The sequence below is a fragment of the Diadema antillarum genome, unplaced genomic scaffold, assembly GCF_040938485.1.
Source record: "Diadema antillarum isolate AM-2024a unplaced genomic scaffold, OU_Dant_1.0 scf00000128, whole genome shotgun sequence".
NCBI lineage: Eukaryota > Metazoa > Echinodermata > Echinoidea > Diadematoida > Diadematidae > Diadema > Diadema antillarum.
The window spans coordinates 1937289-2081467 of record NW_027271017.1 but is presented as its reverse complement, the minus strand read 5'-3'; the positions used below and the strand labels follow the sequence as shown (position 1 = coordinate 2081467).

General features: G+C 38.8%; 5 protein-coding genes across 5 annotated transcripts in view; 1 reads left to right on the top strand and 4 right to left on the bottom strand.

The window, feature by feature from the left end:
* LOC139720471 (axotactin-like) overlaps positions 1-4178 on the bottom strand; it is a 5650-nt gene extending 1472 nt beyond the window's left edge. Inside the window, exon 1 of the mRNA XM_071631827.1 lies at positions 3841-4178. Within this exon, the coding sequence (XP_071487928.1) occupies positions 3841-4178 (338 nt within the window). The remainder of the gene's footprint in view (positions 1-3840) is intronic.
* A 10084-nt stretch (positions 4179-14262) lies between these two features.
* LOC139720404 (regulator of chromosome condensation-like) lies at positions 14263-28128 on the bottom strand. The gene is made up of 9 exons (XM_071631765.1): positions 27997-28128; positions 25784-25928; positions 24753-24946; positions 22536-22715; positions 21364-21580; positions 19125-19280; positions 18227-18340; positions 17038-17196; positions 14263-14432 (listed from the first exon to the last, which is right to left on the bottom strand). The coding sequence occupies exons 2-9, from the start codon at positions 25866-25868 to the stop codon at positions 14263-14265; spliced, it is 1275 nt and encodes a 424-aa protein (XP_071487866.1). The 5' UTR covers positions 25869-25928; positions 27997-28128.
* A 7102-nt stretch (positions 28129-35230) lies between these two features.
* Positions 35231-40939, bottom strand: LOC139720470 (uncharacterized). The gene has a single exon (XM_071631826.1). The coding sequence runs from the start codon at positions 40937-40939 to the stop codon at positions 35231-35233; it is 5709 nt and encodes a 1902-aa protein (XP_071487927.1).
* Positions 40940-44056: 3117 nt separating this feature from the next.
* LOC139720403 (tyrosine-protein kinase STK-like) lies at positions 44057-105317 on the top strand. The gene is made up of 12 exons (XM_071631763.1): positions 44057-44219; positions 56570-57137; positions 63913-64030; positions 84001-84096; positions 86560-86663; positions 91854-92009; positions 92891-93046; positions 95229-95374; positions 98461-98574; positions 100438-100591; positions 101376-101507; positions 104303-105317. Exons 2-12 carry the CDS (start codon positions 56972-56974, stop codon positions 104509-104511), a joined length of 1551 nt encoding a protein of 516 aa, XP_071487864.1. The 5' UTR covers positions 44057-44219; positions 56570-56971; the 3' UTR covers positions 104512-105317.
* Positions 105318-115996: 10679 nt separating this feature from the next.
* Positions 115997-142927, bottom strand: LOC139720469 (transcription initiation factor TFIID subunit 2-like). Its single transcript, XM_071631825.1, is given in 29 exon segments — positions 115997-116265; positions 118189-118318; positions 119388-119552; positions 121213-121308; positions 121830-121888; positions 121891-121928; positions 122639-122743; positions 123577-123646; positions 124206-124422; positions 125132-125242; positions 126217-126327; positions 127275-127415; positions 128945-129064; positions 130037-130169; positions 130861-130926; positions 131637-131746; positions 132244-132420; positions 132846-132938; positions 133440-133766; positions 134139-134352; positions 135212-135330; positions 135779-135881; positions 136743-136981; positions 137493-137596; positions 138988-139106; positions 139540-139630; positions 140606-140678; positions 142021-142075; positions 142809-142927. Coding segments are annotated over 29 exon segments (3714 nt in total). The 5' UTR covers positions 142868-142927.
* Positions 142928-144179: the final 1252 nt, after the last annotated feature.

Genomic DNA, 144179 nt, shown 5'->3' with positions numbered 1-144179 from the left:
TTTGACAGCACAAAACCTGCTGAAGTTCATACTTGCTATCAGGTTCTTTGTTTTCACCCTGCATCGAGAATATTATACTAGCTGAACTGCCTTTCACTCATTCTATTCCAGCCTAGCCAACATGTCTTGTGGCTCATCTCAAACATAATGATGCAAGGTCAATGGTTTTGGGATGAGGATTTCATTGTAGGGAGAAGAACTGCACATATATAGTGTATTGCACTTTAAACAGATCAGACAATTATTAACACTTAAATGCCTACAGATGTTTGTGTGTGTGAGGGTGTGTGTATGTGTGCGTGTATTTATTTGTGTTTCTGTAAGCAAGCATGTTAATGCCTATACATCTATGGGTAGGTGACTGCAGCTTGTGCAGAGTATGAATATGAGAAAATTGTTTGAATTACTTGTCCTTGGTTCATATCAGACACACACACAAACACACACACACACACAAACACACACATATCATTATAATCTGCATGATGTAAGAGGTGTCTGTCTGTTTTTGCATATGCTACAGTGTGTGTGTATGCATGATATGAAACTTACATGATGAGAAAAAAAATAATATTGAATTGCAACATGCATTTATGAGACAAATTGCAAATGTTAGTCAAAACAACCATTCTTTTACATGATTCAATTCAAAGGGATGGTACACATTTGGGGATTCAGGTTTTAACTTTTTGCAAGATAATTACATATCACTTATATGAAATATCAAAGAGCATACAATTCTAAGAGGAATTAAAGTTTATTTGATGAAAATTGGTTTTGAAATGGCTGAGATATCCCAAATCAAAATGGTCCTCATAAAAGGTGGAACCCACCTTTTTTAGGGAACACTATAATGTTTTACTTTGGTTTGGGGATATCACAGGCATTTCAAAAGCAATTTTCATCAAATAAACTTTGATTCCTCTTGGAATTGTATGTTCTTTGATATTTCATGTAAGTGGTCTCAAATTATCTCGCAAAAAGTTAAAACTTGAATCCCCATCTCAACCGAAACTGTACCATCCCTATGCCTTCTATTGATGTAGTTTCATGAAGCTGCCTCCTTTCACATAGACCTAAGTCTCCATTTTGGAAAGTTTACATGTTGGTTGTTAAAGACATATCAAACATTTAAATTTATTGTCATCCCCAGCCGATGAAAGTTTTTAGTATAAAGACATCTCCTTTGAAGGAGGTGGTTGCAAGAACTTCTTATATATGTAAGGACGAGAAATTTTATCATTATACACACAAACTCATGTGCACATACACACAGAGAACAGAACAGAGATAGAGAAATAGAAAAAGAGATTGAAATTCCAAGATAATTATATTCTCCATCCCCCATCATAGATTCTGAGGTCTCAGAGTAGGGAGAGACAGCAGCACAATCTCTTTCCCTCTCCTCCCGACGACGACGACGAGCCGAGCTCTGGCTTTCACGCCGGGCTGAGTGACACGTCCTGTGACAGAGCCAGGTCCAGGGCTTGGATCTCGACTGACAGGATGTGGTCTCTTTTCATCTGGTCCTGACTCAGACCCTGACTCATAGCCCTCTTGGCTCTAACCCCCAACCGGTCCAACCTTCACCGGGAGGGCAAAGGTACTCATGGGTGCTTGCTGTCCGCACCATGTGCTCAACTCCTTAATTGGATGTACCTCTTGTTACACAGAGGGCTTGTGATATACTATCTTTCAACATGCATGAAGGACTTATGTCCCTTGTTACAACGCATATTTCATAACCCCGATAAAACTTCAGCTAAAATTCAGTATTAAAACAGATAAATAGTAATCAACTTAATTTACAACTCACATATCTTTCAACACCACAGTGCTCAAACTCAGAAATGAAATGCACTAAAGTTTGGCTTTATAATACAATACCTTTTTCTTCTATTTTAAATACTATGAACATTTAGCTATCAGACTGAAACCTTAGAAATTTTGCTGGCAAAGAGTGGATATTGATGACAAATGACTATGCTTTTGGTAACTAGTACTTTATGTAGTTGAATTGTTACAGGATAGGCTATAATACACAAGCAGAAACAAAAGCTCATAAAAAAACACATTTTTAGAGCTTGGGTAGGATAGACTTTCTAATCTGGAACATTTTTTTTTGTGGTTGTTCTCACATTATTACAATGCAGCATCATTCTTTTGAAAAGCATTATGAGGTGAAAAGTAGAATGTGTAATGTACATGTACATTGTAGCTTAACAATCATTTATACAATGATGAAGGGAGTATTTCTTACTTCACAAAAGTGTAATTTCAAAAGTAAAGTAAGGTCACTTTGTCTTATTGCAAGCAATTTAGGAAACTATATGTTACAGCATTTGAAGAATTAAGAGGAAAATTTGAAAGAACTTTTGTATTCTTTCTTATAATTCACATTCAAAAAATTGTAAATGTTTTCAGTCATTTTGTACCGAGTTCAAATATCATTTTCAGATGATATATATCTAGAGTGGGGTTCAAAGGAGAAGTTCTGCTTTTCTTTCTCTGCTTCTTGGCATTTTGTTCCAAAACTTTTAATCACATATCAAACATTTTGATGCCATTTGACACAAAAACATTTTACTCACATATTCTTTATAATGTGTCTGCATGGGGGGGGGGGGGGGGGGGGAGGAATTCCCAACCATGTTAACCAAACCTCCCCATCATTACAGCAGAGAATAGCAGGGAAGGTGCTGCCTCCTTACGCTGAGTCAGGATGCACAAGATTGTTCTACTTAGGAATTTTCCACAGTAGAGGAAATTGGAGCATAGCTGCAATTAATTTCCATGTGCGCTGGATTTTACTACTCTTCTGAAAGTTCTTCTGCAAATTGCAAAATCACCATCTGATGTTTTTTGTTGCTGAATCATGGGCTGAATTTAATTCACCCAACAAAGTTGCAGTAATAGCCCATGAGTACATAAGATTCATGTTTAGGGCAGATAGTTTGTCTGCTATAAGACTTGAATAGAATGCAAACTGCAAGTAATGACAAATGTCAGCCATAACCCAAAACTATAATGTCTGGGTTAACATCATCGATTCTTTGCTGTAAGAATCACATATTGTTGCTGTGCTTGTTGTCATTTCTTTTTTCTTAAGAATTTGAAGCTAAAGCAAAGCTGCCACCTTTTTATTGCTTCTGGGTAACAACTTTTTTGACAAGAATTTCTGCCAATTGAGGAGCCCAACAAAAATTGCTGCATGAAATATCTTTTTTTTTTAAAGATAACAGTTAGTCATATACATGTTAGTGTTCAAAATCAGGGGGAATTAGAATTGATCAGTAAAGTAATATTCGAATGGCATAATCAACCACCTGCACTGCTATCTGTCTTACTGATTGGCCTACTGTCTACAAATCCAGCAAGATATGGTCTTGGAGACTGAATACCTCACAAATGAACCATTGTTGAAAGAGCTATACTGTCCATATGTGTAATTATTAATTACATTGAGGTGTTTTTAATGAATTATGATAATTTCACAGTGGTATGACTTTATTCTGATTTCACTGGTCTCACCCTATAGTCACATTTGCCTCTCAGTCTCAGTTTAGATATTATTGCATGGTGTAGATAATTGATTTCATCCCTTAAATCACCTATGCATGCCATGCACAGTGATAGCACACCCAAACAATCCTCTCTTTAGCTTTTTCTCCTCTCTTTTCATTTGCTCTCATTTAGATCTGTGTTTGGTTAGTCACGGTTATTGGATTTATTCGATAAGGTTAGGTAGGTAAATAGAGACCCCTGTGTTAATGGTGTGAATCAGATAAAATGAATGTGCAGCCAAAAATCATCACATCACAATGGATAAAATGACATTACCTTTCGACTACCGTTTCGTAGTAGTGGGTAGCCCTGATCCTTCCCGATATAACTTGCAATATGACGGCATACTTATCCACTTCGAAATTATACTTGGTTTCATTGTCGCGCATGTAATGGTGGGCGAAAAGAAGCGCGTTGCTCGTCACCGTACGAAACTGGAGCGATATTGCCTGGATCTCGCCGGAGGGCATCCAGGGAGGGTTGTAGAGCACGTACGACCGCTCGGGATCGTTGAAAGTTAGTCCGCACACCGAGTTTGCGAGGAAGAATACGACGCCGAGAACGGTCATCGACAATCGAACTCCGAGATTTCCGTGGAGCGATATCCGATCCATGGTTGGGGAATAAGTGCTCCGAGTGGCAGCCAAAATGAGAATGAGAGGAGGAGGGGAGAGACACACTCCACAGGCTAAGTTCGTCCCGCGTTTCACTAGCTGGCAAGCGATAGTGAGGAAGCGCTCATTACGGACTGAACTCACTCAGGCAGTCAGAGTGAACTTCAACTGACGAGAAACTGCACGCCTACATTGTAGAGGACATTATAAGGCCATCATATTGGTATAGGCCTATAACGCACGAGTGCTCCTTACTGGCGTTGTGACTGTGTGATTGGTTTAAACAATAAAAAGCGCTCATAAGAGATATTACCGTCTTCCGCTAAGGGAGAAGTTACGGAAAAGCGCATCATGATCGCTGTGTATAGTATAATCAAACCATTCTGATTGGAATTTCGTAGTATACACCATCCTCCTTGCCACCATGAACATAAGTGGGATACTTTCTTTCGGTTTCTTTTTCCTTCAACAGGTGGCAATATTTCGCCTTAATATTTACATCTCCTTTCTCTTTTTTTCTTTCTTTCTATATCTCCACCATACACTGCTATACACACAACATTACACGTATGGTATGATCTCTCTCTTTCTCCTAGTATCGTGCCTCGTGCGTAGGCATGTTATATCTTACTATCTGCTTTTATATCTATGTAATAAGTCAGAAGGTGAAATAGGGAGCCAGCCAGTTATAATTGCCATGATATCATGCCGTATATTGATCCCTTTCAAGCTTTCCCTTTTCCCTCTTGGTCGTGGAAGATATCACGATGTTATGCAGTTGTAGTGTGTCGTGTATTTAACATCTTGTGCAACACGTTCAATTAACATCATGTAGAAGTTGCTTACTTATCTTTTCTTCTTCGTCGACGTCGTCTTCTTTCTTTCCCTTTTCTTCTTCTTCTTCTTCTTCTTCTTCTTCTTCGTCGTCGTCGTCGTTTTCTTCTTCTCTTCCTCTTCCTCCTCCTTCTCCTTCTCCTTCTCCTCCTCCTCCTCTTCTTCCACTTCTTCTCTTTCCTCATCCTCCCTACAAACTTCACCAGTGGTGATATTATAAATACGAGGAAATTGGTTGAACCTATAGACAGAGAATAATTAGGCCTATACGAAAAAGGACTTGTCTAATTGACCAGATTTTGATGCTCAGAGTGCTACATTGTGATAGATAGATAGATAGATAGATAGATAGATAGATAGATAGATAGATAGATAGATGTAGATAGATAGATAGATAGATAGATAGATAGATAGATAGATAGATAGATGATTAGATATATTTCTAGTCCGAGTTCACCTTTCTCTTGAAAGTGTAATCCAACACTGACCACATGATGGAGTCATTGTCTTTTTAAGAAAAGATATTTAGAACCATTAATGTGCAATGTGCACAAGTTACGACTTCCCGTAACTTACCCTATATATGAATACAGAATTACATTGATTACAATAATTACGATTAAAAAGCGATATGTTATGATGACGACTATTCATGTATAGGACCTACGTTCTCGAATTGAAATCCCAGGACTCATATTTATAGATAACACATTTCAAAAGCAACCACTATAGAAATAATAGATAACGTCGATAACGACATCAGCAAATAAAATGTCTTTTTTCATTGTGTCAATAAATTAATCGTGTCATAAACTCGTGAAAGTGATATGCTAACATCAGCTTTTAATAATGATGGCAATATCATCAGGACACCAGACTGCTCGATCCATTTCTGTAGGATATTATACGCTGTTGACATTGCAATGACTTACTTCAGGTTACCTGTGAATTCAAATTACATATTTTAAATTCAATGCAACATCACCGACAATAATGTATGGTAAAAAGTATTCATTTTTGAAGGCGTGCTTTAGGAGATAAAGCAAATTCTTTGACCACGTCGAGCTTTTCAGAGTTCTTTTTTTTTTTTGGCAGCTGAACGCAAATCGAAAGTGATTGTAGACGATGCATTTACGAATGGAACATATCAGGGTTTTTTTTTTTTTCTTTCTTTCTTGGTAGCCTATAGTCACAAATCGCGTAAAACTATGCACTCATCCCAATTCTTAGGCGCGAATATCACGTTAACATAAAAAGCACGTTAGAAAATCATTACGAAGCAGTAGACCCCTATCAGGGACTACGGCTGCAGCCCCTCACAACCACCACCCCACCCCTTATATTGGCACTTCAAGAAAAGATACAGCTTTTTTTTTAAAAATCTGAAAAACAATGAAAAAAAAATCACAAAACCAATGACTCTGCGTGAGGGTTCAGTCCGGAGATTCTTCCCATCAAAAAAGTCACAGTTTTCAAGTTACCTTCTATCGATGGACTCGACATGAGATTTGCTAAAGGGCGTGGTATAGGAACACTCGTATAAATTGTGTTATTCAGAGTTCCGAAGCTCTAGAGCAGCGTCGGTAGGGTTGAACCAATTTTCTTTTCCTCTGTTTAGGAGGTTAATTCCTAGTTCCGTTTTATTCAAGGCACGCACGCAGCGGCAAAGCGCATCTGAATTACACTATACGATGTACTTTATTCAGCAATGTATACACATTAATTTTATTGACTTAAGTTAGAGGTTTACTTTGTGAAACCGAGAAATCACAAATCGACATCTATGCTAATAACACAAACATGCACACATTATTATGTTCGTATTATACGCAGCTGATTTCGTTGGTTGCCTATAATGAGAGCGAGTTCTTCTTCTTCTTCTCCCTATACTATGCAGAACCTCCTAAGAGTATACTCGCACACCATCGTTGTTGTGAGGGGGAAAAGTTTAGTTTTGCCACGCTAAACCAGTCAACAATGCGGAGGGCGCGCTAGAGGAAACTCAAGTCTGGTGTTCATAGTTGTATTAACTTCGACAACCTGTCGTCAATACGTTTTATTGTATGATAGAAATTATACTAGTAATCATGACATGATAATAATAATGACAATATTAATGAAAATGACAATAACAACAATGAGAATATGCACCGCAGTCATAAAGTTTGATACATTATGAAAGTAGCCCTAGCATTCAATAAACTGAATTTATATGAATATGAAACAATAGGCAAATTATATTTTAACAAAGAACAATGACAGAGACTGAGTCGAATTCAATTTGGGGAGCCAACAACAAAATACATAGATTATGATTGCAATAGACCTTTCGAGTGATACCAGGTGGCGATCTATTATCATAAGTTTAGGTTTATTCAATTTTCAGTTACGCAGCCATATTTTTGTGACAATTTGTGAAACATGACGTTTGTTATAGCTGGTGATGTCCCATGTGCGGTATGGAACAGATAGAGCTAACCTCCAGTTTAATCAACTCGGAAGTGTTTTCACATGGTCTTTTCCTTAAGATCTACCGTGGTCGCATGGTATAGTAGAGATTAAGTTTTGCTTTTTACCATTAAATTACCCTCTTTAATCTAACAGAAACAAATAAAATACGTAGTTTCCACGTATTGACTATTGATTCAGTCCTTCTCCAATCTGTTCACAAGTTATGAAATGAATTTTTAAAAGCCGATATTTCATTTGAATGCGCATTGCCCCCCCCCCCCACTCTATCAAAGATAATAATGTGTAATATGAATAGCAACGCTCTCATTAATTTAATCCCTGCTGAAAGGGCAGGCCATGCTTCGAAAATTCGGATAAGAATAAAACCTTGGCTTTCAAATGCATGCCAACCTGTGAACGATAATTAAAATAAGGTATGAAGTTGAACAAATAAAATCAATGCTCTCCTTGGATACCAAAAGTCAAAACACAGTAAGACACTCGCATAAAATTACAGTCCCCTAGGCCACCCCATTCATTTTATCACATTTACACCAACCGTGTTTTTTGTTGTTTTTTTTTAATGGAAGAATGACATCAAAACAGATCGTGCAACGTGTTTACACTTCAATGTGCATTGCATACATTCAGATGAACGACACATTCGAGACAACTTTACACAGCACGACTGTCAGAGTCTGTGCCGTAACTGCCGCGCACGCCGCCGCCATCTACGATGAATATAAGCACAGTCAGCATAGACCGATTAGCTTTTATGCGGAGGCGGGACTTTGAAGCTTGGTAGGCCTATATTCGTGGTTTCCGGTGTGAGGAAACTTGCATTTGCAGACAGGGAATGCCGCTCTTTATTCTCAATTAGACTTCCGCAAAAGAGAGATGAATGCATTGTTCATTCCTAACACTAAATTTGTACTCGAGTATTATTTTGAGCTCCACCAGCCACGTCTTATTCTTTGCTCATACGTTATGAAAAATATTGTAAAGAGCATGGAGACATCTATTTTACAGCGTTGCTCGTGACAATGGTTCTGTCCCCCGAGTCTGCCCCTTCTTCTTTCTCTTTGACCTTTGGTGTGTAGTAATGTTGTTTTGTTCTTTCTTTCCGCATGAATATTGCATCTTTTGCTCATAAGTGAACAATTAATATTGCTTTCTTTATTTTTCCTTTCTTTTTGCCTGATCAACTGTGTTTGTATGTATTGCATTTTCACCATATCACATTATCCTACATGTTGTACACACGGCTCAACAAATTGTGTCCGTGCCCTATAATTTAACTTATTTCAAGTTTATATGTCCTCTATACTTCAAAACAAGTATGTTGTACTATTTATAATGTATTTTGATATAACCTGCAACAAAATTACCGAAATATGTTACAAAAACCTTCCATTGTGAATAAACAAATTTGGATTATTATTTATTGGTTGTTTTTCGAATAATATGTTCTCTTTTTGTTGGTATTATTTACTTTTAGTCACCATTGCAAATATGCATTGCTATTATTCATACCCCAGTCACTGAAGTATATTCATTCACACACTCACTTACACTGCTTTTCATGTATGTTATACCTTCATTTTGTTTTTGTTTTTTAAACACACACAATAGAAAACACACTATGGTAAGATCAGTTCATACAAAATATTCACATTTAATCAAATGAACAAGGTGTCTATCAAACAAATTATTTTTATAGTCTGAAAGGGGGTAAGCTTGGGTCGTATTTAAAGGCACAGTGCAGGATACACAATTCACATGATTAAAACAAATATACAAAGAAACGGATGTCATCTCTAAAACGGCAAGGGGATCAATGACTGTGGGAATCCATTCCATTTGCACACGGGCCAGCCTTCACCCACAAGATTCCCAGAGTTGAGCACGCCATATTTTGCACCAGGAGTACACACTACATCGTAACATTCTGATTCTCTCTGCTCGGTTCAGGTGAGCAGGATTTACAATTGTATAGCCTTCTGGTGGGTAGGTAGTCTCCCCATAAATGTTGAACTTAAAGGTCAGGTTCACCTTCATAAACATAAGGATTGAGAAAATGCAGCAATATAAGTAGAACACATCAGTGAAAGTTTGAGGAAAATTGGACAATCGATGCAAAAGTTATGAATTTTTAAATTTTTTGTGTTGGAACCGCTGGATGAGGAGACTACTAAAGCTTGTGAGTCATATGCGTACAACAGTATAAAGAAAATGTAAAGAAAATTCAACATATTTTCACTTTTTTTCGCATAATAAAAGACCACTTGACTTGCCTCTTTCTAAAGGCAGGGGGAATAATATTACCCATTACATATGTCGGTAACAAGTCAAGGGAATGTGTACTTTTTTTCAAAAGATGAAATTTTGTGAAATTCTCTTTATATTTTCCTTATATTGTTGTACGCATGTGACATCTAAGTCATTCATACACTGCAGTAGTCTTCTCATCCAGCGGTAACTGCACAAAAACTTCAAAAATTCATAACTTTTGAACGGATTGTCCGATTTTCCTCGAACTTTCAATGATGTGTTCTACTAATATTGCCACATTCAGTCAATCCTTATGTTTATGAAGGTAAACTTGTCCTTTAAATTTGTTCTCAAAATTGTGACATTACTTAGCTTCATTTTGAAGAGTTGAATTAGGTAAGGTGAAAAAGAAAATGATAAATAGTTTGAAATTGGACTTAGAAGCTCTGTGTTCAAATAGGGGAAAATCTAGTGCACTATATTTTTCATTCACATGTTTTAGTTACATGAATGACTGTGATGAAAGCATGCTGAACCCGGCAGCTAATGTGCAATGTGAGGTAAGGTGGCTGTATGCATCAAATAGCGATCGAATACTCACACAGTCATTATGCAGTACAATATACACAGCCCTGCAGATCTTTGCTTGATAGGACTGCCCAAGGCAGCTTAGTCCTAAGTTGTTTTCTACATAACCTGCCCAATAATGCTGCAGCATATCATGAAAAGAGGTAAAAAAAAAATCACAAAACTTCTGGATGCTAAATTCCTTGGAGCTATTAACCCACTTAGGACGAGTCCCGAGCACACTCGGGCAGGTGTCTATGGGAAATGCGTATTGTAGCAAAATCAGTTCGTCCTCAATGGGTTAAGAGAGAGCCTCCCAATAAATACGGCAGGTGCTCAACTGACTTCGTTTTCTTTTTGTTTGTATGTTTATTTCTAGGAATACCCAGACTGATGAATGAGATCACAACACTTTCGAGTTTATCAGCCACTCTCTAGAATAAGTCTCTGGTAACCATGGAGATAGAAATACATGTACATCACAGAGAATACATAGAGCATCATGGGAAATTTGATTGACAACATCAGCAGTATCAAAGCCCTGTCATCTGTTGAAGAACACAGTATTCTAATCTGAACAAATTTTAACACAGAGAAGTTTCATAAACCAACATCATGTGAGATGAACCCTGTGGATTAAAGAGAAGATTTGGACTCTTGTTCAGACTGGTAGAAGCAGGTGTTTCAATGGGAACTGCCGAATCAGGTGCTGTTAACTTACACTATTCTGGACTTTCTGGTATGTATGTGTGAGAGGTTGGTAACGGTGGATTGATGGTGAATTTTACTGTTAATTAAATTGATTTCAGGGAGGGATCACATTCAGTGGCTAGTTTCTAGTCTAGGTTTAAGATCCTCCCTAGACTGAATCGTAACCTGTTGAGGACAAGTCTTGAGTATACTCGGGCAAGAGTCTATGGTAAACGCATGTTGTAACAAAATCGGCCCGTCCTGAATGGGTCAAATGTGAAAGGCAGGCTAACCTCTTGCCAAAAAGGGAAAAAAAAAGAGAAAAAAACTTATAAAGGTGAGATCAACATATGAAATATACAGGTATGAAGATTTTCCCAGTATCATTTAATACTCAACTTTCTCTCATGCCAAAGCACAGACAGTGGATTCCCGTTATAACAAAGTCCTCGGGAGTTATATCGAAATTTCGTCATAATCGAACAAATAAACAAGAAAAAAACATAGAACGGATAATTTTGCGCCCTGAATTTCTACTCCGTTGTAACCGGAATTTCATTATAACTGTGTTCATTATAACGGGAGTGCACCGTATGATTACATTTTGGACAGGTGTGAACCTTTTTCGTCATGAGATTATTTCATTAACGCACGACAAAATATATGACCCAGCAGTATTTTCTAAACATATTCATAATAAAGGCAACACAAGATGCAAATACTGCAAGTAATGTTAGTATGGTTCTCATGTATGCATGTACAATTGTAAATGATAGAGAAATCCTTATCAAACTCACCCAGTCCCATGTATGCTATTTCATGTATGTAGAATCTCCCCTCTCCCCCCCCCCCCAACACCAATGTATCAAACAAATGAAAAAGCATGCATGCATACATTGTATAATGCTACTTTGAGCACATCCATGGTTGCGCCAGGTATGGCTAATATCATTCTTCCTTGGACACATCTCCATACTGTTTAACCATAAAATGACAATAAAAAAGAAAGAGAGAGATGTACAACAGAATTACGATCATACCACTCATATATTACAATTGCAGTTTTGTATGCCCACTTCTCTAGTGCACAGCACTATATCAACTGCTTACCATCCTACACGTACAGCATGAAGGGACAGCGGTGTTAAAACAATTATGTCTTTGCCAGTGGTTCGAATGAACTGCAGATTAAGGTACATGAAAAAGTTTATTCTCTTGTTGACGTAGCCAACAAGACAATCCCTGAAACACATACTTAATGATTGCACTAGAGCAGTGGCACTGTACAATACCCTCTTTAAGACTACATTGCATGCACTTTTATGTAGGATACACCTTTTTTCTTTCTTTCTTTCTTTCATTCTTTCTTCGAATCCTTTATCTACAATATAATTTCCGTTCACATATGGTATCACAAAGGGATTTCAATGTGACTGGTGTTTTCCGGGTCATGCTTTGCATTATGCTGAATTGTGTGTTTGGTCTTTGAACAAGTATTTTTGCAAGGATAGTTTTTTACCAAGTCTTAAGTTGCATTTCCTTCCCGGTTTCAGTTTAGCAAAAATAAAAATAAAAATAGTGGAAAAATACTATGAAAACTTGATGAACAGAGGACTATGAGGCACAATCTGTTATTGAAACTATTTTGCTACCTCAGTATTTCACCAAAAACAAATAAATGACCAAGGAACTGATGTCAATGCAACCAAGGAAGACAGTTTGCTTTATCAGGTATTTTGTTATATCAGATCTTTTCATAACAGTTTTCCAATAAATCATGAAAGTTACCACTGCCTGTAAAATATGAAATGAACTCGCACCCTATCATCCTTTGTTCTATCCCTCTACCTCAGAATTGGAGCACAAAGCGCATACAGAGATCCTATGGGAGGACCCCAAAGTTATATCGTACCTGAAGAAGTTTGTGCCCACAGTAACATTTGGGCTACATCATGAGACCAATAGATTAATAGAGACACTGCCACGAGTTAATACATAAAGACACCAATTACGCTTAAAATCTGACAAAACACAACATGAAGCCCACATACAAAGAATGCAGAGTGTACGAAAAGCCGGCACACGTCCACGCATTTCCACCAAACAGCTGCATGTTCATCTCTTAATTTTTTGCCAGTGGTGTTTTAACCATTCCTGTTTATGGCCCCCAGAACTGGTACATACCTCTCTTTTTTTCCATTATGGAAGAATCAAAACACAGAGATATCAATATACTGTACACTTCTTTAAAAACTGACAATTATATCTAGAAATGGTAGCCCTCATTTGCACACACACAAAAAAAACAAACGGTGTACAAAAACAAATAAGTGGACGGCTTCTTAGTCTTCAACAGAAACATACCATATTTGGGGGACTCTCCGATGTACACACACTGCAATATTTGGGCTCATACTTACTACCACTGTATTGCAAAAAATTCTACAACACACTTCCATGCAGGTGGATACCACTGTTAGCTCTGAAATACAATGAGAGCAAAAAGGCATCAAGTACAACTTTATTTGTTGCTGCTTCGTCACAATGTACTGTAAAAGCTGCTATTTTCGCGTCCAGATATTTTTTTTTTTGCGAATGAGTTCACAGACATTTTCGAAAGATGTTGTTTTCCCCGAGTTTGACACCGAGAATCTCATAAGTGCACCAATGCCTGTCTGTTTGCAACATTTTCGCATTTTTTTTTAAATTCGTGGCCAAACAGTGATTCGTGAATTTCGCTAAAATCACTCCCTCGCAAAAAATGATAGCTTTTTAGGACAGTATTCAGAGCACTTGGGATTATCATCAGCTAAGAATCATAAGGGCGTTATCACAATTTTGGCGAGTATTGAGTTATTGGTACATGCATCACGTAGTAGAGTCTCAACTACAGTATAGTGTTAATTCATTTTCAGTAAGTTGTTTCAAGTTGAAACCACAAGAGCACTATTCTATCCTATATTTGAAATGATGCTTATTAATTCACTCACTTTTGATTACATAGACTTTGTATTTTCTGAATATTGACAGTTTTCTTAAATTATTCATGCTCAAATCTTAAAACACAATAGCGCCCTTCTGGTTCTCATCTGATGATGTGCAAAAGTGTATTTTCCAGTGCAGAAATCCTCCTTCAGATAAGACCATTGAGATATCATAAATGATGTTGATGATGATGATGACGTTGGGGAGTTGGCAAACGAGGGCTACCACAATCAAACTTCCTCCTATCAATACTAAAGAAAAAATAATAATTAGGGTGTGGCCGGTCTCATTTCTCCACCGCTAGGAGCACGGTGTGCTGCCCCCCGGCGTCCACTTTGATGGCTTTCCTCGTCTCCAGCTGTTTGCTGGCGATCTTCGTTGGCACGTGAAGGTCCTCGTCTTCGTCGCCGTTGCCTAGCTGCAGGTTGCTGCCCATACCGCAGGCGTACACATCACCTGAAAAAGGGGATTTGGGTATGGATGATGTTAGGTGATGATGTCTCTGTCTCTATATGTGACCCTGCACCTCAAAACAAACAAAAAGTCGCCAGACATGAATTTTTAGTTAAGACCATATTCTGAAAGAGCAGACTTTAAGCTTTAAAATGATGTATAACTCAAATCAAATGGACTCTCCTAACCTATCTAAATATTGGAAAGAAAGCACAAACTCAGGAAAAGTGTGAACTGAGAAAAGAGGCTCTGAAGTACAGTGTCTATTCAAGCGCTTAATCTTTACCAAACCGTGCTGGCTGTGCGATGAATGGGACAAAAAACAGGAAGCAAACCACCAGAGTAACAACAATGAAGGGATTATCAGATTAAACTGAAATTAAGCATGCCTCAGTAACACATTCTGTCCATAATTAATGCCAACTTTCAAAGCAGTAGCACTATCCTTTCAAAAGTTATTAGAGTTGAAAGTGAAGAGTGTGGACAAGGTTTTTCAGAAATGAAAAAGGGATTCTAAAGACACACATAATCACACTATTCTACCAAAAATGTTCGAGATAAACTGCTACAAAAACACACTTTCCTGCCTGTTTTATGATACCAAATTGCAGCATAATGTAAAAGAAGACCCGATCTTTCAGAAAATATGAAAAAGTCAAGTTCGGCTAGGTTGACCCATTTCACTTATTTTCAGTCCTCACGCAAAATCAGTGTCTGCGACTTCATGTTCGTTTTGAGGTGCACGGTCACATATTGCTGCACCGACGTGCTCTCTGATGGTATGACGACAAAGTTGTGGTGCAGATGGAAACCAAGAATCACATCACGTTTCAAACTGTGATTCACTGATCTGCCATACAGCATTCATAACCAGACCTCGAACTAATCAATGTGTGATGAATTCAAAGTTTGCAAGGTTCATGATGTGCTAAGGTTCTATCTCTTTGTTCTATTTTGCTTGATTGCTTCTGTTTTTATCCCCACAGCGCATCGAAATAAGCCATCAATAACAGTATCTTCACTTAAAGCACACTGGGACTGATGTAATCATCATTCACATCAGGGATAATTTGCATCAACAAATTAAAAATATAAACAAATTAAAACAAAAACTAGAAATGTCGCTAGGGCGACTGGTATGCCTCCGCCATAATGCATGATTCTCCTAATAGGTCTATAGTACATGTGGACAATGTGTGATTACATTTTCACAAAATCGGCAAAATATTAAAATGACAAGTTTGTCACAAATGTGTTGAATGTTCACCTTCCTTGACCTAGGTTTAACTGGATGAATAGGAGAGCATGTATTTGGGATTTAAGGACTTTACCTTGACTTTGACCCATTCATAAGTTTATGCATTGAGTAATTTTCAAGGTATGTAGAAAAAGTGCAATTTCTGTTTTGAAAAATACATTGTTACCATTTTCATCTGGCCTTTGACCCTAAACTTTGTAGGATAATCACTGTCAGGCAGAATATGCATAAATATGTAGTCAGTTTCAAAATAACTTGAGCCACTTCCGAGATACGGAGGAAAGAGTTAGTTCAGCACTTTCCCTCGATCTTTGACCTTTTGACCTTTGAGGCAAAAAAAAAAAGAGAAAAAATAAAAGTTTCCAGAGAATCTCTATTAGCTTTAATATACATGCATACACCAAGTGTAAAAAAAAAAAATCCCGCTGGCATTGCATAAATATGAGGGAAATAGAAAAATTTTGAAGTGTTGCCCTTGACCTTTGACCTCTCACCCTTGACCCCATGAACTCTAAATTCTCTAGATAATCACTGCCAGTCAGTACATGTATATACACCATGTTCCATGAAGATACCTTGAACAATTTCCAAGATACAGAGAAAAAAGTGAAGTTTTAATATTTTTTACTTGACCTTTGACCTTTGACCTCATGACCCCAAACTTTCACCAGAGAACCTTCATTGGGTAATACATGTATACACTAAGTTTCAAGAAAATATCTTCAGGCATTGCGTAGATATGGTGGAAATAGTGAAATTTTATGTATTTGACCTTGACCTTTTGACCTTTGACCTTGAGCATGTGCACCCAAAAGTTGATAGGCACAACTTCACCCCCTAATACACATACATGGCAAGATTCATTAGGATACCTCAAAAAGTTTTTTGGTTATGCTGTCCACAAAATTCATTACGGACGGACAGAAGGACGGACGGAAGGACGGATGGACAAGCCAAAAACATAATGCCTCCGGCACCACTTTGTGGCGGAGGCATAAAAAAACAATTCTTTCTGAGTAGCAGTTGGGCGTAGCAATCCCTCAACACCCTCGCCCCATTAAAAAAAAAAACAAAAAAAAAAAACACACAACAAAATGGGAAGAGCAGGGATGTAAAAAAAATCTGAGGAAGGTCTGTTTTTTTACACCCTGACTTCGATCAATTCATCTGACATAGATTAAAGATGAAGTTCCACATTTCCATGAAATATAAGGCAACTGTAGTTGGTATGTATGAAAAGACAGTCATCAAGACCATATATGGTCCTCACACTTTCATCATGGCCAGCCCCCTCTCCCCTCCTCCCCCCCCCCCCCAAAAAAAAAAAATAGAATTAAAAGTCCCACATACCCGTATCTGTGCAGGCTAAGGTGACACTTGCTCCACAACCAATATCGACAAACTTCTCCAGCTTTACTGCAGACATGAGTGCTGGTTTATGTGACTCTTCGCACTCCTTCCCCAGACCAAGGCGCCCATAGTTGGTGTTTCCTAGGGCATGCATGTGACCTGTCATGTGATTAAACAGAGGACAAGCAAAATGTGGATGAAATCAAAATACTATCAGGAGACCAAAAGATGTGTTAGAAACTGCAAGTATTAAACACTTCAAACTTTTTTTGTCCTGAAAGATATTAAACTTTTGTGAGCAATGTGTTGCTGAATATAAAAGGAGTAGTTTACTTTTCATGAAGTGTTTGACAAAAATGCACATAACTTTAATAAGTTAAAGGTATCGTATAGTTTTGGTAGAGACCAAACTTCGGTTTGCTAGCATTTCTTGGTGAGACGATGAGAAACCTCTTATGAAATATGAAAGAGCATTTAATTCCAAGAGGGATTCAACATTTATTTGATGAAATTGAAAATTGGTTTTGAAATGGCTGAGATATCCAAAACAGAGCAATCCTAATAAAAGGTGGGACTCACCTTTTAGTAGGATTGCCTTGATTTACTTTGTTTTTGGACATGTCAGCAATTCCAAAACCGATTTTCATCTAACAAACTTTCCATGTCTCTTATAATGATATGCTCAGTATCATTTCATTTTTATAAGTGATTTCTTGGTATCTCGCAAAAAGTTAAAGCCAAATGCTCATCTCCACCAATACTGTACCATCCCTTTGAATTATGAAATTTGTTTTCTGTTGAAGCTACGCAAGTAAGAAGTGCTCATGAGTGAGTCCCCTCCAAAAGATCAAGTAGTAAGATTGATAGTCTGTAAAAAAAAAAAACACAAACAAACAAAGAGCAGGTAACAGAGGACAATACTAATATCTTCCCTGCTGTCATCCATTCTATACCATCAGCCAGAAGTTTTGCTAAGTTTTGCCATTTTGGCCAGAAATGCAATTCACAGTACAGAGGAAAACATCAATGCCATTTTCATGGGTTGTCTTCGGTCGTAAAGTCATGTCAGTGTATTTAAAACTTATCGTCAACCTTGGATGTAAGGAAGAACATACTGATAAATATGGAAAAGAATGAAAAAAAAAAATTGTCTGCAGTATTTTCATATCACCTGTCCCTTCATACTGACCTTCCTTGTCCAAAAGAACCGTGTGATGTTGTCCTCCCGCAACGGACTCGACTTGGACGTCGCTGAAAGACAGGATGGGCTGAGGGGTGAACCAGGACTTGACATCATCCAAACCTGCAGACAAAACGTTTCAATATTGAGCAAATGTTATCATGCTGTCCCTTTTAGTAGAGGCAGGGCGTAGAATGTACATCAATAAAACCTGTGATTTTAAAAGATTTGCGGAATTTCGAAACAAGAAAATTATCAAGTAATAAAATTTGAAGTGTGAAGAACATTCTAAAAGAGAACTGACTGCCATCCTAAGTTTAGTTACTTCTACAGTCATGGAAAATCACACAACTTAAAGGCAAACTTTCTCTGCTTTTTTGTTGTCTGAGTAAGATACACATAGGCCCTTTACCGGAATCACGACCATGTTCGGTATGTTATACACATATGAAATGCATGCCACATAAAAAGTGATGCCCTCTCCTGTTCAATATCAGTGATGTCATAGTGTGTTTTTCTGAGTAAATAACTCAAACTGGGCGTCCACGATGTGGTCAAAGTTGGTCAACAAAAGATTGAACCCTTCCACAACCACTAACTCAATACCCAACAGAGATAATGATACCATAGCAGTCAGTGGTAATAATTTCTTTAAAGGGGAAGTTTCCCCAAATATACATGTGCATAAATAAAGTAAATGTAGCCATATTAGTAACACAACAACACTGTTGTTTAGTCTCAACCAGTGATGGCGACACCAAACTTTAAAAAAAAAAATCTTAACTTTTGATCGGGTTGTCCAATTTTCCTCAAAACTTTCACTGATGTGTTCTACTAACATTACTGCATTCATTCAATCCACACATATATTTGGGGAAACTTCCCTTTTAAACAGTCCCAAACATACCTAGATGGTGATAGTTGTTAAGTCCCCAGCCGTAGTATCCCCCTCCCTGCACCCTGGCAAAGGTGCAGTAGTTGGAACACCAGATTCCGTCGAAGAGGACTTTTCCTTTACCCCTCACCCTCTTGCAGTAGACAACAGAAGGATCTAGAAGAATACCTGTACAGTAACAAAGGGGAATTAAACAGACATCATGTGGTGGTCATCTTTGCAAGTCACATTTCAACCAGGACAGAACTCTCAAGTGTGTTTTGTATAAGGTGCGATTACATTCTCATACCATTTCACAATAATGCATTAAAAGCCCATTTGGATGGAACTGTAAAACCAGAAATTAAATTTTCGCGAATGGGAACAGATGGCCTTTTTCGCAACATGAAATTTTCGCAAATTGCCACTGGCATTTAAAGGGGATGGCTAGTAACTGATCACTGGGAATCAGTGGGAATGCTGGAGGATGATTGTTCCAATCCTTGTGGGATTCATTTAAGAGTATATCATATATCTATTGTTGTGTGAAAATCATTTGCTTCAGAATGGTCTCATATTCAAGTAATGTGCAGTTTAATGTTCCCAGTTTAGCGTGCCTGGTCAGTGACGGGGCATTAATCTGCACATTATTTGAATATGAGACCGTTCTGAAACAAATAATTTTCACACAACAGTAGATACATAATGTACTCTTAAATGAATCCCACAAGGATTGGAACAATCATCCCTCAGCATTCCCACTGATTCCCACTGATCTGTTACTAGCCATCCCCTTTAAGGCATATAGTGTAGACTAGAACTTTCATGCGCATTTTAACTTTGCAAATTTTGGCTTCTTGCGAAAATTTCGGGTACGCAAAAGTTTACGGTTTTACAATACTTTGTGCTGGAAAAAAAAATGAAGAAAGAGAGATTATAAATCAATAGGACAGGTTCAAACAGCGGGCAGATGAAACATAAGAATCTATACGAGAATCACTAGATTCATAGTTTCCTCATACAGAAAAAAAAAAGGCCAAGGCAATGTTCTTGCAAACTTTCAAGTATTTTCCAAATTGGTGCAAATAAATTAAATTGACTTTATCTTTTTCTGTCTTCCAATCTTGTTCTCTTCATTCTAGCCCTTGACGTTTTACATTACCATTATAAGGAGTGCACAAAAGAGGAAATTTGGGCTGAAAGAGTCCATTTTGGTAGCGAAATTCCATCTCTGAAATTCTTCACTTTATTTATCAGACATCAAAGTGATATTAAGATGAATATGCCATGTTAAAAACAGTGATATCAGTATAACAGTCTGAGCTGTCATTGATGGTGTGCAAAAAAAAAAAAAAGCAGGCTTATGAAAAAGAATGTGTAGTTGAGAATGATTGCTACACTTGTTATTTGCACCAAAATGTCAAAATTTCATCATCTGTGCCGGACTAAAATTTTCTACAACAGTTTTTCTAGAACACCTTTTTGTAGAATAGTGTGATAAGGTATGTCTTCAAGAGGCCCTTTTTCATTTCTTAAAAATCCTTTACACACTCTTGACTTTCAACTCTAATTACTTTTGAAAGGATGATGCTGCTGCTTTGAGAGTTGGTATTGGTAATGGATAGAATGTGGCAAAAATAGAGCAATATGCTTAAAGGGATGGTACAGTATTGGTGGAGATGAGAATTTGGCTTTTAACTTTTTGCGAGACACCAAGAAAACACTCATGAAATAGTACAGAGCATACCATTCTAAGAGGAATTCAAAGTTTATTTGATGAAAATCAGGTTTAAAATGACTGAAACATCCAAAAACAAAGTAAAAGCGATCGTAAAAAACTGTGGGTCCCACACTTCATTAGAATCGCACTGTTTTGGATATCTCAGCCATTTCAAAACCAATTTTTATCAAATAAACGTTGAATTCCTCATGGAATTACATGCTCTTTCATATTTCATAAGAGGTTTCTCATTATCTCACCAAAAATTGTTAGAAACCTGAAATTAGGTCTCAACCAGAACTATACGATAGCTTTAATTTCAGCTTAATCTGATAATCTGAAGAAAAAAAAATGTTTCAGGGTTTTTTTGTACATTTATATATCATAATACAGTTCCATCAGCAAAGCTGGGACAATCTATGTTTTCTTTCATTACGCTACCATGATGTTCAATGGGCTTATTTTGATGATTTGCATCCAATGCATTTCCACTCAAGCAGTAACACGGAGTGAGAATTCTGACCCCAACAATTGGAATGCCTCCCAACTCACCGACGCCTTTCCTGCCTCCTCGTATCGAGAAGCACTCGGCTATCCTCCCCAGCTGGCCCTGCTCCCCACAACCCATGGTGTAGATTTCCCCTTTACCGGTCAGCATGCACAGGTGGTCATTGCCGGACGCTATCTGGACGACGGTCTCCTCAAGCGGCACGAGGTATGGCGTCTTCTTCAGTCCCTCCACAGTGAGGCCTATAGGACCATTGCCATCCTGTGTAAGACAGATCATTAATGGAATGGATGTATACATGGAATTGACTAGATCTCACAGCTTAATTATTAGTGGAAAAATGAGCAAAGGAAACAGGATTCCATCGGGATAAGAACCCGAGACCTCCGGATTGCTAGCCCGGTGTTCTACCGACTCAGCTAGAGAAAGCCCTAGTTCAGTGTTTGTCTCAGAAACCCTAAATTCTCAATGCTTGAATGGTCAGAAGCTATAGCAGTGTGTTTGTGTGTGTGTGGCACACACGTACACACTTGAACCTGCCATAAACACGAAGGATAATTCAACTTGGTGATAAATGCGAGGGATCACCGAAAAGAAGCAGCTTTTTGAGTATGTAACAAATGCAAACAGATGAAAACTGACCAAAATGAATATAATTTATTAGTGGAAAAATGAGCAAAGAGAATGGGATTATTATTGACTTAGTGAATAGAGTTTAAGACCTGTTAGCATGGAGAAACTAAGCTGGCCTGATTGAATTCATCTCCATCTGCTGCCCAGGGGGGTATAAAGAACACATTTAGTGTAGGCCTGCTAGGACAAAATTGCTCTTGAACAGCGAATATGTGCAGTGAAATGTATGCCTATCAGTTGAGATTCTTTGAGTGCTGCGTGTAAAGCTGTAGACAATTTGTTGGAGGGATTGCTGAATATATCCGAGTCGCCCCAACCTTTGCAATACACAGTCTCCCCAAACTACTGCTACAAACTTCAACACAAACAAACAGAACAACAGAACAGTAAATTTTTGTTGAAACCTGACGATGAATAAATTACGAAATTCTATAGTTACGCGTATTTTTCTGCTATTCTTTTAGCATTGTTTGCATCATGCAATTGTGACTGATAACAAAGACATCTTTCACAATAACAAACTGAAACGAAGGCGTGATGATGCGATGGTAATATCATCTGCCAGCAAAGGAGCAGAGCTCACCCGAAATGTTCCCCAGGCGTAGACCTTGCCCTCCTCAGTCAGGGCTGCTGTGTGCGAGTCTCCCGCTGACACCTGCACGATCTTCGCGTCCAGTGAGACTAACCCCGCTGTGAACTCTGACCCCTCCTCGCTCGTGTCGCGACCCAGGGCTCCTTCGTCATTGCAGCCAAATGTGTAGACCTAGGAATAGGATGGGCAAACAAGGCACATATTTTTGAAGACCTTTTCTAAATCAACATGGAGATGATTAAAAAAAAATCCAATCTGTTATGTAAACTTTAATGCAAATTTAAACTGCATTCAATTCGAATATTACAAATGAGGAAGAAAATATATCCAAGCATGATTCTACTTGTGTGGAGGTTACTAAAGAGAAAAGAAACTATGTGTACCGGTTGTTGAACAACATACACTTCAGTTTCCTTCAGGAACAAAAAATAATAAAGTATGTTTCATTCAAACAAAGACTTGGACATTGTGTTCCACCACAGATGAATAAAGTAGCTTGACTCATAATATGAAAATACAGTTGAACCTCTCGTATCCGGACAAGTCGGGACCGGGGCTCATCCGGATAAGGGATTTGGCCGGATACGGGAGACTCAATGCTTTATACATGTACATATACATACACATGTACTGATGTAGCCCATTGTAGTACCACATGTAGTAATGTGTATACTGCAACCTTTTCATTGTTACACTCAGTAACAGACCCCAAAATAGAGGTTTGTGTTTGCAAGAATGAAATCATTTTCTTTTATAAATTCTTGAGATGATTTACCTAAATAATTATTAAGAAATGTATCAAGTATATGTAATTCATGTGTGTTTGTGTAGGAGTTCTAAAGGAGTTGGGAATCCCCCTTTCCTCCCGTAATTATTTTTAAACTAGATATATCGCTACGGCTACTGATATGCCTCCGCCATAATGCATGGTTCTCCTGATAGGTTTATAGTTCAATGTCTTGACAATGTGTGATGACAGTTTCACACAATTGCACACAGTTTCACACAATATTAAAATGACAGGTTTGACACAAATGTGCTGAATGTTCACTTTCCTAGAACTAGGTTCAATTGGATGAATGATTAAAATGTCAGAGTGCAGGTATTTGGGGAACTGATGATTTTTACTTGACTTTTGACCCTGTTATAAGTTTATGCATTGAGTAATTTTCAAGGTATTGAGAAAAAGTATAATTTTAGTATCAAATGGGAAAATAGCATTATCTAAACCTGGCCTTTGACCTTTGACCTCAAAGTTCCAAAGAGAATCACTGTTAGGTTGAACATGCATAAATATGTAAGTTTCATGATGATACCTTGAGTTACTTTCGAGATATGGAGGAAAAAGTGCAATTTAGCACTTTCACTTGACCTTTTACCTTTTGACCTTTGACCTTTTGGCAAGAACCTTCCCCAAAAATATATATTGGGTAATACATGCCATACATCAAGTTTAAAAAAAAAAACCTTCCGGCACATTGCATTTTAAGGAAAGTAGTGATATTTTGAGGAGTTGACCTTGACCTTTGACCCCCTGACCTTTGACCCATGACCCCCAACTTCCCTAGATAATCACCGCCCATCGATACAAGCATATATACTAAGTTCCATGAAGATACCTTGAACCATTTGCGAGATATGGAGAAAAACATGAAATTTCAATTTTTTTCACAAAATAACCTGTGACCTTTGACCTTTGACCCTGTGACCCTAAAATCCACACAAAGTATTATCCCCCAAGGATATACCCTCATACCAAGTTTGATGTAAAACCACCACACGGTTCTTGAGATATCGACAAAAACAAAACGGGACGGACGGACGGACGGACGACCCGAAAACATAATGCCTCCGGCCACTTCGTTGCGGAGGCATAAAAAAATCATGTCGAGATTGCGTCCGTACTGTATAATAGAGAGATCCGGATAAAGTGAGGCCGGATAAGAGAGGTTCAACTGTACATGTATGTCAGCTTCCAAGCTGCATACTGCATGGTGTAATTCTCATTCTCATGTTTTCTCTTTTTAAGAAACGCAAGAGCAACACAAAAGATATTTCCCCACTTGCCCAAAAGAGCACTTTGGGGAAGTGCCATCTTATATCAATTGCCCCAACAGAGCATTTTTGTTGCTCCGATCAAGTGGGCAAGAGGGCTTTTAACACCCAGGCAGTACAAAATTAGTTATGGTTTGCGTCAGCTTCCCTTACCATCCCGTCCTCTGAGATGGTGACGGTGTGCATACCACCAGCCACAACGTCCACCATGTGCTTGGAGTCACCGATGCTGGGCAGTGCTGGCTTCTTCCTCTCCATAATGTCCTCTCCCAGACCAAGCTGACCCACATCGCCCTGACCAAAGGTCAGAACGGTGCCGGGCTTTGACCGGTGGGACCAGTGAGAGACTGAGGGTTAGACAAAAGAAAGTTAAAGGTCCTGTTTACCTTTAGAAGCAGTGATTTTAAAAATGTTCGAGATATCACTTTTGATCCATACATGTACATGTATATGTATGTCAGTTGTATCATAAAACATCCTACCATATAAAATTTTTGCAATACAGCCTAAAATATAAGGAGATATCTGTATTCTTCTCAATAAACCGTAACTGTGGACGGTTTAGTCTGGAAACATTTTTATTGTAACCATTGTTCACATTTTGTATATTTAACAATACTTCACATCGATTTTACCGATTCAAAAAGTTTCTATCCCTAACTCACATTTTAGAACTATTTCAGAGCACTAATGCTGGGTTTTTGTTTCATCTGCAAATGGTAAATTATGCCTTTACAGCGTAAGATGTTTTTCTCGCAAAGTTGTTGAGCGTACTACAACTCTGCAATAATTTGATTGAGGGTAAAATCTTGATTTCATCTCAAAATTGTGCAAAAATTTGTATTCAGGTCAGTGGAAACAATGTGAGGCAATAACATCACCACCAAATTTGATTTGCATTTAATACATACACTGTAGTGTACCAATATTTTGTGAACATACACCCTACTCAAAAAAGCTTGGTTAGATCATCTACTAAGAGAAGACGTCTTGGTGTGTACATGTATACAATTGTGCTCCTGTAGGCCTACAGTGTACCTAGCTTTTTATTCTTTTATGTTCAATTTCAGTGGAAAACTCAGATCACCTGATCATGTTCAATTTATCAAAGTAAATTTGTAGAAGTTGTACATGGAGAGGGCAAGGTGGGAAGTGGCAGTTTCAAATGATGTTGCTCTGCTTACTTTTGACTTTTTTGGCAGGCACTTCATCTACATGATTCTCTGTTGTAGGTTTGGGGGTAGACTGCGTCTTTCTCTTTGGAGGCATTTTTTGAAGACCAAGCGAGAGGCGTTTGATCCGAAGCTGTTATTCACTCGACTCGTGTATCTGTAACAGAAATGAGGACATCAAATTCAAATCACACACAGAGACAGAGTTACATGTACACTGGTTTTCACCTTTGCTTTGACCCAAAGAGTACATAACAGTACATAATAGTCTTTAACACACCAGAAGGTAGACTGTACCTCACAAGAAGAAACAAGTCGGCATGAGGTAAGCTTACCAGAATTCACTTCATACACTGGCACAGTCGTTCACAACAGGAGAGTCCCTTAGTCCCCTCTAAAAATCCATCCCAAATCCCAAATCTTGCTGTCAAAAATGCAGTCTGTGCAACTTTACCAAAGGGAGCGCGAATTAAGCCCAGTTCTAAGAAGAGTCAGGGTCGCCGAAAAAGCCCTAAAAATCGAGAAATATGCCATTCTCTTGCAAGATTTTTCGCCTATCGCAAGCTCAGAGTGTGACGGTATCCACAAAAACGCAAAAGAAAAAAAAAATCTCTGTGCGTGCCGATGCAGTAACTAAATGTACAGGGGTCGAATGCAAGTACTGACTTGCCAGAATTCGGTCATCAACGGGCGCCGCAACGTCCCAGATGCAATTTCGCACCAACACAGTATGGCGCTGCGCATTTTTCAGCTGCCTTGAAAGCACATTGACAATGAACATGTCAAATTCTGATCGCGTTGACTGTATTCTGGGGGATTATCGAGGTGATATATTTTGGGATTTTGTGAAATTGGTATGTATTTAACAAAATAAAAAGTTAGATAAAAGAAATTTGACATATTTCACAAACATTAATAATTGTTATATTATGACTTTGTATTATTTTATTTAAAAGAATATTGCAGAAAAGCTTTAAGTTAATGACTGAATAGCAGAATAGATCTACTGACACTGCCATAACTGGGGCCAAGTGCTGGTTTAAATTTTACCCTATAGATGTGTACAATCTACATGTATGACCTATCGCCTATACTGCAGTGTCTACCACTACCAGTACACAGTAGCACTAGTAGTAGTCAGTTGGGCCTCGGGTACCTAGGTACTCTACTACTACTACGTACTAGGGTCTAGTACTTTTCAAGTACCAGAGATGTCAAGTTCAAAAAATTTTTACGAGTGAGATTTTAATGACTGGGCATCTAACGAGGGAGCGAAGCGACCGAGTGGGGGGAGGGTGTGTGTGGGAGGGAGTAACGTTGTCCCCCCTGCCACGCCACGGTAGGGAGCTTTTTCAATTTTTAGCTCTTAATGGTGTTATCTGGTGTATACGTTAAGTGACTATTTTTTATTCATTTTGAAAGAAAAAAGGGAAATATACCTTCAATTGCAACTATCATTTAAATCCTTTGAGCTATCGTCTCGATGCGTGAGAAAAATGGGTTCCATGCGTGAGATGTGAGAGGGACCCTAAATGCGCAACGCGCAAGTCTCAGCAGAATGCGTGAGACTTGGTAGCTCTGAAGTACTCAGCTCAGGTCCACGGTCTCTACACTATTGTTTACACACACTACACTCCTGCAGAGAGTTACTCAAAGTGTACACTTCGCCTACTGTTACGTAGTGTTAGACTATTAAACGTTAGAGAGACTTCCTTTACTCTGCCTGGAACTCATAACAATCAATAAGAAGACATCTCATTCTCAATCTAGACAGTCCCTAGATCTGACCCTATCTGAAATGAAAAAAAGGCTCCATTGGCAATGACATCGCAAAAATTTACCTTTGTAAGGGTAAGACAACTTAGGCAGGAGCTATGCATCAAATGCTTACAACTTTGCAACCGATCAGCCCCAAGATAAACCACAATGATGTCAATAGAGCTAGATGGAGCATTCTTTCGCGTCGCGTCGCACCACTGGCACTGCATTGCATTGGATCCCCATTGCATTGCATGCTGCACTGCTCCTTGCAGCCTGGATGGCAAATGCATTCACACATACACATTGTAACTGGTACACGTGTTACCACTACTCAAGTTTCTGTGTACTGTAAAAGTACACAGCAGTACCGGTGCGAGAGCTACGGAACCGTACACGAAATCCAAAGACCCACTTCAAAGTCTAATACACCATCACATCGTAAGCTTTTCAAATAATTAACATACCCTCGAGAAGCAAAGATTCAGCAAAGGTCACTCTGTGGTGCTGTTTCCCTCACGTCACTGCATACGACTAAAAAATCACGTCAATTACTGCTGTATTCGGCACTTCCGTACGTAATGTTGGCCTGGACTTCGTACAGTACGTATCAATACGCTTGAATTGTACGTGCAAAATTTTGCGTATGCCGCCTTGTAGGAAGTATGGATCGCCAGGCCTGAGTATCCACTATGGGTCGCCATATAGGTCAAGTTAATTTTGATAAAAAGCGAAGAACTAATCTTGTTATCTGTTCAGAAAAGTTGACTTGAGCCTACTATTACAATGATACATGTACTTTGTTGATGCTTCATGATGTTTGAAACGCCTGCAGCCTAAAAAGCATGTTTTAAGACTGTACCCATAAACCTAAGATTTAATGCTGTAATCTTCACAATGGGTAAATTCAAAGAGCAATCATATAAGTATATGCCATTCAACAACCTCTCGAATATTAAAAAAAAAAACATACACAGCGATGGAAAAAGAAAACTGAACGACTGAAAATCATTGTTCAGATATTGACCGTAATTTTAATCCGAAATAAAATGCACACGTTACAAAAGTTTGGCACAGTGGCTAAGATTTAACAACTGGAAAGAGGTCCTTTTATTTTATACATCATAGAAAATGCATTTCAATTCAGCCATTTTTTCTTTCAATTCAATTCGGTAATTCATTTTCATCAAAAGAAAAGTAATACACAGACTAGGGCCTACATTCGGCAAATTCATTTTGAAAATTCTAAAGAAGTACGCGTTATAATGAGTATGATGCAAACTTGTATACAAATTAGTATTAAATTAGAAAATAATTTACAATAATTTGTAATGGTGTCAAAATGCTAAATAAAGCGATGGAAAAGAGTGATCTATTGAAAGCCGGAACTTATAAGAAGTGGATCACTTTCAACTGATGCCAAAAACTTATTATATGCAAAATATATCGTTCTTGATCTATGATATTACCGATGTGAATGCCACGCAGAAAAAGAGGAAACACTAATGACAAAGAAACTAGATTATTGTTCTACAGTCTTGGACCCCCACACTCAGACTCTGGTAGACAGACTGGAAGCAGTGCAGAGCAGAGCAGCGCGTTTTGTTAGAGGTGATTACTCTAGACCAGGGAGATGAGACATCACCTCCCTGTCTAGACACAGTAGTGTTACAAAAATGAAGCGTGAGCTGGGCTGGGAGCTGCTGAAACATCGACGCAGAGTATAGGCCGCATTACATTCCGCGAAGCGCTTGCGGGTCGCATCCCAGTTCGAAAAGCCCTGCGTCCGGTCCGAAGGGTTCTCCGGAAATCATCCACTACAAGCTTCATCCCAATTGCCACGAACAAAAACTGTTATAAAAACTCGTTTATTCCAAGAACAATCATAGACTGGAACTCACTCCAATCAACAGTTTCTAACATCACAAGCAATGACTCTTTTAAAGCAGCAACCCTACAAATACATCCAGGAGCAAAGCAACTATAGACCCCACACTTCTCTCTCCGCGCAATTTTAACACCAGCGCACCCCCTGTCCGGTTGGCCCCTACTAAGGGATGTTGGACAGTACATACGAAGAAGAAGAAGAAAGTTTAGAATGTTCAATTTTCACCACATATTTGTAATTTTGACATGTATATAGTTATATCTATAGTGCTACTTATTGGATTAATGAGTTTGGTTGTATTTCCCCCTTTCATCCAGCATGAGTCTCTTTTTTCCGGGTTTGAAAGGCTTTATGTTAACTTTTACACTGCAAAAAGTCCGGTGTTAAATAGTGAACACCGAGCTGGTGTTAACTTTTTGGTGCTCATTTATGGTGTTAAATTAACACCTACGGGTGTCATTTCCAAATTTTAAACTGTTTTTTGAAGAGTTTCTTAGTAACTGCACTTCTTGTTGATTTTTAATTTAAACAAGACGATCAAGAATTTTACATTAAAATACTAGATTTTTGAAAAAATGTGAAAATAAATTTACACCAAAGTAACACCAGCTGGTGTGGTCCCTTATTGAAGCTGGACGGGTGTTAAACCATTGATATTAACACCAGCAAATATCAAATCAACACCATGTGGTGTCACTTTTTAATTAACACCAGTACAGTGTCAAAATAACACCAGGTACAGTGTCAAATTAACACCACGAAGTGTCAGGTGAACACTTTTCAACACCATCACAGTGCATTTTTAACACCTGTGGGTGTGGTCCTTTATTGAAGTTTGATCGGTGTTAGATTTAACACCTGTGGTGTTAAATCTAACACCGATGTTTTTACAGTGTAGGCCATCGTTTCTATTTTAAAATCGATCTTTATGACTGTTATCTATACAAGCATTACAAAGTCTCGAAAAAAAAAGTTTGGTTAAAAGCATCGCAGTGATCTTTATGTCAAATATCTCTCATTGCGTGGGTTATTATCATACTAAGTTGCAGAAAGAGTAAAAATCAGACAAGCCAAACTCTAAGTCATGCTTTAATCGGACCATAACAGCTTCATCACACGGTTGCTGACTTTTACCGCTGCATGATCATGGTTTTCACAAGCAGTCTTCCAGAGCTACCAAGTCTCACGCATTCTGCGTGAGCCTCAAGCATTTAGGGTCTGTCTCACGATCTCACGCATGGCACCCATTTTTCTCACGCATCAGGCAAAGTCTGCAATTTGGGCCCATAATAAGGAGCATAGCTCAAAGGATTAAAGTGATAGTTACAATTGAAGGTATATTTTCCTTTCGTCTTTCAAAATAAGTAAAAGATAGTCACTTAAGTATGCACCTGATCGCACCATTAAAAGCTAGAAATTGAAAAAAAATCTCTACAGTGTGAGGCCACAGGGGGAAAAACCCCTTCCACACCGTCACTCGCGCGCACATTCGCATGCCGAGATGCCGAGTCATGAAAATCTCACTCATAATTTTTTTTTTGAACTTGGCATCCCTGCAAATATACTGCATATTGTGAGCCTCGTAAATGATACATGTTATATATCTGGTTGCAATGAATGATTCAACGAGGGTGATTTTTTTTTTTTTAATTCTACAAGAGGACAAGAGGAGATTTGTCTCTCTTTTTTGTAAGGCAATTCATTTACAAATAAGTTTCGATTATTGTTAAACAGCATATTATCAAGGAGTATATTGGGAGTAACTCCAGCTACAAATGTACAAATATGAATTATGATATTACAGAAAATGACATGCAGAGTCTGCTGCACTACTACGAGATTCGCGCCCTCTATTGTTAAGACCTGCTAACATTTATTAGTTCTTGTGGTGTTTTTTTTTTTCACATTGTTCATGTTGTTCTCTCTTGCTGCTGTTCTTTCCAAACTAAGCCGAGATCACATTGGCAACACTTCTCGAAGTTTACTCTTCCGTTCACACCGGCGCTCAAGCTTCTCTAAGTTTTCAGTAGTGTTCTCGATAAGTTCTCGACTTTTTTGGTAGGTAGTGCGCATGCGCTCAAAGCACAAGCTTACATCCAAAGAGATAATCTCTTTGCTTACATCAGGGAAGTGATCACCTCCCCCCTGCTTACATCTTTGGAGAGCGCTTCGGAGGCACCGTCCGCAAACCGTATCAGGGCAATTACCCTCGAAGCTATCACCCCCACCCCCGGCTAGATACTGGTTAGTGATAAGGTTAAAGTAAAGATTAGGGTTAGGGTTAGGTTTAGGGTTAGAGTTTAGTTTAGGATTAGGATTAAGTTCAGGATTTAGGATGAGGGTTAGGGTCAGGGGAAGGGTCTGGGGTAATTGAAGACCTGAATATAAGAACGACCCAAGTCCAATTTTTGGCCAAATTCAGTTTGACATGGGAAATTGTAGCTTATGCATGGACTCAACTTGTGTATAAATGATAAATCCTAATTACCCCCGGAAGTGCCTGAAATGAATGAGTTAAATCTTATATGAATGTGAGAATGAAGGACTTGGGTCATTTTTACATTCATATCATAGCGCCCTCTCTCATCCTTCTCTCATCTCTATAGCAGAATATCATGTATATGATTCAAAGACCCAAGTCCATAATTATGATTCAAAGAACGACCCAAGTCCATCACACAAACTGGCCTCTCCACAATTAATGTAAATGTTAATTTTCATAATAATAAATGTTCTAATTTGTATATACAATGTTGCTTTCCCATCACAGTTAAATAGAATATTATTGAACAAATAAAAAAGATATGAAGTTTTTTTTTAAAGTTTACTCGAAATGGTCTTCCATGGACTTGGGTCGTTCTTATATTCAGACACTCAATTGCCAGGGGGTAGTTACCCTAGACCCCCGCAAACAGGTGGTATAATCGGAATGGTCACGGGACAAACTTTTCAACGTTTCAGCTGCGAGCGTTCAGGCTGCAAAATAATAAGAGAAGATTTGCACTGGGGTTCTTTACAATTTCACTAGGTTAAAGGAAGAAGTTTCGAGAACGAGAAGTTTCAATTTTTAAGTACTAAGTCTTCGAGAAGTCTTCCCTCCACGGTGGCGCGGCAATACTTCTCAAATTTTGGGTCACTATGGACATACAGGTGCTCATGCGCAACATAGAAGAAAGCGCGTCACGTCTGACAGCTAATAATTGTGACGTATCATTGCAAACGCATACATCCTTTGATGATCGCGCTCTTCGGAGGCACCGCCCGGGGGGCGCGGCGCAAACAGGTGGGAATGGTCACGTGACTAAGAAACTTTGCAAAGTTTCATTCATTGCGCGCGTCCAGAGTGCACAAACTTTGCTGCTATGGGCTCGGGAAATTTCCCGAGTTTTAATAATAAGTTTAAATATGCGAGAAGTTTCAAGATAAGTTTTCGGGAAGTTTGTGTTCACACTGGCAAACCTTTGAGAATTTTAATCTTTGCGATGTTTTATAGCCGAATGTCATGATTTAATGTGAGCTGACTTCTTGCAAGCATAGTAATAAGCCAGTTCCACTTTGCGCATGAGCAGAAGAAAGGTCATTCGTACCAACAGGCATGTTGGTTTTAAAATTCACTGGGGTAAGCATTTATGATGTAATAATTATTCATATATAATCCTTATCAATGCTGCTTGCCAGCACATCCGCCTGACAGAGAAAAGTGGTATATTGGCAATATTAATAGAAAGAGATTGCCAATACATTCAACGCAAAATAATGAAATGGATGCTTTCCCAAGTGTTAATTGACGGATCATTCTGGTCATCTGGTCTACGCAGGTTCATTCTTCGTTGGACAAGCTCAATGAATTCCGTAATATTTGTTACGTAAACTTTACGCATTATGTCGCTCAAAAACTGAAAGACTGAAAGAAAAGAAAGGTCATTCGGACCAATAAAATGTGCCCATGAGCTAACCCCGTTGTAGACACGTACTACATAAAGGTGAAAGTTTACTTCAGTCAGTCACAGTTGGAACGCACAGGTTCGTTCATTTATTGAAGACATCAATACCATCTGGACTCGTGTACTTGTGACAAACACGAACTTGTGTTGAACCAAAACTTGTGGAACACACCAACTTGTGTACTTGTGTGCTTGCATACTGCTGTCGAACCCGAACTTGTGGTTCGCTATAAAAAGAGAAAAGAAATAATAAATGCTTAGTTATCACTACCTTGAACAGCTTGTCAAGTATAATTATTTCTGTGTCTTCCAAATATACTTAATACTTGTAATAATCGAAACACCTTTCGATTTGTGCAACTAACATAAACAACAGTAACAACCTTACACTGTTAACCCAAATGCATGCAATCATATGCAGTGCACTAAATATGCAAGTGTTCGGTGATAAACATTAACACATCAATGTCTTGTAGAGACATACGGCTGTATTCTGACTCAATATCTGATGTATGGTACTGCATTTCTCAGTGTCCAAATACACTGCATCATGAAATAATGATATTGTTCTATAAATGACCTGACTCTATCATACTTTGTTTACTTTGATCATTCAAACAAAGCGTACATAATGAAGTGACCTTTATCTCTATCACTCACATAATTCAGTTCAAATGATGCAATTGCATCCCTACAACACTATCCAGAAATGCAGCCTGCCTTTCCGACAATAAAATAAATCCAAAATCATTTTTCTCTTTAAACCCTTGAATGTCTTCCTTTTGACGCCTCAACATCCATATGATACACCAAAAAAGAAACTAACCCTTCACAAACATTGAATAAGTTAGCCCTCTAACTGCAGTAATGTATGGGATTGTATTGACCGTATGGTATACGTACATATACGTGTGTAAATCTAACAGTATACAGCTCTGTGAAAGTGACAAAATTGAATCCCTTTATCTGATTCTCATTCCTATATGACCATGACACAATATTCTTCTGAATATGGAGTCTTATATTATTCCTAAATAAACATACACAATATTGTAAGCTTCAATCATGCACTCACACTTCCAACATTTCTCTTCCCTGCCTGCTAAGCAGGAATCATGTATAATAATCAATACCTACAGCGTACCGTACTGTTCTACGTATAATCACTTTCTATACGAACACCGTATCGAATCGTTATGTCAACCTAAATTCTGAACTCAATTACAAGCTAACAACACAACACATATCACTACATAAAGGCTTAAACAAAGCTACAGCAATCAAATATTCATCTGTTTTCATCATAATTTCTCTTACCAAACTGTTTAGGTTCCTAAAGTAAATCAATCACAGATCCGAACTCATTCTTTTTTGATCGTGTCTTGCATCTTGGCCCATGTCTTTTGCGTGGCTAGCTATCATGTCAGTACGCATGCAGCATACTAGTACGTAAAGCAATATCAGTGCGCAAACAACCGAAGGAATGCGCACTTGACGGTGTATCCAAGGTAACGATCTGCACCTTAAAGGGGGTGTAACAGTCCAAATTGTTCCAATCAAATATTTCTTGAATAAATCAATACTGCCGCTACATACCGGCCCCCAATGAGCAACCCACAGGATGGTCATTTAACCTCAATCTTTAGGCGGCAGAAATTCTTCCTATTCACATACAAACCGTTCAACAACAAATGCATGTACTTAATGCAAATAACTACAGTTTAAAATAACTGTCAAATTGGCTTACTCGCGCTTACATCTCAAAGGCCATTGCTTAACCTTTGAATAAACAAACATCAAACATTCGATTCAACTCTTAAGCTAGAGTATCAAGTCTGATGACTGCAATTAAGTCATCCACTTATATCACTACGTTTCAGCGGCTTCGAGCAGACAGAGCTTTGCTATTGGCCTCTTGAAGAATCTTGTTCCAACCCTCACTTGAGCCTGTCGAACATGTCCATCCTTTCCTGGGTACACTTCAACCACTTTACCCAAAGGCCACTGTCCGCGAGGTGTGGTTTCATCCGCTACCAAGACCAAATCATTGACAGCTAGGTTCCGTCTTGGGGCATTCCACTTCTGCCTTTCTTGCAGCAGAAGTAAATATTCCCTCTGCCACCTCTTCCAAAAGACAGAAGCGAGATATTGCACTTGTCTCCATCTGCGTCTGCCATATGCGTCCTTCTGATCAAAGACACCTGGAGGGAGACTAGAGCCTTTTCGCATGATCAACAAGTGGTTTGGCGTCAACGGTTCGTCATCGTTTGGGTCAAGATTCAACTGAGTGAGTGGCCGAGCATTCAAGATTGACTCCACTTCAGTCATGAGCGTGGACAGAACTTCATCATTGACAATTTGCTGTCCAAGTAAGCAGGTAAGTATCTTGCGAACAGACCTCACCATCCGTTCCCAGGCTCCGCCCATATGACTAGCTGTGGGAGTATTGAAGTTCCAGTCAATGCCTTGCTCAGCGAGGAAGTTAGTCACACGCGTTTGGCTCAAACTTTCCAGGTTCTCACGAAGTTCTCGTTCCGCACCTCTAAAGTTGCTCCCATTGTCACTGATGATTTTGGATGGCTTACCTCGCCTGCTGATGAACCTTCTCAGTGCGTTTATGAAGGAGTCTGTATCCAAAGTGTTTGCTACTTCTAGGTGGACCGCTCTGCAGTTCAGACAGGTAAACAGGCACCCGTAACGTTTGACCCGGCTACGACCTTGCTTCACCATGATTGGTCCAAAGTAATCAATTCCCACATAAGAGAAAGGTGGTTTGTCTGGGGTTACCCTGCTACTTGGAAGATCTGCCATGAATTGTTCCATCTTCTTGGCATTTCTTCGCTTGCACGAGAAACACTTGCCTATCACCTTTCGCACGGTTGCCCCTCCTTTCAACACCCAATACTTCTCTCTGAGGGCTGTCCAGGTCATCCCGGCCCCCGAATGACCTACTAGGTGATGGTGATGAACGATCAAGAGCTTCGTCACATGGTGATCAGAGGGCAAAATGATTGGATGTTTTGTCTCATCATCCAGTGGTGCGTTCTCTAGTCTTCCGCCAACTCGAATGATGCCATCCACCAGAATTGGGTTCAGCTTGGACATGACTGTACCGCTCATCTGCTTTCCTTCGAGGATAGCGCTGAATTCATCGCGTTGAACCAGAGTCACGATTGCTTTCTCTGCTTGTTTCAATTCGTCGGCAGATAGAGTGGGCTTCTTCAGATCATCCGTGGATTCCCCCTTAGCCTTGACTTGGAGAAGCTTCTTGAAACGAAGAAGCCACGCTGTGGATTTCCTCAACTGATTCCACGAAGAGTACCTATGCAAGAGGTCGCTGACTTGAGCTCTGATTGCTGTCGCATATACTGGTACTGCTTTCTTCACTTCAGTGTCTCCTCTTAACTCCAAGACTTCTGGCTGAATGGGCCAGTCATCGCCTCTCCACAGAAAATCTGGTCCTTTGAGCCAACGCTGGTTCTGGAGTAGTTCCTGTGCCTTCAGGCCACGCGATCCATCGTCACTTGGGTTAGACCTTGAGTCTACGTATCTCCACTGAGACACCTCTGAGGCATCATGGATCCTTGCCACACGATTGGCTACAAACGTCTTGAATCTCTTGCTTTCACTGCGGATATACTGAAGGACAGACGTTGAGTCAGTCCAAAAGACGCTGTCTTTGACTTGGATGTCAAGTTCTGACTTGATGAAATGATCCATGGACACGGCCAACACTGCTGCCATTAACTCCAATCTGGGGATGGATACCACTTTCACTGGAGCAAGTCGGGACTTCCCCATAACAAAGGCACAATGTATCCGTCCTGTTCTGTCAGTCAGGCGTAGGTATGCAACGGACGCATATCCAACTTCGGAGGCATCACAGAAGTGATGCACTTCAGCTGACACGACTTCGAAACCATTCGGTTTGAAACATCTCTCTATCTTCAAGTCAGTCAACATGGAAATGTCTTCCATCCATCTTCGCCATTCTCTCTCATCCTCGGCTCCAACAGGCTCGTCCCAGCCTAATCCTACTCTACACAACCTTTGAAGGAGAATCTTGGCTGGCAGCACGAAGGGAGCAACGAACCCAAGGGGGTCATAGAGGGAACTGGCTATCGACAGAATTCCCCGTCGCGTTGCAGGCTTCTCACGGAGATGCACCTTGAAGCCGAAACAGTCTGTTTCAACGTCCCAAAGGATTCCTAGAGTGCGTTCTGCAGGAAGCTCGTCGATATCTAGGCTCGACACCGATGCTGCCCTCTCTTCCTCAGGTATAGAACCTAAGACGTCGCGGTCATTGCTCAACCATTTCGTGAGCCGAAATCCACCACGACTGAGCAGGTCACGAATGTCTTCTACTTGAGTCACTGCTTCAGCTCGATTCTTAACAGACTTAAGACAATCGTCCACATAGAAGTTCCTTTTCACTGTGTTGATCACTTCTTCATTGAAGTGTCCGCGGTTATCCTCAGCAGTCTTCCGTAGAGCAAAACTGGCACAACTAGGTGAAGACGTGGCGCCGAATAGGTGTACAGTCATGCAGTATTCGGCTGGTTCCTGAGCCAAGTCACCGTCCTTCCACCAAAGGAATCTCATGGCGTTTCTGTCCCTGGGCGGAACCTTCACTTGGTGGAACATAGACTGAATGTCGGCGACTATGGCAACTTGTTCCTGACGAAACCTCGTAAGCACGCCGACTAGATTGTTGGTAAGGTCCGGCCCTTGGAGCAATTGTTCATTGAGTGAAGTTCCTCCATATCTCGCCGCACAATCAAACACAACGCGGACTTTGTCTTTCTTACGAGGATGAACTACAGCATGGTGTGGGAGATACCAAACTGGCTCATTTGAAGCTTCTTCTTGGGTGGCGCTCTCAGCTGATACATCCGACGGTATGCACTCGACTTCCTTTGCATACCCTTTGGCTATGTAGTCGCTGACTGTCTCTACGTACTTGTCACGTAGGGCTTCGTTCCTTTCCAACCTCTTCTTCAAATACCCAAGTCGCGCCTCGGCCAAACGACGATTGTTTGGCAGGACAGATGGATAACTGCGCCACGGTAGAGCGACTTGATAGTGACCATCGACCATCACTGCAGATTCCTTCATCACCTTCAGTGCTCGAAGATCTTCAACCGAATCTCCAACATTGTCCTGATTGAGATACCCGCCAAAGTCCACCCTCCAGAACTGCTTCAACTGTTGTTCGAGGGAGTCGTCTTGAAGGCGAGTAAAATTCGCATGGAAACTTGTCGTGGATTGTCGCTTCCCGGACACGGGACCCATAAGCGTCCATCCTAGTGGAGTTCGAACTGCATAGGGTTCTTTCGGATTGCCGACTCTCTGTTCCAAATTCCAGAACGCTTCTGGTGTATCTGCTCCCACTAGTAGCTCCACTTCTCCTTGGTCCATGGAAGGAAGGGCGATGTCATTTAGGTGTGACCATTCCTTTACATCTGCTGAGTTGGGGAAACATTCGTCGGCGACTGGAAGACTGTCTACAGTCCAAACATTGTCCAGTGTCAAGGTTTCCTGGCCCATAACTCCTTGGACTGACATGGAAACTTCAAGGCCACGTTTGCTTGCTCCTGTCTGGTCCACCGTAGACAGCTTGAAGCTTCTTTCCGTCCCAGTGAGACCTAGCTTGTCGACAAGACTCTTGGTGCACAGCGAAACGTCGCTGCCTTCATCTAACAAGGCCCAGGTTGTAGTTTGTCTCCCATTTCCTCCAACCTTTACGGGTACGACTCTCAGACAGATCTTGCCTCTTGAGGAATGAGCGGTGAATGACCGACCCGACCTTTCGTCTCCTTGACTACCACTTGAAGAGCTTGGGTTATCTTGCTTTACCCCTTGTTGGTTTTCTTGCCTTGTACTGTCCTCTCGGTTCTCTTGCCGAGGAGAGTTCCGACTAGGATTGTATGTTGTGTGCAGAAGAGCATGATGCTTCTTACCACAGTCGGTTACTTCACAGCGAGCTTTGGAAAGACAGCCTACAGCCAAGTGAAATGGTCGTAGGCAATTGAAGCACAGTCTCGCTTTCCTAACTACGTCTCGTCTGTCGTCTACCCCTTTCTTCTTGAAGGATTCACAGGACGTGAGATTGTGCCTTCCTTGACAGCAAGGACATCTCCTTTCAGGACGATCTCGACTGCCTTGGACGGGACGTGGTGTGTTTTCATCGACCCTCTGAGTTGCAAACGCTGTTCCTCTTGGTCGTGTTTCTTTCTTCATCGACTTGTCATTCTTTGGAATCGCTTTCCCGATGTTTCGTCCAAAGATGTTGCTGGCCAACTGGGCGGATTCTTCTACAAACGTTGTCATCAAGTCGAAGTTGGGCACAACACATCTCACCATCATGGCATGGGCTCTCCTCGCCCATTCTGCTTGAAGGTGAACGGGTAACAGACGTTGAATCTTGAGTAGTGTCTCAGAGCCGTTTGCATCAGCGAGATATCCCATCTGGGCTAGAACCATCCCACAACGCTTCATATCTCGCGCAAGATCCCACAGTCCTGCATGGTCGTTCTGCTTGACTTGTGTACGTTTCAGGATCTTATCCAAGTGAGCATTCGCCACCACGTGCGGTTGTCCAAACTGCTCTCTCAAAATCCTCTTCGCTTCGGCATAACCCTCACGTGGTTCCATGAGAACACAGTTCTCGATGCTGTTGCGGGCCTTACCCGAGCAGTACTGGATGAGATAAGTGAGTCTGGTCCTATCATCCAGCACCTTCTGTTCCACATTAACCTCAAAGCTGTTAATGAAGCTGCGATACACAGTCGGATTGCCATCAAAGGTAACCAAATCTGGCTTTGGCAAGCTAAAAGCAACATTAATGGCATGAAATATTGGATTCATGTTAGAATTGTACACATCACTGCTTCTCACACAATCATTTACAGCAACGTTAGGTGCATGAGACAAATTATGAGATGACATACGAACTTCACCATATTCAACTGGACTACTTGGCGTGGTACAATTACGTTCTACCGGGTCAGATGTGACACCATTACCCTTTGCTTCTGACCACACTCGAGCATCAGGATTTAACACTGAGGACTTCACTTCATCCTTCTTTTCATTAACTTCGTACTGTGGCTTACCAACAACATCATGAACTTCACATTCTAATACACGTGTTTCAATTTCTGCGTTTTCAATTTCATGTTCTAGCTCAAGATTTGCAAGTTTTTCATTCAATCTCAACTGTTCTCTTGTTAGTTCTTGTTTCCTTTTCAGTTGTTCCTTTCTTGCTTTCGCTAGCTCCAACTTGATTCTGGCCTCTCGCAGTCGGGAAGCCGCTGCGGTCCTTCCGCTATCTCTAGATGATGTGGACCTGTTGCTTCGTCGTGATGCTGATGATAGCGTGGTTGACCTGTCGTCATCCGAATCGTCAGGGTTACGTCTTGGTACGCTCGGGATAGCTTGCTCCGGTAGAATACCGCCAATCTGGGCATTTCCCACCAATCCTGAGGTAGCTCTATCCTGGGGAGGATCACTGACGGCCGGTTGTTCATCAGCAACGTCAGTAGATGGGCTGGGACTATCATGCAGTGGACCTTCCATTTTGGATCCAGTTTGCGAACTGTGTGTAGACACGTACTACATAAAGGTGAAAGTTTACTTCAGTCAGTCACAGTTGGAACGCACAGGTTCGTTCATTTATTGAAGACATCAATACCATCTGGACTCGTGTACTTGTGACAAACACGAACTTGTGTTGAACCAAAACTTGTGGAACACACCAACTTGTGTACTTGTGTGCTTGCATACTGCTGTCGAACCCGAACTTGTGGTTCGCTATAAAAAGAGAAAAGAAATAATAAATGCTTAGTTATCACTACCTTGAACAGCTTGTCAAGTATAATTATTTCTGTGTCTTCCAAATATACTTAATACTTGTAATAATCGAAACACCTTTCGATTTGTGCAACTAACATAAACAACAGTAACAACCTTACACTGTTAACCCAAATGCATGCAATCATATGCAGTGCACTAAATATGCAAGTGTTCGGTGATAAACATTAACACATCAATGTCTTGTAGAGACATACGGCTGTATTCTGACTCAATATCTGATGTATGGTACTGCATTTCTCAGTGTCCAAATACACTGCATCATGAAATAATGATATTGTTCTATAAATGACCTGACTCTATCATACTTTGTTTACTTTGATCATTCAAACAAAGCGTACATAATGAAGTGACCTTTATCTCTATCACTCACATAATTCAGTTCAAATGATGCAATTGCATCCCTACAACACTATCCAGAAATGCAGCCTGCCTTTCCGACAATAAAATAAATCCAAAATCATTTTTCTCTTTAAACCCTTGAATGTCTTCCTTTTGACGCCTCAACATCCATATGATACACCAAAAAAGAAACTAACCCTTCACAAACATTGAATAAGTTAGCCCTCTAACTGCAGTAATGTATGGGATTGTATTGACCGTATGGTATACGTACATATACGTGTGTAAATCTAACAGTATACAGCTCTGTGAAAGTGACAAAATTGAATCCCTTTATCTGATTCTCATTCCTATATGACCATGACACAATATTCTTCTGAATATGGAGTCTTATATTATTCCTAAATAAACATACACAATATTGTAAGCTTCAATCATGCACTCACACTTCCAACATTTCTCTTCCCTGCCTGCTAAGCAGGAATCATGTATAATAATCAATACCTACAGCGTACCGTACTGTTCTACGTATAATCACTTTCTATACGAACACCGTATCGAATCGTTATGTCAACCTAAATTCTGAACTCAATTACAAGCTAACAACACAACACATATCACTACATAAAGGCTTAAACAAAGCTACAGCAATCAAATATTCATCTGTTTTCATCATAATTTCTCTTACCAAACTGTTTAGGTTCCTAAAGTAAATCAATCACAGATCCGAACTCATTCTTTTTTGATCGTGTCTTGCATCTTGGCCCATGTCTTTTGCGTGGCTAGCTATCATGTCAGTACGCATGCAGCATACTAGTACGTAAAGCAATATCAGTGCGCAAACAACCGAAGGAATGCGCACTTGACGGTGTATCCAAGGTAACGATCTGCACCTTAAAGGGGGTGTAACAGTCCAAATTGTTCCAATCAAATATTTCTTGAATAAATCAATACTGCCGCTACACCCGTATTGGTTTATGAAGAGGGTGACTGGTATGAGCTATGCTATTGAACTCACGTAATACTCTCTTCTCCCATGACGCTAAACAAGTCTAACAATTTCTTCATTTTTCGGGATACAAAATACATTAACAGTATAAATGTCTTGACAGCATGATCAATGATTCCCTCACTGTAAAAAATTAATTTTCTCTCCAAGATAGTTGGATCAATTTTGTTTGTCTGCCACAAGGGCTGTAGGTGAATTAGACTCGGATGACACCAAACCTCGTTAGTCGTAGGTACAATTATGGATGTACGAACAATGTATGCATTTATTTGATTGAATATCTGTCTGTTCTTCTACTCTCGATCATTGATTGAATCGTGTTTCTATCATTTGTATCATTTGTGGAGTAAAGTGGAGTCAAAGGGGGCCTAAGCTTTCGATTCCAGCTGAATCTTCATCAGAGGAAAAGTGACAAATTTTGCCTCTGACGAAGATTCTGCTTCGGATCGAAAGGTTAGGACCCTTTGTACGCCCCATTAATAAGCCTCAACTGAATCTACAAAGTTGTGTTACCTTGATTTTTTTTTTCCGATTTTTTAAAGGAATGTTATAGTTTTGGTTGAGATGGGGGTTCAGATTTTAACTTTTTGTGAGATAATAGAAACCACATAAGGAATTTTAAAGAGCACACAATTCAAAGAAGAATTCAAAGTTTATTTGGTGAAAATCGATTTTGAAATGGCTGAGATAATAAAAAACAAATTGAAATCTAATAAAAATGGTCCTTGTAGAAGGCGGGTCCCAACTTTTATTAGGAGCTCTCTGTTTTTGGATATCTCAGTCATCTATCTCAGTCATCTCAAAGCCAATTTTCATCAAATAAACTTAGAATTCCTCTTAGAAATTGTATACTCTCACAATTCATGTGATGTTTCTCATCTCACAAAATTAAACCTAGTTGAAGCCCCATTCCAACCAAATCTATAGTTCCCTTTAAACACGACTCTCTTCATGCAATTCATCCCCTCTTCCTTATCCGTCCAACTGTCGCCTCTCCTCCTCCTCCTCCTTCTTCTTCTTCCTCTTTTTCTTTTTTTTTTCTTCTCTTCATCATCTTCTTCGATCTTCTGACTTCTCCATTCTTCCTCCTACTTCCATATCTTCTTCAGTCATACGTCTTTCGTTCTGTTGAATCGGTGATTAACGGGGTAATGTTGGGGACACACTCTTGTTGGTCTGTAAGAACTTATATGATGAACTACACAACTCTGACATGTTGGAGTTTTTAAACTTTTACTCAAACACGACGAAAATGTTGGGGGCGAACATTGCCCGGGCGGTGGTTGGTCGCGGGATCTGATAGGAAGCGGTACTACGGTAGTGATGCGGAAGTGCGCAAAAACAAATCCTTGTGAAGTGACACAGGGTGCATAGTGTACGCACTACCACCGCAGGAATGTTAGCTATTGAATTTCACCGACCTGTCATTACTTCGTACAGTGAAGTAGTGTACGTCCGACTCTAAACCGTGTTGAACTGCAGTGATTTCGTTCAATGATATCTACCAGCCTTTCCTGTAACTCTTGTCCACTGGAGCTAGCTGGGATCTAACATCGTTAATAGTCAAGTTTGTCGAAATCCGCTTCGCCAGACATTTGCTCCCAAGTTTGGGAACACGGATCTGCTCACTTAATGGTGAGTTTTGTCGACGAAGATATCGGAGTTGACTATCTATCGGTGTGTGGTGTAAACTAAAGTGTGTAAAGTTTCGAAAATAAACGATAATGGATCTTTTGGAAGTTATCTCTCGTATAAATGTGTACTCGTACTTATCCTTCCTACTTCACTTGTATTTGACTAGCTAGCTGGGGTAGAAATTGAAAACCTCAGGCTTCGAGAGGGCATTACTTTAAACAATTTGCCACACGCTTTATCTGATTTAAGTTACCACTTCAATCCACTAAAAGTAAGACGAGTCTTCCACTAGCATGACTGAGGTTTCCTATAGTGACACCTGTGTGGTGCTGTGCTAGATGGTGCATGGTGGAATTTAAAATGTCTGCGTTGTGCACACTGGGTCACAAATCATGAATAGGCAGGATATGGCGGAGGAAGAGAACGCCATTAATGATGATTAGCATACTGAGCTTTGTAAAAGTTTAATGGAACAGCTGTGCGTGGTTTGTATGTTCCTCACTTCAGAAGTGTGTCATTTGTTAGAACTGTGGGTATGGTGATCACTCTCGGGGAATAAATGCCAAGACTTTAGTTTATATTTTTGTTTCTGGTTCTGCCTGCTGCACTAGTGCCAGCTGATGTAAAATGTACACACACACAAAAAAATTATTAACCCATTGAGGACTGAATGATTTTGCTACAACACGCATTTCCAATAGACCCCTGCCGAGTATAACTCTGGACTCGTCTAGAGAAACTTTTAAACATATCTTTGATTAAGGGTGTTTTGTAAGTTGATGTAAGACACTATAAATGCTATTAGTGTACATGTGACTCACATTTAAACTTGCCCCAAAGATCGGTCTGTATCTGGTCATTGGGGATGATATTATGTTCCGCGGAGAGTGCGTCTGGCTTCACGGAATCCTTTCCTATATACGGAGGAGAGCTGATAAAGTAAAAAAAATAAAAGACTCCTCCGGACAGACAGATTTTCCTGTCTAATTTAAACAATTGGCACTAAGTGAGCAACTTTTCTATTTGACAGAAAAATCTGTCTGTCAGGAGGAGTTTTTTTTTTAGCATTATTTTTTTGACATTGATGGCTCTCCTCCGTAGACAGGGGGGATTCTGTGAAGCCAGATGTTCAATGTGTAGTCTCTGCAGAACATTGGCCTATCCCTGATGGCATAGACCAATCTTTCGGTCAACTCGTCTCTGTACAGACTCTAGCTTACTGATGTTTTTCTGAGTAGCAGGATCCCAAACACAGGAGGTACACTCAAGTGCTGGTCTTACAAAGGCTTTGTATGCTCTTTCCTTGATGTTATTGGAACTTATTTTGAGGTTTCTTCTGAGGGAGCCCAGTATTCTGCTTGCTTTATTGTATCTAGCTATGTCATGGTTATGTTATGTCTTGTACCAAACTATTCTGGAGATATTTATATGAGATTCAGCTAATAGACTTGTTGCAGAGGACCCTATCCAGCTATGCAGTGCATATTATTATGTTTGTGAGGAGACCTAATTGTTAACATCATGCAAACTTGGGAATTCATCATGTAAACATCTATGAGAATAGGTGTCTTTGATTATAACCAACAACACCATAATTGTGCATGCAGTGATACTGATCATTTTCTTTGCAGCTATGCAAATCTTATACAGTGGTTCATAAAAATATGTTTGGTTCTGGAAGTAAACAGTAACTGCCCATTATGCCGATTAGGCATGTACATTGTACATAGGGAAATAACAATGTAAGTTGTCCACTCTGTTCTGTCTATGGTCAGGCATGGTAGTGTCCCCCATGTGTGGTTTGGGTCCTTCATCTCTCTCCCTCCGTTGTCCTTCTCAAAAGTTTTTTGTGGGTCTCGTCCCTCTTCCTCTTCCCTTCTGGAGTCCAGAAGAGTGCTTTGTTGGTAACTGGGCAATTCCATATTTAAAGGACAAGTTCACCTTCATAAACATAAGGATTGAGAGAATGCAGCAATATTAGTAGAACGCATCAGTGAAAGTTTGAGGAAAATTGGACAATCGATGCAAAAGTTATGATTTTTTAAAATTTTTGTGTTGGAATCGCTGGATGACGAGACTACTACAACTTGTGAGTAATTATGCGTACAACAGTATAAAGAAAATGTAAGGAAAATTCAAGACATTTCCACTTTTTTCGCATAATAAAAGAGCACTTGACTTGCCTCTTTCTAAAGGCAGGGGGAATAATATTACCCATAACATTTGTCGGTAACGAGTAGGGGGAATGCATACTTTTTTCAAAAGATGAAATTTTGTGAAATTCTCTTTATATTTTCCTTATATTGTTGTACGCATGTGACATCTAAGTTATTCACACACTGCAGTAGTCTTCTCATCCAGCGGTTACTGCACAAAAACTTCAAAAATTCATAACTTTTGAACGGATTGTCCGATTTCCCTCAAACTTTCAATGATGTGTTTTACTAATATTGCTACATTCTCTCAATCCTTATGTTTATGAAGGTGAACTTGTCCTTTAAAGGGCAAAAACAGCAAAATTCAAAGTAAAGTCAATGTTAAGAAATTTGAGTTTCCAATATGGATGGATTGTTGTATTTACAGAGATAAAAAAACTTTTCCAATAACTTTCTTCATTTTGTTGTACACACTTTTAAAGTTGGAATATTAAATATTCATTGTGTTTACCTTAGATTTGTCAACATCAAATGAAAATTTACAATGGAACAACATATATCTCTCTGCTATATCTATACTTTGACATTGATTTTTTCTTGTAATGCTTCAATAATCACATTTTATGAGCATTCAGTGACTCTTAGTATGATATTTTTTTTTGGAGAAATCTTCAAAGTCTACTGACAAATTGATGTAATTCCATTACTATGAAATTGAAATATTAAAGTTTCCCCCTGAACAAACTAATCACTAATTTTGCAAAACATTTTTGAAGGTGGGATGGGGTGGGGGATGGGATTTGCAGGTTTGCAGGTCATTGATTCTCTACCCCCCCCCCCCCTCCATTACACAATTACAAACATGGTATCAAAAATATTTTAAAGGGACTGTACAGTACTGGTTGAGGTGGGGATTCATGTTTTGAACATTCCTAAGTGAGATAATGAGAAACCTCTTATGAAATATGAAGCATGTAATTTTTCCAAAATTTATCCAAAAAAGTGATGATAATAAAAGGCGACAGGCCACGCTTTTTATTAGGTTCTCTTTGTTTCACCTTGTTTTTGGATATCTCAGCCATTTCCAAACCGATTTTCATCAAATAAACTTTTGATACCCCATAGAATTGCAGGCAGCTCTTTGACATCTCATAGAGTGGTTTCTGAATATCTCGCAAAACTTAAAAAGCTACAGTCTGTAAAACGAGGAATGTTCGCGTGCATTTTAATTTCGCGAATTTCGCGAGCACGAAGATTCGCGAAATTAAAATGCACACGAAAGTTCTTTTCTACACTATATGCATTGAATGGCAGTGGCAGTTCGTGAAAATTTCATGCCGCAAAAAAGGCTGTCAGCTTCAATTCGTGAAAAATTCATGCCACGAATATATGTTTTACAGTAAATCCTCACCTCAATCAGAACTGTACACACCCTTTAATCACCATTCATAGTTAAAAGTAAATATAAGAGAAGTATTAGATCATGATCTGAGATTGATCAGGAAATTCACGTTTTAAAAGTTCACCACAAGAAGTGAAGTGTAGTGAAAAATGAATATAAACCACCCCAAATTGATGAATGCTTTATGTGTTCCAGTCTTTCACACAGAAAAGAAAACTGGCAGCTGGTATCAAGGGAAAACATTCACCCACAAAGTTTGATATAGTTGTGATGTTTGGTGTAGACAGATATACTGTTCAGTGTGTCTTGTGGCATGAAATGAATTTTCTGTGAACAACTTAAAGGAGGCAATATTATTCCAGGAATTTATTCTTTATCACTCAGTTTTGTCATTTTGTACAGGGAATAATTTTACTCCTCAAATTTGATTAGCATTTCTGATAAATGGGAAAATACTTTTAACAAAGTTCCGTACCGTCCTATGTAAAAAACCTGCTACGCACAAGAAATTTTGTATTAGCAGTCATATAAAAAAAAAAAATGCATAGCAAATTGCGATGCGATATTAAACAGGAAAATTATTCCTTGTTGTACATAGTAAGTTGTACTGATTGTGTTTTTTCCAAGTTATGGGTGGGGAAGTTACAATGTACAGAGTGCAGACATTGGTATGGTATCCATACAGTTTGTGGCAGCGTGTGCTTCACTGTGAAGGGATATCCTCCTGGTGATAACGATTGTGGTTCTGTTTCCTCTGCCGTAGTATCCTTTCACAAACACCGCTCGTCAGTCGGTGAGGCCGCATATATGTATAAAGGATGGATGATTCATGCCGCGGTATTTTAGCAAAACTCCCATTGTCCCCAATAAATCAAGAAACTGATCAAATTCGGCCGTGAGCGACCAAAGCCTGCGGAATCTCTCTGTGTTCACGATGTGTATACCTGCAGTTGTACGTGTACCAGGTGCGCTCTTACCAATCCACTGTAGGCTTGCATTAATTGTGAAGTTTTGACAGAAACGCCACTTTATTTTGAGAGAAAATTTGAGTATATTTGGTAAAAGTGCAGTGCCACAGGGAGCTCAAATTTACAAGGTTGACACGACATTTTCTCCAACGACAATTGCTCTGGTCTTATTTTCTCCAAGGACTTAGGGTTAGGGTTACTGTTGTGATAGGGTTCTAGGTTTAGTTTGATGCGAGGATTAGGATCAGGGTTAGGGTTATGTTTGTTGATAGAATTTATATTTGGCGTAGCATGCAGGTATTTCATGGGAGCAATATTGTTGCAGGAGCAAATGCCATGGAACCCAGTTTTGCTTTCGAATAAACAGTGACTATAAAAGTCAAAGAAACAGAGTGATTAAAGTTCATGAGACGTAAACTGAAATAAGAAAGATATATGGAATTGGTTGAAGTACATTGATCTGTACAATGTAGCTCACATTTTCACAACACTTGATATATTTTTTGTAGTCTCATAAGACCTCGCTAAGAACTACAGTTTTCAGAACGAAGGTTTTAAATGAATATGATGAGAGGAGGGAGGGAGGGAATCATGAAATGTTTGCAGTATTATGGGATAGACTTTATAACCAATTTTAGTGATAAACATTTAAATCAACCCTATATTCAAACATTTTAGACTTCAATTATATTCAAACATTTTAGACGCAAGAATTAGACTATGATTTTGACACAGAGATCCAATTGCAAAGTCCGTCTTCTGAATATCTTACTCAATCCCAATTTACCAATGTTGTCAAGGAATATGATAGTACTACTTTTTCTCTTTTACATTTTAATATCAGAAGTATTAATAAGCATTTTGAAGAATTGAGGTTATTTTTAAATAGTCCCATCATGCATAATATCTCGGCGGTAGGTTTAACCGAAACCTGGCTCTCTCATGACTCCAGTCTTCCCTTCGCTCTCGACGGGTACGATTTAGTGGTTAATAACAGACAAAATAGGGTAGGTGGAGGCGTTGCCATATATGTTAAACAAAATTATGATTATGTAGTCCGCGATGAGTTCACCAGTATGACTGATTTTTTTGAGTCTTTATTTATTGAAATCACAGTTCCAGGCAGCAAAAATATAATCATAGGTGTAGTATATAGACCACCAAATGCGAATACTAAATCATTTTTAGATTATTTTTCGGATCTGGTTAAAAACCCACTTTTTATCAACAAAAATTGTTTTATAATGGGTGATTTTAATATAGATTTGCTAAAACAGAATAATATGTCGCAAGATTTTTTGGAAATATTTTTGTCTGCCTCTTTCTTACCCTTAATATCTAAACCCACACGTATAGTTAATGAATCTGTTTCTTTAATTGATAACATTTTTTGTAACATTCTTCCTCCTCCTGATTCTTTTGTAGTACTCTCAGATATCACCGATCATTTCCCCATCTCGACTGGTTTTTCTTTAAATGGAGCAGTTAATAATAAAAACAACAATATATTTAAACAAAGAATTACTCATGAAAGTATAGCCAGGCTAGGTGCTAGCTTAGACACCGCAGACTGGTCCTGTATCTTTGATACAGATGATGTTAATTTGTCTTATGAATATTTTATGAAGATTTTTATCCAACATTTGGACATTTGTATTCCAAAACGTAGAGAAAAATCAGCTAATTACAAAAAAATACCCAGGCTCCCATGGATTTCAAAATCGCTCCTGCGTTCAATAAATAGAAAGAATAATTTATATTACAGATTTAAAATGAAACGTACTGAGCAATCAAAGTTGAAATACACTAGTTACAAAAATACTTTGACGAAAATTATACGAATAGAAAAGAAAAAATATTATACTAATCAGTTACAATTTTACAGGCATGATATGCAAAATACATGGAAAGTTTTAAAGCAAGCCATGAATATATCAAATGTTAAGTCAAATATTACAAAAATTAGATTTGATGGTGAAATTCTTGAAGATTCTCAACAAATTTGTGATGTTTTGAATAACCATTTTTCTTCAATTGGGGAAAGCCTGGCAAGTAATATTCCTCCCTCCACAAAACATTTTTCCGAATTTTTGGGTCCCCCAAATTCTAGTTCAATATTTTTTAATCCAACATACACTCAGGAGATAATTAATATTGTCTCTGATTTCAGTTCCAAAAAAAGTGCTGGACACGATGACATCAGCAATTTTCTTTTAAAGGGGGTCATATCGTCAATTGCGGATCCCTTAGCTCATATATTTAATCTATCCCTTTTTAATGGCACCTTCCCCGAAAGCATGAAAATAGCAAAAGTCATCCCCTTGTTTAAAAAAGGTGACAAATTAGATGTAAATAATTACCGACCAATTTCTTTGTTAAGTGCATTGTCAAAAATTCTTGAAAAAATTATTTATAAAAGAACTATTAATTTCTTTAAATTTAATCATATATTTACGAATTCTCAATTTGGATTTAGGGAGAAACATAGCACCACACATGCATTATTGAGTTTTATAGAAAAAGTGGCACATGCTATCGATAAATCTTCTCATTTGATAGGTTTGTTCCTGGACTTCTCCAAGGCCTTCGACACCATCAATCATGATATTTTACTTAACAAATTACACCATTATGGAGTGCGTGGGAAGGCCTTGGAGTGGTTCAGGAGCTACCTCATGAACAGGAAACAATATGTTTCTTTAAATGGTTGTAATTCACAAATATTAAATATCAAATGTGGGGTGCCACAGGGAAGTTCATTAGGTCCACTGTTGTTTACTGTTTACATAAATGATTTTTGTAGATCATCAGATGTTCTTTCTTTTATTCTTTTTGCAGACGACTCAAATCTATTTTTTTCACACAATAATCTTTTTACCCTTGTTAATACAATAAATTTAGAATTAGAAAATGTTGCCCAGTGGATAAAAGCAAATAAGCTATCTCTTAACCTTCAAAAAACAAAATATATGCTCTTTAGTAATTCTACTGAGGCATTACCTGTTGATATTGTTTTAGACGGTACTCCACTCGAAAATGTCTCCCATATAAAATTTCTTGGAGTAACAGTTGACAATAAGCTGTCCTGGAAATTTCATATTGACAGTATATGTAAAATTATTTCACGTAATATTGGTATAATTAATAAGCTTAAGTTTTGTTTTCCTTTGTCGTCCCTGCTCGTATTATATTCATCCTTAATATTGCCACATTTAAGTTACGGTATTCTCGCGTGGGGAAATACATATAAAACATTCTTAGATAAATTACTTTTATTGCAAAAGAAATCACTCCGTGTTATATGTCATACTGCATTTTTGTCCCATACTGACCCACTATTTTATGAGCATAAAATATTGAAAATTAATGATTTGTATTTGTTTAATCTAGGACAATTTATGTATAATTATAATAAAAATAATCTCCCAAATATATTTGAAACAATGTTTCAAAGAAATCAATCCATTCATAATTATCCAACACGGCGATCAAATGATTTCCATTTGCCATTTCTGAGAACTTTGTTGGCTCAAAACACATTTATTTACGACGGGCCAAAGTACTGGAATTCACTTCCCAGTAACATTACTACTGCTCAATCTCTGAATTCCTTTAAGAATAAATTAAAACCATTTTTATTGAAACTTTACAACATCCAACAGAGTTAGTTTCCCTTTATCATCTCAGTCAAGTCATCATTTTTTTTTTTTACATAAGTCCTCCTATTAAACTATGTCCCTCTCTGTGTTCTAAATATAACGATGTGTTTTTTTTTCTCCTGCATTCTTACCAACATAACTACGTATAAAAAATGTTTTGCATTACATTCAATCCAGCTTGTATTTTATCACTTATTTTACATTATGAAATCCAGATTGCTTGCGTCCACGATGGCACATGCTGTAGTTCCCTCTTTTTTCTCCCTTTTTTTCCTCTCTTTTTTTCCTCTTCTTTTTCCTTTCCTTTTCTCTCTTTTTCCTCTTCCCAATCATTTTGATGTCAGTTGACATCGGTTCGTTTATTGTGTTTTATATTGATGTTTTGTGTATTTTTCTGAGGGTCCCATATCGTACAAGCTTTGCTTCTTAGTGGGACCCTCCACTTCCATCCTCATCCTTAGTTGACTTGTATTATACGCTTTATGTATTTAACAAAGATGTAATCACATCTACTTTTCACTTTCATAATTTTCTTATGTACCTTTTCAAGTTTTGTTCTGTATCACAAATATCCCGTGTATACGCAATGTACATAAAGTTCTTTGTTCATTTTGATGGAGGTGAAAATAAAGTTGAAAGTTGAAAGTTGAAAGTTGAAATCAACCCTGTATCGATGTGTCTATCTTAATGTTGTATTGGAGAGCCACCAAGTCTTTCTGATCCTACAAGAGACTTTCTGAAAAATGAATATGAAATAAAATGTATTTTAAATGTCTATGATGTGACCCACCACAACAAAAGGATCATAATATGGCTGATGGCTGAGTCAAGAAAACCAAGTATGAGGTCAGATCAACAAAATCTGTCAAAATGATCGGATTGCTGTTTTTGGTATGAGTCTGTAGTCTAATGTATCGTCTATTATCTGCCACAATTTCGAAGCTAAATGTTCAAAGGAAAGGCACGAAATTAGCGTTTTTCTGGGCCGTGATTTTCTGACTTTCAACGGAATAGAAACATGTCCGAAGATTATTGGATTTAGCGTTGCAGCTAGTCTTTGCCCCTAGCAATGAGGGAGTGATCTTATTGGTCAATGCATGGCATCCTGGTTATTGATTGGTCATGTGTAGACCGCTGGGGCTAAGCTTGAATAAACATCGTGGAGGTTGCTAGGAGCATACCTTCTATTGTCAAGAGGTGAAAACTATCTTGCCTCCCCTTGATTATGATAGCATTGGAAGGAAAACTTTGAAGGCGGTTTTCTCAAAGCACTGATTTCCTAAACCACTCAACATGTGCTAATGAATTCATTGATATCTCCGCAACCGAGTACTTTTAGGAGTCGTGTTATTAATTATGAAAATAAAGTGGAAGGGTAAGAGAATAAGGTCATGTAATTTTCAGAAAATTGCCCTGTCCTGACTTTCGGATCGTATATTGTAGCGGGTCACATATAATGTCCTGACATGAGAATATTTCTACAAACCTGAGCTCTATTTTTAAAAATCATCTTGCATGTACATATTGAGATGCAGAGTGAGAGACATACATGTACAAGCCTATATATCTACCTGTATGAGAGCTCTTTGGAGGAGTGCTGAGTTTGATATACAATAGCCGCATTTACACTTACTAACATCGCGATTTTTAAAATCGCGATATTTTGGTTCCGCCGTTTACACTTGCGCAAAAGCATGCGAAGTTTGAGCTTCACGAAACATCGCGATTTTTTGGTCGGTAGTGCGCATGTGTAATTTATCTCTTTTCAACACGGTAGCTGAGTGGAAGCGCGCGCTATTCTGTTCGTTTTCACTGCAGTGCAGTATGTTTTGATCACAATAGCTGGTTGGAACGTTGAGCCAGGGCTTTTTATCAGTACAATGCACACATAAATGTGTGCTTCTCGAGACTGTTATACTTACGGTAAAACTATAGCTTGCTATATTAGATCACATACGTAGTAGGTGTGTAAAACTTCATCTACAGCAGCATTCAGGAGGATCATGAAATTTCGCCGATATGACGAAAGTGAGAAGTAGGACTTGGAAGTTAGGACTGGTACTTTATCAGGCGACAGCAAGAACTCACACTTGTTACGTACTCCTGTACTAGTATTCCACAAACGGCGTATATCGAGAGCAGTACGGGCTCTCTCACAATCTAAATCAACGCATTTCTGGGAGAACATTATTTTGTTAAGTCGTCTTGGGGTGATGATACGTGGTTGGAAAACTTCAGGTTTGCTACTAGTAGTAGTTTTCACGTACTAGTTTCATCAGGGAGAGGGAGGTGAGAGACTACGAGCCGATCGAGGATCGGCCGTTTAGACCTGTACACAGCTGTCTATACCGTACTAGTACTCTGGCCAGTGACTGACGTACTCTCTACACGTTCCAAAGAGGGATCGGGAGTGCGCGTAAACTCCCGGTGCAATCCGAGACCGAAAGTCACGTGATGAAAAATCGCGATATTTCTGCAGTTTGGGTTTACACTCGCTAACTTCGCCTCAAACTTCGCGATGTTTCAAAAAATCGCACTCCGGCTGGCGATTTTTCTGGCGATGTTTCGAGGGCGTTTGGGTGTAGTTGCTTAGCAACTTACACCCAAATGTCGCGATTTTAGAAAAATCGCGATTTTTCCAAGCAAGTGTAAATGGGCCTAATGTGAGTGTTGATGGCCCTTGTCTAGATAAGTGATTTTAAGCTTATCAGTTATGAAAGAGGTTGCTTTCAGACAGTGAATATTTGATGAAGAGAATCATTGTTGTGTGGTAAAATTCACTAGTAAGTATCATTGTTGTGTGGTGAAATTCACTAGTTAGTATCATCATTTATGTGGTGAAATCCACCAGTTCAAAGAGAACAGAGTCCCTACATTGTTGATTCATTCAGTTATTTGAATTACTAAGAAAATTTACATTATATGCTTTAATAGCTGAATTTATGTCTTCAGAAATGAATTGTCCATCTCAATATGCAAGATGTCTTCAGAAATGAATGTTTGATCACATGAATTGAAGCTCTTTTCCGTTAAAATTATTGCTGTTGATTTTCACAGGTATTTACTTAACCAAGGTAATTAAACAGAAATACATTGTACCTTCGTGACATAGAACAAATGAAAAACTGTTCAACACATCGGTCTACATCACACCGAGTTTCAAATTTCTTTTTCCTCTCCGAAAAACTTCCACATCTCATAACTTTTTTTTGTGTGTGTCCAATTCCCCCCCCCCCCCCCCCCCCCTCGGAAAAAAAAAAAATTTCACTGAACTACTTTACTGTACTTTTCTGATTTTTCTGTTTTCATACAAAGCAACTGATTTATCTAGATGGAATTTCCTTTTATACACAACACAAGTTTGTACAATGTTGTTTAAAAAAAAAAGATGTTCCTCTACAGACCACTCTTAACCCGTTGAGAACAGGCTGATTTTGCTACCACACGCATTTCCCATAGACACTTGCCTGAGTATACTTTGGACTCGTCCTCAATGGGTTAAAATCCTGATGATATTGTAAAGGAATATATGTTACCCATGTTGCTGAAAAAAAGTATCTACAAGTATGCCACTAATTCAAAACATTTGTAATGCCAGTAGGCAAGAAAGGTTGTTATCTATGAATATCCTTGACACTGCAGGGATCAAAAAAGTCTACTACATCTATATGTAACTTCAATAAATCGCATGCTCCTAAAACAAATTGTAATTCAAAAAGTGGGTTAAAGGGGATGGCTAGTAACTGATCAGTGGGAATGCTGGGGGATGATTGTTCCAATTCTTGTGGGATTCATTTAAGAGTACATTATATATCTATTGTTCTGTGAAAATTATTTGCTTCAGAACGGTTTCATATTCAAGTAATATGCAGTTTAATGCCCCGTCACTGTACAGGCATTCTAACCCGGAAACATTAAACTGCACATTACTTGAATATAAGACCATTCTGAAGCAAATAATTTTCACACAACAATAGCTATATAATGTACTCTTAAATTAATCCCACAAGAATTGGGACAATCATCCCCCAGCATACCCACTGATCAGTTACTAGCCATCCCCTTTAAGCATTTGTCATGATCCCATGTACATTGTGTTGTTGATGACCTACAACTTGTATAGAGTATAATGATGTTGTTTTTCTCACCATTTCACAATGAACAGGATACAGTACATCACGGAAGCATGTGAAACAAATCAACCATGGCAATTCATTGATGGCGGCGTCTGGTATTGGTGCGACTCTTCCACCATGCACAATGTCCAAGCTCTGTCATTTCCAGTTCTCGGAAGGAACTGTGTGACCAGTTGGTGAATAATAATTGTTTGCAGAAGAGGAGAATCCAGTTGTAAAGGCAATTTTGACTGATTTTTATGTGTGTGTGAACAAAAACTATTTCATCAAGACCGACCGACCATTAATTTGTCTGCAATATGGTAGCAGTGCAGGACGTTATGTATGCAATGAGTCTGACTGACTATTGAATGCAGTCCAGCCAGGTTGTTTTGGCGCATTTTTGAGTGGAACACGTACTCTCTGTGGAACCTCGTGAATGTTACGTGAAGATGGGGCAAGCGCTGAGGAAGCTATTTCGGCGTGGAGACGACAGCGCGGGCCCGCCGAGGAAGTCAAACGATGTAGCTGCCCGCAAGATGAGGCCAGACAGAGAAACGCATTATCCGCAAACAAACCCCCCGCGTACTCCAAGGCAAGAAGATCCACCGCCCCCAGGTGAGAAGAAACTTGTAACCAAAGATGTTAAACATTTGAAGAGTTTTGTTGCAAAGCGAGCTAATTCCATTCTTGTTAAGTTGAGATATTTGTGATTAAAGCTGCTAAAAATATATTTTTAATCATATAAACTTCTAGAATATTCCTTGTTATGTCACAAATGAGGTATTACTGGAAAAGTTTAAGTTTGTTTCAGCTGATGATTGACTTTGAAATGTTTGAAAATGGCGCTTAGCTCATTTTGCAACAACAAAAAAAACCTCTTCATTAATAATCACCACCCATAGAGGGCAGACTATGTGATCATATTAAAGGAGATGTTGGCGTTTCCCTCTTGGTAATTGTGGACTATGGTTAGTGCTCCGCGAGCTCACCGTACTATTTTACAGGGGATACGGTGAGTCTACACTTCTTGTCTGCTAGCAAGGAGTGCTGCCCGCCATTTCTAAGAGGGACAAGATGACTCTCGTGCCTTAAAGGGGAAGTTTCCATAAATACATTCGGATTGAGTGAATGTAGCAACATATCTCAGTAGAAGGCGTCTGTGAAAGTTTGAGGAAACTCGGATATTGTGTTCAAAAGTTATGAATTTCTAAAGTTTTGGTGTTGCCATTACTGGATTAGAAGACTACAACAGTCTGTGATGTCACTGCTGAACAGTGATATACAAATGTACTGTGGAGAGAAAAAAAAATATCCAAAAGATACTGCAAAACTTCCTTTTTCCACCAAAATGAAAGAGCCATTGACCTACCTCTTTTAGAAAGCAGGGGGAGTTACCCTTTAATGATATCAACAAGTCAAAGGAATGTATGCTTTTCTTTATTTAAAAAAAAAAAAAAATCAGATTTGTAAAATTCTCTTTATCTGCTTTATTGTACAGTGTATATGATGGTTTTGCAGTGATTCATAAGCTGTAAGTTGCATCTGATTGACAAATTGCCCTACATCGACGTTGCAAGGCAATTTGTCAATCAGTTGCATTGAAAAACATCTCGACGGAAGAATTTCATGAATTTGAAGCTGTAAGATGTAGTCTTCTCATCCAGCAGTAGCGGCACTAAATCTTTAAAAATTTATAACTTTTGAATGATAAATTAAGGCTTAGAGTTAGAATAATTAAAGTCTTGCCATGTATTCTACAGTTTCATATATTTTCATTGTTTTCATAAAAATTGGAGGCAAAATTGATATCATATGACCACAACTTTCTTGTTGGTTTGTAATGCTATTGTAAAAAAAAATCATTCAAATAGTTTTTTCTCAATGTAGCAGAGCTCTGCAATATCTTACCCCCTCAGAGCCATCTCATTTCCGGGTACGGTACCGTATTAATAGCAAAAGACCAGCAGTAGAACGATGCAAATTTTGCATCTTATACTTTAGTATTGACTTCAGATAAAAGAGCAAACTTGATGACATCATCCTCTGTATAGCTGCCGCTGGGGCAGAGATGACAGCATGTATGAAATGCTATGAGAGTTTTGTTTTGTTTTGTTTTGTTTTGTTTTTTTTTTGTGCTACTTTGCACTCTAAATGAACACAGTACATTTAATAATAATTTGGTATGTTTTCTTGCTGGGAAGATGTACAGTTCAATATGCATTACCTATTAAGCAAGAGACTCTCTGAGAAACAAATTTTCTTGCTAGTAAAGTCACTTGTGAAATTGGTAATTTGCCAAGAAGGTGAATGTATAGAAAATTTAACTTATTTACTATTGATTTGCTTTTAGACCAATCCCCCCCCCCCCAAAAAAAAAAAGAAAGAAAAAAAGATGAAGATAAAACTGGCAAGGTAGAATCACTTTGAACAGCAGACATTTTTATTTCAGAAGAGCAGCTCTGTAAACATGAAACAGTTTGTAGCTCAGTCGAAACCAGTCCATGAAAACTTTTAATAGCCAATCTACCCCCAGTGATTGTCACGCCAACACCGAAGATGCTACTCCATTGAATTGTTGGATTGAGGGATGGCTACTCATTCCAAGGAAGTGGTCAAATGCCAGCTCTAGAGCAGGAAAAGTGGTAATACCAGAGCGCAGTTACATGTACCTTTGTACCTCCTTCTATCAACAGATAAAATACACAAATGGGGAAAAAATTTGGCAACTACAAACTCTCAAAAAACAAAGATGTCCATAACAACATAACATCCTTGTCTTGTCCAAAGAATAGAAATAATTTCAAACAGCCAATCTCAAGGGGATCAGATCTATGAGGACTTGAGAACTCTGTTTGTGACCAGTAAGTGATGTTATCTCTGACAGTCTAACTTGAAGTCATGCTTGTAATATTGCGGAACATGTCGCCTCGAGACATAACCGGAGCAGTGACCTTATCGGGTCTGCTACATGGCGGAAGTTAGATACATACAGAGGTGACTGTACTCTGGTCATGTGACACTCGCAGCAGTTTAGCTAAGGCCCTCTAGATTGTAAAACCCCTTGGAACATACTTGGCACATGTGTTACATGTAGTGTTCGAAAGTCGCAAGTTTGTTGAAAATGGGATAGTGGAAAAAGCAGTCAAGGGAACTTTATTGTAGATCATAGAGATAAACACAGACATATATGATTAAGGTCCAAAAGGTTGATTGTACACCAGAGAACTGTTTAACGGCATCTCCACTGTATTCTGGTTGTGGTTTCAGAGCCTCTATAACATAGACAAAAGGGAAAGTTTATCAAAAGTCAGGCAGCAATGTGTGTGTGTGTTTTTTTTTTTTAATACAATACAATACTTCAAATGCTCTTTCAGTGAGGCTTATAGAATACCCTTACAAAATTACAGTTCCAAAGGAAACATACACAGACAGGATGAAAACGAAAGAAATTACATGAATGTTTGTGTGCAGGGCAATGAAAGATTTAAATGTAGTAAACGTCATTATACATCCATAACTTTGCATAACATGGTTTCTACTGTACTAACAACCACTGTCTCGAAGGAGGTATGTGAAACTTTGGCAAGTCCATAAGTATAGATAATGAAAATAAGATCTTATTTTATGTCAAGTTTTGATGAAACATTTACTATCCCATTGTGCACTTGAAATTAAACTTGCTCCTGAAGATGGCATGGTTTCTTTGGAATTTATACCAAGCCACCTAAAATGTCTTCCCTTATTTTTTTCCATGACAACTGAAATTATATTGATCAGAATTTTGCGATTCAAGGTCACGAAAAATAAAGAGAATAATAAGAAAATTTTTGCTTCTTTTGACCATAACTTCAAAGATGTACCTTTATATGTAGTGACCAATATATCATTTAAAAGGTATTATTTTGTACTTTATGACAGAGACTGCACTTCAAAATCTTCAATAATGGACTTATCGGTTTTTGAAAACAAACTCTTCAACTAAACTACGCATTGATGATATGCATCAAATATGATAACTCGAACACTTTTACAATCACTGCTCCCAACGGTACAATTGCAGCATCATAAAACCTTTTTGGTCTTTGACCTCTCCCTGTACTTTCTAAGACAATGTGAACAGTAGACTGTCTAGTAGCCTACAAACAATGTCTACTGTAAAACACAACATTTTCACAGCATGAAATTTCTGTGAATTGGAGCCGAAGACCTTTTTCGTGGCATGAAATATTCACAAGTTGCCTCTAACATTCAATGTATATAATGTCGATGAGAACTTTCGCATGTATCTTGGCTCTCGCGAAATTAAAATGCACGCGAGCATTCCTTGTTTTACAGTTACTATGTATTTCTAGTATTTACAGAGGTTTTGTTTTCTTCATACAGCTCTGTAAAGCCACTGTAATGAGTCTTCTCAAATTCTCTGTTCATTTCACCCTGCTTTTAATACCATCAATTTAATAACTTAATAAGGTCAGATAATTAGAAAATAATGAAGTATGGCATGCATTGTATTTGTTATCTCTGCTTATTTGAAATGAAAGTGACGTGAATGCTGCAATATCACCAATCGATAAATTCAAAAATTCCTTGAACATTGCCAACTCTACAGGACGTCTAGAACTACAAATGAGTTTAATTTTTCAAAGTAAGCCTGTATTTCCAGGTCACTTGATAATAGTAAAAAATACTGACATTCCAAAGTGTCATACACTGTACATGAGCTTTGAATTTTATCTATGGTAGCCTTGTTTTAGATACAAGATTTGCACAAGTTAAAATATCCTGGAATCTAACCTATTCTTTTGCCACCTTTTACACCTACTCCATGATGAATCCAACAAAAATCTCCATTTGGCAAATATGGACTTATCGGTTTTTGCTAACAAATTCTTCAGTTGTATCGCAAAACATCCTACCATACAACAATTTCACAATAAAACCTAAAATATAAGGAGATATCACTATTTTTCTCACTAAACCATGACTGTAGACGATTTATACAAATAATTTTATTTAAACAATTGTTCACTTTTTGTATATATATATTTAACAATACTTTTAACATTAATCACCCTGATTCAAATTTTTACACTGGTTGTTTCTATCCCTAACTCACATTTTAGAACTACCGGGTATTTTGAAGCACTAAAGCTGGGTTTGTGTTTCAGATCAGCAAATGGTAAATAATGCCTTTAAGGACGAGTCCCGAGTATACTTGGGCAGGGGTCTATGGGAAATCTGCGTTACATAGCAAAATCAGTCCATCCTCAACGGGTTGATAGTCAGTATTTAAAACTTCTTTTGGACCGGTATCACAAATGTGTATTATAACATGTGTGTGTAAGCTGTGAAGATGGGAGCCTGATAAATTTGTTCTGTAGTAGATATAATGCATACAACATCGTAAATTCTCCTTTATTAAAATCTTGTTAAGATTTGGGAGGATTATTTGGAAAACTTAGAGCTTTCCAATGATACATCCCCTTTCAATTTGTTTTCTTGATCCTGTGGCATGCCACGAAAATGTATAGAAAGTTTATCACCAGATGAGACAAAGTTTTGAGAAATGAGATTGTTATACATATTAACCTGTTGAGGACGGACTGATTTTGCTACAACACGGATTTCCCTTAGACACCTGCCCGAGTATACTAGGGACTCATCCTCAACAGGTTAAGTTTCCAGAGCATGTAGGATTTGCTGAGATCCAAAGAGAGTAAGGAAGTAAGAACATTATAGTAGCATGCTTTTGAAAAGTGAGTAAGTTTTTAAAAAAAATATATTATATTACATTTTGAAACATTGTACTGTTTTGAAACCGAGAATTGAGGTATGTAGTTGATGTAGTTGTACATTGTATGTCACATGATATTGTACGTACAGTATGTATTCTATTTTTCAAAAGGTTTTAACTCGTGTTAACTAGTTTTTCAAACTTCACCATTAATGTACATTCTCTCTGCTTTAAAAGTCTGAAAATTATCAGGGTAACAAAATGATGGTCACGTACCACACATGAACTAGTATTTGATTGACAATGTGAACTTGAGAATTTTCATGGTTTGAGGAAAATTCATGAATCTTTAATTTCCTTATTCAGCTTTCAATTCAATATGAATAGAAATAATATGCAAACTGCCAATAATACAATGAAAGTAAGCCAAGCTCATCCAAATGTGTAGTGGCAATAATGTGCATTTATTTTGTGTAAAAATGAGCTGGGTATCTATAATGTGTGCAGTGACGGGTATCGTAATAATCCTGGTTTTCAGACCAACTTGAGAAACAATGATGAAACTAGACACCAATGACATTTTGTTCAACAGCAATAACAGTTAATTTCACAATGCTTGGACCTCATTTTATCCCACTTTATTTTAAGTGCAGTGATTTGATGTTGATTTTGGCTCCATCGGATGGCGTGAATACATTTGTATGATGGGTTTGGCTGTCTCGCAATATTCTTCACTGAAGTGAATGTACATTGTATGTCTCCAGATTAGAAACTAAGTGCACTTGTTGAGTCCCCACTGAGAGGGAAATTCCATTCTGATAATAGTTGTATTGCTTTGTATGAAAACAGAATTTAATCAGAGAAGTACATCATTGAAAATTGTGGGAAAAATTAGACATGCATATCGCATGTAACAGGAAAAAAATTAACCACGAATTGCAGAAGTTTAGAGAAAATGACAAATTGACAACTTTGTTATCTAGGTGTTGAGAAGGTCTTCAGTCAGTTTACACAAGAAATCATCAATTTTCATTTTTTTCCCAAGAAAAATTTTCTTAAGACCTGCACTGTGTATGTTGTTGCTATACATCAATATGAGTAATATGTGAAGAGTTTGTTTGCAGAAACCGATAAGTCCATTTTTGAAGATTTTGAAGTACGGTCTCCGTCATAAAGTACAAAATAATACCTTTTAAATGATATATTGGTCACTACATATAAAGGTACATTTTTGAAGTTATTGTCAAAAGAAGCAAAAATTTTCTTATTATTCTCTTTATTTTTCTTGACCTTTAATCGCAAATATCTCCATTTGACAATTTTGGACTTTTCGGTTTTTGCAAACAAACTCTTCATGTTCTTGTGTAATACTTGTAGTTCTCTGGTGGATAAGTTTTGTCTATGTCCAAACATTTGAGAAAAATGAAAGTTAATAATGATTTTTTTTTGTGTGTGTGTGTGTGAAACAAACAGAGGGCTGCTCAGTACTTACAAATTTGTAGATCATACAGAGTTCCCAATTTGTCTTACCATTTAAACTTAATTTTGTATCACTGCACTTTAATAGCAATGATGAATTTGCAATTGATCTCAATTTGATATGACTGAGATTTGGTGAATGTCTTTTTATTAATTTGGTCTTCCTGTCTTTTCTAGCTGTGCCATGGAGGCCACAAGCGGAGCGCCATTTTGTGGCCCTGTACCCATTTGATGCCCGAAATGACGGTGACCTGTCCTTTGAAAAAGGGGAGCTGCTGAAAGTATTCGACACAGAGTAAGTGACCACTTGATTTGCTTCATATTTCACATTTTCATTACCTCTGACCAGGTGAAACAGTCCTTGCTGATTAATGTTGGTACCCTTCTAAATCTTTTTTTTTGGGGGGGGGGGGGGGCGGGGGGTCCTTGATTGGGAGACATGACATTTGCTCTTGTGATATTACTCCAGGGGGTGTTTCATAAAGCTGTTCTTAAAGTTACGAACGACTTAAGAAACGACTGGTGATCAGTTCTTGTGCTGAATTATTGAAATTCTGATAAGTATAGCACATCAGAAGTGATCACCAGTCGTTCGTAAGTCATTCGTAACTTTAAGAACAGCTTTAAGAAACACTTACAGGTAGGGTTAGGGTTAGGGTTGTGATAGGGTTTTAGGTTTAGTTTGATGTGAGGATTAGGATTAGGGTTTGGTTATGTTTGTATATCGGTTTTATGTTTGGCTTTAGCGTGCAGATATTTCATTGGAGCAATTGTCGCAGGAGCAAATGTCATGAAACCCCTTGATTGGGAGTCGAGTAATTTCAGGTTTAAGTGAATTCATATTTACTTACATTTTGTGATCTGTCATTTGCCTCATAGCTGAAGAGCAGATTGAGATGTCTGACCACACCCTCACTCATTATAACATCTAATGAGTCTTCTATTGGTGCCATTATAAGTTCATTCTTATCCCCATAACTGTAATTCCCCTTCCACATTTTTTTTTCAAAACCAAGTATCTATAAATGAATTGTAAACAGTAAACTGTAGTGTATTGCTTCTGCCGCACACACCACTTCCTACTATATTAAAATGAAACAGAAACTGAGAGAAAATGGATGGTTGGCTCGCAACATTCTATTCAGGATTATTTATGTCAAAAGGAGCACAATGCTACTCCTTTACTGCTTGCAAACTTGCTGCAGGGCTGCTGTACAGTAGCTTTCATGCACATTTTCACATGGATAAAAACAGGAGGAAAAAACACATCTTGAAACAGATAGAGACAGGTTCTCTAAAGACTATACTGATGAAATGAATGTACTCTTACAGTATACTATTTGTCCTTGTTTTCATGTTTTCAAATTTTGAATTCTGATAAGAAAAGGGTTACTCTGTCTGAAAATGCACCAAACCCAAAGGCAGCTGGGTTTACCCATTGTACCATTTTACAAGACTCTGTTTTAAAACTCTTTATGTGCCACGTTCGAATGCCCAACTCAGTCGACGGCTTGCCAACTTCGCGTATATAATACTCTCTGCTCAAACGCATAAACCCGCCCAAACTGATCGATAAATCGCCAAATGCAACAGTATACAATAAAAGCGTTCCTTTCACACATATGTTGTAGCTTGCAGTTTATGTAGTGAATGACCAGCAAGCAGTGTTCCCAACTTGGATTCTGCGTTTAAATTTTTGGTTTCTTTCACTGTTTTGTGTGCAAAAGTTATGTCTTTACAATAAATGTATCTCTTAGTCATTTGAAAGAAAAACAATCATAGATTTGTCATACAGTTTACATCAAAGCGAAGCTTGGCATTTTCTCTACAACATTGCTCACTACATGTCAGAAATCTATAAAAGTTACGTAGATTTGAGAAACAGAATGTTTTTCCCAAAGCATGATGGTGTTGCTGTCTCATGATATGGCATACAGGGAGTTTACAACATGGTACATTAACATTTTTTAGTTGGATTTATGATGCAGTGACATTTGCAGACAAAGATTCATTGAAAGTCATTCAATATAGAGGACTTGGAATGATGTTTGTTTGTTTGTTTGTTTGTTTGTTTTATTTTTCCACCTGAGAAGATGGCTGGATAGCCCATATTTAGCTGCAATATCTGGTCTTCCATGGGGTCCAGTTGGATGTGAGTTGGACCACTCTAACGGGTTATGTACCCTGCTGTTTGCAGTGAATGAATGAAGCGGGATCTTTTACATGCATGAGTTGTTACTCTCTCACACAATTACTCTAGACCTCCATTTTTAGCTCACCTGAGCCAAAGGCTCAAGTGAGCTATTGCGATCGCCCTTCGTCCGGCGTCCGTCGTGCGTCGTGCGTCGTCCGTCGTGCGTCGTGCGTCGTCCGTCGTCCGTCGTGCGTCGTGCGTCGTGCGTAAACTTTTTACATTTTCATCTTCTTCTTGAAAACCCCAAGACCGATTTTCATCAAACTTGGCAGGTAGCATCCCTAGGGGGTTAGGAACTCAATTTCTTAAAATGGGCACCATGACCCACCCAGGGGGCCCCCAGGGGGGCCCAAACCCCCCAAAATTAAGGAATCTTTAAAAATCTTCTTCTCTAGAACCAGAAGTGATAGAGCTAAGTTAATACTATGAGTTAGTTCATTGATGACTGTAGTTTCAAGTTTGTTCATGGCAGAATCAGGGATGCCCCCCTTGGGACCCAGGGGAGGGGGGTGGGGAGGGGTTCTAATGGGGCCTAAATTGTACATTTTCATCTTCTTCTTGAGAACCCCATGACCCATTTTCACCAAACTTGGCAGGTAGCATCCCTAGGGGGTTAGGAACTCAATTTGTTAAAATGGGCACCATGCCCCACCCAGGGGGCCCCCAGGGGACCCCCAGGGGACCCAAATCCCCCAAAATTAAGGAATCTTTAAAAATCTTCTTCTCTAGAACCAGAAGTGATGGAGCTAAGTTAATACTATGAGTTAGGACATTGATGACTGCAGTTTCAAGTTTGTTCATGGCAGAATCAGGGGTGCCCCCCTTGGGACCCAGGGGAGGGAGGTGAGGAGGGGTTCTAATGGGGCCTAAATTGTACATTTTTATCTTCTTTTTTAGAACCCCATGACCCATTTTCACCAAACTTGGCAGGTAGCATCCCTAAGGGGTTAGGATCTCAATTTGTTAAAATGGGCACCATGTCCCACCCAGGGGGCCCCCAGGGGGGCCCAAACCCCCCAAATGAAGGAATCGTTAAAAATTTTCTCTAGAATCAGAAGTTATACAGCTAAGATAATACTATGAGTGAGTACATTAATGACTGTAGTTTCGAGTTTGTTCATAGATGATCCAGGGGTGCCCCTCTTGGGGGCAGGGGTGGGGGGGGGGGGGGGGGGTTGGTTAGGAAGGTCCAAATAGGGGCCTGAATCGTACATTGTCATCTTCTTCCTGAAAACCTCATGATAGATTTTCGTCAAACTTGGCAGGTAGCATCCTTAGGGGGTCAGGATCTCAATTTATCAAAATGGGCACCATGCCCCACCCAGAGGGCCCCAGGGGGCCCCCAATTCCCCAAATTAAGGAATCTTTAAAAATTTGGGCCCTTATTGTACATTTTCATCTTCTACTTGAGAATGCCTGGTCAAATTTTGGTAGAGCTGTGAATAATTTAGATTAGTGACTGCGTGAAAGGTGAACTTGCGATACTCAGGTGAGCGCTAGACCCGCGGGTCTCTTGTTGTCCTATCCAGGGGACAGAGTGTTTTGCCTCTTACTAGAGGGAATGGGATGATTACACACAACACAATTATTGCTCAGTTATAGACTTTGGAACTGAACCCGGGTCCTTTGGATTGGGAGGCAGATGCGCTACCGACCGAGCCACGTCAACACCCGTAGAAACCTTTAATGATATGAAGAGTTTGTTTGCAAAAACCGATAAGTCCATTTTTGAAGATTTTGAAGTACGGTCTTTGTCATAAAGTACAAAATAATACCTTTTAAATGATATATTGGTCACTACATATAAAGCTATATTTTTGAAGTTATTGTCAAAAGAAGCAAAAATTTTCTTATTATTCTCTTTATTTTTCTTGACCTTTAATCTCAAATATCTCCATTTGGCAAATATGGACTTATCGGTTTTTGCGAACAAACTCTTGATATCATTCACACAGTATCACTTTGAAACTGGGTAGAGAAAGGGAAAAGTTAACTGTTGCGTGCAAAGATGGTTTGAGAGAGATATAATTGTATGTCACAAGATTCATTTCAAAGTTCATGACTATGAAGTGACATGACAATTATTTTGAAATTTGATACTTTTACGTCAGGGCAACCATGTGATGCCCTGCAGGCATTCAAAAGAACAGTCAGACATTCATGGCATCCATATAATTTACACAATAGGACATATACATGTGCATAGTTCCACCCCTCAGAAACTTGAGCACAAACTGGCTTGCGTGTTGTGCACGCTTTTATGGAGACAGTTTAACAGGGCTATTAAAAGTGTGTTGCTAAATGCTCTTGAACCTGTACTCCATAATATGTTATCATAAAGATGGCTAGCCACAATGATATAAAGAATGGATGAGGTAATATTATCATATGTACCTGTCTTCCATTGATCTTGCTAATAAATACAAGTTGTCATTAGATTTCTGGTTGGATCAAAGGGAAATTGCTGGGAATACAGCTGTATTTAAATGTTGATTATCAGACACACCTCATCATACCTGTTAATTGTGACAATCTAATGATGATGATGACATTTAAGAGGGCATAGGAGTTGTGAAAACATGTGGAAGCTTAAAATTTCGTAACCTCACTTTTATCCCATTCTCACAAACCTCTACCAGTCTTGCTATCTAATTTTTACTTTGTTTGAAGTTGTCATGAAGACAATGTGCAGACTTTGGACTTTGAACTTCCAATGGGGGTGGGGTGGGGTGCATCATCACATGGTAGACATTTAGGGCCTCATGGGGGAAAGCCCCATACCATCAGAAAGCCCTTATTTGTTGTACCATTCATTGAGCATGTTTGGTGGTGGATGTGTATCTATAGGTACCCTATCTACACTGTATGTGACTATTAATCAAGGGTCGCACTTAACTTTTTTTTTAACTTGCCAGGCGGACTACTTAGAATCAATTTGGACACTGAAATGATATTTCGGCTAACCAGACGGACTAGTAACTTCAGAATTTTATGATTTTTAGCTAGTCCGATGTGATTTTGGGTGGCCAATGGCCAGCGGACCATCGCTAATTTCGAACCCTGTTAATGCCAGCCACATTGTATGTACCTAGCTTGTCTGTTTACACGGTATGCAGCATATTTTATTTGAGTATTGAGACCAAACAATATGTAGAATTGCAGTGAATTGTGAACACAATGTGGTGTACACATCACTGCAACATTTTTTAGTTGGAGGTATTGTTATACAGTGTGATTCATTAGACCTGACGCCTACATATATACCGTACCTTCAAAAACCCATCAAATCCATTACGACTATAAAAACTGGTTTTGATATCACTTTTTTTCACACTTGATGATTATTACTTGCCAACAAAGGTGCATTGTATACCCATTGCGACTTTCATAATAATGTAGGGCACAAATTCATACGTTGTAAGACTTCACTGGCAGTTTGTATTTTGCGCGCATATGAAGAGTTTGTTCAGTTTTGAAGATTTTGAAGTACGGTCTTTGTCATAAAGTACAAAATAATACCTTTTAAATGATATATCGGTCACTACACATAAAGGTACATTTTTAAAGTTATGGTCAAAAGAAGCAAAATTTTTCTTATTATTCTCCTTATTTTTCTTGACCATTAATCGCAAATATCTCCATTTGGCAAATATGGATGTATCGGTCTTTGCAAACAAACTCTTCATATACTCTCACACCAGTGCATCCATAATTAAAAGATTTAATACTAGATCTACTTCTCTGGTCTTTCACACATGAAAATAATGCTTCTGAAAGATCAGTTTTTGTATTAGGGAAGGGATATTTATTCTCACTAGCGTTCTACCGCAGGAGAGGACGCATGGAACGCTCGAGGACGATTTTACGCGTATATAGGCGCATCTGACATGATGTGCGCGCTGGTGATTTTTTTCTGTAAGAGAGAGATCGTCCTACCGCGGTAGGACGACTGGCGTCCCTCCGCGTTCTACCGCCACATTTTGGTCACGTCTCATGCTTTGTGTGTACGTGTGTGTGTGTGGGGGGAGCCCGGTTTGGTCGTACGCCGTGTGATCCCAATCAACAGAAGTGAGAATTCGAGCAGCAACGCAACCAACGAGAGCCAGAAGCTGGGTGTACTACGATGCGTATGGCCATTTTTAAAGACTAGAATTACACGGCTTGAAATGGTTTGTGGCCGTATGGATGCCAGTTTAATCACAAATGAGGTGGAAAAATATCGTCGCGCAACCTTCAAGCTGAGACACTATTCTATTGGGATCACTCAAAAAATAAAGTGTAGGCCCTAATTTACATCCAAGGATGAAGTGATTATGATTAAGTAGGTCTAGGCTAGTTAGTACCGGTACCTGAATCCTGATTTCACGACAGTGAAATGAGCTATATAATGTGACATGACATTAACAATTCGGGAGTCTTGTGTTGATATAAATGAACGAAATCACTGACAAAAATATCTACACGTGACTCATATTCTTTGTCAGGCAATCGAATAGCGAGAGTGCAACGTTTGACATGTTAAAATGCCAATGGGAAAAATGAGCTTCAAATATCGAAGCTCCTTTGTTAAGAAAAAAAAACCAGACAAAACAAAACACAAGTCACAAAAAGGACATCGTGAAGCTGCATTTTGACAACTCTTATGATTATTTACATAGAATACGGCATGTGCCACGGTCACACACCTTGCTTAGACTCGCCTTTTTAGACGTAAATTTTGGTGGATGAATTTCACTTCTGATGAGCGAATGTAATATCATGTCTTTCTTGTAGTTTGTAGATTGTATTTTGTACATTGTTATTACAGCTTGATCGTCACATTGACATTATTTTACCGACACGGCAGTTCTTTTCACTGTCGGGATACTGTTTTACGGAAATTAGTTCTTATAATGGTACATACACCTACAGAATATTTACCACGCCTCGACGGGCAACTCATTCCGTGTGTAAGGACGCCCAAGGTTGTATTAAACGATGTGCAATTTCGTTCGCGATCTCCCTATCATTACAGGAGTATAGGCTGCTGCTAAAATACCGTTGCAATCCCAAGAAAACCGCTGGATTTTACGTTAAATTGGTTGGGCTTTTAGGGGAGATTGCCTGTACATACCACTTTGAAAGACAGGAAAGCAAATTCTTCTCAAATCAGTAGTAACCTGTGATATATTCCCAACAATTCCATTTCAAACACGCTGTTGTTTTCCCGGCCTGCAGCTGCAGGCTATAAACAGCACAATAACAATATGAAGAGAAACGCGTACACTAGTACCAGGTACTATAGTTGAATGATTGAGAACAACAGTTACTGTAATCAAGTCAGTCTGCAAGAGAATCTGTGAACAGTCTACCGAGTATTGCAGAAGAAGAGGTGCGCAATAACCACGTGCTGTCATTCAACATGTGCGTGCCTGGGAAGAACGCAACTTTCATGTTCAGCTCCCACGCACGGTGTCATGTAAGATGTTCTTTGAGTGGTGGGAGACCGACGTGCAATCAACACGTTACGACGCGAAATGTACAGTTGTTTTCTTCTCTATTTGTTTTTTTTTTGAGAAGCACAGCGGTGTTTTCAAACACACTATGTTATGTTAGGTTGGTTTTCGAGGGGTGGGGTGGTGGAGGGGGAGGCGTAGTACAAGACTTTGAGCAAGGAGATGCTACATCTTTCAGTTTTTTCTCGGGATGCGCAGATTGCTGTAATTATAATTATGGGATATTACACGATGAGAGTTGAATTAAAACACGCAAGTAAACGTATGCCCACATACACGCACTGACATAAACACAAAAACACGATATAGTTTTGACGACATGAAATATACTGGTGATCTGTAATTTTCTTAAAATTCAATGATAAAAAAAAATCCTTCCATCTGCCACGTTTCCCTCTCTTCTACATCGCCATTAGGATCAATTTCAGGATCAAATTTGATCATTTCTTCCTCTGTTGTAATTGTCAAATACTATTACATGTACATGTATTGCTCTTTATGATAAACTAACTTACAACTTGGATGGAATTGCCGAATAACCAACCGTTTGACCTTTTTTATTTTCGGTTAAATTACGAATGCCATTACCAGCAAAGAATAAGGGGAAAAAACATTGACGACAGTAAAATAAAAGCGAAGAGCTGATTGTGCGTATGCAGTCTCTTCGGATAGAAGAAACTTGACACCCCCCCCCCCCCCTCCCCACACACACACACACACACACACAACACACACTTGTGGGCATTTCCACAAAAACAGTTGCCAGACTCCAGGTGCTGGACGAAAGAATGCGCGCACTTCTGGTAATAAACAGCGTATGACATAGCCTGGAAACATCGATCGAACAACGATCAGCTTGTAATTGGCAAAGATCATGATTCTAAGCAACACATCATGATTGTGTATAGCTTTTCTTTTGGCCCATACTAGACAACATCGAACAGTCGATTATATATGCTTGAATACCAGTATTTTAATGCTCACTGAACTATAAAAGGGATTGATTAATCACTCAATCAAAAATGGAATTACAGAAATATTACTAGTACGAAGGGTCTCGTATGCCGAGACAAATTCACTACGAGAATGTTATGCAGCCGCATGCTTATTGAGAGCTACATGTACCCGATTAGACAGCAAAATCATGACAATTTCATGCCCCTCAAAACTGCGTATCCCTATTCAAAGTTCGAAGGAACTTCACCTGTGAAAAAAAAAAATATATATAATAATATATACTGTAAATTTCCACTAAATTTTACTTAGATATTTTGGCTAGCAACTTTCGTTCGGGGTTTTTCTTTCCTTCATTCTCATTTTTATTTCTTTGCTCGTAAAAGACTTCTTGATTTCTTCAACTAAGTCATGAGGGGCATTCGATCCATCGAACTTGCAATAACCTCATTCCTTTGAACTGAGTGAAACCATGTGTTTCGTACGGGTGCTGTTCGTTATTCCGAAGGTTCGTTATTCCGAAGGTTCGTTAATCCGAAACACGCAAATTCCCTATACTTAGAGGCTCGTTAATCCGAAAATGAAAAAGGGTTCGTTAATCCAAACATTTGTGGCGTTATTCCGAAGATTCGTCAATCCAAAAATGAAATTCGGAGCAACGAACCTTCGGAATAACGAATCTTCGGACTAAAGAGCCTTCGGAATAACGAACCTTCGGAATAACGAGCTGTAATCGTTTCGTACTTCGGCACATCCACGCAAAGCGTGGCGTTTAGCGATCATGCATGTGGCAGACTTTCAGATTATAGTTAGGGGAAAAGAAACTGGAATAATATACTTCGGAAATGGTGATGTTTAAAGTTAAAGCTTGAAAACAATGCATGTCTATGTTTTATAGTAAACGATAATTAAAAATACCCAACAAAGTTTTGCATTCGCTCTCACAAAAGCTCGCTTGAGAAGATCAAAGTATCCCCCTCTCCTGAAAGGCAGTTGGAGTTTCCGCACCCCCCCCCTTCCGAAGTATTTGGAGATCAGATATTGCGTCCTTGGTATAACATCAGATATTGCGTCCTTGATATAACATAAAGCAATCAATGAACGCTGAACATAGGAATCTTTATTCTTAGGGCAAAATACGAATTTTGGAGCTGCTGAGTATGTCCCTACTAATTTCTGCTTACGAGCACATAATTCTGTGAGGAATTCAAAGTTGTATTTGATGAAAATTTGTTTTGAATTACGAACCTTCGGAACAACGAACATCATCCCATTTTGACTGGAAGGGACTGGCATTTGTTTTTACCGTTTGGAATTGCAGATCGGTGTGTAAAGAAAGAGTAAAATATGGCCACCACGTAGTATTTTGCGGAATTCTATCCGGACTCTTTGTGGAGTTTTCCGACAGTTCATTATTCCACAGGGAAAGGTTCGATAAAGGGATGGTACAGTGTTGTTTGAGATGGGACTAGATGGTTTTTTTTTCTTTTAGATGAGATCTCTAATGAAATAATAGAGAACACATAATTCTATGAAGAATTCAAAGTTTAGTGATGAAAATTGGTTTTTAAATGGCTGAGATATCAGGGAGGTGGAATAAAGCAGTTCAAGAAAAGTTATAGACCCACTTTGACGATCGTTTGTTTTACACTGTTTTTATATCAGCCATTTCAAAACAGATTTTGCTCAAATGAATGTTCAATTCCTCTTAGAATTGTATGTTCTTCAACATTTCATAAAGGTTGCTTGTGAGTATCTTGCTATGAAAAAAAAAATCACCCAATATATTATACTACTCCTTTAATCGAATTAAGACAAACTTATATAGCAGTGAATAACCTGCGGCGAAGACGGGGGGGGGGGGGGGGGGGGGGTCATCGTTATAAAATGATGATGAGAAGGGGCTGATAAATGACAAGGGGAACACGCAGCCCATTATTTCAAAGAGGATGATCAGGATCAGCAGGCCCGTAGCGGGGGTGGTGTTAGGGTGCGTAGATTGTAATACGCCACCCCCAAAAAATAAATACTGTAAATAAATAAATAAATATAAAATAAAAGTCTGGAAGGTCCACTTTTTCAAAAAATACCGTAAGACATATTCATAAGCCTCGTCTGTATGCACTACTCCAATGTCCACTGTCTCGTTGGATGACCCCGACACCTGACCACTCGGTACCCCTCACCTTACCTTCGCACACAAGTGTGGAATAATGAAGTAACCTACACAAGAAGCAGAATTTTTGTTTTCTTCATCATCACAGTTTCGTAAGAAGGGAGAGGAAGAGGAAAAAATGAAAATAACAATGATAAAAGCAATTCCACATATTCAGATTACGATTATATTCCAGTTCGTCTCTTGGTGTATATCGTGTATTCGTGTGTGAATTTACGCCTACCGATTGTAGTTCGTTATTCCGAAGGTCCGTTATTCCGAAGGTTCGTTAGTCCGAAGGTTCGTTATTCCGAAGGTTCGATAATCCGAAAAAGTGATAAGGTTTGTTATTCCGAAGGTTCATTAATCCGAAAATGAAGTAAGATTCGTTAATCAGAAAAGGAAACAAAGCTCGTTATCCCAAATGTTCGCTACGGACCCAATTTCATTTTCGGATAAACGAACATTCAGAACAACGAACCCTATTTCATTTTCGGATTAACGAACCTTCGGAATAACGAACCTTCGTAATACCGCCACAAATGTTCGGATTATAACGAACCCTTTTTCATTTTCGGATTCTGTAGGTATTATAGGGAATTTGTGTGTTTCGGATTAACGAACCTTCTGTCAGCTTTAAACGGGTATGTGCGTGATTCTGTATACGTGTGTGTTTTCATTTAATTTTCATTCCTTGATATCTCCATTTTTAAAACTTTTTGTAATGGAGTATACGCTGATGAAAACATTATCAAGTCGCGACTCGACCACTCACCTATCATCTTAACCCATCTCCGCACACACGTACTCTCTAAAAAAATCGAGTGAAAATATTCACTCTTAAAGGAGTGAATACAAAAAGAGTGAATTTAGTGTGAAATTGGAGTGAATTTTGAATGCAAAGTTCATTTTCACTCATTTTGGAGTGACCTCAGGGATCACTCGAAGAATTTGGAGTGATCCCTGAGGTCACTCTAAAACGAGTGAAAATGAACATTTTCACTCAAAATTCACTCGAAATTCACTCGAAATTCACTCTTTTTTGTATTCACTCCTTTAAGGGTGAATATTTTTACTCGATTTTTTTTTAGAGAGATTCAAAGAAGCAGATATTTTTTCTTTCATCACAATAATGTCAGGAGTAGATATAAAATTCATCAATTCCACAAATAGAGATTACGATTGTATTCCAGTTTGTGAATCGTGTGTTCTTGTGTTTGTAATTATGTGTTTACATGCACCTCAACATAACACCATTTTTTCAACATATACATATGGTTACAATTCGTTATTCCGAAGGTTCGTTCTTCCGAAGGTTCATTAATCCGAAAATGAAATAAGGTTCGTTATTCCGAAGGTTCGTTAATCCGAAAATGAAATAAAAGCTCGTTATTCCGAAGGTTCGTTACGGACCCTATTTCATTTTCGGATCAACGGACCTTCTGAATAACGAACCCTATTTCATTTTTGGATTACCGAACCTTCGAAATAACGCCACAAAATGTTCGGATTAACGAACCTTCGGAATAACGAACAGTACCCTTTTATATATGAACTAACGAACCATCACAAAATCGAACCTTCATTTCGGATTGGCAAACCGGAGAGAGAATTTAATAGGCCATATCATTCATCATTTTCGGATTCACGAACCTTTGGAATAAAGCACTTTCAGAGCAACACGCTCTAAAACCACCCTTTTTATTCTGGCATTGGGAGAAAGTTCAGAAAAGAATAATCTTTGAGGTATAAGAAATCAGTTTCATTCTTATTCGACACTATCGATGATTTCTAGGCGTGGTGTTCAATTTCCGACAAAAAAAAAAAAAAAAAAGAAGAAGGAGGTTCGTTATGCCGATGGTTCGTTATTGCAAATCCGATACGCGCAGATTCCCTCTGCCGACTATATAGAAGTTTGTCAATCCGAAAATAATCAACAAGGTTCGTTTATCCCATTGCACTTGTGGCATTATTCCGAAGGTTCGTTTCTCTGGAAATGAAATAAGATTCGTTGATCAGAGAATGAATCACGTCGTACGAAACTTTTTCTGATAAACGAACTTGCAGTATACCGAATCAATTTTCGTTATCAAATGAACGAACCTTCGATCCTTTCTTCCTCTCATTTTTTTATATATTTATTTCTTTTTTATTATCGAACCTTCTGGTTATTAGGGATAATCAAGAAAAGACAAAATCCTTGAGGCAAGATAAGTTAACATACATGGTTCGACATAGTTTACTTTTTATCGAGGAGTATTCATATGGCACTGAGTGATATCTTACAAGGAGGTATGGAAAACGTGGAGATATAATCGTAACAAATAAGTATAGTATCTTTTGGTTTAGAATGGTTGATTTTTTTCAGGCACGGTATACATTATTCCGTTGAAAGGAAATTCTGATGTTTCGTTATTTCGGGTGCATGTACGTCACGATACCGACACCCACGAGTCATATTTACATAATATACAGTCCAGGAGTCATACACCTCACGAGTCATACAGCCCTGAGTTCGACATAGATGATGTCCACTGGCGGGGAGGGAAAATACCGAATGTTCCATCCGAAGGGTTTGGAATGCTATTGAGGGAGGTTATAAGTCCCGAGACGAAGTCGAGGAACTTACAGCCTCCCGAAATAGTGTTTCAAACCCTGATGGTGGAATGTTTGGTACATGCTCCCGACAACGAAAGTCATTATCTGTTAGATTAGGCCTATATGGGTTAGTCAAATTATCACACTTTCGTACGCATTACAATTATCGGTCATCTGCTTTAATTTTCACATTGTACGGAATAGGCAAATTTATATCCTATCGATTGCGTGAAAATATGATCGTACAATCGTTTGGTATCGTTTGTCATTTCTTACGTGAAAATGTTTTCCCATGGGAGAGCATTACAAAAATGTTCTGCCCATGGGCGAACATAACCAATGTGCCTCCATCACGTGACTGTGTTTAGCCAATCAATCAAAACCGGTATTTGAATAACCCATTTAACGTGAGCAAAAAAGGCCGAACGAGACCGACACATTAAATCCCGTGTTGTATATCCATCGAACTCGTGGACTGTTTTTATTTATGTCGAACTCGTGAGCCGTTTTTACCGAGTGTCGAACTCATGAACTTCATTTGCCCAGCGTCGAACTCGTGGGCTCTATGACTCGTGACCTGTATGACTCATGGACCTGTTTTCAATGTCGAACTCGTGGGCTGTATGAGTCGTGGGTGTCGGTCTCGTAGGATGACCCCGTTATTTCGAATCTGAAACACGCAAAATCTCCAGATGTTTGTTAAAGAAAATATAAGGATTCGTTAATACGAATATTACTGTGGCATTATCCCCAGGGTTTGTAAATCTGAGAAAAAGTTTGTTAATCTTCGAACGAACTCTCATGTATAGGTCTGCGTGGTACGAAACTTATGGCCTATTAGTTTCGGGATTGCGGAATCTTCAGAATTACACATTGTGTTTCGCTTTCGAATCAACAAACCTTCAAAATTACTTAACTTTTCTTCTTCTTTTTCCATATTTTGTTAAGCGAACCTTCGGAAAACCGAAACTTTTTTTTCTCTCTTTCATTTTTTTTCTTTATTAAAAAAACAAAACAAAAACAAAAACAAAAAACTTCGGATTGTGAACTGTGAGAAACGAACAGTTACTGTTGTTTTTTCCCTGATCAGTGGTGATAATTGAGGTAAGATATAATTCAGTAGAAAAGAAAATAAGGCACACAAAAAAACAAGTTACTAGTATTTGAATCCTGACATCAATTAATGTTTTTTTTTTCTTTTTACCGATAAATGAAAGATCAGACAGATAAGAAATGAGAGGAAAAAGAAAAAATAGCCTGTGATAACGAATCGTATTAAATGTTTGACATCCTTGGTCTTCGCCCTCGGTCTTCGATTTGCTTTCCTTACCTGTCCATCCCGGGTCCCCCAGGCCCCAGACTGCTTATAACCTCCAGGAATGCACCAGTGCGCGCGGTTTCCTTTGTTGAATGCTCTCTATTCTACCGCCCCACCCTTCCCCCAAGTCTGGCACCTTGCCATCGTGGGATTTTTCATGTTTTCCTTCTTGGTCAAGTTGGTGTTCACAACTTTGTCTACGTGACTGCGTTCTGTTTTGTTTCTCCGAATTCGCTGCGTGCTCTACAGACACGTGGTGCACAAACAGTTACTGTATGGCTGTTTACGAGGGGGGTCACTTACATACTAGTACTCACCTGCAAACAGCTTACGGCGAGCAGAAAACGCCAGTTCTCTGCTGGTGGTTACTTTTACTGCCAAAATACTTGGCTTTGTCACTACGGAATACTATTCACACACAAATTGCATTGGAATATTCAAGTACATTGTATAACTACTCGTACTTCCGATCATAGCGATCTCTCGAGTGTTCGTGTTTCATCGAAAAGTAAGTGTTAGAAAGTTGTTGAAACTGCGTAGCAGCGCTAGACAGTCGTTAGTTTAGGGCTTCCGTATGCTCGATTTTTATGGGTTTATTGATATTGGAGCTCAGGGAAAATGTGGGGGAAAAGGATGACTTCAAAATAATTTGCTTGCCCGATTCGGTCAAGCATTTTTTTTCCTTGTTCCAAAACGCTTGCCCAACTTTACTACTAGCTTGTTAGTATGAGAAAGTGTGTGATAGATTGCTTCACATGTCATGATCGTACTGTACAAACTCAAAGAAAAAAAATTACTCGCAATTTTCCTGAAAGTGAGATCGAACAAAAACTTTAAAAAGATAAAATTAGATAAAAAATGTCATGATCGTGCTGGAGAGAGCCCAAAGAATGTGCTAGATTGTATATTTGTAGTCAGACAAATCACACGCAGTTTTGCTGAGCATGATTTCGAAAGAATTTGACAAAACTTTGTCATGATCGTGCTGTGACAGAGCTCAAAGAATTCGTAAAGTGCAAACAAGTCAAACGCAGTTTTGCTTATGTTGAGATCGAAAGAAAGTGTATAATGTTTATTAATACGATCGTGAGAACTCAAAAATTGAAACGCACCGTTACTAACCCCGCGTGAAACACACGAGCCGTTCAAATACACGACAACATGATACATGTAACGAGTGTATCGTGCATGCATCAAACGTTAGAAAGGTTGTGCCACAGAGATGATCCGATCGACGGGGAAAGGGTGTGCGTGCACCACTTCAGTATCTGCCCGTAGTTGCGTGCACACGAAGAATGAATCATGCCCGTCCTACCGCGGCAGGACGATCAGCGTCCTACCGCGTTCCTCCGCACGATTTTTTTTCCCCTGCCGCTGCGCATAGAAAAAAAACGTTCAGCGCGTATTACGCGTTTGGCAAATCGTCCTACCGCAAATTTGCGGGATCCCGCGGTAGAACGCTAGTGAGAATAAATATCCCTTCCCTTAGTGTGATGAGAAGTATTAACTATTGTGTGTGAATGGGTCTACAGAAAGTGAATGAAGGATTCAGGTTACATCTTCACAAGTTTGTGCTCTATCCATAAACCATGACACAACATTTGCTCCTTCCACAGTTGCTCCGGTCTTATTTTTCTCCAAGGACTTAGGATTAGGGCTTAAATAGATTTGTGATAGGTTATAGGTTTATTTTGATGTGAAGAGTAGGAACAGGTTAGGATTAACTGTTTGTAGGTGAGTTTTGTATTTGGGTAATAGGGTGCAAGTATTTGAGGGAAGCAATTGTCGAGGAGCAACTGTCATGGAACTTACCTAACCACAAGAAAGTTTGTGGTTAGGGGGCAACTTAAATGACAAGTTCACCCATAAGATTGAGTGAATGCAGCAAATTATAGTAAACCAGGCATGTCGGTAAAAGTTTCAGGAATATTAGACAACCTATTCAAAAGTTATGAGTTTTTTAAGTTTCTGTGCTGACATCACTGGATGGAAACACTACTCCAGTTTGAGATGTTGTTAACAGTGCATGGACAAAGATATAAAGAACAAGTACACTTGTACAAGAGAATTTCATAAAATGTGAGTTTTTAAATGTAAAGTAAACATTCCTTTGACTTGTTGCTGACACATACTGTATGAAGGGTGATATTAATTCCCCTGCTTTCTGAAAAAGGAAAGTCAAGTGCTCTTTTCTCTTGTTTGAAATAAGGAAATATGTTGATGATGTAAGTTATATTTTCTGAATATATTTTACAAAGTTGAGTAGTCTTCTCATCAAGCGTTGGCTGCACAATTTTTTTTTTGTTTAGTTCATAACTTCTGAATGGATTGTCTGATTTTCTTCTTAACTTTCACTGATACAATGTCATTATTTGTTCTACTAACTTTGACCTGCATTCATTATCGAAATCCATACATACTGGAATATTTTGGTTAACATGTCCTTTGATAACTCATAATTTAACGAAACAAAATTCCCACGATCCCTCAAGCACTGAAAGTTTCCTTCAGCAATTGGGACTCTACCATCATCAAAACTAGCTAACCTCAGAGTTATATTTTACAAGGAAGGCTCGAGGGTTACATGCAGTTACCTCAGTCATTCTTTGCAGTGGTGTGTTAGTGTGTGATGTGTTCCTTTAAGCCTTTTAAGGCCAGCTCAGTGTGAACTGAAAGTGTGAATACCTGTAATGTAAAGTTGGTAATGACATGTCATTTATCTCCATGAATGTTATGACGGTGAATGGTCTGACAAGCTTTGTACTGTAATGAATTATTACTCTCATTCACCGTTCTGGTGTGAGTTGATGTGGCTATTTGAAAGGCATGTAGATTACATTTAGTTAACTATACATTTCACTTTCACTGTGGTATGAGACATGTATGTATAACTGTATAAAAGGCTCATTAGGAAAAAAAAAACTTTTTAAAGCTTGAATACATGCTGTTTAAAGTATGCCCTGAGATCCAGTTCAGTTTGATATTTGAGACTTAGTACCCTCACTTGAAACCAGACATTCAGCAGTTCTTTTAAAACGTGCAGCCCCTGGGCTCATGTACTCTCTAAAAAAAATCGAGTGAAAATATTCACTCTTAAAAGAGTGAACACAAAAAAAGAGTGAATTTAGAGTGAAATTGGAATGAATTTCGAGTGAAAACGTTCATTTTCACTCATTTTGGAGTGACCTCAGGGATCACTCGAAGATTTGGGAGTGATCCCGACGTCACTCTAAAACGAGTGAAAATGATCATTTTCACTCGAAATTCACTCCAATTTCACTCTAAATTCACTCTTTTTTTGTATTCACTCCTTCAAGAGTGAATATTTTCACTCGATTTTTTTTAGAGAGTACACTGATCACGTTTGATGCCTATACCTGACAGTCTGGGGTTACTAATACAATGTAGTGCATAGCAAGCAAATGGTTAAAGTAATGTAGCTCTCTGTCATATGTGTGTTTGAGCTCTGCTTTCAATGCAGTATGCTTAATTTCTTTTTTTTTTCTATTTTTTCTTCTCTCTCTTTAATGGTGTGCTATATAGAGGTCAGATAAAGGGATATCAATATATTTTTTCTTTAGCCTGATCCTATGAGATGCTCCTTCCCTTTTTATTTCCATCATTTACTTTTTCCTCTGATTTTTTTTTTTCATGTGATTATTCAGTGTGATACTCTGCTGTCATACAGCTATTCAGATGTTGCATTTTACCTTTCTTGTTGACATTAATCATTAGAGATTATGCTGATAAATGATTTGCTATCTTGAAGGAATCATATAGTTTTGGTTGAGACCTAATGTCAGGTTTATATCATTTTTGGTGATATGATAAAAAGCCTCTTATAAAATATGAAAGAGCATATCATGTCAAGAGGGATTCAATGTTTATTTGATGAAAATTGGTCCTGAACTGGCTGACATGTCCAAAAAAGCATCCGCTAATAGAATTGACAGGCCAGGATCTCTTTGTTCTTTTTTGTTTTTAGAAATCTCAGTCATTTCAAAACTGATTTTCATCAAAATAAACTTTTGATTCCCCTTACAATTGTATGCCCTTTAACATTTCATAGAGCATATCTCGCAAAAAAAAACAAACTATAAGCTGAATCCTCACCTCAACCAGTACTGTACAGTCCCTCTCCAACAGAATGTTTCAGAACCCTGTCTACAAAGGGGCACAACCCCTCCCCCCAAATTCTTGAAAGAAGAGTAATGAAAACAAAATTAAAGTGGTCTGTTTAATTTTCGATTGTAGTGACAAATTATAAAATTTCGTTGAAGCCTTTTGCTTGTTTTTTAATTGTTTCGATTTTTTTTGCTTGTCAACCGATGATACCCATACAGAAGTGGCAGCACGGTAGTCATTATTGTTTTTGTTATTTCTATTTGTCAGCTGATTAAATCTGCTCCCCCCTTATGGAATTGTTGGATCCCCCTCCCCCTTGAATGGAAATTCAAAGGAATCAAACTATTTCAAATGTGCATAATCAATGCTTTCCCCCTTTTTTAAAAAAGCCAAAATTGTGTGTGGGGGTGAGGAGGAGGAGGGGGACCAGGGGCGAATTCAAGGGGGGGGGGGGTTGTACTGGGTGCGCATCCCATCTTTATATGTTCTTTAAAACAAGAGAAATAAAAAGAAAAATAAGTTGAAGCCGGGAAGTACCAAAAATAGTGTTTGCGCCCCCCTTTATGGCATTTCTGGATCCGCCCCTGGGGACTACTTTCAATTCTTGTGCATGCCAATACTGCATGCACAGTACAGTGTATGGTCCTGTAGTTGATCATGTTCTCTGGTAATGATTGAATATCAATGTGTACTTAAGACACCAAGTGACAGATGCTTTCTGATCAATTTATGCTGTCATTTGACCAATCTGACCCCCTTATCTTCTTAGTATGAACCACTTACAATAGGCTATGTCTTTAGCATACTGTAAAAGTGGTTTCTTTCACGGTGGTTTCATTTTTCGCGCTTTTCGCGCTTTGAGGTTGAACCGCGAATTTCACATCAAGCGAAAATATTTTAAACTCGCTGCTTGTTACAACGCTATTGCGCACATGCACACACGAAGATTCCGTGCATTGAGTGTATCGATGGTCAACACACACACAGCGCAATGTAGGTACAAGCATGTTGTAAAGTACTCGAGAGATGGGATTTCAGGTAAGTCTGCATTTAATTTCAATTTCTATTAAATGAATAAAAGAATAATTGATTATAGTTTGGGTTTTCATGTGCAAAATGAAACAGTTTTTGCCGACTGTGAATTCACAGATTTTGCCGACCACGAATTTTAAACACACGTGAAAAAGTCGGCACCAATGGAAATTGCGAAAGTATCTGTACGTGAAAGAAACTACTTTTACAGTACCCTGGTACCGGTACAATGTCTGTGATGCATGTACACTGAGTTTCTCTTGTTACTGGTAATCTGGTATTATGAACTTGTGTGCATGTATGCATGAAAACACAGCTGTAATGCATATGATTGTGATATTCATGTAACTCCTGTTTTGTTTGTTTGTCTGTTTGTTTTTCTTTCTGTTCCCAGTGGAGAATGGTGGCTTGCTGCATCAGCATCGACCAACCTCCAAGGCTACATCCCCAGCAATTATGTTGCACCAGTCAATTCATTGGAAGTGGAGGAGTGAGTGCTATATATCCAGATAACATTTACATCCACAAGGGCATACATGGGGGTTAAGTTACTTATATATGAAAATATGTATTCTATTAGTCCATTTCCTAAAATCGATCAAATATTCATCAGCAGTTAAGACAAAAATGATGTACATAGTACATATTTTACATGCATGAAAGTAGTCTAGAACTGGTGTTTTTGTCATATGTGACCATGCAACATAAAACTAACAAAAAAGGCTTGAATTTACATGACTCAAAATAGGTGAAACAGGTCAACCTAGTCAATATTGTGTTCTTTGTATTTTCTAAAAAGTGTTCTTCTTCTACATTATACTAAAGTTTGAGATCATATAACAAATGGGAAATTGTGTTTGTATCAACTTTACTAGAAACCCTTTTGCAGAATATTGTTCTTGGATAATACCTTTGAATTCCCTTTCATTTCTTAAAAACCCTTTACGCACTCTTCTCTTTCAACTTATAAGTCTTGAAAAGGGAGATGCTACTGCTTTGAAAGTTTGTATTAGTAGTGGATGAAACATGTTAATAGCAGACCATGGGCAATTTGCACGTAATCTGATAATCCCTTCATTGTTGTTGCTTTGGAGTGGTTTTACATCCTGTTCTTTGTCCTATTCTAGCACAGAACTGACTTTAAATTAAAGGACTTGAATGGACTCTTAACTTCAAAGCCTCTTTTCTCTCACGGACACACTTTTTCAGAGTATGTGTTATCTTTCCAGTATTTAGATAAGTTCGGAAAGTCCATTTAAATTGAGTTGTACCTCATTTTATAACTTAAAGTCTGCTCTTTCAGAATCTACCCTTAAGTATAAATCCATGTTTGTCAACTTTTTGTTAGTTTTGTGAAGCAGGGTCACATTTGATAATAGGGAGCTTTAGACTTGCTGCACAGAAATTTGAGCTGGACATTCTCCTCTCCCCTGCGTCGTGCTGAAAAGTAGCTTTAGATTATGCTGGGACGCAACGTACACCAAAAATAAAAATGGCGCCCCCATATGATCGGTGCATCAAGTAACTCTCTACGTCGTCAACTGACGGGATGTAAAAATAGCCCGGAACACGTAGTGAAAGCTCAGGTGTGCGAGCTATAAATTGATTGCATCTGATACGTGATTCTGCACAAGCACAGACCAGGTTTTTCTCCCTCTGAACATCCCAGGCACAAAAATCTAAAGCTCCCTAAGAGCCATGAGGATTTCTCATATATGTGTGGTGAGATAGAGATAGACAGAGGAATGTATAGAGATAGACAGAGGAATATATAGAGATAGAAAGAGGAATATATAGAGATAGACAGAGGAATATATGTGACCCTGCATCACAAAACAAACAAAAAGTCGCCAGACATGGATTTTTAGCTAAGAGTAGATTCTGAAAGAGCAGACTCTAAGCTTTAAAATGATGTATAACTCCATTCAAACGGACTCTCCTAACCTATCTAAATATTGGAAAGAAAGGACACACTCTGGAAAGTGTGAACTGAGAAAACAGGCTCTGAAGTACAGGATGTGTTCAAGCGCTTAATCTTTTCCAAGCTATGCAAGCTGTGTGATGAATTGAACAAAAAACAGGATGTTGACCACTGGAGCAACAACAATGAAAGGATTATCAGATTAAGCTGAAATTGAGCATGCTTCATTAGCACATTCTGTTTATGAATAATACCAACTTTCAATGCAGTAGCATCATTCTTTACAAAGTTATTGGAGTTGAAAGTGAAGTGTATGGACAGGGTCTTTGAGAAATGTGAAGAGGGTTCTATGAGAAACATCTAATCACACTATTCCACCAAAATGTGTTCAAGAAAAACTGCTGAAAACACAAGTTCCTGTTTGTCTTATGATCCTAACCTTTAGTATGATATAGAAAAAAGACTTGCTCTTTCAGAAAATATGAAAAACTCAAGATTGGTTATGTTGACCAATTTCACCTCTTTTCAGTCCTCACACAAAATCACTGTGTGCGACTTTTTGTTCGTTTTGTGGTGCACGGTCACATATATGGTGGGGAACCATTTATATAGAAATCTACTCACTTCTCTTTGTAGTGAGCATCAATTGACAGACAACTTACAGTATATCACGAGCTTTTATAGCTACTGTACAGTGCTGGACTGCAGTAGTTAGTTCTAATATGAAAGAAAGACAAGAAAACATAAATGAGGGATAAACCAAAGTTTCTGAAGTAAGGAATTAGGGGTCTATGTTTTCAATGAAGATTTACCAGTGAGATTACACTTAAAGATAAAATCATTGCTGCCTACTTGTTTGTACACAACACAGGAAATAAACTATTCTATAATCTGTGGTCTAGTGCCATATTCCAATTGGCCTTGGACCTCATGGAATATGGCACGAGATTGTAGATTTTTCACATATTTCATGAATAAGTAGGAAGTAGCTAAATGTTACTGGTAGTAATGTTAGGTCTGTTTCCTTGGCAGGTGGTTTTTTGGTTCCTGTTCGCGGAGTGACGCAATCAAAAGGTTACAACTTCCGAGATTACAGAAGGGAACGTTTCTGGTGCGAGAGAGTGAAACCAGACCAGGTAGTGTATTCATTCTGTCTGTTCATTCAGTTCATTTTCCATCTGTGAAGATGGCTGGAGAGCCCATTTTCAGCTATGTTAAGCTAGTCTTCCAGGGGGTCCAGTTTGATGTGAGGCGGGACCACTTCACCGAGTTAAACACCCTGCTCTTTGTGATGAATGAATGAAGCGGGATCTTTTACGTGCACGAGTTGTGACTCTCTCACACAAGGGACCTCCATTTTTAGCTCACCTGAGCCAAAGGCTCAAGTGAGCTATTGCGATCGCCCTTCGTCCGGCGTCCGTCGTGCGTCGTGCGTCGTGCGTCGTGCGTCGTCCGTCGTCCGTCGTCCGTCGTCCGTCGTCCGTCGTCCGTCGTGCGTCGTGCGTAAACTTTTTACATTTTCATCTTCTTCTTGAAAACCCCAAGACCGATTTTCATCAAACTTGGCAGGTAGCATCCCTAGGGGGTTAGGAACTCAATTTGTTAAAATGGGCACCATGCCCCACCCAGGGGGCCCCCAGGGGGGCCCAAACCCCCCAAAATTAAGGAATCTGTAAAAATCTTCTTCTCTAGAACCAGAAGTGATAGAGCTAAGTTAATACTATGAGTTAGTACATTGATGACTGTAGTTTCAAGTTTGTTCATGGCAGAATCAGGGGTGCCCCCCCTTGGGACCCAGGGGAGGGGGGTGGGGAGGGGTTCTAATGGGGCCTAAATTGTACATTTTCATCTTCTTCTTAAGAATCCCATGACCCATTTTCACCAAACTTGGCAGGTAGCATCCCTAGGGGGTTAGGAACTCAATTTGTTAAAATGGGCACCATGCCCCACCCAGGGGGCCCCCAGGGGGGCCCAAACCCCCCAAAATTAAGGAATCTGTAAAAATCTTCTTCTCTAGAACCAGAAGTGATAGAGCTAAGTTAATACTATGAGTTAGTACATTGATGACTGTAGTTTCAAGTTTGTTCATGGCAGAATCAGGGGTGCCCCCCTTGGGACCCAGGGGAGGGGGGTGGGGAGGGGTTCTAATGGGGCCTAAATTGTACATTTTCATCTTCTTCTTAAGAATCCCATGACCCATTTTCACCAAACTTGGCAGGTAGCATCCCTAGGGGGTTAGGAACTCAATTTGTTAAAATGGGCACCATGCCCCACCCAGGGGGCCCCCAGGGGGGCCCAAACCCCCCAAAATTAAGGAATCTGTAAAAATCTTCTTCTCTAGAACCAGAAGTGATAGAGCTAAGTTAATACTATGAGTTAGTACATTGATGACTGTAGTTTCAAGTTTGTTCATGGCAGAATCAGGGGTGCCCCCCTTGGGACCCAGGGGAGGAGGGGTGGGGAGGGGTTCTAATGGGGCCTAAATTGTACATTTTCATCTTCTTCTTAAGAATCCCATGACCCATTTTCACCAAACTTGGCAGGTAGCATCCCTAAGGGGTTAGGATCTCAATTTGTTAAAATGGGCACCATGCCCCACCCAGGGGGCCCCCGGGGGGCCCACACCCCCAAAATGAAGGAATCTTTTAAAATCTTCTCTAGTATCAGAAGTTATAGAGCTAAGATAATACTATGAGTGAGTACATTAATGACTGTAGTTTCAAGTTTGTTCATAGGAGATCCAGGGGTGCCCCTCGGGGAGGGGGGGGGGGGGGGGGTGGGGTGGTTGGGAAGGTCCAAATGGGGGCCTAAATTGTACATTTTCATCTTCTTCCTGAAAACCTCATGATGGATTTTCGTCAAACTTGGCAAATAGCATCCCTAGGGGATCAGGATCACAATTTATCAAAATGAGCACCATGCCCCACCCAGAGGGCCCCAGGGGGCCCCAATCCCCCAAATTAAGGAATCTTTAAAAAAATGGGACCTTATTGTACATTTTCATCTTCTACTTGAGAGTGCCTGGTCAAATTTTGGTAGAGCTGTGAATAATTTAGATTAGTGACTGCGTGAAAGGTGAACTTGCGATACTCAGGTGAGCGCTAGACCCGCGGGTCTCTTGTATGTTCTATCCGAGGGACATTGTTCGTTCTGTTCATTTGTAGTTTAATAGGCTGTTGCTTCCAGGAACCTGGTATATACCAGGTTCCCGTAGCATCAAATTCCATGGGAACCTGGTATGCCATGTTCCCAAAATGTAGACAAGAGTGTCTGTATTCAAAGCCTAGAGTCATGTTCATTTGTGATATCCTGACCCGAAAATGACTTTGATCAAAATTTTAGTTTCTTCTATCTATGTCTGTTGTTTTTCGGCATGAAAAATGTGTGTATTTTTGTTTATTTACCTTTTCCAATGTAGTAGTGCACTTGTTTTGCTTCAAAATTGGTAAGAAGAATGATGTAATTAGCAATCAACGCTGAACTCACTAGATTACTAGATTTTGACTGCCACTGATGACTTCATTTGACTGCCCTTAGAGTATTATAGAGTACTGTATACGCGGAATATTTCATGAGGTTTTAATTTTCGCAAATTTCGCGAATCGGGTGCTATACGCGAAATTAAAGACACGCGAAAATATTGACTTTATGATCCCGATGTGAATGTGACGTACGCATGTACATTTCTCCGTTCAGTACAGGACTCCACGATCGCGAATTTAACCACTCGCGAAATCGTCGGGAATTCCCGATTCGCGAAAATTTAGACTTGCGAAATATAAGGTGTATACAGTATTAGACAGTATTATAAAAGAGTTTGGGAGCCCAACATATGCCATATTCATATCGTGACTGCTTTCACACAAGGGGATTACCAACCTGTCAGTTCCTTGTCAATGGGCAAAAAGACTCGTTTGGGAGCGTGTAAAAAAAGAAAGAAACAAGAAGTGACAATAGCATGGGAAATTCCAGGAATAATGGTGTACAGGAGGGCTGTGTGTTGAGTCAGCCGATAGCGCATCTGTCTTGCGGTCAGATGGCTTTGGATTAATTTCCATTGAGGCGAGTTGAGCAATGTTGTGTGTAGGAATAATTATGCTGTTGCCTCTAGTAAGAGGCAAAAATGCTCCTTCGTTCAGATGGAACATTAAATTAAAGACCCAAGTTTGAGGGAATCACGACTTGTGCAAGTAAATAAACCGTTCCTCACTTCCTCTTAGAGAGCTGTATGCTATGAACCTGGTAAAAAATTCTATCCCACATAAAAGTACCCATGCCAGAAAACAGGCGATTGATGCCAACCTGTGTGGTCCGCCCCAAGTGACTAGCAAGAGTCAGCAAGCTGTATTAACTCTGTACTCTGCACACCCATACAAAAGAGAAATTGATGATTTGCAGTTCAATATTAGCGATCTCTGTTAAACCTTTTCTCACTTCAATCTGCAATGAAACACGATGAATCTTACAGCATCAGCTCAATGACTTCGGCACTGCATATGAGGATAGTTATAATAATAGGAGTAGAAATGAAGGGTTATTTATATAGGGAACCTACAATGTATAGAAAGTGGGGATTTCAGAATCTAGTTTTGGAATGAGTTAGATTTCATTCGATTCAAACTGTCAAGTCCAGGGGAATTCTTGCTGCAGAGGTTATCAACATTTTGGTCATCTTGTCCTTTAGGAAATTAGCACCTCTACATTTCACTGCTTATCTTTATATTGGACAAAGATTAGATGAACTCGGTTAAATCCATAATATCTGCACAAGATTGGAAATAATGTTACAATTTGCTTGTTTCACGAGAAGAAACAGAAACTTTAATGTTGTCAAATGTGTTCCTGATTGCAGAATGAGTTGTAAATTTTGGAAAACAAAGGCTTTAAAAAAAATCTGCAAAACTGAAACTAATGATCAGTAGTGACAGAGAACAAAAGAGTTAAGTTTGTATTTCAGACAGCTATTCATGCCATTCAGAACCTGTGTATGTTGATTGTCTTGACACACAAAAGCTTCTGACCATGTGAATACAGCAAGCAGTGAAGCGCTTCATACCAGTGGTTTATAAGCTGACTATGTAGTGCAAAAAAACCCCAAAAAGCGTTGACTTGTATTGAGTCATAATACCCTGATTATTACTCAATATGTGGCCAAAAGAATATCTGATTATGTTCCATATAATTTAATGTAACATTTGTACCATTTTTCTTCAGATATGGATATGCCCACAAAAGAAGAAAAAAAACCTTCTAAACCAAGATTCTTACAGTGACACCATCTGTCAATCATTGCTAAAGTACTAATATCATTAACTAAAGACATCGGAATGCACCTTCCCCCAGACTGAGCACAACTTGCATATTTTCCTGTAATGTCTTTTGTTTTTATACATATAATCATAATCTGTAGAAAACATGCAAGTTATGCTCAGGCTAATTAAAGGTGCAATATGCCAATGTCTTTTGTTAATCATAATAATACATCAGCAATGATTGACAGATGATGCCACTGGTAGAATCTTAATCTGAAAGTTCTTTTTTTTTTGGGGGGGGGGGGGGGCGTGTATCCAAGTAATCTGAAGAGAAATAGAAAAATTATTATGAAATATATGACACATATTTAGATATGTTTAATTGGTATTATAAGCAATGTTAAAGGTATCATGAATCAACACTACTCAACATGAATTTGCAGTGTAGTTCCTTGAAGTAGTGCCAAGAGAGTGAGAGATTCTGAAGCTGGGGAGTTGTGAACATTCCATGAACATCACAACGTCTCATGTCTATTAATCCGTTGAGGACGAGTCTCGAGTATACTCGGGCTGGTGTCTATGGGAAATGCATGTTGTAGCAAAATCAGCCTGTCCTCAACGGGTTAAAGTCACATGACCAAGATGGCTATCTTGATGAACATCTCAGACAGCCTGGCCCTTTTTCACTCACCACATTGTTAAAATCATCCATATGATTTGGCCAACTACACTGGAATTATCCCAATTCTGTTGCTTTGTTGTGCCTTAACCTGTTGAGGACGGGCTGATTTTGATACAACACGCATTTCCCATAGACACCTGCCCGAGTATTCTCGGGACTCGTCCTCAACGGGTTAACCATTGAACAAAAACAGCAACAACTCATAATCATAGTAATGCATTTTTTTTTTCAGAACCCCTATCAATTTGGGTATATTCTTCTTTGGGAATAGCAATGTCACCAACATGCATGAACTTTATGTCAGAGATGTTGTTTTGAGAAGGGGTTCCTGAAAAGGTTAATGTAACTATCTGACCTAATGACCTATGACCTTTATTGACCTATCTTGCCAGGTACGTACGCCCTAACAGTGAGGGAGACAGACCACGGTGATCCACCCACGGTAAAGAACTACAGGATCGACAAGACGAAGGACGGCAGCGAGCTCTTCTTCATCAACCCTCAGAGGAAATTCAACACAGTGCAGGATGTCATCAAGTTTCACACAGGTTGATCTCCCAGTCCTGATCCTTGCTGGCAAAGTTTTGCTCTTTCTCTTCTATTGCTGGACTAAGCCCTCCCCCTTCACCCCAGCACTCTTTATCCCCATTTTCTCTTACTATCCCCCCCCCCCCCCATCCCTTTTCCAACATCCATCCATTAGCCCTACCACACTTTACCCAAACACTCTTAAACCCCACCATCCCTAATCTGATTTCAGATTATAGTACTCTGCCCAAAACCCACTCTTCCAACTTTTGGGCAATTGAAATGCATTGCAATGTTCAGTGTAATGCACTTCAAACATTTTCTTCATAACATTGAGATTTGTTTTCAGATTTTTTTTTCTGCAAGTACTCTCACACCCATTTAATATGTCTTTAAGGGTCGATGAATTAGGATAGTCCTTAATTGATCTGATTGGATTGAATTTTTGCTTCCTGTTGATCTTGTTCTAGCTGTTTGTCTTTTTTTGTCTGTCTATCTTTCTGTCAATCTGTCTGATTATTAGTTTGTATGTCTGTCTATCTATTCATCCATCTGTCAGTCTAGCTGTATGTCAATAAATCTGTCTGTCTGTCTTTATCTGTCTGTCCATCTATCTTTCTGTCTGTCTTCGTGTCTGTCTGTCTGTCTTTTTTATCTGTCTGTTTATCTGACTATATTTTTCATCTGTCTGTTTATCTGCCTATATTTCTGTCTGTCTGTCTGTCTATCTGTCTGATGGACTGTTTGCCTGTTTCACTGACACATTGTCTCTTTCTTGTGTGGACAATGTTTATTGACCAATCTGTTTTAGCTTTTGTTTCATTTTGGTACTCACTTGTCTCAATGTTTGTTTGTCTCATGGTATGTCTGTCTCTGTCTCTCTCTCCCGCTGTGACTGCAGGTCAGCCTGGGGGCCTGTGCTCCAAGTTGGTGTGCCCGTGTCCGAGGCAGGTGCCCAACACGCGGACCCTTGGCCACCAGATTTGGGAGCTGCCACGGTCTTCCCTCAAGCTCTCCACCAAGCTGGGCCAGGGCCAGTTTGGCTCTGTCTGGAAAGGTGAGATCGAAACTCGAATAGATTCACATTTGAGGAGTTCAGGGCCCCATTTCATAAAACTTGTTATCAATGACAAATTACGATAGTTGTTATAAGCTACTGAAATCCTTGCATCTGATTGGCTAAAAGCAAATTTGTCATAGAAATGTGGCAGTTGTTACTGATAACAAGATTTATGAAATGGGCGTCCTTGCAATTTCAGTTTACCGTTGCTTGTATGTTGTGCTCGATGGACTCTCTCTTCGTTTGTAGCTATAGCAGGCGTTTTTATGTAAATTATGTTATTCAAATTTTATGCAAACCTGTTTAATAAACAGAGGTTGTTCTTGACAACCTGAAAGCTTGTCTGAGGCTTGTTTGATGTAGCAACGAGTAATATATTATGCAAAGTGGATTTCAACAGTTGAATTTCATTTGAGGAGAGCAGGTTGATGGCATAGCACGTCTCTATGTTCCCAGAAATGAAACATCCATAGATTCTAATACATTATGAAAATGGCCCATTCTTGTAGTCAAAATTAGGAATGTTTCTTTCCTGGAGTCCAAGTGAACAAGCTTCACCATTAACCTTTTTCTGATGAATACTTGGAAGTCACCCTGCAAGCTTGAGTTGTTGCTATGACAGGCAAGCCTCAGGGCAAGCTTTTTAGTTGTCAGGAACAACCTTTGTGTTAAAAAAAAAATGCAAAGAATTTTAATGTGTTTAGTAAAAAGGTCTATTACAATCAAAATGTATATGTGAAGAGTTTGTTCACAAAAACCGATAAGTCATTTTTGAAGATTTTGAAGTACGGTCTCTGTCATAAAGTACAAAATAATACCTTTTAAATGACATATTGGTCACTACATATAAAGGTACATTTTTGAAGTTATGGTCAAAAGAAGCAAAAATTTTCTTATTATTTTCTTTATTTTTCTTGACCTTTAATCGCAAACATCTCCATTTGGCAATTATGGACTTATCGGTTTTTGCGAACAAACTCTTCATGTGTAATGATGAGTACATAGCATCTACAGCAGTGCAGTAGGCTAGAGAGTTGTATATCAAATCAGCTAAAAGGGCTTGTAACTTTAGACTTGAGGCTGGTTGCTTGCCAAAGTCAGCCAATGACTCTTCCAGTTGACTCATTTGAATTGAGTAGTGAAGTAATTTGGAGAGAGATTGTTATTATAATTTAAAGCAGTCAATTGATTGCTGTAAGTCTGGATGCCAGACATGGCTCTGAGAATTTGCGTGATCTTGACTTTATTTCCTGCTTTCTGCAGTGGGGAAAAATGTTCCCATGTACTCATCAAAATGACAATGATATACTGTCCTCATATTACATAATGATGTCTGTGTTTAATATGGAATCAGTGTCTGCTTACAATCCCATTATATTTTACTGCAAGGGATTTGGTGCCAAATAAAATCAAGAATGGAATAACAAAGGCCTTGAAGTTGCAAGATATATAGTGGTATTCAGATTGGTCTATTTGTCAATCTCTCATATACTCCTTGCCTTCCATGGGTATGTAACTTTTCATTAGTGAAAACAAGCAAAACAAGCATAAAAAAACCAAAAAAAACCAATGCAAATTTGGAACAAAAGTTGGTCACAGTTTTGAAAAATTGGCACTATAAGTTTTGGTGCATGTAAATGGGTAGGAGATTAGGTATATTACCCTTTTTTTTGCCAGGGACAACATTTTAGTGAAATGTGCCAAGATGGAGATACAATCTATAACACCACAGTGATGTCCAGTAAAATGCTTGATATGTTTGTTTCTTTTTTCATTTTCTTCTTTCTTGTTTGAAACTTGTTGCCTAAACCACCTACCAGGTATACACTACTGGCTGTTTGGGTTTAGACATATAGGAAGAAACTTAACCCATGCCAAAGAGTATCCTTATGAATCCTGTATAGTTTTAGAATCTTATGGGGATGGCATAGTTGTAGGATGGTAGATTTTTGCATTCTGACTCATTTGTGTCGCCTTGTATGAGTCATTTACTTACTGCTGTATATGATTCCATTGATCAGGTCAAAATTTGAACCTCTGTAATTGAGGAGGTGAAGATTTTACTGTACACATCCTGTGGTGTTGCTGTGGAAACATGCACATTTACTAATTAAGCTGTTGAAAATGAGGTATAAGTCTTGTGGTTACCCCGTTGCTATGGCAACCCTTCCGTGTGCAGGCATCTATGATGGTAAGGTGGAGGTGGCCGTGAAGACGTTGCGGCCTGGTACAATGTCCCCGGAGGCCTTCCTTGCTGAGGCAAATGTTATGAAGGAGCTGAGGCATGAGAAACTTGTCAACCTGTATGGCATCTGCTCTGATGAGGTAAGGTTGTTGCCTCCTCTTTTTATTATTGTTCATCTTTTCATGCGTTACTATACCAGAGACACCAACTCTCCCGCTTTCGACGGGAGATTTTCCGCCGAAAGCCCATTTTCGCAAAATCTCCCATTTTCCAGCTTGAGATTTAATTTCTCCCGCCTGAAACAATCTTTCTCTTGCCCAAACACCTGTAATGGTTTTGTAGATGCCAATCAATTTCCATGCATGCATGAAAATAGCATCTGCATAATAATGATATATCTAATGAAGTTTTATCAAGCCAAAATGTATGATTTGAAACATTGAATTATTACTTACTTAGTGCCATCGTATGTTGAAAAATAAGCCTGAGATAGCATGAGAGAGCATCTAGAACCGTAGAGCTTCTAGGCCCTTAAAAGTGAGTCCTGGGGCATTGGACCCACTTTTTGCCACAAGGGACTTCGCGCTCGTGATGTGCACAAGTGCACATCAAGTTGGATTCTCCCGTTTGCTAGGGGTTTCAGGCGGGAGAATCTCCAGATCAGAAGGTGCTTGGTGTTGGAGTCTCTGCTATAATCAGCCAACTGGTAGTGCTGGCTGGTCTTTCCTTCTTTAGTTAGCCTTGGACTCAAGCAGTTTTTTGAAGACCACCATCACATAATGTCTCATGATATCTCTGCTACTCTAAAAATGTAAAAGGAAGATTCATTGCATACTGTAAACCCACAAATTTTCATGGTGCTTTAATTTTCGTGCATTTCACTCTACTTTTGGGTAGCACAAATTCTAAAGCCTGCAAAAATATCTGCACAATTTTCTCTGCACATTTGGAATGGGTTGACAATTGCGCTGCGCAAATTCAAGAACCCGCGAATATGTTTTTGAGCTGCTCAGCGCGAAAAATTAATCACACAAAAATATGGACGTTTAAGGTAACCTGTAATGTGTCCAGGCACTTATGGCATATTTTTCCAAGCTTTTCCGCCAGCATTCAGTGAACCATCAAAAGCTGTCGTAATTGTAAAGTTTGCAAGCCTATTCAGGTATAGCAATGTGCCTCGCGTCAGTCAACAGGAAGGCCATGTGTGGTGACATGAAAAGGATTTAGGGGTATTAGGTATCAATCTCTCTATTCATGGACAATTAGTTTACGGTGTGCTAATCAGTGAAGAAAGTACTCCGTCATGTGTGCCAATTTGCAATAAAAAGCACAGTAGGATGTGAAGCGATGTGATTTTCGTCAGAAGTGTTCAGTGCTCAAGATCAAGTTGTCAAAATGAGGGAAGTTTGTTGTATGCTCTGTACCAAATCTCTTGTAATAGCGGTCTCTACTGCATTTTACCAAGTTCCCATGTTATCTGTATAAGCTCAGCTTTAAGGTTAGTATAATAGTTTTCAAGTGTTGGTGCATATTGTGTACTGTTATAGTAATTTGGTTACACATTGTCATTCTAGGTGAAAATCCACTGCCAGATCACTTACCAAGAATCAAAGTCCAAGAGATGTCCCGCCCAAAGATTTGCCATCCATTAATGTTCTATTGGGTGAATGTAAAGTGATCTTTGCATTCAAATGTCTTGTCACCAGTGAATGATATTCACTTGTGAGTGTAGAGATATCCCTTTGTCCTCACTTGAAAAGTGAAAGTGTTGTAAAGAGTGTGGGTGGGGGAAGGCTGTACGTTACAGCCTTTTTTTTTTCCCAGGCTCCTACTACAGATCGTGAGCAAGAAAAGCTGATGCTGCAAGAACCTTTTGAGCTCTGTTAAAGGCATTATTTACCATTAGCAGATGAAACAAAACCCCAGCTTTAGTACTTCAAAATAGTTCTAAAATGTGAGTTAGGGATAGAAGCAACCAATGTAAAAATGTTATTCAGTATAATCAATGTCAAGTATTGTTCAAAATATAGAATATGAACAATAGTTTTAAAAACTGATTTTAGAATGAACCATCTACAGGTATGGTTTATTGAGAAAAACAATATTTCCTTATGTTTTAGGCTTTATTGCAAAATTTTTATGGTAGGATCTCTGATGATCTTGAGCAAGAAAAGCTGATGCTGCGAGAATCTTTTGAGCTCTGTTGAAGGCATTATTTACCATTTGCAGATGAAACGAAAACCCAGCTTTAGTGCTTCAAAATAATTTTGAAATGTGAGTTAGGGACAGAAAAAACCAGTGTAAAAATGTTATTCAGTATAAGCAATTTCAAGTATTGTTCAAAATATAGAATATGAACAATAGTTATAATTTACTGTTTTTAGAATGAACCATCTACAGGTATGGTTTATTGAGAAAAACAATCATTTCCTTATGTTTTAGGCTTTATTGCAAAATTTTTATGGTAGGATGTTTTGTGATACAACTGACCTTCGCATATGCATCAAATGTGATAACTCGAACATTTCTTAAATCACTGTTTCGGATGGTAGACAATACCTTTAATGTGAGTACAGGTATTATTCATATAGCCAAGAGAAAGTCAGATTCCATGCACCATGGACTTCTACTGAAGAATTAAGATCCTCATACATGTGAAGAGTTTGTTTGCAAAAACCGATAAGTCCATATTTGCCAAATGGAGATATTTGCGATTAAAGTTCAAGAAAAATGAAGAGAATGATAAGAAATTTTTTGCTTCTTTTGACCATAACTTCAAAAATATACTTTTATATGTAGTGACCGATATATCATTTAAAAGGTATTATTTTGTACTTTTTGACAGAGATCGTACTTCAAAATCTTCAAAAATGGACTTACCGGTTTTTGCAAACAAACCCTTCATGTATATATTCAGTATGAAGTCAGTTCGACTGATGGAATTGCTAGATTTGCCCAGCCACAGTGCATGCAAATTTTATTATGCACATAATTCCTTGAACACAGCTCTGCTGAGCATGTGGGTTGCGTTTGTCACTACCTGAACGTTAATTTTGGTATCAAATGTAAATTTTGGCAATTCAAAGTGTGAGTTCAAACATTGTGGGACGAGTCTCTAAAAGGTCTCCTTCATCCAGGATTTGCCTCATACTGGCGACTTTGGCTGTGTCTCGTGTAACGGTCCTTACTTGATCTCTCTCTATTTCATTTTCTCTGTCAACTCTAGGAACCAATCTACATTGTTACTGAACTGGTGTGCAATGGCAGTCTCCTGGGGTACCTGCGGGATGGCATGGGGCGGTACTTGGGGCTGAGAGACCTCGTGGACATCGCAGCACAGGTTGGTTAACTCGTACAGAAACTGTGTGTGCTATATATGAACAGTTTGTTCGTAAAAACTGATAAGTCCATTTTTGAAGATTTTGAAGTACGGTCTCTGTCATAACGTACAAAATGATACCTTTTAAATGATATATTGGTCACTACATATGAAGGTACATTTTTGAAGTTATGGTCAAAAGAAGCAAAAATTTTCTTAATATTCTCTTTCTTTTTCTTGACCTTTAATCGCAAATATCTCCATTTGGCAAATATGGACTTATCGGTTTTTGCAAACAAACACTTCATATCAAACACATTTGAGGAGTTACTATATCTTATTGCAACCGATTGACAAATTACCCTTCATCAATATGAATATAAACACTGGTTATTCATTGTGTAGAGTAATAGCCATCGATGATAAGTATCATGGGCATGTATACTCATGAAGGATTTCAACCCATGACATCCTGATTGCAAGACAGGCATCATATCCACTAGACTACAAAGCTTCCACCCCACAGCCAGTGATTGCTTATCCCTCGGAAAGATTAGTCCTCCTGCTGGTGAGCAGGGTCTAAAACTGCTTGAACAAAATTCCTGATCTTTATCTTCCTCATGTTACAGTGAAAGAATTGAGTTTGTTTTTGCACCTTTGCAACTTGAATAACTAGGCCTATTGTTCAAGGTGTCGTCTTGTGTTTTTTGACAGAAAATTTTTCTACTATTTCACTCAAAACATGCACCAGATCGTTGAGATTATTTCTAAGAATGCAAAAGCTCCCTTGTGGGGAGGGGGATACCCTCTTCCCAAACCCTTCTATGCTTCAGTCACTTCACTCAATCCCTACAAGCACGGAATTGATTCATCACATATATACACAAGCTTTTCTGTCATCTCTTTATCAAGATCATGCTATATCCTCGCTCTTTTGTTTAACCCTTGTGAAGATGAACAACAGATAATGTTTTCTTGAGTGGTCATCCCGATTTGACCAAGAATGACCTTTAGGTTTCACTCCGCCTTGGCCAAAGTGTAGACTGACCGTGGAAATGAAGGGGGTGGAAACTTGATGCAAAAAATGTTCTGTTTTAAATGGCCTCATTGTATGATGACATGATGCCTTTAAAAACTCAGCAACTTCCAAGTGCACTCTTGTGGTTATTAGACCTTTGTTTAGAAGTCGCCTTCTTTCAGACTCGTTTGCAGCCATTCCAAAGCATATAGATGTGAGCTTGCTTTGTGCTGCTTCGTAACGAGGAAGATATGGTGTTTTATGAGTTTCAGTTCTAGTCCTGAGTGATCATTCTGTGATCAGCTTACACAGAACACTGCTGCCCGTCTCATCACTCAGCGCATCACCCCTGTCATCCACAGTTTACACTCTGGCTGTTAGTCCCACAACAAATTAAGTTCAAGGTCCTTCTTATCACCTACAACATCATCCATAACTGTTCACCCTCATACTTAACTGGCCTGATCTCATCGAAACCCAGACTGGCTACACGCATATGGACCTCAGATCCTCATATGTACAGCTCGGCTCAAACTTGGCCCTCGCACTCACAACCGTTACATAATATATGGTGATCATGCTTTTTCCATTTCTCCCCCCCCCCCCCCCCCCCCCCTCCCTTCTCTGGAACAACAACCTCCCTACTCATATTCATTCCTCCACTTCCATTGACATTTTCAAAAAGAAACTTAAAACTCATATATTTCAAGAACAGAACTGATGATTATGTAGTCTCTATTGTTAATTATTTGTATTATATAGTGACTATGTAGTTGATTTAAACATAAATTGTACTTTCTTTGATAATTGTAAAGCGCTTTGAAACATATTTCAGTGCCATATAAATTTCCATATTTTTTTATCAGATTGCGAGTGGAATGCACTATCTGGAGAGGAAAGGGTATGTACACAGAGACCTGGCTGCCAGGAATGTCCTCATCGGCGAGAACAACGAGGCTAAAGTGGCCGACTTTGGTCTGGCCAAGTTAGTTCAGGATGACAACTACATGGCCAGAAGAGGTGAGTGTTTGCTGACAGTTCTTTTATATAAAATCAGATTTTGACTTAAAATGAAAAAAAAATCCATATTAGATCAGATATGTGTAATATCGCATAGTTTGTTTAATAATTCACAGACACCACCACATACAGGATATCCCATAGTTGAAAAACAACTTGCAGCTGCTCATTTTGTCAGTTGTCATGACTGCTGTAGTCACTGAATAACTTCTACAATGTATATGCCAATGATTTATATAAGTATAGAAATACAGAGAATGTTCTCCTTTTTGAAGTGATGCATAGCTTGCCCATGTTTCATTTTTGGTTTGCCAATAAAGAGCAGTTGTTTTGAGAGCTATTGGTTTCAGTGTGCTCAAGTGGGAATAAAGGGCTGGCCTCCCCATACAGGTATTTGTGTGCACATTGGTACACTGGCCTGATTTGGGTTAAACTAGTATCCAAATGTTCTTGTGAAGATGTTGACCATCGCGGTGAATTTTATAATGAAAGGGGAATTAATCTTATCTCATGCTCACTACCACATCCGCATACACGCTATAAATTGCGTGCATATGCACCACCGTGTCTCATGGTACCTGATGAAGTTCAGCAGTAGCAAGCAAAAACGTCATACACCCTACTACGATTTCTTCATGAGACAAAAAATTAATTCCTTCTTTCGTAATCCAAATGTTGTGGTGCTACTCTTTTTCAAGTGGTGCCAAGGTTTAAGAACTTACGGTCACATTTTTGTTATCCTGCTTGTTTAAAAGAATATTTTTCCATAATTTCTCCACTATAGGAAGCAAATTCCCTGTAAAATGGACTGCTCCGGAGGCTGCCCTCTACGGAACGTTCAGCATCAAGTCTGACGTCTGGTCCTTTGGTATTCTACTCTCTGAAATTGCAACAAAAGGGAAGACACCTTATCCAGGTAAGTCAGAATGGCAGAACTTCTTTTTTCATCAGAGAAGTTTGGAGAACTTTAATATTTTGCATTTTCTATAAAAAAGGGCTAACATTTGATGTGAACTAGAAGTGATAAGGACTAGGTAATCATATGTGACCCGCTACAACAAAAGGATCCGAAAGTTGGGGGAGGACAATTTTCTGAAAATGGCATGACATAATTCCCTTACTCTGCTACTTTAATTTCATATATAACACAACTCATAAAAGTACTCGGTTGCAGAGATATTGATGATTTTATTAGCGCATGCCAAGTGGCTGAGGAAATCAGAGTTTCGAGAAAAACGCCTTCAAAGTTTCTCATCTGACGCTATCATGATCAAGGGGAGGCGAGACAGTTTTCACCGCATGACAATAGAAGGTATGCTCCTAGCGACCTCCGCAATGTTCATTCAAGCTTAGCGCCAGCGGTCTACGCACGACCAATCAGTAATCAGGATGCCACGCACTGACCAATAAGATCACTCCCTTGTTTCTAGGGGCGGAGTCTAGCTGCGGCGCTAAATCCAAATCTTCGGACACGTTTCTGTTACGCTGAATGTCGGAAAATCAAGGCCCAGAAAAACTCTGATTTCTTGCCTTTCCTTTGATTATTTAGCTTCTAAATTTCGGCAGATGATAGACAAAACATTAGACTACAAAATTATGCAAAAAACAGATATCCAATAGTTTTGACCAATTTTGGTGATGTGATTTCAAACTCAGTTTTCTCGGCTCAGCCGTCAGTGACTTTAGGATCCTTTTGTTGTAGCAGGTCACATATTATGTAGCCGTCACTTCTTGATGGTAGGCCTATGCAGTGATATCATTTGTGACCACCCAGCTCAAAACCAACAAAAAGCAGGCCATCATCAATTACCACTTTTCTACATAGTTTAAAAAGTAAGCTCTAAGCTTTCAAATGATTTATACAATTATATGTGACCGTGCATCACAAAACCGACAAAAAGTTGCACCCCTTGATTTTATGTGAGGACTCAAAAAAGGTCAAATTGGTTAACCAAGTAAATTTGAGTTTTTCGTATTTTCTGAAAGAGCTATTCTCCTATTATTCCTAAGTTTGGGAACAATGAATGGGAGAGTGTGTTTTCAGCAGTTTTTCTACAACCCCTTTTTTTGTAGAGTATGATCAGGTATGTCTGAGAGGTCCCTTTTCATTTCCTGAAAATCCTTTGCACGCTTTTCCCTTTCAACTCTAATAACTTTTGAAAGGAGAAGACTACTGCTTTGAAAGTTGGCATTAATCATGGATAGAATGTGTTAATAGAGCATGCTCAATTTCAGTTTAATCTGATAATCCCTTCATTGTTGGTACTCCAGTGGTTTACATCCTGTTTTTTGTCCCATTCATCGCGCAGCTAACACGGCTTAGTAAAGATTAAAGCCTTGAATAGACCCTGTACTTCAGAACCTCTTTTCTCAGTTCACACTTTTCCAGAGTGTGTGCTTTCTTTCCAATATTCAGATAGGTTAGGAGAGTCCACTTGAATTGAGTTATACATCATTTTAAAGCTTAAAGTCTGCTCTTTCAGAATCTGCCCTTCACTAGAAACACATGTCTGGCAACTTATTGTTGGTTTTGTGATGAAGGGGTCACATGTAGTAACTTGTTAAAGAGTCACTCAGGCATGCTATTATATATGTGACCTGCATCACAAAACCACCAAAAAGTTGCCAGACATGGATTTTTAGTTGAGTGCAGATTCTGAAACACAGACTTTACACTTTAAAATGATTATGCATTGTATAACTCAATACAAAATGGACTTTTCAAACCTATCTATAAAATGAGAAGAAAGTACACATTCTAGAAATATGCTTACTGAGACAATACTGCAAAAATATGAACTCTCCTTTAATACCCATCTAAAACTGGAATGAAGTACACATTCTGGAAAAGAATTAATGATAACTATAAGGCTTTGATGTTATGGTCTCTATGTAAGTGCTTAATCTTGCCAAGCTGTGCTCTGTGTAGTGAATGGGACGATAAAAGACAGAAAGTACAACTCTGTAGCAACCACAATAAAGGGGTTATCAGATTAAGCTGTAAATTTTCACTCTCATTTTTAAAGCACATTGTACTAATGACTGATACCGACTTTAAATGCAATAGCACCATTCATTCAAATGTTATCAGAGTTGAAAGTGAGGAGTGTCTAAAGGGTTTTTAAGTAATAAAAGGGGTTTCTAGATCACACTATTTGACAAAAGAAAAACTGCCAAAATTACAATTTCCAATTCATTTTATGATTCCAAACTTTGAATCATGTAAAAGAAGAATTGCTCTTTCAGAAAATACCAAAAGCTGAAGATTGACTAAGGTAACCCACTTAACATAATAAATGAAGAGTCTGTTTGCAAAAACAGATAAGTCGATTTTTGAAGATTTTGAAGTACAGTCTCTGTCATAAAGTACAAACTAATACCTTTTAAATGAGATATTGGTCACTACATATAAAGGTACATTTTTGAAGTTATGGTCAAAAGAAGCAAAAATTTTCTTACTATTCTCTTTATTTTTCTTGACCTTTAATCGCAAATATCTCCATTTGGCAAATATGGACTTATCGGTTTTTACGAACAAACTCTTCATATAGTCCTCACATAAAATTACTTTGTGCATTTTGGTTTTTGTGATGCACGTTGACATATTAATGTAATCTTTGGTTGGCAAAATATTGCACCGCTGACACAAGCAGCTATGAACGTTGCATTGAAATGAAAACATATGTTTTGCATTTATTCTCCTCTATCAAGGTATGGACAACCAGACGACGTTGCAAGAAGTGAAAGATGGCTACCGCATGCCGAAACCTTTGTACTGCCCCGACTCGCTCTATGACCTCATGATGAAGTGCTGGAACGAGCACCCGGCGGACAGACCGACGTTTGAGACTCTCTACAACTTCCTCGACGACTACTTCATCTCCACGGAGCCAGACTACCACGACCCCGACGGATTCTAGGATTTTTCCAGAAACTATTTTTAGCAGGTTGACTATTAGAGTGCAGTTGTGTTGCCACAAAGAAACACTTCTAATTCATTCATTCATCCATTCTGTTTCTTTAGACTATAACAGGGTGTGTACTCGGATTAGCCTTTTAACTTGTTTTTTCAATCATTCGGAGCTTGTGAAAAGTCATGGCATATGTGCTGCTAAAAATGTCCATGGAGTAAAAATAGATTAACTACGTGAATGTGGACATGTGCGTGATTAGATGCACACATTAGTTTCAACGTCTCTCTGCAAAATTAAGGTAGAGCGTGGCTGTCAGCTACGCGGTAGATCAAATTACAATATGACACTCCATCCAGTGTTGATATTTTCTCTGTTATTGGAGGTTTAAGTAAACAAGTTTTATTTTGTCATGCATCGGTTAGCTCAGACATTGTCTGCATGCTCCACTGTCATTCGATATGAATGAATTACTCAGCACTCTATACTCACCCAGATTGATTTCCGGCTGTGCAATGAATGCAGTGTTGTGTTAGTTTCAGTTTCAATTTGGAGTTTCCTATTCTAGGAAGGAAGTATATTAAGCTTTCTATGAAAGAAGCGTGCATTTGCTTTCTTAATGATGTAATGTTTTTATTTTGTGTGTGTGTGTGTGTGTGTGTGTGTGTGTGTGCTCACACACCAGACCTGGACTTTAAGCCCTGTACAGGGAAAGCTAAGCCAGCCAATCAAACACACAGGAATGATCCCAGGTCAGGGGAAATTAATCGTGTTATTATCCTTTCATACCAGATTTTCATTTTCAACACCACTTTGTTTGGGTAATTCTTCTTCTTGTTTGGTTTTTGTGCATTGCAGGAGGTCTTTACAACTAGATTTAATGACTGCATTTGAAGATTGACAAAATCATTCACTTTCTGCTCATCATTTGTCTTTAATAACTTGTTCTATTTCTTTTTTTTTGGGGGGGGGGGAGGGGTGTGAAGGGATGAATAAAACACAATTTTGTTTGATGCAAAATGAATGAAGACGTTGATAATATGAAGAGTTTGTTCGCAAAAACCGATAAGTCCATATTTGCCAAATGGAGATATTTGCGATTAAAGGTCAACAAAATTAAAGAGAATAATAAGGAATTTGTTACTTCTTTTGACCATAACTACAAAAATGTACCTTCATATGTAGTGACCAATATATCATTTCAAAGGTATTATTTTGTACTTTATGACAGAGATCGTACTTCAAAATCTTCAAAAATGGACTTATTGGTTTTTGCGAACAAACTCTTCATATTTAAGCAGTGTAGGCAAGGTAACAACTGTGTGTACTGACGTCTTTTTTTTTTGCTGAGCCCACTTGCCCTCTCAGTATACATATAGTCACCAGCTGTTCAATATAAGTCCAGCGAATATTTCCTTCCATGCAATGTACAGAATGACTATTAAGAATATTGTATTTTTTGAAAACTAGGTGGAAAAAAAAACTTTGAATAGGCATACATTGTATTATTGCTCCAAAGCATGTTTTTGTTTTTGTTTTTTGTCTGAAAGCTGGCTGATTCTTCAAGCAGGCTCATGTTTGTTAAGATTTAGCTAAAAATTTTATACATCCGAGTTGAAATGATGTAGTAATATTACAAGGCTATCTGACTATGAAATTCCCCACAAATACATCTATCAGAGTTAATCCTACAACACCTGGGGGTCTCTTGCAATCGACACCAACTGCTTCTTTATCCCTCACAAACTAGTGAATGTCACGCAAGTTTGCTGGGGTGTAGCTCATGGCATTCAATATTGTGGGTGATTAATGTCAGCGAACTTCCTACACTGTGGCCAAAATCCGAATGAAAATGAATTATCATCCATCTGCATATTGGCCATGTATGTACATTGTATAGAAATGGAATTTTACAGTAGAGTGATAAAAAAAAAATATATGAACCGGACAAGAAATGTACATATGTATATGTTTTCATGCACTGCCCTCTGCACAGGCACATGCTTCACACGGAGATGTACAAAGACAGCTGTAGACATTGTAGTTATTTTTCAAGCCAAGTGGTCTGGTGTAGTTTGGGGGCGAATGGTTTATACATGTACCTTTACATGTCCTGTACATGGACCTGCCACAGGTACAAAGAGGGGGCGAATGGTTTATACATGTACCTTTTTACATGTACCTGTACATGGACCTGCCACAGGTACATCAAGAGCCTGCAAAATGCAGTATCTTGGCCCTGAATTATCTCTGTGTTTATTTGAGAAAACATTAAAATGTTTCTCTTCTTCCAGAAATACAATGTATGACTCTGTCATACTCCTCTTGCCATGGAATATAAATGCTGCCCAGCGTTTGAGGATGTATGGCTGCAAAGTTTATTTTGATGTGACTGTAATAATAGTATGGATGTATTCTTTAGAGGAAAGAAGACAGACAGGCTTTTGTATATATTTTTGTTTGCAGAGTGAGAAACAAACTCCCCCAATGTAAGTTTGACAGAAAGAGAGAGTTGTATTGCTATTTGGCTGGGAGATAAAAGGGAAATGAAAACCATTCTCCAAATTTTGATAGGTTTGCTCATCATTTTTTTTTCTCTTGAATCAATATTTGTGCTATTAAGAGTGACTGGTTACCTTGAGCAGTATATTCTGCAACATGACTTGTTTCTGATACTCAAGGAGACAGTCTGAAGAAAGATAAACTTTTTTTACTTCCCCCGGATGAGTAACCACCTTTGTCCCTTTGATCATTGTAAACTAAAGTAAAAAGTTTAATGAATCAAATTTTACCACTGGGTCAATTTCAGTGGCATTTCATTAGTTTAATATGTTTATCTCCTAGGTACTGTATATGCCCCACAGAACATTGACATGTTTTTGTTTCATTGTTCATCAACTACAATATCAAATGGCTGAAAATTCACATGACAAAATATTCCATGTTTAAACTACATGCAGGGCTTGACACTAACGGTGGCCCAGTGGCCCGGGGCCACCAAAAATGAAAGTCGGGCCACCAAATTTCAAAAAAGTTCAAATTTGGTGGCCCGCCTCGGGCCACCAAAAATTTTTGAAAAGTAGGGGCCTATGTCAATAAATTGGTAAATTTTTGTGCAGGAAATGCATAAATGCATGCAGTGAGTGTGTGACTCATTTAGAAAAAAAGGACTTTTAATGTTTTTTATTGTTGTTTTTTTTCGGGCCACCAAATTTTTCTCTCGGGCCACCAAAATTTTGAAATTGATGATTTTGGCGGCCCCATCGGGCCACCAAAAAAAAAAAGTTAGTGTGGAGCCCTGCTACATGTATATATCTTCAAACTGTGAGGGAACATTTACATGTGATGGTTCATAAAGCGACCATGGTGAAAGTAGCATGAATACACACCTGAACAACACTCCCTCATCTCTTTTTCCCCCACCCCCTCCCTCGATCCCCCCCACCCACACACACACACACTTTGGGATACCAGTCATGCAGGACTGTTTTTATATACAAGTCAAATTTGGACAAACTGCACACCAGGCATACGGATGAATGGAGTTCTTGCCCTCCAGATCGTGGGCATGCCCAGTTGAAAATTTTGCTTGCCTCGAAGCAGTGCTCTCCCCCTCAAATCTGTCCCCTGTACTCTTCAAGTTTGGAAGGAGTTTGGGGATTTTTTTCTTTTTGATGGCTTAAATGTAGAAAGCGGAGGAGAATACAATGTAAAGGGTTCCCACAGTCATGGAAAATCCTGGAAAATCCTGGAAAAATTTGTGGTCATGGAAAGTCAGGGAAAAGTCAGGGAATTTGGAAAATTTGTGAAAAGTCATGGAGAAGTCATGGAATTGCATTTACCTCTTGGCTATGGCAGCTTTCCAGTCTGTTGTGTCTCGCAACTCTCATACTCTGTGATCATACTCTGCTATTATAATTGGTGTTCATGATTTCTATTTTTCCCAGTTTTGTGACATCCCAAATTCTACATAACTCCCGGACATATACTAATGATAATAGATGTACATGTCATGAGTAAGATAGTGGGTGGAACGGATGGCTGTGAGGGGAGGTGGAGGCCATCATCAGACATGTCTGATTTGGGAAACCGTGCCAGAAAGGAAGTCATGGAGAGCAGCAATTTAGTCATGGAAAAGTCATGGAAAAGTCATGGAATATTGTTTTCAAATTTCTGTGGGAACCCTGAATGTACCTCTACTGAGGTTTTCACATGGACTGGGAGACCCCAACATCAATGCAGTTTCATTGCATTGCGCTGTTTTGAATAACTCTTTACATGTACATGTATGTGCCATATGTTTGCACACCCAACTCAGTCGACAACGTGCCAAGTTCGCACAGTTTGGTCACTTACAATTCCATTCCTCTCACGTGTAGTTTGTAGCACGTGATGATTAAATATCAAGTGGTGTTATCGCTTTTGTAAGTAAATTCTACATTTCTATCAATGTTTTGTGTGCAAAAGTCCTGCCCAGACAATAACATAGCCATTGCTTATTACCTCCGCCAAGGGAGGAGGTTATGTTTTCGTTACCGTTGGTTTGTTTGTTAGTTAGTTTTTCCGTGTGCAAAATAACTCAGAAAGTAGTTAACGGATTTGGATGAAACTTGCAGGAAATGTTTAGAATGATACAAGCAACAGATGATTAAATTTTGGTAGTGATGTGAGAATTTTGGGGGAATTTATGAAGGATTTTTGATATTTTGGCAGGTAGGGTCAATGAACTTGGGAGTTCAGGCTGTGCGTAATAATGAGGTTTGCATGCGCCCACTAAAGTGCATGCTCTAGTTTCTGCAAGGGCGAGGCGCGCCGTGCAGCTGAGGGTTTATGACATAACAAAGGCTTCTATATTGGGAAATCGGGCGACTTTCAGCACACAATGCTATAAGTACGAATGGGTGGAAATTACTGATATCTCTATGGAAGAACAAGATCAGTGGTGGAAATGAGCTGCATGCTTGGCGGAGGTCTGCGCTCTCAGAGTGCTTCTCTAGTTTATAGAAAAGTAACCATAGCTCTGTCATAAAATTTACATCAAAGCAAAGCTTTGCATGCTTACAATTGTATGTTGCAGTCTTAGAATAATGTGGCATGCAGGGGTTTACACCGTGGTGCATAAAGGGTTAGGCCTAGTTCACAAAAAGTTTGATACTCTCTTGATGGACATACAAAGTGTACAGCTTTGTGTTTGACTTAATGTTTATTGACTTCTTAAATTTTTGTGGCACCTTGCTGGCTTAAATTCCTGTGTACAGAGGGAATAGGAATCAATGGAAGAGAGTGATGTTCACACCCGGATCAGGGCAAGTACCACCCCCCCCCCCCCCCCCCCCCCACTAAATACTGGTTAGTGGTAAGATTAGAGTAAAGATTGGGGCTAGGGTTAGGGTTAGGGTTAGGATTAGTTTCAGGATTAGGATTAGGATTAGGATTAGGGCCAGGTGAAGTGTCTGGGGTAATTGCCCAGGGAGTAATTGCCCTAGACCCGTTCACACCATTTGAGATGAGTCTTGCCATATAGTGAGGTGCATTTAAGTGACTCTAGATGCTCAAACAGCCAAATTGATACTGTCAAGCCCGATCACTGATTGCCTCGCTATGGATTGTACTCAAACTCGGACCCTCTCCCCCCCCCCCCCACCCCCAACAAAATGTTGCACCTGACATTCCCTCGCAACTGACATTCCCCTCATCAATTGAAATAATGTTATAATATGAGATGACAAAACAAATGTTTGTTTCTGTAAGTGGAAATTGGACTAAACGGTCATTAGACGACCTGGTTGTAGACGAAACAAGTTTAGACCATGTGGGTTGAGACTAAATGGCTATTAGACCAAGTGGGAGTAGACGAAGTGATAAATCACCCTCTTAATGGGTAAATTGTTGATGGAATGATGGTATATACATGGTAGGAGCTCATGAATATTCATGACTGTAAATGTCTTCAGATACCTGTAGACATAAAGTTTTGTTTGTTTTTGTTTGTTTTGTTTGTGTTCTTTTTCTTGCATACAAGATATGCATTGACATTCCAACTCTTTACTGTACAGCACTGAATAACAGGCGAAGAAAAAACATATTATATGCTACCACAACCCCCAGGGGCAGCTAATACCTGAATGATTGAATTTCAGGTAAGGTATATTGTGTCATGCTTCCCAGTTCAGATCGATTAAAAAAGATGGAATAGTAGATTTGTCTTGAACCAGATGCTAGTCAGTGCAATCAGGCCATTAGAAATTATCCCCTGTAAATACGCAATGTTTTATATTGTGTATATGTAGTCCATCGTACGTGTGATGTGTCTTCACCGCAGACTGTACTTTTTTTTTTTGTACCATTTTTTTTTTTCCAAGGAGAAAAAGGAACAACGAAAGTTTTGTCCATTTAAAGTGAAGAAAACAACCATGTTATTTCTGTTGGTAAAATCCTTGTTATATTCATTCACATCTTGCGTATACGTTTTATTCAGAATTGAAAGCAAGAGAAATACTCTTTTCAAACATGTTAAACAATGGAGACCTGTTCACATACAGTCAATAGAAATTGATTTTGATTTTTCAGCTACTCAAGGATGTTGTATTGTATACAGTATTTAGTGGTGATTTTAGGAATGGAGAAACAATTCTGTGTTGACAGAAAATGAGATATAATATGTTGTATGGTGGTGATTATCATTTGACAAAGAGACTGAATAGATCAGAGCAGAAATATTACATGAAAATGATATATATCTTTTATTATTCTGATGACATACAAATGTGTATTTTTTTTTCGTGAAACTGTTCATTGTGATCAAGTAATGATCGCTATGCTCAGAACACACTATCATAATAAATCTGTTACTGAAAGTGTGGTTTACAACGATATATTGCCAGTACTACATATATCAGGTTGAAGAGTGAGAAATATTGTTTGTGTGTATATGTGTGTGTGTGTGTGTGTGTGTGTGTGTGTGTATGTTTATGTGGGTGTGTGTGTGTGAGAGAGAGAGAGAGAGAGAGAGAGAGAGAGAGAGAGAGAGGGTACAATTAGCGAGGAATAATTTGGGGGAGACGAAAACAGAAGAGGTTTGAAAAAGAAACAATTATGAAAATATTGATATTGTACATGTTGGTTTATGTTCAATTAATGAATTCAATGTTACTGTATGTGTTAAGATGCTTGATTTTTGTGGTTAACATATGAATATAAAATTTGTATATTTTATACTGTATATGTTTCATGTCATATGTTGACATGTTTCTAATATATGTTATCAGGTTCTGACGGTGAAATATACATGTAGCAGAATGTGTTAAAGAAAATAAACTTTTGATACTTTTTAATATATTGCAGTATCATGTTAAATGTAGATGGAGAAACAGCTGATATAGATGTAAGTCATATATTTCATGCAGTAGGTCAAAGTATACTTCAAAATGGCATATATCATGTTATATAAATGTCTTTCCAACTCAAAGAAGAAAGTGCCGGCAGTGTTTTGTTGTTGTTTTTTCCAGTAAATGTGAGTTTTTCAAACCCACCAGTACAAAGTGCTGAATCTGAGCTGTGTCTGATTGTAATTGATGTTCACTTACATTGTAGACATTTTGTTTATGCACTTACAGTGTACGTTGTGCATTTGGGGCATGTAAAGGCAGTCAATCTAAAATCATAAAGCTGTGAGTCATGGATAAAGTACTCCTCTGTCAAGAGCTTGCTAGATTTATACTACATGATATATGTCATGTACAGTACATGAGCAAGCAAAAAAAAAAAAAAAAAAATGCAAAGGAATTTTTTAAAGCAATTAATCATTTCCCATGTGCATGAAATTCATTTTTAGTGTACCTTGCACCTAGCACACAGGTTAAAGGCCTATTGCAGTGTCATCTTACAGTCAAACCTGTCTATAGCAGCCACCCAAGGGAGATGTAGAGTGGCCATTATAGACAGGTGGCCACTATAGACAGGCTCTCAGACATTTCATGTGTATTACATACACGTGTACATGTATAATCTTTGTATATACATGTGCATGTATGCAGTGGCAGATCCAGGGGGGGGGGGGGGGGGGGGGATGTGCACTGGTCGTGCACTGGTCGCGCGCCCCCTCTTTATTTCTTGTTAAAACAAAAGAAGTAAAAAGAAAGAATGGGGGGGGGGGGAGCGTATGCCCACCCCCCCCCCCTTTAATTTTTTAAAGGCGTGCCTCCCCTTTATGGAATTCCTGGATCCGCCCCTGCACGTACATGTATGTGTCACATTCATGCATTCAACAATGCCATTATTGCATGTGAGCATGTACTGTACAGCAAACACACTTTTCACAAGTGCATGACTATGCCTATATTGCAGGAGAATGCCATGGTGGTGACCTTTGAACTGTTATCCATGCAGGACCGGCATGGCTGCAAAGACAAAAAACGCGTTGTATGGATCTTGGCCACTATATGTATACAGGTTAAAATCTACCACGGGATACAAAATTGGTGGCTGCTGGCCATGTTAAGACGGTCGGCTGCTGTGCGCGGGATCTTTAACATGGCTTTTCTCTCGGGAGAGTTTTCAGTGGCTGTATATGGCATGTGGCTGCTATAAAGAACGGTTTCGCTGTATTTTTATGCTGATCTACATAGGTACATTGATATCAAAATGTTTAAAGGATGCATTTTCCAGCAAAGTGAAAATGAAAGGAATAAGTCAAAATATTGCACACAAAATTTTGAGAATGAAGTATAGGAATATCGACATACATGTATTTTGTGGATGTCATACACTGTATGTTGTGCCCTTAATTCTTCATATTCTGAAGCATTTCACATTCTATACTCCAACCAAAAACTACTGCTCTTTATGAAAGAGAGACAGAGCTGTAGACCCTTTAATTTGTATTTGCCTGTGGTTAGTCCAGGATAGTGCATATTTCTGTGTGAAGTATGTCAGAATACAAAATGTTCTATCAATGTATTGTTCTTGTGCAACAGCATTGCAAATCTGATGTTAACTGTGAAGGTAAAAATGAACATGATATGACTGTCTAGTACTTTTTTATCTCTTGTGAATGCCATTATTTGTTATGTCGAAATACATTTGTGCATTTTGTTTGTACTCATACTGGGAATGTATGAACCAGAGTGTACTCTGGCAACTGAATGAACCAAAAAGGTATATTGTTTTTTTGTAGTTTGTCATACAATAATATGATGAAAGTTTATACCCAGTACATGTTCTTGCAATATATGCAGGATATGTTGAAAAGGAAGGAGAAAGACAAGAAAATAAATGTACATTTTTTAAATGTGTCCAGAGAAATAAAAACCATTTGTATTTGTGCGTCTTATATTTTTTTGGCAGTACATTGTATTTATTTATGTTTCAACCAGAAATCTTCAAGGGATGATATAATATTGGTTGAGGTGAGGATTCATACATCCCCCAACATGGAAATATCATTGCTAATTTACATCTTTGTGAAAAACATGATTGTTACTGACTCTTTAGAGAGTCCATACATTTTTTTTTCACAATGTTGCCTGTACGTGTGATACACATGCATACACTCAAAGGCTTACACACTCGGATACTTCATCAAGCAAAACTGCGTTACGTATAAAAACCAATTTTTCCATTGTCATTGATGAGACAGACACAGAATGTATGCCAGAATATACACATCAATATCAGTCACACAATGTCGCAGTTTGGTAGAAATCATAATTTCTGCCCAACAATTTAATATGCACTGCTAAAAAAAAAAAGGATATTTACAATACAATGTACAACAGAAATGATGCAACTTTTGTCATTGGCCTTAAAGCCATTTACATCTTGAAGAGAATACGACTCCTGAACAGTCTGCTGAGTAGACAAATTACCCACAGCCCATGCTTTACTCCCTCCTTTAATCATCCACACTCACACTGACTTGGATTAAAGAAGAAAAATCAATCACAAAAATCAGAAATATGAAATTAGGAAATTAAGAAATTTTGAATGTCCACATGCCTTCATGGAGCTGTATTTTCCATAGCAACCACATATGCAAAAATTATGTTATGTAAATGAGATGTCATTGCGGGACAACTATCTATTGGTGTAAACATAACAATATATTATGTAAACCACGTTGACATCATCATACCATCTAATTTGTATATATAATTTGGAACAATATCTCTGTGTCTTGAAAACGTGACTAGTCTCGAGTGAACTAGGGCAGGTGTCTACAAGAAATGCGTATTATAGCAAAATCAGCCCGTCCTCAACGGGTTAAAATCCACAGCTTTCTCACCTTAACCCTAACTAGGCTGGGCTATTTAGGTAGATGATAGAGACGGAGGGGGGGCCATCGACCGCGCTATCGCGACGAAAATTGGCACACACATTGCCCATGATGTAATCTAAAGTACCATGAAGTTAATTTTTGCAAAAATTATCATTTTCACTAAATTATGCTAATTTATGCATAATGATGCATGAAATCAGACAATTTGGTATAAATCACTAAATAAAGCTCAAAACAGGCACATTTTTTGTGTAAATATTCTTTTTAGTGTCCTTAGCAAATGTAAGAGAAAAAAATTGTGCAATCAGAAAAAAATTCCTAAGTATTTTATTGTTTTTTGAATATCTTATGTATTTCCTCGTTTTTTCGACTTTATGTTTTTCATTGTTTTTTCGATGAAATTTGTCCGTAACATCGTTCCGAACAAAAAAATATGTTATTAATTGATTTTAATCAATAAAACCCCAAAATAATCATGCTTTTATGAAATTTGCCTGTAAACACAGTTTGCATTGAAATTGTACACGAATTCACGTTTTTGAGCAATTTTTGGTCTGACATGCACGTGCATATTTATGCGCAACTTCAGAACCACGTGCCCGGGTATTGCAAATATGGTGTCAAAAGATGCGGGAGACTCGAAAGAAAAAAGTCATGAAACGTCGCGGCGATAGCTTCTCGCGATAGCTTCTCGCGATAGCGATACATAGGGCTAAACGTCGAGGGCCCCCCCCCCCCCCCCCCCCCCCCGGCCTAGTTAGGGTTAAGTCAAGTCTTTGATGAATTGTATTGCTCTGTTTGACCATACTCTATCGATTAAATACTGATTCAAGTCAACTAAGAGACGAGTGGAGTTTCATTTTAACCTGTTGAAGATGAGTCTCGAGTATGCTCGGGCTGGTGTCTATACGAAATGCGTGTTGTAGCGAAATCAAACTGTCCTCAACGGGTTAAAAATATCTTGTTTAATAGTGATAGAGTGAAAACTCTGAAATCCGAGTTCATACAAAGTCAGGAGCATGCAGCCTTCTTCTCAGCTGTGTGGTGTAAGACCTTGGAAACCATTTGCAGGCATTACATTTCAGCAAATTCCTTTTCCTATAATATTAATCTCTCACTGATGAACAAGCAACACAAAATAGTTACTGTCTGGTAAAATAGCTGGAGCTGTTGGATGCAAAATTCTCAATCAAATGCATATCCCATATTTTTTTCAGATCAGTCAAACATGTGAGGGATTGGAGACGGCTGGTCCTGCCTGTCGGGCCTGTCGTGTCGGTGTTTGTGTCGGTGCTTGTGGTGCTTGCTCTTCTTCTTCTTGTGGTGGTAGTGGTGACCGGCGGCGCCCTTGCCGGGGTCGCTGGCGAGGGACGAGCGGGAGTCGTCTCGGTGGAGGCTGTGTATGGAGGAGGAGGAGGGCGAGCTGGGCTGAGGGGTCGCCTTGGCAACGGCAGTGAAGCTGTCTCGGGAACTGTCATCCAGCTCTCCTGGTGTAGGAGAGAGAGAATGCAAAGGTCTTGTACAAGAGGCATCACGGATGGGCAATCATTCATGTTTTTTTTAAAATAATTTTGAGTTCATCTTGACAAGAAAGAAATGGCAATCTTTCACCTTAATTTCATTTTGGCCTGGGCACATTTGATTCTCACAGTCACCAGCAAATACTAAACATATTTGAGAAATAGTGGCCATGAGTTATGCACAAGTTATGCATGTCTACAAACATTAAACTCATACAGTCTTTACATAAGTGACATTCCCAGAAGTTGGAATTGTTATCATTCATTCCATTCATAAGGAATATCCACTAATAATACTGGCTATGTTTTGGAGTGCTATATCCACAGAAATGTTCAAGTGCTCAAAAGAAATGAAGATGGAAAATGATTCAACTAGAGAACAATGCACACAAATAAACAGTACAGAGCAAAACAAATTACTTACATGTAAAGATGGGAGTTCAGTTTCACTTTATAAATACATACTTCAGTACTGACCTATCATAGTCAATGATGGGTCATAAATCTCACTTGTTTCATTAACGATTCCATTGTAAAGCGCATTTGGACATGAAGAGTGTATGCATATAGAAAATGAGCTATATAAATGTACACGTGTCATCATCACATCTTTATTACATCATGTTAAAGCTAGAAATATTCTCTGTCACTATCTGAGCTGAGCTACACAAAAAAAAAAAGAGAAAGAAAAAATCTTACGTGGCAACCTATCATCTTTAAAGTGTGATTTCAAGATCACTTTAAAGGGGGAAATCTGGTCTAAGTATAAGTTTATTAGTCTGATAAAAGAGTAAAATTTTACGAGTTCAATGGTAAAAATTAGACTGAAATGGGATGAAAAGTAAGGACGTTATGACATTTTTAAGTTTTGCTAATTTCTGCAAAACAGTTCTTGTACAGTGGATATGAATATGAATATGCAAACGAGTGAGCTAACCATGTCATAACCTCACAATTTTCCATTGATCATGTTAAAAAAAAAAAAATGGCAAAAATTCAATGTTTCTGTCATTGAAGTCTGAAACATGATGTTACTCCTGGTTGGATAACTTCAGAATAGTGATCAGTTTATACATGGCTCGACACTAACTTTTTTGTTTGGTGGCCCGATGGGGCCACCAAAATGCTAAATTTCAAATTTTTGGTGGCCCGAGAGAAAAATTTGGTGTCCCGAAAAAAACAACAACAATAAAAAACATTAAAAGTCCTTTTTTTTAATGAGTCAAATATCTAAGATTTATGATAGTAAGAATTAGAAGTTGGACATATCTACTCATAAATAAACTTCAACAAACTTGCAACACTCACTCTCAGGCATTCATTCAGTCCTTTTCATCCATCCTTTGAACAAATTTAAATGCTAATTTCCGGCGCAAAAAGTTACGAATTTATTGACATACTTTTCAAAAAATTTCGGTGGACCGAGGCGGGCCACCAAATTTGCCCTTTTTTGAAATTTGGTGGCCCGACTTTCATTTTTGGTGGCCCCGGGCCACCGGGCCACCGTTAGTGTCGAGCCCTGGTTTATAGATAAACAAGGATTTGAGCCTCGGGCATAATTGTGTTTGAATGAAAAATTGGAATTTCAAAATGTTATGTACAAACTATATGGTACAATTGCAAGTTGTGAGGGGATGACATGCTCACTTTGCCATTTGCATATTCATATTGACCGTTCAAGAACTGTTTCCTGAAAAAACATCAAAACTTCAACATGTCATAACTTCCTTATTTTTCATCCGATTTCAATCAAAATTTTACCGTTGAACTCATAATATTCTACTCTTTCTTATCAGAATAACTCATATTTGGACTGGATTTCCCCTTTAAATAATTCCACGACACATGTCCTCAGTGTTCTTAGGGAGGAGAAGGATCAAACAAGCTCACCTGGTTCAAGAGGAGATGACGGTGACCTCTCCCTGACCTCCATCTTGACCTCAGTCTGACCTAGACTTGACATCAGAGGGTCAGCTTCCTCACTGTCCAACCTCTCTCTCTGGTGTGTGGGAGGGAAGAACTCACATCAGTTTGTGATAGTGCCTAACATCTAAGCTTTAAAGGGTGTGTACAGTTCTGGTCAAGGTGAGGATTTAGCTTTTCACGTTTTGTAAGATATTCAGAAATCACTCTATGAGATGTCAAAGAGCATGCAATTCTAAGGGGTATCAAAAGTTTATTTGATGAAAATCGGTTTTGAAATGGCTGAGATATCCAAAAACAAGGTGAAACAAAGAGATCCTAATTTAAGACATGGCCTGTAGTCTTTTATCATTATCACTTTTTTGGATATCTCAGCCATTTGAAAACCAATTTTCATCAAATAAACGTTGAATCCTTCTCAAAATTACATGCTCTTTCATATTTCATAAGAGGTTTCTCATTATCTCACTTAGAAATATGAAAAAAACATGAATGCCCACCTCAACCAGTACTGTACAGCCCCTTTAAAATTATGTATACCTCAATTCAAATGGACTCCCCTAACCTATCTAAATATTGGAAAGAAAGCACACACTCTGGGGAGTGTAAACTGAGAAAAGATGCTCTGAAGTACAGGGTCTATTCAAGCGTTTAATTTACACCAAGCCATGCCAGCTGTGTGATGAATGGCACAAAAACCAGGAAAAAAACCATCGGAGCAACAACAATGACGGGATTATCAGATTAAGCTGAAATTGACCATGCTTTATAAACACACTCTCTCCATGATTAATGCAACTTTCAAAGCATTAGCATTATCCTTTCAAAAGTTTTGAGAAATGAAAGTGAAGAGTGTGCAAAGGATTTCCAAGAATTGAAAAGGGGCCTCTAAGACATACTTGATCTCACTACTTTACAGAAAAAAAGGGTTGTAGAAAAACTACTGAAACACACTTTCCCATTCCTTTTATGATTCCAAACTTAAGAAGTACAAGAACAGCTCTTTCAGAAAAAATGAAAAACTCAAGACTGACTTGGTTGACACATTTCACCTATTTTGAATCCTCACGTAAAATCAAGGCATGCGACTTTTTGTTGGTTTTGTGATGCATGGTCACATACGTTGGGGTAAGGTGGGGGTGGGGTGTGACATTACCCACCTTTACTGGCAAGACAGTCTCCACCTCCATCTCAACATCAATTGGTGAGGACATTTCCCGCTTGGCAACCCTTGGTGAGGCGACGCCCGGTGACGAGGAGGAATGGTTTCTCGGGCCATTCTCCTGGTCGCTGTCACTGTCCGCATCAACATAGGCATCTCCCTGGAACACCTGGTGCAGAAAAATAAAAGAAGCGTAGACAAGATTTATTGTCTGAGTAGGTTGCTGTTATCAATCAGTTTTACACACCAAAAATGGTATGTTTTGTAATCAGTTTTACAGACCAAAAATGGTATGTTTTGTAATCAGTTTTACAGACCAAAAATGGTATGTTTTGTTACATCTGTTTACTGTTCTGATTACTGTACAATCATGGACCTACTACACACTTGGACTAGTAACGAAGGTCTTTCTTTGATCCTATCATCACCGCCACCACCTGGTTATGTGCATCTTAATGAGCACATTCAGGTGCTTGGAAAATGACGATTGTGCAATCGTGCATCGTCAATAACAAAAGAAACATTTCCCTCATTACGGTCTTATTTTGCTGAGGTGCCTTTTTAGACTCATCTGCCTTTGAATAAACATTGATTAAAGGGATCAGCAAACCCAAAAACATGACAGTTTCCCTGTTACAAAATTGATAATTACTGAAGTGGACACTTGTGGATAAGCATGTAACATGGCTTAATGATAGGACATACATGTCATCCATGGTTCCTGTCCATGTTTACTCCGGAACAATGTGCGAAAAATGGTGAAAATTAGATTACAAATCACAACCAACCTGCCAAAATAATTGCTTTTTCTTGTAAAGTATGCACATTTCGCAAATGAAATTACTTCAGCGATAATTTCGCAATGTATACTACAACTGCACATGCGTTTTTCTTGATTGAAGAGAATTACTATCTTCTGCGCATGTAATTTTTGTATTCCCCAAAGCGCCGTCTTGTTTATATCCAGGCTGCCTGTCGGCGGTGATGATGAGATCAAAGCAGGAAAGCATGTTTAAAATACTTTTGTGACGCCTTTGACATAAACAGGTGCATGAATTAACTAAGGCGCGATAAATGTCCATGTGTAGTAGGTCCATGGTACAATGAAGTTTCTTGAAGGCTGGTTTTCTTTTCAAAACGAGCAATGCTTGAGATATGCTGATTAATTATCAAAGACAAATAAAGGGGAATTCTACCATATATATGCAAATTTGTTTTGTTTGTGTGAATAGAAGCAGAAATACACACAAACGGGACAATGAAAGTGTGAGCATACTCTGATCAAAACTGAGCAAAATTATAGTAATCTGAAGTCTGGATCAAACACACATTGCCAATTCTGTAATGTCACAATGCCCTCAACCTCCCCCCCCCCCCCCCTTTCCCATTTGCTTTGTACTACTATATGTACTCGGAAGTAAGAAGAGTTCATTTTCCCACGAAGTAAATTTCCACTAGTACATGCATCTGTATTACAATCATTGAGAATATTTTTCTTGACAACTCCTCCATGCAAAGAAATATATTCTGTCATCAATAACAATAGTTTTTTTTTTTCCAAATTGTGTTTGATTGATCATAGCCCCTAAGAAATAATAATTTTCTTACTACTGCTAAGAATTTGATCAAACTGTTTCTCTCAAAGTTTTGCTTCTATATATTTGCACAAACCAATTACCCGGGTGAAGTTTAAAGGTTGATCACCCTACATCTACAACATTCTTCTCTTTTGCGAGAAAGCGCAGCAAAATTAAACGTTCTTGTCTTAATACCGACAACTAGATGATGCCTCAGGAGGAGAAATGAAATGTTTTACATCTCCTACTCACCCCAGTGTCCCCGCTGTCTCGTTCTGTCGGTTCGTCGGGGATGATGGACGGGTTCACGGCAGTCGTTCTCTCTTTCAGATTAACTACAAAGCCAAGCTGGAAGTGAAGGGTGAGCGACCAAAAAACATACAGCTTTGAGTCACACATATACAATTCTATTCAATTCTATTCGATTTTAATGTCTCTTTCTGAAAATGTGTTTTGTCTAAATGCATTCTGAAACCTTTGTTCTGTCATCTTTACTATATATACATGCACTTTTTTAATGATTTGCAATTAATAATTTATTATGCATATTTGAGATATGTCCATAATTTCAGCCTAAAGAAGTATAAAACATATGGAAACTGTGTAAAAATGAAGAATAATGTTTCCCAAATGAGTACCGGTAATGAATTAAAATATATATATATATGACTCATCTCTGTTTATAAAGACTGAATTTTCCCACTCACAACAACAAACCTGTCACTTTTGTTCTTATGTTTTGCACTGTATATATTTCTTATGTTTTTATTATTTTCTACTTCTCACGTATTGGTTAACCCACAAATAGCTTTCTGCATGGATAAGACCTGACCCATGGGAAGAAAAGAGTTAAGAGGTAGTACATGTACCTCTGGCAGCGGTAGACAAGCCGGTCTCGTCTTGCCATACAGCGTAAAGAAGAAATCACCACATCACAGCGAAGTCTCGAGTCATGTGAGGTACCAGAACTAGCAACGAGAACACAATATAAAAAAAAAGAAGTGAAGAATGACAAATGAGTCTAAGCAAATGTGATCTCCTCATGGTAATCAATGTTAGAGTGTCAAATGAGCAGACTGTGGTAATTTGCATGTTTTATGATATCAGAGTTCTTCAAAAGCCAAAAGCAAGAGAAGAACAAAAAATGGCATCATTGTTTAGTCACCAGCAGTAAGATTCTTTCCAAATTCTAAAGGGAAAACCCATCCTGATTTCATGTTGCTTTGTATGAAAACATCAAATGAGATTGAAGTAAAATTAGTGAAAAAAAAAATTAGCCACTCACAAAAACGTTTTGATCTGTTAAAGTTTAGAAAGTAAGGCAAATTGGCAACTCTTTGCTGTAGGTGTTGAGCAGCTCTTCATTCGGTTTTGTCCACAAAAATTCACTAATTTTTATTTTTCTTGAATACTACATTGAAATACACATACATATGGATATAACCAATACATTACAAATCCATACTGTATTAAACTGTTGATAGCATTTTCTGATTTTCCTCAAACTTTCACTCAGGGGTGTGTTGCACTCAACTTTCTTCATTCACTGAATCCTCCCATGTATTGGTGGAATTTCCTCTTTATGGTTGTTGTACATGGAAAAAAAAAGAAGTTTCAAAGTACAATTCTGAAAGAAAAACATGCTTAAAACAAGGAGAGAATGTGAAAAAGGCTTTACTTCATGTAGGCCCAGAGTCTTTCCACCAGTTCATCGGTACTGAGTTTGGAGTCATCTCGATATCTGAATGGAGGGTTGTCTATCAGCAGCCTCAGGAGCTTATGTCTGGGGGCAGAGAAAATAATTATTAACTATCAAAATTTCGGTCAACCAACCCTTGGCAGCAATCCATGCTCCTCTCAGGGAAAATTAACATTGTCCCATGTTAAAACTGTTAGTAATGCCATCGAACTTTGCACGCATCATTCATGAAACCAAATCCAGTATTGCCCATCACCATCCAGGACTAATCACCTCTTCTTTTAATCACAACGGATCTATTAAAAAAAAATGTCATCAAAATCCATTCATACCTTTTCAAGTGACATATAAATATTGCCAACAGGCAAACTAAATAAAAATGCTGGTAAAAGCATAACCTTCTGGTAGGGGGGGGGGGGGGGGGGGGGGGGGGGTGGGGGGAGAGGTGCCAAGAGTTTAGGAAGCACAAGCACACTTCCATTATTTTCATGAGCGTGATATTAGATGCATTCTCACGAGTAACATCAAGTTGGAAAGGGGGACAGATACCCTGACACAGTCACGGGAATGAGATGAAGAGTTTGTTCGCAAAAACCGATAAGTCCATATTTGCCAAATGGAGATATTTGCGATTAAAGGTCAAGAAAAATAAAGAGAATAATAAGAAAATTGTTGCTTCTTTTGACCATAACTTCAAAAATGTACCTTTATAGGTAGTGACCAATATATCATTTATTAAAAAGGTATTATTTTGTACTTTATGACAGATACCGTACTTCAAAATCTTTAAAAATGGACTTATCGGTTTTTGCGAACAAACTCTTCAGTTTCTTCCTAGGTTTGGGAGGAAGGAAGGAGGGAAGGATGGAAGGAAGGAAGGAAAGAAATATGGAAGGAAGGACATTCAACAAACTTACTTGATGACTGGTACGGGATCCTGCTCCACGATGTCCAGGAGCCAAGAAAAGATGTCTGCACTCGCTTCAACTGGGGGAGGGGATGAAAAATGGGATGGTTTATATTCTGTAAAACATGATATTATGGCTGCATGAAACTGTCATGAATTGGAGCAGATGACTTTTTATGTGGAAAAAAAAATGAATCTGTACTCCTTTAGTTTTTCTGTTACAGCCCAGCTATTTTTTACTAAAGTTGTAATTAGGCTGAACATATCCTTGTTCTAGAACAATTTCAAATGGTATGTGAAAATGGTTCAAAATGACACTGTACCACTTTAAAAAAAAAAAAAATAAATGCCCTTTTAGATCTATATTGCCAGTTCATCATACAATACATTTTTTGCTTTCGTTTTGTCTCTTAAATTTGAGTATTCCCCCCCTCCCATTCTGTTGGCACACTTTGTCAATGTGCAAAAATACCAAATGTTCTAAATCTCACTCCCTCTTAAAAAACAACAACCTAGTGGCATTTCATAAAGCACAGAGAGCTGTAAAAAGAGGTATAACTACCAGTGATTAAGACGGAATTACAAGGGCCCAAGGACATAAAAGTTGGTAACTGCTGAAAGAAAGAATCTTTGAGCTACCTTTGACATAGTCTACGAGAGCCTCTAGGGCAGCCAGTCGGACCTTGATGAAATGGCCGTACTGGGCGTAGGCCTGGAAGAGGGTTGGCTCGCTGGGGAGATGGCTGTTCTTCTGGAGTAGACGTATGGCCCGGAGGCAGCTGATGGTAACGGTGTGCTGGTAGCAGGGGAGCAGCTTCTCCAGGTTCAGGCATCTTGTTACCTCCTCCAGCACCATCTGGGTAGGCAAGGTGGTCATTGTTATCATCATATTCATCATTATCATCATTGTCATATCGTCATCATTGCCATAATCATTCGTCGTCATCATCGCCATCATCATTCATCACCATCATCATTCATCACCATCATTATCATCTTCATCATCAACATCACCACCATCTTCATCATCATCATCATCTTCATCATCAACGTCACCACCATCTTCATCATCGTCATCATCATCATCATCATCATCATCTTCATCAACGTCACCACCATCTTCATCATCATCATCATCATCATCATCATCATCATCTTCACCATCAACGTCACCACCATCTTCATCATCATTATCATCATCATCATCATCATTGTCATTATCATCTTCATCAATCAATTTATCAATCACTTGCAATAAAAACAACTTGACTCAAGAATTTTAGTAATTTGAATATCAACCATTTGAGAGTCGTGACAAGCAAAATAATCACCTCAGATAATGTTTTGCTCCATACAGTGTATATCTTTCATGATTACAGCCCTGTCATTCAAAGCCCTATAAACATTATTCAATCACTCCAAATTTCTTATATCGCATCAAGAAAGTTAAAGATGGATCACAACCAAATTAGAACACAACTGTTATACTTTCTGTGAGAAGATTAAAGGTGACATTTGTATGCCACAAATACTAATTTGAGAAGTTAATATCTGAGATTACTCACCTTTGTCTCTGGGGAGAGGTTTTCCACGCTGGTGTTCACCATGGCAACGGCCGGGGTGATGGTGTTTGATAGAGCATCAATCAAGCTGGCACGGTAGTAGCAGTCAGAAAACTGAAACACACAATGAAAGGGAGTAGATATATACTACACTGTAAACTAGAGAAGCACTCTGAGAGCGCAGACCTCCGCCAAGTATCTCATTTCCACCACTGATCTTGTTCTTCCATAGAGATATCAGTGATTTCCACCCGTACGTATTACAGCATTGTGTGCTGAGAGTCACCCTATTTCCCAATGTAGAAGCCTTTGTTACGTCATAAACACTCAGCTGCACGGCGTGCCTCGCCCTAGCAGAAACTAGAGCACGCACTTTAGTGCGCGCATGCAAACCTCACATACGCGCAGCCTGAACTCCCAAACTCATTGACCCTACCTGCCAAAATATCAAAAATCCTTCATAAATTCCCCCCCCCCCCCCCCCCACTTCTCGGATCACTACCAAAAGTTAATCGTTTGTTACTTGTGTCATTCTCAACCTTTCCTGCAAGTTTCATGCCAATCCGTTCACTACTTTTTGAGTTATTTTGCACACGGACAAACTAACTAACAAACCAACGGTAACGAAAACATAACCTCCCCCCTTGGCGGAGGTAATTACATCCCACATATCACACAACCCTTGAACCACACTTGAACTGCAAGAATCACAATGAGCATACACAAAAACAAAAATTGTTCTGTTGACTTGAAAATGCAAACATATACATACGATTCGTGCCAATTTTTTCATTGAAATGCACATAACTGTGCTTACTAGAAGAGAAGTATGAGCATATCACTACTCACAATTCTTCTTTTCTCACACTCTTTGTCTTATATTTAATCTATTTTTGTTAAAAATACAAATTATCAACCCAAATTGTTACTGATTCAATTTGGGATCACAAACTAATTCCAAAGCGGACAGGAAAAGACACAGTGTCATATAGACTCTGGCACCACTCTGTAGGAAAGGCATAATAAAGCAAACAAACAAACAAACCATATGAAATGACAAACGGAGAAGCGTACAAGTCTTCTCTTACCTTATTCTTGGCATTGTCATTGTACTTGATGAGATCAACCAGGAAACAGAGGCTTTCCCTCGGACAGAGAGAGTGGTTGTTGCGAATCAAACCAACAGCCTGAGGGATCACCTAAAGAACAAACAGAGGGTATGACTTGATGACCATCAGTATTTTTAATGCTTACAATCAAATGAATCATAGAAGATTTGGAGAATGTATACATTGGCAGTTTGTATGATACTGTATACACCAAATATTTCGCGAAGCTTTCATTTTTGCAAATTTCGCAAGTTGGGTGCTATTCGCGAATTCAAAAAAATGCAAAAAATATTAACTCTGGTCCAGACATCATTGTGGCAGGCTTGCATACATTTCTCTGTTCAGTGCTGTACTCCATAATCACAAATTTAACCACTCCAGAAATTGTCAGAACTTCTGATTCACAAAAATTAGACCCGCTAAATATATAGCGTATACAGTAGAGGATTAAACCTGGTCAGATCTCCTCTTTATTTTGATATCCAACTGGATAGACAGTTGGCATCTGCCTGAAACGTAACAAAATCCATTCACCATTCTCTATATATAGCTCCTGTATATGTGGTATTATTTTCTGCATTTTTATTTTTATAAATTTTGCAAATCTAGTGATATAATTTTTTAAAAAGTCAAAAAAGTCTTACAACCCAAAATGTAAATTCCCTTTATATCCATTTTCAAGGTGGGTAATAAAATAACTTTCTCCTAAAAAGAATCACACTTATTTCTCACATAGATATTGCAGTTCTCAACTGCAAATTCAGCATACTTTTTATAACCTAATCCAAAATGGACACAGAAATAGACTGTAAATACAAAATTGAGAAAAGGATTATAATAATATGCACATTATATTCTATCCCCACCATTTCACAATGTCTTTTCATTAAAGAAAAAACAAACAAACAAACTCACAGAACAATAACTTCATAGAATATGATGAAGAGGAATAAATTATAAACCTGACTTTCATTATCTATAGATATGCTCATCCTCCTGTAGAAAATATATCACAAATTGTATAGCAAAGGATTTACCTTCTGCATGAAGTAGGCCCTGAAGTCGGAGAATTTGTTCCTCTTGACGATGTCCTCGCAGGAATACGAGCTGTAGAGTTTCCTAAACATGGCAATGAGGGCGGTATGACCGCTGAAGGACTCTGCCATCTCGTTGGACACCTGTTGACGCAATCAAGCCAGTGTGGGAGAAGAGATAAGCTATAAACTCTCTTACTGTCACTGACACCTATTCCATACTATTGTGTTTTTGGAATTTTAAGATTGCGGCCCCGTACAACGAATCAAAGAAACTTTGTGCTCTCCGAACAAATGAGAAATGATGTCACTTATGTTCGATGCCGTGCCTTTGAATGCACACTGGTGGGTTTGTCAAAAACTTTATGAGGAGCTTGAACAGAAATATACAGACTCTACGAAGATGAGTTACATTTTAAAATCTATCACAGCATCAAATTCATGGTACAGTACTCTCCGCGTAATCGCGTATCGCTTAAACGGGTACACCGTTTGATTGGGTAGTAATGTCAAAATCAGTCCCAATGCACATTAAAATCACCTCATAATCGGGTTGCCTCTCCGCATAAATGGGTAAATAATTGTCTTCTAATCTTAATACTACCCATATTTTATCACAGATATAACAATTTAAGAAATCCTGAATGTCAAATTTCCACGGCTTATCGCATTCTCTGCTTAATAAACGACAGAGTTTTCTGAAGATATATTTGTTCATAAAAAGAGTGTAAATTATTACTCGTGACTGAGCAAGTGCAAGATATGTATAATGTGCCGTGCAAGCACGTGTGTTAAGCATACGGTGTAGGTGTTTGGTGCAGTGTACTATGCATGTACATACACATTGTGTGTGTCAATTGTGAATGAGACGTGTTCTTCTGTTAATCGGGTACTCCGTTTAATCGGGTAAGAAACGCTGTGCTCCAGCCTACCCGATTATGCGGAGAGTACTGTATTACCACATAGGTAGATAAATTTTAGCAAATTTAATTCATATGGACCACATGTTGTATTGTTAGAAGTTTTGAATGTTCATGTTCCTCCCCCCCCCCAAGAAAAAAAACCCAACAACAACAATAAAACAAACAAACAAATAACACTGAATTCCTATATAAAAGAGTAGAATACGCAGGCAATGATGTAAACAAATGCAAAAAAAAAAGTTCTGAATATTCATTTTATATAATTCCAGCAAAACGAATTGGGTGGTAGCTCAAGCACAAGAGTGAGCATTAACAGTAAAATCAGCATGCTAATACAGTACAGCAAATGGAATGAGGATAAAGTGGACACATTATGAGAAGAAGAGACCATGAAAACAAGATTCTCACAGGAAATAGAGAAGGAAAACAGAAATAGCAACTCGAACACCTGGGAGCATACAGAGGAATGCAAGGCCAAATGACAGCTAAAATGCAACAAGTCACAAGAAACACACAATAAATGAGAGGTCATGAATTTCGACGTCTGTAACAAACTACATATGTCAGCACTCAGTAAAACAAACACATATTCTTATACAGAGTTTAAGACATCAGTGTAGAGTAACAGAAACAGCAAGGATCTATTCACAGTCTTAATGTCTCCTCACCTACCAGCTGGAAGACCTTGGATACCAGTGGGTGAAGTAGAGGGCATATAGTCATAGAGAGGAATAGGAACAAACTACTCACCTGAGCGTAGCAGAAGGAGGCGTTTATTCTCACTTTGTAGAAGCAGCAGGGGTTGAGAATGATATCACTCAGAGCGTTTGTCGTATCCAGACTTGGGAATTTACGGAGGCATTCCAGGGCCTGAAGACAAGTTTGAAGGTAGTTGGGATTTATTTGCACAAATTCATGGTCAATTGTAGATATGATATCAGAGCCCATCTATAAACATATTATAAATATCAAAGCTACATGTGATTGTGTGTGGGGGGGGGGGATGTTATGAGTAGAAGATCTACTCTGACATGCAAAGTTTTGAGATGTTTGAAACACAACCACAAGTGCATCACTTACTTTATCTGATAATTTCATGGAAACAGAAAGCTGTTAATATGTTTTTCTAGACTCAGCATTAACCCATTTAGTTTCCTGTTTGACACATTTTTGTGCACTGCCTAATCAAGATAATTTTCATGATTTTTTTTTTTCATCTATTACCTTTCAATATTTGCAGAAGACCAAAACTTTATACATAGGTTGTGCATTTCCATACTGAATACACTTTGTTATTTGAACCACTATTCATTTAATGGTCCACTCTTGGTATTTTTTTTAAAATTTCTTTTTACTCTACTATCATGTAAAGACAGAAATCAGTGGTTAATCTCTCATTGAAGACGGTCAACACCAGAGCAGAATTTGTTATACATACAGTAAGAGATAATTACTGCATTGCTGCAAGCAACAGGTGCTACATTTCACTTGTTCTTTTGTGTAATCCTCGCTTGAGTGGCATGATGTGGCAATAAAACTTCCCCAAACTGAGATGGACAAGGTAACCCTTACAACATAGAAGACCAATGGCTGTAAACTGCTAATGCGTTATCAAATGCACCAAAGATCAATATTTTGCATTGTTCGATGGCACATGCAGTTGACCGTGGAAAGAGGATACATGTACCGCTTGACTACACTGTACTTTCACACAGGTGGATTATCAATCAGTCTGTTCTCTGTCGAAGGGCAAAAAGAATCTCGTTTGGGGGCAGTTAGGGCTCTTGTAGAATTTTGGGAGGAACGGGTTCATGGAATTCATGAAGGACCAGAAGTCTTTACCTCAAGCTGTGCTACCACGTCCCTCTCGTACCGGAGCTGGCACTGGAACTGGTAGTCCGGCTGGTCAAAGATGACTTCCCTTAGAAGGGTCATCTCCGTGTCAACGCGGATCCACAGCACTGGAGAGTCAGGGCTGGACACACATACAGAGTGAAAAAAGAGAACCTTGCAGTCTAGAGGCCAGACTAACTTGCTGAATATGAGATACTTCACTTGAAGAACGCATTTTAGCAGTCAAATGTAATGTCTGCTGACAAAACCTTAAACTAAAGACAAGTCATATCACAGACTTTCTAACAGAGCTTTAAGACACACCAATTTATCGTATATTCACATGACATATGGACATACAAGTTGAGCAATGTATCAACAATTCAGACCCAATGACCTGAAATATGATAATCGTATGGCACTATCAGACCTAATGCTCTGTCATGTGTCATGAGAAGCTCATGAATATGAATGAGTCTCTCCATTGTGCTGTACAAACTTTCCGCACTGTGTTTTTTACATTGCATTGGATTCATTTGGTAGTTTGCAGACACGAATGTACGTCATATGAATATGCCAGCTAATATCAACATATGGACATTCAGACACATCAAAATGTCTCTATGTCGTATATTCACACAAGAAGACTGCAGTCTGAAAGGGGGATGGGATTAACGAATAAATGAAAGTATTTACACATTATACACAGTGTGGTTGAAATATATGAGCAAATGTACTCTACCAAAAAACAAACATGTTATGAGTTTCAATTTTCTATGTAAATAGGCAGGTTATTCCTGTTGAATGCAGATCACGGAATCATTGGTACTTACTCCATTTTACTCAAGTCCATGTCAACCTCCTCACCATTCTTGAGTGGAATCTTCTTCTTCTTGTGTCTGTATATTAAGTATCATGATAGAATATTCAACGAACAACATTGATCACCCAAATTTTTAACGATTTTTTGTCATTCCTGTCCCACAATATCAGACTGAACTTCATTGTCCCCTCTCAAAGTAGTATTAAAGGTGGCATATAAAGTATATGTGTATAGTATATGGCATCTTAGAGTATAAGGCCATTACTGTAACATGCAATGATAAAATCATAATATTGTAAAGGTTTCACGTTACAGTATAAAGATGGGGTCTAATGGTGTAGTGGTTGGAACATAAAATCTGTTAGGAGAGTGGCAATTTACCATTACACATATTTCCTCACAAGAATCATACAAGTATGACAAACATATTCCTATATATTTGTTTTTCAATAGCCACATGGAGTGTTGATAAACAGATAGATTCATAATCATGTAAATATTTCCCCAAAGAATGACAAACATGATATATCGATTTTGTTTTTAATAGCTACACGACCTGTAGATACAAAGATAGATAAAGATGGATGGATAGATAGATCAAAAGATTGACAGAAAGACAGATACAATTGTAGGTAGATAGATGGACAGACATACAGACAGATTGATAGATAGATAGATAGTCAAACATATAGATAGATAACCAGAAAAACAGTCACACATTTCATACACTATTAATATTCTCTCTGGAGAAGAAGAGTATGAAATATATATTGTGCATTCAATCACCTTCTACTCTTGGAGTGGCATGTTATCTCTCCTTTGGTCACATTATCCTCCACCTGTAGTGTGTGCTCAAAGGATCCATCCAGCTCCTGGATCGTCACTTTTAGTGGACCCTGCAGTGAGAACAATGGTACACTTGTAGGTCCCAAACAGTGAAAGCATAATAACCCGCTGAGGATGAGTCCCGAGTATACTTGGGCAAGTGTCTTGGAAATGCGTGTTGTAGCAAAATCAGTCAGTCCTCAACGGGTTAAGTTTCTCCAAATTGTTCATATTTCACAGAGAAACTGTATAGGGAGAATAAAATGTGAGTATTAAATATTGTTGCTTGTAAAGCTGCATATCCAATGCTCTACTCACTCATTCTTATTTCATGTGCAAATTTCGACAAAATTTTATATGGTTGATATTGACCGCTGATATTTTGCACTTTAGTCAATACCAAACTGAAACTGTGTAATCACAGCATTACTTTAAATATTTTTTATGCATATGTGGATATTTTAGAGCTAATACCAACAGTTTTTGCCAGCATATGAGAAAGTTCTACTATGTTTTCCCTTTTCAGTCATGAGAGGTAGGGAGGGACAAGGGTTGCATTCATACTCACCACATACTTCATGATCCCGGGCCGGCCGGGGTCCTGCCTGAGCTCCAGCTCCACGATGTTCCTCTTGCGGTTGAAGTGGAAGTTGCCGTGGAACTGGGCCATCCCGCCCTGACACACCCAGCGGTCGATGAATAGCCTCAGGTCCTTCCCCGATACCGTCGATATCGACTTCAGGAACTGGTTTGGTGAAGAGACCGAGTGGTAGAGAACGTGAAGTGATAATTACCCATCATGCATCAGCAATGCAGAACAGGGGGGCATTTCATGAAGCATTTTGGTCGGACATTTTTCTGACAAACTGTTACAAGCTATTGAAATCCTTGCATCTGATTGGCTGAGAGCCCAATTTGTCTGACAACTTGTCGGACAAACTGCTTCATGAAATGCTCCCCAGGCACACTGCTTGCTGTGTTGTTTCTATGTACACACATTGATCGATTTAGAAACATTGTACACTCAACGGTTTAACAGGCAAGTACCCAGTTATTTCACAAGCCCCACAGTACGACTCACTTGCCCCAGATACATGTAAGTGAATTCGTAACATCATACATGACAGGAGCGATATGACAATTCTGTCACAGAGTTCGAAGAGAACTCACCCCAGTGGTAGACACCAGCATGTTGCTCCAGGCATTGCTCATGAACTTCTGATGGGAAGCTTGTGTAGCCAACGAAAGCAGCTTGTTGAACACCTTTAAGAGATAATACACTTATGGGTTACACAGATCTCAGCAAATATGATTATTATTATTTTTTTCATTTCCATTTCATTTCAGTAAGTTCTATTTCTCCACTTGTATAAACGAAATCAGCATCACAAGGTCAAAAATTTTCACAAGTCATGAAAATATGAACAAGAGTGCTATTAATAATTACTTGAATAATATGTCATGCAGATATCAACACACTTCATCTTAGAAGAGGCAAAAATTTGACATACTTTCAAACATTTACAGAAGAATCACTATTGATAATTATGTGAATGATATGTTATGCAGATACCAATACCATTTCATCTTAGAATGGGCAAAAAATTGACACACTTTTATACATTTACAGAAGAATCAAAATAAAAGAAAGCATGAGAAGAAATGTCTAGTGGTATATGACAGATTCAATCGTTAGTCTTGGTTAGATTTTGGATGAAGAAGTTGTCAAAGGGACGTTGATGATGAGTTTGGATGAGAGTGTACCTTTAAGAGGAGTTCCTGCCCCACCCTGATCTCAATCAGCCTCATGATGAGATGTGACTTGAGCATGATCATCTTCCAGTGTCTCCAGGAGACAGTGTGGGGGTTGGCACACGGGAAGTGCAGGTTTGCCCCCCACGAGCGGGGCTTGGTGGTGGACTGGGCCGCGGTGGAGGTACTGGGCGTGGTGGTCTTGTCCCCCGCAGAGGCGGTGCTGGTACCCCCGGGAGTCCTAGTGTGGTCGGTGGAGGTGGAGTGTTCCTCCATCGGGGTTGGGTGGAGCACGATGCCACCCGTCTCCTGCTCGTATTTACAGAGTTTGGTCAGTTCCTATGGCAACAAAGATACAGACAGCTGGTCTACATTTTCCCATGAAACAACATCAACTTTTTTAAGCTCATCACATAAAAGAGTCAGATGAAAATATCAAGAAAATGAGATACGTGTCAGCAATATAGAGATACCGTGTAGATAAGATTCTCATAATTGCTGATAAACATCAACCCTCAAAAACACAATTTCCCAATCTGTAGGATATCTTACGGGCAATGCTTGATATCATTGTGCATGAATACATGTATATCTATGCAAATTCAAAATGGCTGCAGAATTCTGCACAGAAAGCTGTCTGTAATGATTTCCCTTGAGCGGCCTTTCTATGCAGAGCTGACAGTGTCTTTTGTACCTGCAGTCTGTTTTTACCTCATATATCTGTGCTCTGTACTCGTTCGTGCCGAACATCTTCTTTAAGCAGAGACCAGTAAGGTAGCGGGAGATTCCCTTCATCAGCCAGGTGTCGTCCCAGTACTCCGGGCAGATGTAGCAGCCAAAGAACTGGGCAGCCAGGGCCTCGGAGAGCAGACGCCGCGTCTCAAACGTCTGGTCGATGATCTGCGCTGAGTGCAACAGATTTGTGCTGCAGGGGGATAAAGAGATAGATCGGTGCAGATTTCTTGCACTTTGTAATTCTCTAATGTGCAGTATCACAGAAATGTTGCTCGTAAATGCAACTATTGCCTGCAACCCAGAAGTACATAAACTGCCCCATAGTGCTAAACCATCCAATAGGACTATCCTGGATAAAAAGACCATACTGTAAAAGTGGTACTTGCTCTATTCCTTATTTACATTCTTGCTCCTTGTAATCTTAGTTTTGAAATTAAGTTGGATGAAGAGTTTTGATTTTGAAAAAAATAGATTACCTGATGATGAATTTTTTTTTTTTTTTAGACAAATGTGAGACACAAAAAACCCCTAATAATGTCAAATTGAATGACTACTACATACTGTATGACACTTCTTTCAGCTGAAAAATCAATGTTCATCTAGAACTTACATCAAGACTCTTTTTTTCCCCGGGGGGGGGGGGGGGGGGGGGGGAGGGAGAGACAGGGAAGAAGGAGAAGAGGTAGGTATCCTTGGTTATTACTCTTACAGGATACAAATTCATCTCATGTCTGCCATACCTGTTTCTTTGCACCTGTACACTGACATGATCACTACTATCAGATTGTTTGGTGCAAATTTGATTATACCGCGGCTATTTCCCTCTTTCTGAACAATTATCATGAATATGAAGAAATCTGTCACAAAATCATGCCTTATCCTTTTAGCTTTATTCTAAAACTGCAAGGAAAATCATTGGGAGCGATTTTGGCATGTACCATCTAATCACTCATATCATTACAGCATTTGTAATAATTGATGATTTTCACTGTGACTGCATATTCTAGCATTTTTCAGTACGAAGAATGGCGACCTCCTTTTACGAATACCTAAACACAGCCATGGAGGCATAGATAGTGCTGTCATCGTAGGCCTCGTCAACAAACACCTGCTTGTAGCAAGTGTATGGGAAGCATGTTCCAAGCGTCTCTTCATAGAACTCTACCACCTGGAAGAAAAAAAAGGTAATAAAACATTAACCATCTAAACACGAATGCGCTTTATAAATAACAATCCTCCCTTTCAAATGGTAGAAAAATCTCTCTTGCAATCACGAGTATAATCTCTATTTGAAGAATCATAATTATAACTGAGATATTTAATTTGTCTGAGACCATATTATTGCAATCACAATTCTCGAATTTTGATTATAGCAAATTGAATTGCAAAAATGAAGCCATTGCAGCTCAGTGAAAGAGGTCACATATTTTCAAACATTATATCCCTGGTTGGAGTTATGGCTTCTGCCACCGTACCCCTGGGCAACGAATATCCTCATTGCCTTGTCTTTGGAGTACCATTGATCCCATCCCTGCTTGCTTTATAGAAGCATTCAATGCTTCCCAAGCAATCACGTAAAACAAAATCAGTTCAAATCAAATCAATATCATGCTTACCTCGTGGAAGAAGGCAGTGGTGTGTTCAAGGAGAGGCTTGAGTTTGGGCAGACAGAAGTAGGTGAACTCGTGCATGGTGGGATCAACCACTATCTCAAAGGGACTGGGAAGAGAAATGGTAGAAAGGAGAAATTAACTATTGAGAAACCACTGTACAGCCGACAAAAGGCCTAAACCAAGTAAAAGCAGAGCTTGTAACTGCTTCAGTTAGTGATTAACCAGCTAAGCTCTGCCTTCACTAAAAACATGACATGTCATTGGAGGGGGAAAAGCCATCTTTGCCTGTCCTTTGTTTACCACCTACTGCTGAATGAAAAAGTTCACTGTAAAACATAGTAAAATTCATAAATATTTTTCCTCTGGGGATCTGGTAATAAACTATTCCTTCCAACTGTACATAATCAATACATACATACAAATCTTACTCAATACATACATACATACAAATGTACATACTCAATGTCTGAAATCAAGTGGGCCAGCAGTATAAGTTGTTGCAATGTTGAGCAAGTCTTAAGTAGGCTTCTTGGTTGTCACTGCCAACCTTTATAAAAAGTGTATGCTTAATATTTGACTGTCTCAGCTGAGTGATCTTTTCCTGATTAGAGACCGTGATGATTGCTATAATCAACCCCCCTCTTTTGTGGAAGGTGTTTCAATTTCTTCATTCAAATCTGTATCAATTCTTGCTTCTTCACTTCCACCAATGTAAAAACAGAGAGCAATATGTCCAGATTTCTTAACGCCCGCCGCACACTATACAACTCAAGACTATACGACTGACAGATTTTGGATCCTATAAATCACGATAGCCTCGGAATAACCAGGCTTATTTGATTCAGATCCATAGTCTGTCAGTCGTATAGTGGCGAGTTGTACAGTGTGCGGTGGGCTCAATATGACACATCACCCTCAAACATATTAACTACTTGCATAACAAAGGTGATTTTGAGTGAGAACCTACCCAACAGCCAATGCAATATTGGAGGCCGAGGTGGGAATGTTCAGGATGTAGTGATACGTCTTCTTGGACATGTCCGGCGTGTAGACTGTCTCGATGAGCTCGCCGCTGGACACGGCAACCATCTGAGCATCCACGGTGAACTCCAGCTTCCAGGTGCATGGCTCGGAGAAGGAGTCGATGCAAGGGAACCAAAGGCGGGAGGAGTTCTCGTGGCTGTAGGTGAACATGTGGGCAGCTGTCTGTAACCAAACGAAAAAAAAAAGGTTTCACCATTCTGTTATGACTGCTGTTATTGTCTTCGCAGTTCATTTCAATACAAGAAAATATAAATCCCCATTGATTGCTCACATTGCAGCAGAACACCATCATCACATCAAACATAGCGAGATACCAAACACTATGGGGTAATTTTGCAGGTCTCATTCATTTCATTTCCAACGTTTTTATCCCTGATATAAGATCCCCAATATGAAGAATTGTCAGTGATCCCATGCAGCTTTTTTACAGTGAGGTTCCCCCGTCATAGCATCTTTCAATTATTTCATTTGCAGTAGGTCTTCGCTGCCATGGCACCTGTACAAGACTTTTCATGGCTATGATAAGTCATTCAACACGATGATCCAGTTCGTCACAAAATCAGTCATTTTGTGACGAAAGAGACCATGCGACACTTGGCACCCCATACAACTTATACTCAAAGTTAGCTTATCCTCTAGGTGAGGGATCGCCATCTTAACATAACTAACATACCTCAGGCATGTTGGCAAATTCTTCCGGGTCAGATACGACAAAGTGAATTCCTCCAGCTGGTTTCTCCAGGGAAAACTCAATGCTCAGTCTCATTGTCTTTTGCTCTGAAAATAAGAAACACAATGCTACCTCGCTTCAAGAATTTTTCTTATTAGACATAGGAGAGTCCAGCATACTAAAGTCATCAATGGTTTATTAACCCTCATGCTGCTTCTTCTAATTAACTGTCTCCTGCAATTAGCTGAAGATTCTTGTAAGTTCTTGCTTGTTTTCCACAAGTTAGGTCCATTCCAGTGTTATCTAAATTACAAAACATCTTATTTACATAATATTTACAAGTACATGAATAGCAGACGGAAGGGACAGACTAGGTACTGTTATCAACCCCCAGTCGATTATGAAAGGCTCCCACAGATGGCGCTGCAACAATTTCTGGGACATCACAGGCTGACACAAAACCCTTACTGTGTTTTGTTTGCAGTTTGGTATGTAAGCTGGAATGCTTCCTTCCCAAAAAATTAGGCACAGACATTCAGAAACAAACTTCCAAGGAATACAGATTACCTCATCCCCCAATTTATATTGTGTCTGAATGGCCTTCACGTTGGACTGAGGCACAATAGGGAACATTCATAAGCATGTCGCGGCTGCTAGTTGAGCGTGCTCTGAGCGCAATTTGCTTCTGGGCATGCTCACATACAAAAAAACCTCCCATCCTGGGGAAAATAACAATGGTTCTCGGCAAAAATAGCGTCCGGTCGCGATGTTGGGCACGATTGAGCAGCCAGTCAATCAGCAATCTTGTCGCTATGCTTACGTCCACGCAGAAAAGTGAAACTGCTTTAATAGAAATGGGGATGGGCGTCTGAGTGCGAGGACGGTCACAGCTGATCTGATTGCTTCCACATACTCTCAGCCTTCCTGTCGTGTAGCGAAAGTTCCCTACTGCTACGTATAAGTGGGCGTTCAAACTTTAAAAATAGATCAAGTTTGGAGGGATTACTGAATGCCAATGAAAAAGTTTGACAAGTTTATGTGCCTGGGCACTTAAAGATTAACAAAAATTGATGACAATGAAGACTAAACAAAGTTGATAACAATGATGACAGCAAATCTGTGTTTACAAACAACACGACATCACATCATCAACCTGTGTCATCAATCATATGCCTTTATTGTTCTACATATTCCTGCCTTAATCATACATCCATTTCACTGTTCACCACGTCAGCAAATATGGACATTGTAGGCTTAAACAAAATCATACTTGCTTCAGCTGGACATTTGAGTAGACTAAAGTCAAAGCATTCCAGGGCCCGATGCACAAAATGTTGTGCAAAAATTGCAATTTGCATTTAGCTGCAGTCACCACAGTCTTCAACTAGGCAACAGCCAATCACCTGGAAACCTTCAAGCTCTAGTTACAGTAAATGAAATGGCTGTTAAAGTTGCCATTGCAAAGAGTTGTTACGAAGCGACCCTCTGGTGGTCTCACCGTTCACAAGGTGCATGGCTGCCTTCGGTATCTTGATGACGAGTTCCCCGCATCCCTGGTCGGCATCGACGGATGCCACCGACTCCTGGTGGCGGTTGGAGAAGAACACGAGATTCCGTCTGTGGGAGGAAGAGCAGCATTGGAAGAAACGTCATTACCAGGTGATGGTGAGGGCGCTCTTTTGCAGGTACAATGTTATTCGTTGGCGCCACTCGTCCAACACTCAGCAGAGATGGATTAGGTGTTGATGTAGAATGACTAACATAACAAGCACGACATCAATTTTATATTCTTCTTCTTTCAAAACTTGTCCCAGAAAGAACACGCTCCCAGTTTATGACAGGACAACCACACAGGGTCCATTACCAACGATCCATGAGTAGATCGCTATCATCTCATGAATAAAAGAACCAACTTCAAAGCAACAAATCTGCTGTTCATTTCCTTTATTGTGCTGCCTGCTTTTTATTTTGCTTGTGTTGAAAAAAATCTGCAAAAAAAACCCCCAAATGAACCTTAAATTTGAATGTGCAAAGTTGGTCTAATACTTACTGCTTCATTTCATGCTGACAGATAGCGAGGGTGGGGTCGCTGTAGACGAACTGGGCATCCCATTGGTCATTGATCAGGATTCGATAGACTCGTGGATGGTCAGTGCACGGTCAAGGAGTTGAATATAAACCTCTAGGGACAAACTCTGTCATCCTTTCTATTTCAGCCCTTTCAACTTTTCTTTCATTATCAATGATGTATTTTAGGCTCAAAATTGAATGTTTGTCAAATAAAAAACAAAACAAAACAAAACACACACACACAAAATAAAATGAAACCAAAAAAGAAAATATCCTGACACTTGAGGCAACATGATGAATGTTACTAAAGCCCTACTGAGAAAACTGCAAATCATTTTAGGCTTCAAATTCACAAGTCAGTGATATACATGTAACGATTAACCAGGGCCTTGCATTGCATAGAGTTGCACTAATTGGAAAATTTTCATCAACTGTAACACTTATAATAAGTCTGTATGGAACACACATTCCTGCATGGAATATTCCTTACAAAATATTGTCAATGTCTTTCCGTAGTTATCCAACATCACCAAATAAAGACACACTGCGTTCAAGTACAACTCAACAAGTGCCACATTTACTTCTGAATTCAACCGCAATACTTGCTCTGATGTTGATATACATAATAAATAATGAATAACCAAAATTTTTTTCATTCAGAAGTAATAGCAACTTCATAGCTTGCTCCCATCTGTCAAAGTAGGAATGTGAAACAGTAATTTTTGTACTATGCAGTGTGCTGACAGGCAGAAAAAGAAAGAAAGAAGTGTGCATAGCCCATTCTAAAACACATAGTAGAGGAGGACAATAGGGCCTACTGGGCACTCTGTTACAACAAAGTCAGTGGGTTCAACAGTTTTCTTTTGTTACATTGAAATTTCATTACAGCCGAACAAATGAAGAACAAAAATATAGATTACAATTTCGGGACTTGAATTTTCACTTCATTGTTACAAAGTTTCACTTTGTTTCACTTTGTTGTAAAAAAATTTAGTTATACCCATGTTCGTTATATTATGGGAGTGCACAGTATCTGAAAAGGATATTGCATTGTTTGCAGTTGAGCTTGATCCTGTTGACGTTGGACCTGAGAGGCAGCAGATGCAGCTCGGTGTATCCCTGCCAAAAGATAAGCAGAAAATGCTAAGTAATAATGAATCAAACTAGTTTCCTCTCTTCAAAGATGAATGGGTAAGGGGTAGTAAAAGTTTTGTTTGGACAGAAGATTTGAGCATAGTTTTATAAATACAGATACACAGGTATCAATTTCGACAATTCTTTTGTCAACAGTAACATACCCTGGTATAAATTGTAGTCTTCTACCGACACTTGGCAGACTTTTGATGGCATAATGTTGACAGCAAATATCGGAAAGATTTTCTTATCTCTCCCCCCCCCCCCCCCACTCATTTTGCCATTCCACTCTACATTTTTTTTACATAGTTAGCTTTTGCATGGTAGATGCACTCACAAACATTTGCTTGTATTGGCAGGTGGAGGGGTATGAGTGGAGGGAGGGGGCGACATAAGAAAGTCTTGCCAAAATATCTACAGAAATTTCTCTTTTACATACATCAAGACACAATAAAAATGATTTGCAGAGAAATTGCTCATATCCTCTCCCAAATGAATTATATTGATCCCAAATAAATCTCACCATATGAATCTCACCTTCTCCCAAGTAAGTTTAGTAACAACACAATCAATCAATCACATGAAGGTTAAAGGGACTGTACAGTACTGGTTGAGGTGGGGATTCATGTTTTTAACATTCCTAAATGAGATAATGAGAAACCTCATATGAAATATGAAAGAGCATGTAATCTTAAGAAGGATGCAACGTTTATTTGATGAAAATTGGTTTTCAAATGGTGAGATATCCAAAAAAGTGAGAATAATAAAAGGCGACAGGCCACGCCTTTTATTAGGATCTCTTTGTTTCACCTTGTTTTTGGACATCTCAGCCATTTCAAAACCGATTTTCATCAAATAAACTTTTGATACCCCTTAGAATTGCATGCTCTTTGATATCTCAGAGTGGTTTCTGAATATCTCGCAAAACGTTCAAAGCTAAATCCTCACCTCGGCCAGAACTGTACACACCCTTTCAATGTCACATTGTCCTTCATTGCTTACTTTTAGTGTTTACACACTGCAGGTAGCAAGAAGTACTTAGATTGTATATCCTTTCACTTTGCATTTGCCTTAAAAATCTTCATGCAGAAGAAAGCAAAACTTGTAAATCCTAATGAATGTGATGCTCAAAATACCCACAAACAATCGGCAATTTGCCGCAATGCCCCTCCCACTGACCGGAAGGCCCATTTCAAAATCTAATTGATCATGGCCACAATATCTCGTAACTCCCTTGTGCTCCTTTGAGTGGATTTGTGCCCTCTTTAAAAAAAGTAGCCTTGACCCAAATTTGATGAAATTTGAGGCTTGTGAATGCAGTACTTACCACCATAGACTTCTTTGAGAAGTTGATTGCAGTGATGCATAGTATCTGGTGACTCGTGATATAGAAACCAAAAAATGGGAGAGAAAAAACGAATTAATACTCAGATTAAGCAAAAATTTTGCTTCCTGCATGGCAATAAGATTGCATCAAAAGAAATCCTCAATGCAATGTAAATATCAATAGAAACAAGTCATCCTACATGCTCAAGGTTTAACGTTAAGATATTTGTGACCGATCTCTTTTATCCTGGCTATCTTTAAAATGTGTGTGTGGGGGGGGGGGGGGGGGTGTAGGAAGTATGAAACCACGTCAAACTTAGTGGTCTACATGATAGATCTTCACAGAGATAGAAGCTAGATGTCTAACTCCCAATTTGATATAGACTCTTAATATGTTAGCCTCTCGAGTCTCAGTTGGCTGGTTCCAACGAAAACTGGGCATTACTAATTAGTCTTAAGTCTAGAGATCTAAGTTAAATTTATATAATTGTGTTTATTCAAATGAACAATACAAACAGACTAGAACAATAACATGATTTCACACTACCACAGCGCCGTGCATAGAAGCTACGTGTAATGTTTGAGTCTTAGAGGTCTATGTTAGAAATAAACTAACGTTAGATCTAGGGCCTAACGGTTACAACAATATTTACAAACAACTTTAGTTCCACAACAATCCACCACGAATTTCTACGTATGGGACTACACACTCATTCAGATCGTGCCACAACTCGAGCTACCACACAAAACGGGATAATTTAGATCTCGGGGCGCGCATTTGATACTTATAATCTGAATGGCCTCGGAGTCTCAAAGGATTTATCCGGTTTCTTTGCACTTTTGCTCATGACTGCATCATGTAGATTTATTTTCAGTAGACGACTGGCTGGAGTACACTCGCTGATCTGACGATGGAGATGGACGACGCACGCATTTTACGCATTGACAATCATTGAGCTCTGAGGCACCACGCAAGATCGACCAGTGCGGTAGTTGCGCTAGCTAGCGGTGTTGAGTGGTTGGAAACAACAGAAGCGCACACAAAAAGAGAGGAAACTGTGAGTTCGAACTGGTTCGAACGATTGAACGCCACCGTGAACGCGAGTCGAACAACCGAAGGGCGCACATTTTTTTTTTTTTTTTTTAAACCGCGCATGAACTTTTACCAATACTTTTATTTCTTGAAAATCGACTTGGCAGGTAGCATTCCAAGGCCAAGGGTGATGGGATTAAAAAAAAAAAGAATGAGCACCTTCCCGCCCCACCCCCTTCCAGGTGGCGCCTCAGAGTCCCAAGACCATGGATTCTTTTCTGTTCTGTTTTTTTTTTCCTAGAACCAAAAGGGATATCTATATGCCTAGGTGATTAAGGTAATAAAGGTGATGAAAGTGCCCTGCATGGGGCGGCCGGGGGGAGGGGGGGGGGGGGGGGGGGGTTAGATGTGAGAAAACCGTCAGCCTCATGAGTCTGAATTTTATTTTAATCCCCTTCTTTAGAAACAAACAATAAAAAAGATAGAGCTATAAGTCCATCAGTACTGTGAAAACATGAATGACTGTAGTTTCAAGTTTGCTTATGGCGGATCAGAGGTGTATGCAGGATCGGGGGGGGGGGGGGGGGAGAGAAAATTTTACATTTCCAGTTCCTTCTTGAAAGCACTAGGCCTATTGAACAAGTAATTATGATAGATTCTCACAAAACGTTGCAGGAAGTATCCCTGGGGTAAAAGAATCTCATTCGTCAGAAGGGGCACCAAGGGGGGGGAGGCCCTTATTTCTTTATTTAAAAAAGAATAATAATAATCTTAAAAGGGGCATCGAGGCGGGTAAAGGCCATCAAGGATCATTAAAAAAAATTCTCTAGAATCAGAGGTGATAGAAAGATTTTTCTTCATAGTCATAGGCCTAATTAACAACCATAATATAGACCTACCATCATATTATGAATGATGATGCTGTTAAAGCTCATTATTCCCTCTCCTGCATAAATCTTCTCTATCTTTAATGTCTTTAGGCGTTTTCACATCAGCCCGATGTTTCGAAATATCGCGCTATTTTCTGACTTGGGGAAATTATCCCGATAACGAAATAGCGCGCTATTTGATACAATGTGAACACAAATTAGCGCGCTAATTGTATCGCTCTGGTCGAGAAAATTTCT

What these genes read in the sequence shown, in the direction of transcription:
- LOC139720404 (XM_071631765.1), bottom strand. Translation starts at nt 25,868, where the DNA reads ATGCCTCCAAAGAGAAAGACGCAGTCTACCCCCAAACCTACAACAGAG. An exon ending in CCATCTCAGAGGACGGGATG is followed by an intron (nt 22,716 to 24,752) that starts GTAAGGGAAGCT and finishes TCCTATTCCTAG; the next exon opens with GTCTACACATTTGGCTGCAA. An exon ending in GGTTCTTTTGGACAAGGAAG is followed by an intron (nt 17,197 to 18,226) that starts GTCAGTATGAAG and finishes ATCACATGACAG; the next exon opens with GTCACATGCATGCCCTAGGA.
- LOC139720470 (XM_071631826.1), bottom strand. Translation starts at nt 40,939, where the DNA reads ATGGAAGGTCCACTGCATGATAGTCCCAGCCCATCTACTGACGTTGCT.
- LOC139720403 (XM_071631763.1), top strand. Translation starts at nt 56,972, where the DNA reads ATGGGGCAAGCGCTGAGGAAGCTATTTCGGCGTGGAGACGACAGCGCG. An exon ending in AATTCATTGGAAGTGGAGGA is followed by an intron (nt 84,097 to 86,559) that starts GTGAGTGCTATA and finishes TTTCCTTGGCAG; the next exon opens with GTGGTTTTTTGGTTCCTGTT. An exon ending in GTTTGGCTCTGTCTGGAAAG is followed by an intron (nt 93,047 to 95,228) that starts GTGAGATCGAAA and finishes TTCCGTGTGCAG; the next exon opens with GCATCTATGATGGTAAGGTG.